Source organism: Hyaena hyaena, unplaced genomic scaffold (genome assembly GCF_003009895.1).
Source record: "Hyaena hyaena isolate Hyena2069 unplaced genomic scaffold, ASM300989v1 scaffold_714, whole genome shotgun sequence".
In the NCBI taxonomy this organism is placed as follows: Eukaryota; Metazoa; Chordata; class Mammalia; order Carnivora; family Hyaenidae; genus Hyaena; species Hyaena hyaena.
In genome coordinates, this window is record NW_024081350.1 from 891010 (window position 1) to 1020577 (window position 129568).

The following is a 129568-nucleotide window of genomic DNA, read 5'->3' on the forward strand; positions in this document are numbered from 1 at the left end:
CTTTTGTTGTCTGATGGCTGATGCTAGGACTTCCAGCACTATGTTAAACAACAGTGGTGAGAGTGGACATCCCTGTCGTGTTCCTGATCTCAGGGGGAAAGCTCTCAGTTTTTCCCCGTTGAGGATGATGTTAGCTGAAGGCTTCTCATAGATGGCATTGATGATGTTTAAGTAGGTTCCTTCTATCCCAAATAATTGCATTAATTCTTAATGGTTTAAATCCTTTAGTTAAAAAGACATTTCATCAGACTGAATATAAAAGCAAAAACCTACTATAACAGTCTATAAGAAGTGTCCTTCAAATATAAAGACATAAATACGTAGGTAAAAGGCAAAAGAATAAAAAAAGAAATATCATAAGAAATATGAAGTAGCTATATTAATATCAGACTGGGTAGACTTCAGGACAAGAAATTTTATCAGGGATAAAGAGGGATATTTTAAAATGATAGAGCGTCTAATCCATCAAGAAGACAGTAATAATAAATATGTAATCACCTACATAACAAAAATTCAAACTCATGAAACAAAATCTGATAGAGCTGGAGGGCGAAATAGACAAATCTACAATCAAGATTGGAAATCTCACACTCTTCTTTCAGTAACTGATACAATAGTAGACAAAAAATCAGTAAGGATATACAAGATTTGAACAATCTTCTCAATCAAGTTGACCTAATTAACAGTTACTAAATACTCCACCAACAGTAGCAGAATACACTTTTTTTTTCAAGTGTACTTGAAACATTAACCTGAATGGACCATGAAGCCATAAAATAAGTCTTAGGGGCACCCAGATGGCTCAGTCAGTTGAGTGTCTGACTTCGACTCAGGTCATGATCTCACAGTTCATGAGTTCAAGCCCCAAGTCAGAGTCTGTACTGACAGCTCAGAGCCTGCAGCCTGCTTCAGATTCTCTGTCTCCCCCTCTCTCTCTGCCCCTCAGCCACTCATGCTGTCTCTTTTTGTCTCTTAAAAATAAATAAATGTTAATAAATTTTTAAGTCTTAATAAATTTTTTGAAAATAGGATATTACAGGGCCCATTCTCTGATCACAGTGAAATTAAACAAAATCAACAACAAAATAAATCTAGGAAAACTTCCCCCTTCTAAATTATCCATTGGCTTAAAGATTGGTGACTAAGGACATTTTTATGCTTTAAAGTTAAAATTAAATATTTAAAATGTAGATGCTCAATTGTCATGTGTTACCCCTTCAATGAGCTTTTTGTAACTAAACAACGATATGACCCATTGCAAAGAGAGCTTTTATTTATTAAAAAAAATTTTTTTTAATGCTTCTTTATTTTTAAGACAGAGTACGAGCAGGGGAGGGGCAGAGAGAAAGGGAGACACAGAATCTGAAACAGGCTCCAGGCTCTGAGCTGCCAGCACAGAACCTGATGTGGGGCTCAAACCCACAAAATGCGAGATCGTGACCTGAGCCCAAGTCAGTCGCTTAACCGACTGAGACACCCAAGAGCCCTGGAAAGAGAGCTTTTAAATGTAGTTCCACATTTACCATTACCTTGTACTTACGGCAAGTGATTTCTATTTTCCATGTACAGTAATGACTCAAGGTTTCTTTTTAAAATAAACATTTAGGTTTAAAATAAACATTTTAGGTTACATAACTTTTTTTAAACAATTTTTATTATTATCATAATACGGGGGAATGCAGGTATGGCAAAAATCATGACAGTGATTTGCTAATAAATTAAGTTGGGGAAACACAAGGCTTGATGATTTCTGAGGTTCCTGCTAACTCAGAAATTCTACAGTTGAATTTGATAGCATATTAAAACCTGTCCTCTAAAGCTCTGTGTGAATATAAAGTCAAAAGTGGGGAAAAGGCCATCTACATGCATCTGCATAATATATCTGTGACTTATTCACAAATAAATGAGCCAAGCTATACATTTCTCTCAAAAGAAAATGAAAACCAGTGTTTTAGATAATCATTATTCATTTTGAATTCCCAGTTATCTGACACAGAATATAAGATTTACTGTAAATAGAGCATGAAATTAGACAAAATAAAATATGCTGACAGACTCATTTTTAACCTGAATGTTCAGTGTCAATCACAGAGATTTAAGTTCTGCTTTAGTAAGAAATATCCTGGAATGAATTTTTCTAGTAATGTAAGGTCCTAACTTAGTAAAGAATTAGTCTAAGGAATTTCATTTTAAATGAGCAAACATATGGTTTTAGAAGCCTTTCCTCTGTGCTCAGCACTTGCTTAATTTACCCCCCTTTTGGGGGGAGTATGTGTATTATTTCCATGTATCTTCAATAAACTTTTCTTTCATTTGAATTTAACTGAAATCACCAAATGTCTTTTGGGTTGCAGCCATTCTCTCACTTTCTACCTACTCAATTTGGAAATTTCTCAATATTTTACAAAGGAAAACCAGGCTTATTAAGGACCTTTTTGCATAGAGAGTTAGTAGCACAGAATGCTAGAAAGAGCCACACCTTAATGCTGTACCTACCCAGAATGCTGTGGGAAGGACTCTTAGAGGCAAGGATTCAACACTTTTGTGAAATTTTCTAGGTAACAAGTTCGCATATCAAAAATGGAGATTTTTAATTAACCCCCAAAATTTATATATTTGAAATTCTACTCTCTATATTAGAACTCATTTTTAAACATTTAAAACACAACCATTTTTGGAGAAAGGATAAAGGTATGAATCCTAGGATTGAAGAGAACTACATAGACTTTTCTGCAGCCAGTATACTGTTTTGAAAGAAAGAGACTAAGTGTTGTGGGTCTCGTCCCCTGGAAACAGACCTTAAGAGGGAGAGTTTAAGTAAATAATCCATTAGGGAGTGTTCCGTGTGCACACGTCTGTAGGGAGGTAGGAAAGGTAAGATTGTGTAGAGGGAAGATGCCCCCAAATGTGTTTGCAACTGAGACATCGGCACATCCTGCAGGAAATGCTGAAGATGGAATGGTCTGTTTGGTGCCAGGTGAGCCAACCAGAGGCCTTTTGCATCGTTGTATCAGCTGGTTGTTTGAATGTTCACTGAGAGAGGGTACAGCCTTGGCAAGGTAATTCTCTGCCCAATGGTAATTCCCAGAGTGTGCTGGCAACAGCCAGTATTGTCTACAGTCAGGATGCAGTGGCCTAGAAAAGCATTCCGGTATCCACTACACCAACTGTATTTTTTGGTATCACCTAAGATACACTCTTGCTTTTTGCATGCCGTGATTGGTCCTTCTCTTCTATGCTGTTACTTTTTGATGACTGTAGGTAGTGTCAGAAGAAAGGTTCCATGAATATGTTCACAATTCTATACATTTGGCTTTCAGAACAAAGAGCATTAGCACCTGGTTCAAAGGATGACTGAATAGTAGCCCTAAAGATTGAGGCTTCTAGAGAGATACAGAGCTTTCCATTTCTGGAGCTATTTGTTTACAATCCAGTGTGGCAAAGTAGGGACCATATCGTCCTCTCCGCAGAGAATGTTTGGACTTGTTGATAAGTGACCTCTCTCTCTCCCTCTCTCTGTCTTTGTCTCTCTGTCTGTCTCTCCTTTTCATTCTCCCTCCCTCTCTCCCCTCGCTCTTTCTGTTTCTCTGTCTCTCTCTCCTTTCTCTCTCTCCCTGATGAAGAGGGGCAAATGTATCAGCAGCACTTCCTGTATGAACTCCAGGCTTCATAATTTTGAGGCTTCCCTCCTGTATCGCAGACCTCACTACATGATTCTCCAGCGTTTGTTTTATTTTTAGATTCCACATAAAAGCAAAATCACATAATACTTGTCTTTCTCCAACTTGTTTCACTTAACAGAATACCATCTAGTGCCATCCATGTTATCACATATGGTAAGATTTTTTTTTATGACTGAGCAATAGTCCACTGTATATTTGATTATATATTTTTTATCCATTCATCTATTGGTGCACGTTTAGGTTGTTTTCATATCTTGGCTATTGTAAATAGTGCTGCAATAAACAAAGGGACACATTTGTCTTTTCAAATTAGGGTTTTCAGTTGAGGCGGATAAATTCTTAAAAGGGGAATTGCTGGATTGTATGGTTGAAAGAGGAGAAATAGTTGTGGCTCAGCTATTAGGAAGCTAGTACAATATAGTCTGGAGAAGGGGTAATGGAGAAAAGCCCACGAGTCTCAAAACATGAGGTCTAATCTCTGGCATCCACTTTCGTTGCAACCTTGGACAAATCATATAACCTCACTGAGCTTCTACATCCTAATCCACAGCAAATCTATGGGGTTCTTTCCAAAACTAAATTCTAACAATTTAGAAGGACCTGAATTAAGATAATTTCATGAGCATAGAGACAGAAAGGTCAATGGGAATAGAAAAACACAGGAAGGGGATAGGAGGGCAATTAGAATTTGTTTTAGATATGTTGATTTCAAAATATTGATGAGACAGTTTGGATGTGTTCAGAAGACCAGCTGAAAAAAAAAAAGAAAAAGAGCCCCTAGAAACAGAAGAGGGGCCCTGGCCGGAATTCAAATTTAGAAGCTATTTTCACAGGCAGGAGAGTGGATGAAATTGATAGGGAGAGAATGGAAGGGAGGACAGTGAATCCGTCAGGGCTGGGAATATGACACTGAAAGGGAACACAGGGAACCAGGCTCCAGGCAACGTGTGACCAGAGAGGCAGAAAGTTATGGGAGGCCAGGGAGGAAAGGCTGTAAGGAGAAAGCCTGTCAGATCAAGGGTTAAAGGCTTTAGAGAGCGACTTGACCTAAAAAAGCACTCATCCAGAAAGGCAATGCTGATATAAATCAGAGGCTTCATAAGGAGACGATGGTCTAAAATGATAGCTACAAATGCAAAATGTGTTCAGAGGCATTTATAACTTGGTAAACCTCCAGAACCGGGTGGGTGTTTTTCTTCCAGCCTGGTCCACATGCCCTTTGCATTAAAATTACCTGCAGGGGTTGTTTAAAATGCAGGTTTCTTGGTCTCCTGGCAGAACAAGTGAGTCATAATCTCTGGGATAAGAGGCTCTGGGTATCTTCCTTTTAAATGCTACTGTCCCTCGTTTATTCTTATGTATGTAGCCGAGAGAGGTTTCACCATGTTTTTGAAATGATTGGAGGGAGTCAGTAGAAAGAGATAAAATAAAGAGATGGCGAAACTGATGGACGGTAATCTTGGAAGAGGCAGAAAGGGACTTAGGGTGCCAGGAGAAGGGTTAGCCTCAAACAAAGTCTCCACTTGTCTCCTGCGATCTCCTGCTCACTGTGTCAGACACTCGTGTTCAACACGGCACCAGCAAGGTCTAAGTGAAAAGCTCTATTATCTTGTGCCTCCGCTCTTGGTAATGGTATCTTCCCATTTACAGCAACAGCCTTGATGCCAGAGATGTAGCAGAGGTTGAAGTCTCGGCAGAAGGCAGAGCCCCCGATGAGTTTCCCAACCTTCCCAGCAGCAGTGGGGAGAGCACGGACAGCTGGTCCCAGCTCGCCAATGAGGAGGACAACCCCGATGACACAAGTAGCTTTCTTCAGCTCAGTGAGCGATCCATGAGGTACCTGCTCTTTACTTGACTTCCTAGAGAAACAGGTCCCCGTGCAGATTCTAAAAAATACTTTCTAAATGATTCTCTGCAAAGGGTCCCTAAAAGAGCAAAAGAGAAAGCTCCAGCTAGGTCAAGGTGCCTGCCTGTCACGATTTGTACCAAGAGGTTTCTTAGTATCCAGTCGTGCCTTTAATTACCTTGGTCAAGGTTAAGAGTCAGCTGTATCTCCTTCTCTGCAAGCCGCAGCTAGTGCATTCGATGATAACAACTGAGAATTTTTAAATCAGAGCTGCTGTTACACCTGGTGTGTTTGATACTTTCTCTCTGGTTCATTTGTATTTCAGATGCAACCCAGGCTGGGTTTACATGAGGCAAGTGTTTCCACATTGTGTTGTGTTGTTTGGCCTAATTGTTTCTCCCTCTCTGCCCTGCCCCCTATATTGTTGTTCTGGGAAAGCAAGACAGGGTTTCATGAAAGATTTGGAAAGACCCCAGCCCATCAAGGGACATAAACTGAACACTCTCCCTCTGTGAGGTAGAAACAGATAGAATCTCCACATTTCTACTCAAGTTTTACTTGATACTGGGCCAGTGCCACAGGCTTTCCAGAAGGGCCAAGGGGAAAATGGGATTCAGATGCATCTGGGTGTAATGGCTTCTTGGCTGTCTTACTTCTGGCAGTTCATTCTGCTTAGACTTGGGAAATTTTAACAAATTTCCCCCCAAACTTGTGGGAAATATTGCAATATAGAAATAAAAAGCAAAGAGAATTTAAATGTCTGGCCTTAGCAGAAGTTTACAGTGTTCATTACCTTCAGCACAATGTTTGAGTCATTGGACTTCCGTTAGTGAATATATTTGATGCCCCACACAAAACCCAAAGCCTGAATTTGAAACTGGAGGAGTCTAGTTTGTTACTCATAGTACGCCCGAGGGAAGGCTGCCCCATTATATGACACACCAGCACTCACCCTTTGAAAACCTGACTTGGAAGAGACATCACGGGGAAATAGTGGAAGTATGAGGAAACTCAGTGAATTTGCTAAAATTGGATGCATTCCATTTTGCAAGTACAGACAGAGTCTAAAAATTGGCTCAAGTCAACTCAGTTCCAGCAAATAAGTTCCAAGCTAGTAGCTAGACCATCTGTTGATTGTGTAACCCATGAAGATGATACATCAACCCCCCTTCTCCACATAAGGTATCAAGTGTTGCTTCTCAACAATTTTATGATAAAGGAGTTAATTAAACTTTGGCATTGCCCAATTTCGTAGTCATAATTCCTGCAATCCCATCGTGAAACAATGATCCAGGTGCATATTCTTTGGAATGCCCCTCAGAAAAATCCCGTAAATGGCAAAGGAAGAATGTGTGTCCCCCTGGTTTCTGTCAGAAGTCAAAAAGCAGGCAGAGGAGCATTCTGGTAGCTTCCCCGGTGAGCATTCTCGGAAGTATCTTAGTCTCTATGGGAACACCAAGGAGTCTCTTGCTGACTGATAAACATCCTCACTATACCTAGAATGAGGAAGATAAAAGTCACGCTGATTGTCACCCACCAGGTGAGGCCTCCTCCAGGCATGACATCACTGGAGAAATTCGAAAACGATGATGATGATGATGATGATGATGATGATGATGATGATGATGATTGGCTTGGACCAAAAGTATCTTTTATAGTGCTTTCCCCTAATTTGTCCAAACATATATTAATTTAGCAGTCCCCCAAACAATATTCTTCTGGAAAGTCCTCTTAGAAAGAACGATAGAACACCAGTGTTGGCAGAGTGGCCAGGTGGTGGAGACGGGCATTAATATGTAAACTTTTGCTTTGTCAGCAATGGCAACAGTAGTACCACTAGCAGTCTTGGCACTATGGACCTGGACATTTGTCAGGAAAGCATGCCATCTTCTCCCATGATTAAGTAAGTAGCCACTAAGATGCAGTGATTGTGAGATCGCTAATTCCATCTGGCAATCCATTCTGAGCATTGAGATTGTGCCCAACCGCTGAATCATCATGTCTACACTGCCATGGTTCCATGTCACTGGAGCCAGAACTAGCCTCTAGGATAGTCCTACCCTCTTACCCCTGTATTCTGGATTTCAAACCTGCCCCCTAGGATAAAATCATTTCACGGGAAGCTTATCCATATAATCAGAAATAGATGTCATTTACTTCATTGGACACAGAGAAGCAAAAATCCTTTTAAATCAGACCATGCCAACCAACAGAGACTATTGTTCAATAGAATATAATGTGAACGGCTTTTCCTTTACTCGTAGAAACCTGGGATGATCACTACTAAATGGGTCTAATATCAAATGTGTCACAATGGAGATAGGTCATTGTCATGCAGTGACTGCTTCCCATGACCTTGGGACCCTTCTAAAAGGTCTAAAAGACCAAGGGAAAATAGCACTTAGAGAAGCGCATGTGTAACATAAGATACAGTACAGAAAAGGAGAACCATGTGAGGTCAAGACTGCCTCCAGAATTTGTGATTATTCTGGAAAAGTAAATGAATTGAAATCTATTTTTGACCATTATAACTTAGCTTATTATTTGGAGTTTTATGAAAGGTCAGAAAAATAAACATGAACTAGAAGACTAGCAGTGCTCCCTGATCTCCTTTCTCAGTTATTCTCTATAGCTAAATCGTTTTTGCTTCACTACGTAATCAGATGTCTTGCCTGTGGGAGTATGACTCAGTGATTGAGGGTCCCCGTGAGCCCTCTGTTGTTTCATAGAGCCATTATTCACAAGTAGAGATGAACATACACGCTATCTTGGATTTCTTTTGTGTTTTAAAGGTAGGACCCAAATATTAACAATGAAAAACTTATTTTGGGGCAAATTTGTTTTTCTCTTTCAGGAAACATTTGTTTAGCTACCCTTCCATCTCTCCCCAGGGTTTGAGCCTAGGACCCCGCAGATTATATGCACTCAGGGAAAACCAAAATAACCACCACCCATAACCACGTCCGGCCATTCCACAGTAGTAAAATTGGTCTTACTCTATGCCGTTTCACTTAGATCCCTTGCAGAGACCTAGCAGAGAATCTAGGCCCTTGGGAAATTGGTTGTGCTTCTAGAAATAATTCCATAAGCATGGCAGAAAAACCAAACTCTCTTTAAGCATCAGAAATACAGGAGAATATATAGCCAGCAAATCTTAGCAGGAATAGAAAATGTAAGAGGGAATACTCTCTCATAAAAATACACAGTTTTAGGGGTTCTTATAGTCTAATTGCTAGACCGTACAAAAATATAGGACAACCACAGTCTTAGCAAGATGGCCGCCTGCTTTCAGATGTTGAGCTATATGCTCTCATTTTGGAAGCACGTACTGAGTCCTACCATTATATCAAGGCTTCTTAACAAGTACTCTATGAAAACATCTCAGTGTTATCTAATGAAATACTCACTTCAATTTTATTTCTAGTTCTTTATCACCTCCAGCCTCCCTCATCCTCCTGCTAGAAAGAAAAAGAAAAATTTCAATTTTAATATATTTTGTTGTACAACTTAAGTTCTGGAGCCCATTGGTTATTTTATCCCTTATTTCAGACAAAAATGCAAACTTGTTGCTATCATAGTAGAGGGGGAAAAATCATTATATCAGGATGGAAATATATGGACTTTTAAATGGCAAGTCAAATACAGGAGAAGGATCCATCCCCAAATCAACTCTAGTTGCCTACAAGATATTTCCTTGATGGTTCAAACTGGTGAAGGTTTGTGGAAGAGAAGTTGAGAATAGAAAGATGTATTTCTTAGAGTCTCTGCCACCTATGATCCCAACTAACACTACGCATTTTTTTACCCTCTTTTTTAGGGCCAGGGCTATTTATCGCAGACCCAATAATCCTACATAATAGCCACATTGTTATTTCCCCAGTGTTACTCCACTCTATGAAAACAATAAATCTATAATGAACTTCAGAAGCTTTTAGATTAATACGACCCATTGCCTCATCATCCATTTACAGCTTGCCCTTCCTAAACATTACCAACCATATACTGTTGTTTTCTCCCAAAGTGAATTAGTAGAAGAAAAGGAGATTCTTAAAGGACAGTCAGAAAACGTAGAGGGTAAGCCACGTTCCCATAATTTTGACACACAATTTACCTGTGACCTCCCTGTGGAAAGTATCGTAAGATTGTGGTTGTGTCTGTGTTTGGAAGGTGCCTCTGGAGTGCAGGTGGGAGCAGCCAGCCCCCAAGGGAGCCTGCTGGTGATCAACTTTGACCTGGAGCCAGAGTGTCCTGATACTGAGCTTCGAGCCACTCTGCAGTGGATAGCAGCCTCTGAACTTGGGATCCCCACCATCTACTTTAAGAAATCTCAGGAAAGCAGAATCGAAAAGGTACCATGGCCTGTGTTTGGATGTGAATAAAGCTTTGTGTTTTTATCACTGCTGAACACTCAGTAACTTCCCAGTCAACTCACTTAAATTGGAATGATTTGTTCTTGACTTTTCACCTTAAGATGGTGGCTAGAACTTTGAAAACTTCCACCTGCATAAAATCATAACTGTTTCTTTGACCCTTAGTTTATCTCAGCTAGTTGGTGGCAATGAGAAAGTGAATTGAGGAGATGGGAATTCGTCCAGTGTCTAACATCTTGATCGTTTATGTGTTTGTTTGTTTTTGTTTTGATATTTCCTTGCTCTGGAACCAATCTTCTCATAAAACTCATTTAAATAAAAGGTAGAAGAGAAAGATTTGATATATATATAAGAAACTAAAGTGAGGCCACATTGATATTTAAAACAGACTGTGGCATGGGGTCAACGAGAAACACTTATAAGTCCCTATTGAACAGGTTTGCATTAGACAGACTTTCTCATCATTTTTGACCTACCAGAAATATAAAGTGAGGGAATAGATCCTTTGCCAACCTCTACATTAATAGCAACTATAACGCTAACTCCCTATCTTTAAAATTGCCCACTAACTGCTGTAGAATCTCAATTATTAAGATTAATGCACAAATTCATCCGCCAATGTCTTCAAGCTCAATTTTCCCATAACTTAAAAGCACGCCCCTTCTAAAAATGTTCAAATTGATAATAATGTTGCTACATTAGTTTTCTATTGCCACCCGTCATAAACTGCCACAAACTTACTAGCTTAGAATAGTAATTCCCAGCTCTGTTGCCAGAAGTTTGGGTAAATTCTACCTTGCTCTCTGTTTACGGACTTGCAAGGTGGAATCAAGATGTCAGCCTGGTTGAGAACTTGCCTGAAAACTGGGGAAAAACAAGCTTCTAAGTTTGTTCAGGTTGTTGTCCTAATTCACGTCCTCATGGTTGTAGAACTGATGTCCTGTTTCTTTGCAAGGCCACCTCTGGAAGTTGTGGCTTTCCATGACCCCTTCATGGTCTCATACAACCAGTTCCTTACTTCTGCCACCAAACAGAGAAAACACTCTGCTTTTAAAGGGCCTGTGCATGGGGCGCCTGGGTGGCTCAGTTGGTTGAGCATCTGACTTCAGCTCAGGTCATGATCTCACAGTTTGTAGGTTCGAGCCCCGTGTTGGGTTCTGTGCTGACAATTCAGAGCCTGGATCTTGTCTCGGATTCTGTGTCTCCCTCTCTCTCTCCCCCTCCCCCATTCATGTGGTCTTTTTCTCTGGCTCAATAATAATAAACATTTAAAAAAAAATTAAAGGGCCTGTGCAATTAGATTAGGTTCACCTGGTAATCTCCCTTTGATTAACTCAGTATTAACTGAAGTGTCTCTTTTGCCACATACAATAACATAATAAGGGCATAGTTATCTCATCTAATGTACTAAGGTTTAGGGCAGAAATCTTGGGGGCTGTTCTGGGATCCTGCCTATCACTGCTGCGGTGCATTTTTTAATGTCCTATTATCCCAAAGTACCTCCACATATTCATTATACTTGTTTCTCAACAACCCTAGGAGAAGAGCCAAATGGCTATTGCTATCCCTTTTTAATGAGCAAGTCAGGATTCAGAGAGGCTGGCCCGTGAGAAAGGATGGCAAGGGTGGCTCAGCCTAGTCCTGGAGACCTCTCAACAGTGTGTCTCTCTCAAGTTAAATGATCTTGGAGTTGCTGTCTGTATTTTCTTTTTAATGTATAATTGCATTTTAATTCTCACTGTCAAAATCTGGCAGCTTGCCATGAAAGATCCTTTCTCATCTTGCCCACGTACATGGTAATTAGAGCAGCTTCCCCATTTCTGTAACACCAGCGAATGGGATTGGCTACTGGAAAAAAAGATCTAATTTATACTGCCCCCTCTACATCAGCCTCTCTCTCCAACCAGTAATTTATATTTCTCTTCATGTCTAGGACTTTGGACCATTCTATGCGTCTGAATTTTGTCATACCTTTGTTGACAAAGTGATGAGTGGTTCATTGTTTAATAGATTCTCCTTCTACCTTACCATTCAGCCGGCCCAGTGCAAAGAGTGGAGCAAAAGACCCCTCCCTCTTGCCATACACAATCTCAAAGCCTCCCTACCATGGGGAGGGGAACGAGAATATTCTCAGGCAAATGACAGCCTCGAATTCATGGAAAAATGAAAGACAGTCTGGTTTCCAACTTCATCTCCAGAGCATTTCTAGGTCCATTTTCAGATGACCTCTTAACAAAGTAGATTTTTATCCAATCCACCATCTTGAAGAAATAACATAGGACTTTATGTGAATACATGTCTCATAAATCCCCATTAGGTAAAAGGAAAAGGAGTGTATCACTAACTTAATTAGTAACTTGATTATGTAAATCCGGCCCTGACTTGGTATTTCTTTATCCTCACTAATTTTCAATTCTCTGAGGGGATGCCTGTCTTTGGTCATAGCTGTTTTTCTGAGAAAATAAATTCTCCACTGATGTTATCAAGAAAAACATTAAGTAATGTTTTACTCATGCAATTTAGCATCAGATCAAGGAGATTATTTCTAAGGATTGTAATTTTAGGGGCTAAATATTCTAATTATTTTCAGACTCAGTTAAGGTTCCCTGCACAGAATGGCTTCTCCACAAATGGGCACTGTTTGTTGTCTGAGACCGAACTCATAAATAAAGCAAACCCTCACACACAAAATGTTGATATCCTTTCTTTTATCAATGCTGCATTTGAAAACCCAGTGCTCATTTTGATTGTCTTTTTAATTGGCTAAGTAGTTATTTTCCAGTAGTGCAGAAGAGAGATTGGCTTCCCATGAGGCTGTGTCATGCAGGAAAGCACTGCTCCTCCTCAGCTTGGACATGGTTAAAGAGACATCTCTGTTAAGTTCAGAAATGTCATTTTCCCCACCATCACTAGAGTGTTAGATATCATTCACAGATATATACTTCAAGTCACCATTTGTGTGAATTCTGATTTTTTTCTTAATAAATGAATTTAGATAACAATTTTCCCATTCGTGTGTTCCCCACTCAGTACCCCAGCCTGGAGCCAAATTAAGACAGGAGCTAAAGGGGAGAGGATATCATGAGTGAATACTGAAGCAGCTCATCTTTCCCACCATCGGCCTTGGAAGTTGAAGGGCACCTAAAGTCAGCTTATAATGAATTTCAGCCTCATTTCAACTCAGAAGGCAAATGCCAAACATTTTTGGTGGCCAGTGTAGTGTCACTTCTTTCTGAAACTTGACACTTTCATTTTCAAGCTTTTTCTTTCATGATATTTTCTCTACTCATTAAAATGCTATGTCCGCTTGAGAAAGTGTTCTCAGAACACTCATCAAATGTTTATTGAGCATATCTACGACATACTGTTCTTAACTCTGGGAATGTAAGAAACAAAGGACACAAAATTTCCTACCCTCCCTCGTGTAATTTCTATTCTAGTTCAGGAGGGATGCAGAGTAGGGTGAGTGTAAAGCAGGGGAGACTCAGATTGTAAAGAGAAATCTTGAAATATGATGGAAACTTATTTTAGAAAAGGGAAATAAATGCACTGTAAATAGGATTTCTCACATCTCAACTGAGAGCCAAGTGCCCAGAATTATCTGGCACACTTATTTACAATTCATATTCCTAGGTCCTTTCTTAGCCCTAATCACTTTCAATGGGGCCCAGAAGTGTATAGTTTTAACAACTTCCCTCAAGTGAAGCCATTTTGATGAGTCCTCAAGTTTGAGACCCCTTCCCATAAGAAATGTCCTGAAAGAATGGCAGAATTTGAGGTAGACTTTAGTATCCTAAATTCCAGGGCAAAGACTGATGATAATCTTAATGCCTGAGGATCTAAAACACTTTGTAAATGTAATCCACAATGACTGACATCAGTTAAATTTAATGTACTCAATTTAAGGTGTAAAAAAATCATGTACACAATTGGATTTTTAACAAATGACATAAACTGGCCAATTATTTTTCTTTCTGGATCCAAAGTATCATTGCTCTCTAGCCTCTTTTCTAAATCCAATGAGCTTCTGTGAGCTAGAATGGTCAGAGGACTGGCCTCACTGTAAGTAAGTACCTTCCTCATCTTTACGAATTTAAGAATTATTTCTTTTTCTTGGAGGTGATGCAAAGAACAGAGGTAAAAGAGGAAACATGTGCATGCATGCCTTCCCAAGAAAGTGAGGGTCAGAAGAGAAGTGACCTTACCTTTAATTACTCATTCCATGCTACATGCAAAATGGTAGAAGTACAAAAAGACAGAAAAAGGGAAGAAAAATAGGGAAGATTTATATACCATTTTAGTAGGATCAGACTCCCTTAACAAAATACCATAGACTGAGTGTCTTAAACAACACACTTATTGCTCACAGTTCTGGAGGCTGGGAAGTCCAACATCAAGGTACCAGCAGATTCCATTCCCAGGGAGAGCCCTTTCCTTTCCTGTGTCCACATATGGTAGAGAGAGAGCTCTGGTGTCTCTTCATTTATAGGAGAACAAATCTTACCAGAGGAGTCCTGTCCTCATGACCTCATCTAAACCCAATTATCAATCACCCAAAGGCCCCACCTTCCAATACTGGGGCTTGGGACTTCAATATATGAATTTGATGGAGAACACCAACATTAAGTACGTAATAGATATTAAGTCTCTGCATTTAAAAACATAAGAAATTGTCTTGAACTGAATCCTTTAATCATGGTTCTCTAACTTAGTGTGCACTAGAATCAGCTGGGGAGATTTATAGAACCAGATGCTCTGGTCAATTGAATCAGAATCTCCTCTTGGGATGAAGCCCAGGCATTGGAGTTTTCTAGAGGTGTCTGATGGTTCCAGGCCACAGCCAAGGCTGATAATCACGGCTCTACAGGCCATAATTGCAAGAGTGGTATAAAAACCAACTCACATGTGCTTAATAAAATGGAATTCTGCCTTGGACCAAAGAAGGTAGTTGCTTTCAGAAATCTAAGTTGAGTATTTTTTAAAAATCTCACAACTTGCAACAACTCCCATAGATTCTACCATATAATTTTGTAAACAATCGATCTAATTTAGCAAATGCCCCTGGGAATATAAAAGTCCTTTACCATGTAACACTCCTCTTCAAATAAGTCTGTCAGTGATACACCATCACAGGATCTAAGCCATTCTCATTTCCTAAGACAAAATATTTGCTCAAGGAAGTGTCAACTGTGATATGTAAGAGGGGAGCCTAATTATTATTGATTGTGAAGTGGCAGGAAATGAAAATGTTTGATTTTTATTTTTCAGTGTGTTGGAATGAAAAGCTCAGCTCCCTGACACACTAAATAAAGCTGATTATAAAATTACCAAAGCAAGACCGTGGACAGGAACAATGAAAGATCTCAGGCCAGCTGCTAACTTGAATGCAGTTCTAAAAGGTTATGGCAGGGGTGCCTGGGTAGCTCAGTCGATTAAGTGTCCGACTTGAGCTCAGGTCATGATCTCATGGTTCGTGGGTTTGAACCCAGCATTGGGCTCTGTGCTGACAGCTAGCTCAGAGCCTGGTGCTTGCTTCGGATTCTATGTCTTTCTCTCTTTCAGAAATAAATAAAACATTAAAAAAATTTTTTTAAAGGCTATGATAACAAGCTGGGAATGTCCTTTTCTGGTTTCTTCAAAATCTTAGCTTCAGTTTTACTTAGAAATTTCTTTCAGTGAAGGAAGAAAAGAGTGTGGACTTCCTTGTCCATCAGACTCACAGATGTTTCAAGGTCTTGATGTCTGAGATTAAGTCATCGCAGCCTCAAGAATAGGCGGTATTTAGTTGGGCCAGACCATTTGCAAAAGCTGCTTTATTGAAATATCAGATTGTATTTAGAAATCCTGAAACAGATCCTAGGCTGTGACCATTCCACAAACTACTGGCGAGCGTCTAGCTGGCAGGCCACTTTGACAACTTGGCATCAAGTCACCATCACCCTGTGGTCATCACCACAGTGGGAGATCCTACTTCAGCAAGTCCTGAGTAGATGGAAAGAATCTAGTAACTGGGCTTCCAGAAAGGTCTGAGGCCAAGAGCCTTCTGGGAAGGGCTTAGCAAATATTGGCATCTGTTCCAGAGCTTTGATAGTTTCTTAGAGCAGTGACTCAGAGATAAAAGTTGGGAATGAAATGGTAGCCCAGTGAGCCAGAACGTACAGGAAGCGAAAAAAAGAACTGAGGCTATATTTCTGTGTATTTTATGTTGACTGCGTCTTTATAAGACATTTTAAGGGAGAGGAAGCACCCTCAAGGGATGGGTCTAGCCTAAGGCTATTGGTGACCCTTGATGGAAATCTTGAAGAGAAGTCACCAACCTATGAGCCTCTCTCAGTGAGATCTCAGAAACTTGATAGTCAAGCCTTCTCGGCTGGTAACACCTACTTTCTAGACTTCCAGTAAGAGCTGGAAAAGTAAGAGCTGGAAAAATCTGATTAATCAAATCATGCAAAGACATCCTAGCCTTTCTCCCCTTTTTCTCTGATGTCTCAATCTTTCCTTTTCCTTTTGCAATGAAAAGCCAGTGTCTCTGGAAATGTGATGCTGGGGGAGGGGACTATTCGAGACAGAATGAGGAGCCAATAAGTGGCACCAAAAGTTCAGCGCTTGATTTCTTTGGCTTAAATGTATACATCCAGTGAAAATGTGTACATCCAATGAGAGATTATTTGTAAGACAGATAGAAGGTCCTGGGAGCTATGCTATCCAGTACTGTCACAGAGAGTCCAATTCAAACCTGAGGAAACTCTAGAAATATCTAAAAGACAGACTTTTGAAGGAAGAATCCCATCTAGTCTCCCAAAGTCAATGGAAGGCAACTACTGTGAAGAAGCAAACTCCAGTTCACTTGAAAGACCTCTATAACAATCGCAATTGTCTAAAAAGAAAATAAGACTGTCCTGGAAAATAGTCCCTACTGTCACAAGAGATTAAAAACACAGGCCAGAGGGCTGTCGGCTTTGGACAGATGGTTGAATGAGATAACTTTGAGGCTCCTCCGTGGTCCACAAGTCCTAACTCTGTGCTTTATTTTAGTTTCTAGATGTCGTGCGGCTGGTTCAGCAGAAGTCCTGGAAAGTGGGAGATATCTTTCATGCAGTTGTTCAGTACTGCAAAGTGCATGAGGAGCGGAAGGAGGGGACCCCAAGTCTCTTTGATTGGCTTTTGGAACTGGGATAAGGCCACTGTGCCGTTAGAGTATTCCTTCCTTCCATTCCAGCTTAGGTTACAGTGGTTTGCTCTAAATGCTCTAAACCTTTTCAAAACATCCCATCACATTAGCAGAGCTATACAAAATCTGCTGTTCAAGTCTGCTGCACATGGAATGAATGTGAGGAATAGCAAAATATAGATCTGTACAATCAATACAACCTGTGAGCGAGTCCAAAAAAAAAAAAAAAAAGCTTATAATAGAACCACTGGGAAGACAGAAATTTTAAGGGGCCTCAAACAAAAAGCTTTTAACTAGGCCCAAACTCCAGGAAAGCTGGACTTAAATATTTTTAACAATATAAAATGATACGTAATGTCTCCAAGTATGCGAATCAACTAGAAACAAAGCCACCAGTCAAAATAATTTTATAAACTATGATGTAACCTTTATTTTACTTTCCTGAGCTGATTAAGGGGCTATCAGCCCAGGTAAACACTTAAGATATGGGTGAGAAATTTCCAGAATTTTGATATAAAGGATTTCCACTTTCAGACCATTATCAGTGGATATTAAGAGGAATGCAAGAGTACCATCCATGTCCTTCTGCCAACATGATTTCATTTATTCATGGCAACTGGCTGATAAATATCCCACATCTCCCCAGCAATGTCTGCATTCCAAGCTAACCAGAAATCTATTGGTGTTCAGTTGAGAGAGAGAAAGACTGAACATTGTCTTGTTTCCATCTCTGTGTTGCTTGGGTAACATGATCACAGGATTCTTACCATAAGTGAAAACTTTCTTACCAAAAAAAAATGTTTTGAGATAAAATCTGCTTGTGTATTAAATTATATAAAATATAAACATTCATTTTATTTTTATTGTAAATTATGAAGAGATTATTACCTTAAACAATATATGAGTTAGCTTAGAGATTCATTAACATGAGAGGATTGTTGTCTTAGGTCATATCTTGACACTTGAGCTCAGTGGCTTCATTATAAATGCGTTGGTACTGGTATGGCCAACCTGCTACCCGGATGACATAGTGACAGGCTCAGGATTTGGCATAACCCGTTAGGACCATAGACTCTTCCTGAATCAAAGACACTGGCATTTAATTTGGAAAAAAAGAAAAAAGAAAACCTTATCACACTGAAATATTTTAATAACAGAGCTTCACTCTTTTGAAAAACCAAGGTATCTATCATCTCCTTAATAAATCTTCCCCTTCAACTAACTGAGGTATGCTGGCTGTTATGTTCTTGACCAGAGAAGGTGTTTGTTAAAGACTTCCTTAAATACCGTGCTTGTACTCTATTTTGAAAAATTGTGAAGTACTTTTAAATGTGAACAAGGCCCCACGCTGTCAGTGCTGGACTTCTCTGTCATCCACATCTGGAAATGTCAGGAGAGCTTCCTTATGAGCCGTACCTCCCTTTTCACACACCCGGGAATCCTCCCCAGAATTCATCAGACATCCGTTGTATCAATAGTCCAGACTGAGGATCTGTGTTTAATTTGTCACATTAACAAAATGTCAGATTTTAAAATGTATCCATTATCTCAGACTGAAAGCTCTTTGTGCTACTGAATGGAAAAGGATATATTTATTTTTTAAACAATCCCAGAATATTGTGTGTAGCCTTTTTTGTGCCGGAATGAATGTTTACTTATCCTACAAAGCACAAATGCAGGACTGTAACCGTGTGATGAAGTTATACATGTTGTACCTAATGTTGCAAATTAATCAATAAACTTTTACTGCCGAGCGGTTGGTCTTTTTTTGTCCAAATATTAGCAAGTGCCTCCTAGAAAAAATAGCCATAGTGTTATGACTGGATGACGGCAGATTATCCTTTAGACGAGTTTTACTGTTCCACGTTCAACTTTTGAATAAGAAAATGTTCTTTGACTAAATTTGTTAGCAGCAGTGATATTCATGTAAATCAGCATTTCTCATCATGGCACTACTGACATTTGGGGCTGAGTACTTCTTTGTTGCAGGGGTTGTACTGTGCAGTAAGTATGCCTGGCTTATCCACTAGATGCCAGAAGCCACTCCCCGTCGTGACAACCAAAAATGTCTCCCAACATTGCCCAATGTCCCCTGGGTGGTGAAAATCACCACTAGTTGGGAGCCACTGGTATAAATAATGTACTGAAGGGGCGGAGTCTGAGGCTCTAGGAGGTGTTAGGGTAAAGGAAGGGGGGGAGACTGTGGCCTCTAGTCTAGGGAATCCCAGTAGGAGCTCGAAAACCAGGCACCCCTCCCAGGTTCCTCAGGTCCAGGGGCTGTGGCCTTTATAGCAAGCCTGGAGGACAGCAGAAAGAAGCAAAGGACAAACAAGTCTTGGGGATAAACTGACTCCAGTATACTAGAGGTAAACTTATCAGGCTTCATGGAAAATGGATCAGTGCTCTCAGGAAATACATGATTTTTTGTACTCAGGAAATACATGATTAGAATTGGTGCAAATAAGGCACTGAGACTTCAGAGCAGAGCACTTTATATCATTCAACTAATAAGAAGGGATATACGTGCTCACAAAGAATTATCCAGTCAGCCAGAGGGTGATGTCGGATAAAAACCAACTCTTGGGGCGCCTGGGTGGCTCAGTCAGTTAAGCGTCCAACTTAGGCTCAGGTCATGATCTCATGGTTGGTGAGTTCAGCCCACGTCGGGCTCTGTGCTGACAGCTCAGAGCTTGGAGCCTGCTTCGGATTCTGTGTCTCCCTCTCTCTCTGCCCCTCCCCTGCTTACACTCTGTCTCTCTCTGTCTCTCAAAAATAAATAAATGTAAAAAAATTTTAAAAAATCAACCAACTCTGGCCAGTGGCAAGGAGAGATTTTATTTGAAAGGATTAAAATAAGAAGGAGAGAGGAGCTGTTGCAGGTGGGGACAGGCACTATGGTAACAGTGAGAGGGTTCCAGCTGTGACAACTCCGAGTGTCTCAACGTGAAGCAAAAGGGAGTTTTCTTTTATAGTGAGAATGATGGAGAAAGGGCCTGGTGTGGAGAGTGGGATGGATGAGCCCACCCGGCGGAGGTGGTGTGATGGGAGAGGAGAGGAGAGCCCGTTGTGTCCTGAACTCAGCCTGTCTTCAGGACGCACTTTTGGGGGAGGGCTGTGTGCTGCATCAGGCTGAGGACCCAGCAGCGTTCAAGGGCCTGGGGAAAGGGGAGAAGCTTAACTGAATTTGGTGACCACACACCTTGAACCAGTTGATCAGTGGGTACAAGCAGTTCTCTTAATCATTTATGAGGCGAAGAATGGGAATTTGATGGGCCCTTGTCTGAAGTAACTCAGGAGGTATCCAGGAGTCCAAGGCCCAGGACTCGGAACCAGCCAAAGGCATGACCTGAAAACAGGCCTCTTTTAGGAATCTGCAAGGGCTTGAGCAACCCAGGTCTCCTGACACCCTTTCCTGTACAAGCAAATACCACCACCTGATTCTAGCGCAATAGGTAGAATACCTGCATTTCTGTGTGGCCATGATTGTAAGCTCCTGGGGGGCGGGGGCACCTCTGACTCATCCATGGGCTCCTCACTAATCCCTCCCACAAATCTTGGTCCATGGAAAAAGCTAATAGGCCATGGATAACTTTGGTTTACAACTAATGATGTTCAACCACTAATTCTAGAAACACAGTTCTACCATAAGGTTCTCCTTAGCTTACCAGAGAATGCCGCCTGCTATATTAAACTTCTCAAGATTTTTTATGGAATTACTTTCGGACTTAAGCAAGTAGAACTTTCTATTTAAAAACAACTGCTTTTTATTTTAGCACACGAGAACATTTGCAGAACTGAGAATGTTCTCATGGTATTGGGATGAATTTAAGTGATGTTCAGGACATAATCAGCACAACTTAGAAGCCAGTAGAGCATAGACAGGTTTGAATGCAGTGGACAGGGGAAAAAATATGAACCTCCCTCGCATCAGCAAAAATGGTACTCTAAAAAAGCCAACAAAATGTTATCTCCTGTATTGCTGCATGAATCCATTGGCCATCTAAATTTTCCATTTCCTGAAATATCCCCCTTAAAAATGCCCCCTCATTAAAGTCTCATATCCAGTATCACATGCTTCTTTTCAGTTTTCGCGTCTCTTTCCTCTTTACTCCCCTTCTGTCCTTCAGAAATGTCCATTCATTAAATTCTTATCAATAGTTATTTATTTGCCTTGGGAAGATTCTCACTGCAGTTCACAGATTGATGAACTCTGTCCCATTTAACTGCTTTACTCTTTGCTGCCCCTTGTTTCCAACCCAGAATGTGGCAGGGAATCCAGATTCTACCAGGACGCTCTAAGCACCGCAGAGCACAGGTGTAAAGATTGTTTCCTGGCAGATTGTGTGGTCCCTGGGCTGAACACCTGGCCCAAGTCTTTTTTTTTAATTCATTTTTTTTATTTTATTGACATGTAGTTGACCTACAAGAGTATATTAGTTTCAGGTGCACAACACAGTGATTCAACAATTCTATAAATTATTCAATGACACCATCTGCCACCATACAATATTATTATTATTATTATTTTAATGTTTATTTTTAAGGAGAGAAAGAGTGTGAGCAGGGGCGGGAGGAGCAAAGAGAGAGAGGGAGAGAGGCAGAACTCAAGTGGGCTCCAGGCTCCGTGATGTCAGCACAGAACCCCATGCAGGGCTTGAACTCATAAAATGTGAGATCACGACCTGAGCCAAAGTCGGACTTTTAACCGACTGAACCACCCAAGCACCCTACAATATTATTGACTATTCCTTATGCTATAGCTCTCATGCCCATGACTACCCTCTGCCCTGCCAACCTCCTCTCTGGCAACCACTAGTTCATTCTCTGTATTTATCAACCTGTTTCTGCTTGTTTGTTGTTTCGTTACATGCCACATAAAAGTAAAAGCAGATGGTATTTGTCTTTTTCAGTGTGACTTATTTCAATCAACATAATACTCTCTTGGCCCATCCATGCTATCACAAATGGCAAGATCGCATTCTTTTTAATGGCTGAGTAATATTCCATCACATGTATACCACAATTTCTTTATCCATTCATCTATCAGTGGACACTTAAGTTGCTTCCATCTCTTAGCTATGATAAATAATGCTACTGCAATAAACATAGACTTACGTATATCTTTCAGAATTAGTTATTTCATTTTGTGTATGTGCGAATTCCCAATAGTGGAATTATTGTATCATTTGGCATTTCTAGTGTTAGTTTTTTGAGGACCCTCTATACTATTTCCCACAGTGGCTGCAGCAAGTTGCATTCCCATCCCCTTTTCTCCGCATCCTCGCCAATACCAGTTATCGCCTTTTTTTTTTTTTTAAATACCAGTCAGCCTCAAATCTTTATAAACACAAAACACATCCTTCTTTGGCCACATCAAAAATGACAGTTTGAGACACAGATCAGGTAGGAGCAAGATTTTTGTTTCTTACAAAGGAAAGTGGGATGAATCGTCATCTGTTGAAACAGAATGAAGGTGGATAAAACCAGGACAGCCTCTAGTTTGGAGCGCACTGGAATCTTCTTCATGGCTATGTGTGCCATGTGTGAAGGTTACTCTCACCTGCTATTTCAAGCACCAAGACAAGTATTTTAAGTCTAGCAACATAGTGATAAAGGCAATGAGGCCACATGTCGACCTTTTACAAAAGCCTTAGAAATGTCTAATAAAGCCTTAATAAATTAGATCAGTTATTTCCTTCTGCCTTCATTTGACATCAGAATCTTCTTTTAAAACTTAAGTGCAAGTATATATAAGAAAGCAGTCATTTACAGCCCCAGCTGCCTGTGCCCTCCAGCATATAAGTTTTTTCTGAAACATTTTGTTTTCCTTTGCTTTTTAATGTAGCAGATAAAGTATGCAGATAACATGATATAGGAAATCACTTCCCACTGTAACATTCTATAAATTGCTGTTTGGCAGAGAGAAAGGAAAATGTGGTATTCCCCTGAGGAAAAAACCAGTTATTCTATAGAATTTGGTGTCTTGGGGAAATTAAGATTAGACCTCAAGCAGTAGATTGTATCTTTGTTTCCTGATTGCTTGGAGCAAGATGCAGAGAAATCAGGTTTTGAACAATTTTGGATAAAGAATTGAGGGAGGGGTGCCCGGGTGTTTCAGTCAATTAAGCGTCTGACTCTGGAGTTCAGCTCAGGTCATGATCTCACGGTTCTTGAGACTGAGCTTTGTATTGGGCTCTATGCTGACAGCCTGCTTAGGATTCTCTCTCTCCCTCTCTCTTCCCCTGCCCTGCTCATGCACACTCGTGTTCTTGCTTTCTCTCTCTCTCTCAAAATAAATAAATAAATGGTTTTTTAAATATTAAAAAAATAATTTAAAAATTTTAAATTTTAAAATTTAAAATATTTAAATTTAAAAATTTAAATTAAAAAATTTAAAATATTTAAAAATATTAAAAAAAGAAAAGTTTGAGAGTATTCAGAAGGACAAAGAAAAATGTAGTTATGATTCTGAACATTTTTGTGCTATAGGCTCTTTTGAAAATCTAAGGGAAACCTATGTAAAATTCAGGGATTACCTATACAGTTTTGGGAGGATGGTGCATGCCATTTTCATAAACCTGCCCTAGACTCTACATCTTTAGAAAATAAAACCCATGTCTTGTTCATTCAGTATCACTCTCCAGATCCTCCCTCTAGTGCCTAATCTAACTTAGTACCAAACAGATTCTCACTACATATTTGTTTAAATAACCGCCTCCTTCTAGGAGCTCATGTGTTTGTGAGGAAAGCATGTCGAAGGGGTCAGATTCTGATTAAAAAGAATACTATTTTAAAGGCATTTTTTGTTTAGAATATGTCCTAATCAAGGAAGGAAGAAAGGGAAGGAGGGAGAAGAAAGGGAAAGAAAGAAAGAAAGAATGTGAGGAAAGCATGTCGAAGGGGTCAGATTCTGATTAAAAAGAATACTATTTTAAAGGCATTTTTTGTTTAGAATATGTCCTAATCAAGGAAGGAAGAAAGGGAAGGAGGGAGAAGAAAGGGAAAGAAAGAAAGAAAGAAAGAAAGAAAGAAAGAAAGAAAGAAAGAAAGAAAGAAAGAAAGAAAGAAAGAAAGAAAGAAAGAAAGAGAGAAAGGAAGGAAGGAAGGAAGGAAAGAAGGAAGGAACAAAGGAGAAAAAGAAAGAGGAGGAGAGGAAAGGAGAGGAAAGGAAAGGAAAGGAAAGAAAGAGAGAAGGGAGGAAGGGAAGAAGAAAGGAACAGAGAAGGAAAGAAAGAAATAGGGAAAGGAGGTAAGGGGGAAAGAAACCAATGTAACTCTTCAAGAAAAGTGAGAAAACTCTAATTCCAGTAGAGTTTATATAACATATATAACATAGGTCATGGTTAATATATGACAAGATACATGTCCACATGAGCTTCTTTAAGCTTCAGTCAAAACCTTGGCCCCATTCATGACTTCTAAGGAGGTTTCCATGCAGCAACAAGAGTTTCTTCTCATTGTTTCTCACCTGCCAGGGGCTGAAGTTCTGATGTCCACCCTCCAGTCAAACCACACACATTTGTTTTTCCTTCATCAACATTTGCTGGAAAAAAAAAGAGAGCAGTTCTAGCTACCTGCCACTCAAGGAAGATTAAATGCATTACTTTTGATTAAAAATACATCCAGAAAAGGAACAATATTCAGCCACAAAAAGAAGGAAATCTTGCCATTTGCAACAATATGGTGAGAACTTGAGGGCATTGTGAGACAAAAAAAAGGCAAACACCGTATGGTCTCACTTGCATGTGGAATCTTCAAAACAAAACAAAACAAAAACAAAAGCAAAACACAAAAAAGCTAATAATAAAAAACAAGAGAGAGATCAGATTTGTGGTCACCAGAGGTGAGGGCTGGAAGGAGGGGGCATTGGAGGAAGGGGGTTAAAAGGTACCAACTTCCAGTTACGAGATAAACAAGAACTAGGGATATAACGCACAACACTATGAATACAGCTAACGCTCTTGTAGGACCCCCAGGAAGGTTGCAGAGAAAGTAGATCCCAGGAGCTTATATCATGAAGAAAAACACCTTTCTTTTTCTTTTTCTTTTTCTTTTCCTTTTCCATCTATCTGATGGATGTTAACTAAGCTTATGTGGCAATCATTTCACAATCTATGTAAGCTGAATCATTAAGCTCTACAGTTGAAACTTACACAGAGCAGTATGTCAACTATCGCTTAATAAAACCAGTGGTGGGGGCGTTGAAACCAATAACAATGGTTAAGACAGTAAATTTCGTGTTATCTCTCTTTACCATAAAAATGCCATTCAAAAGTGCACCAATTACAACAGCCCTGCCATGTACCCCTCTGAAGAAATGGGAAGCTGTAAGCTTACGCCCTTAACAACCATTACTGTCTGGCTAAGCATTTCTTGACAGTCCAGTAACCAATTTTCAGAAACAAGAGCCAAGAAAAGGAATTCAGTACAATGCCTGGCATTCTGATAAGCGTTCACATTTAGTTCATTCTCTGAACATTTCTTCGGCGCCAGACACAAACACTGTTTCCATTGACCCATGAAAATGCAACAGGGAAGAGACAATGGGGTCAGCAATTTAGGATTTCCATTCTAGTGAGGGACACAGGTGACCAGCCAAAACAAAAGTACAATATGGGGAAGACATATGGCAATAGTGAACAGTGCTGGAAGTGAAATGATTAAAAAGCAGGGCGAGGCTGAAAGAGGGCTGGACAGTGTTCATTTGGATCATGTCTAACCCCAGCCATTCCAAGTTCCTCTCCAGGTAAATCTGAAAGTTTTTGAAGAAGTCAAACATTGGCATGTGAAATGGCCCTGACCACTTGTTAGTCGGTATAAACACGTGATTTGGGGTCCTGAGTAAGCAGGCACTGCGATGTCACCTACTGTCTACACTTCAGCAACTGAGAGAGCTTGAACTGGCTTGTTACCATGGCAGCATAACCACATGCTCTAGTGGGTGATGGTTGAAACAAGAGTTAACCATTCCAAAGAGCAGACTGTGCAGGGAGCCAAGGATCCCTGCTCTTTGGTGGTTTCTTCTCTCGCCTCCATGTCTGATGGGCTGTATATTTTTCTGCCTTCATCTGAGATCCCCAAACATTCTCTCCGGCCATTTTCTGAACTTCCTTCAACTCTTGATATCCCTGCATGTGGCGTTCTGTTGCCCTGCATGAGCACGTGGCTTGGTGATACAGAAGTACACTCTTGCCTGGGGCAGGGAGCCCTGTCTTTCAGAATGTCAAGGACAATACTGTCATCAGCAGAACTCTTCTGATTGACGAATAAATAACATACACAAATAAACGAATTTATACCTGGAAGAAAATGAATTTTCCCAACTCGGCATGGACGCTTTGGCAACCCCTTAAGCTGGAAGATAGTGACATCTGCTAATGAGAGTCTGACAAATCCAAGCATGGCCAGCTTCTAATGATTCTGAAAATAGAAGATAGCCTGGTCCAGAAGCTCCCTGGTGTTAATTAGTCAACATTTGACTAATGATTTCTCCCTCATGTTCCTTCTTCAGGTCCATATAATTCATTTACATAGGAAAAAGTTATGGACCCGATTTTGTAGGTAAGGATATTGAGATTCAAAATGGTGAAGGGACCTAATCAAGGTATCAAGACTAAGAAGAAAAGTAACAACAACACCCTCTGACCATTATTGACCACTTGCTCTATATGTGGCAGAGAGTATTTTAAGTGTTTTATATGTACTAACTTGTTCAATCTCCACAACAGCCCACTGAGGTAGGTTTTATTATTATGATTTCGTTATTCAAGAATCTGGAACATGGCAAGAGTAAGTAGCTTGCTTAAAGTCACAGAACGAAACTGGGCAGAGTAGGATTCATTTTAAATTGGCATAGGGGCAGCTGGGTGGCTCAGTGAGTTAAGCGTCCGACTTCAGCTCAGGTCATGATCTCACAGTTCGTGGGTTTGAGACCCGCATTGGGCTGTGTGCTGACAGCTTAGAGCTGGGAGCCTGCTTCAGATTCTGTGTCTCCCTCTCTCTTTGCCCCTCCCTCACTCATGCTCTGTCTCTCTCTGTCTCTCAAAAATAAATAAATGTTAAAAAAAAAAATAAATTGTCATAAATTGGAGGCACAAGAGGTGAGAGAGGTCAAAGGGTAGACCACACAGAGGGAAAAAGAAGCAGAATCACAAACCACTAATCATCCTTTATCAGTTCAGTCATGTATTTTCTCAACTACACAGTCACTCTCCCAAAAATAGAGGAAGAACAATGAACAGAACTCTGTGTTTCTTTGACAGCAATGAGGGCGGGGAAAGTGGAGTTGATGACTATTTATAAGGCTAAGATAACTGTTTGAGAATACCCCCATGCAGGGATACTTCTAGATCATTCACAATAGCTGACTCCAGGTAATGCTTTATGAGAATGCAAAATGGAAAGTTATCCTCAATCTGGACAAATATTAGGTTATAAAGTGTTTTGCAAAACTTTAAAATCACAATAAAATTGTCTCCACCAAGAAAAAAATGTGTTGGCTTTTCTCATGATGCTTTTAGAAGCATTTTTCAAATGTTATATTATATTTAACCTTTTAAAATGCTGCATTATATTAAACATTCTTAACCAATAATGAATGCTGTACCATTTATCTGTTCGAAATGAAAGTTAAACAGCCAGCCAAAGGGCAGAATCATTCAAAGGAAGCCAAAGGAAATGCACGCCAGCCAAAGATTCAGAATGGAAAGAATAAACATCTCAGACACACTGGGAGGTGAATTTTAAATTCTGTTTTTAGAGCTTGACTCTAGGAGGCAGCAAGAAAAAAAGAAAACATTAAAAGGAGGACATTTTCAAAGTAACAAATTGCCAACATTCAGTCATGATGGGTCTGAGAGGTAGCATGGCGGGAAGAGGTTAGGGATGATGAAGTCACCACAGCACACAAGCCTGTTTGGCACCTATTACATCCTGAAAGTGACACCTGTCCTTTCCCTATCTGGGCATGAGTGACTCTCACTGACTGTGGGGAATGGAGATTCTTGGCATGGAGCAGCCCAAAGGAAATTGGTCAACACTGCCAGGGCCACAAGGGTCATTGCCAAGACGGAAGCAGATGATTATCACATATGGTGGCCCCCATGTAGTAGAGTCTGGGTGGCCTCATCAGCAGCCTCCTGTCTCCCATTCCTCCTCATCTGATTTCATGTAGAAATCCACCTAACCCACGTGATGCAGGAGAAACTGACTTTATCTCAGCGCATGCAGTCTGGACAGAGCCCGTCCCAAGAGACAGAGCCCAGCCTTCTCATACTGAAATACTTATCAGCTCTGGGGTGGGCTTGCATCTGAATCTGCCCAAACTGAAGGGAAGGAATTATACAGAGGGCTCTCTCTCTCTCTCTCTCTCTCTCTCTCTCTCTCTCCAACCCCCAACAAAAATTAAACAGGCAGGCATCCCCCTGGCTGCTTTTAGCAGGCAACTTGCAAATGTAAATGGTTTAATAAACAACCTGAATTGCATGAGGCAAACAAAAACATGGTACATTTTTAAATTTAACTATTAGGCCAACTGCATTTGCTCAAATTTCTTTTTGCCACCCAATTATGGATCTAGGGCATACCCTGTAGTTTGTGGGTGCTTTTATGACTAAAATCTCCCGCCAGTCTAATTCGATTTACAGCCTGGCACTTACATGCGATCTAAAAGCTCTCGTTCCCTTTCCGTTGAGCACCAGCCAGGCTGTGGCCTGAGGAATTTGAAATGGGAAGGGGGACAGAGTTTGCTATTTTTGTCTTTTTCCCCCCCACCTTTTCTGGTTCTATCTCTCTCAGTGTTGGGCAGTGGGAGGAGGGACAGGAAACAGAGCAAATGTTTCTTTCTCTATTTGAAAGTGCAACTGCAATTCTCTGTTGACTGTGATTGCTTCTCCAGTTAATATCACCCAATTGGTCATGCACCCCTTTCTTGAAGCAGGAGCCCAAACATCTATTCTTCCCAAAGGATAAGGGTGTGAGTATTTTGGAGGGCCCCATGGGATCCTTCATTTCTCTGAAGGAGGAGACACAACTCCAGCTTTGCCTTTTCTTCCTACAGCCCAATGACCCACCCCCATTCCCTAACTTCTCTCTTTCTCTCTCTCCCCCTCCCCCATCCAAGTCTCTTACTCCTGGTTCCCAATACCTAACAGACACCTCTCTTGAAGAGTGTACCTGCGAAACAACTAAGGCACAGCTACCTACCATAATGTCCAGAGTAAGCTAAGGCAAACTCATCATGGCGAACCATGACAATCTTACCTGCCCCAAATCTGTCCCTCTTCTCTCTTCATCTCAGCAATGCCTTCTCTCTGGAATTTTATTCTCCACTTGGATGTGCTTAAAGTAAAAGACTAATCAAGGCTGCTGTCTAAACAGGCAGCCAATCAAAAAAGTAAACAAACCAGAATCCCTTACATAAGGGATGTTTTGGTGTTCCCTCTGATTTCAAGAAGAAGAAGGAAAAAATGCCCTCTGCCCAAGAAGAAAGACAGAGGCAGAGGGTCCCGTTAATCATGCAGCTGGGAGCAAACGAAGATGACTGAAAAGTCTTAAGAAGCTGTGTTCTTCCCATTTCTAGATGTCAATTTTGGCCAGAGAAACAGTGACAACCAAGAGAGAGGGATTTCTTGTGAGTATACAACAAGAAGATGGCCATATGCACACCAGGAGGCATGCCAGATCTGTTGATGCCTTGATATCAGGCTTCCCAGCCTCCAGAACTATTGAGAAACAAATGTTTGTTGTTTCAGCCCCTTGTCATCGTATTCTGTTAAATCAGCCTGAACTGAGGCAACTCCAGAGAACCTCAGTTCCCCCCTCTGCCTTTCTGTGATCACACACACATTCGGAGACAGTGAGATAGTACTGGACAGGAATAGAGTTACAGTGAGAAAGCTTGAGGGCTCTGCTAAGGAATAGTGACTTTGAGGTTCCACATGACCTGTGTTGTAAAGCACAGATCAAGTTTGGAAAAGCAGAAATGGAAGACATGTTGGAAAAAGATTTCTAAGCAAAAAGAAGAGGGTAGGCAATGGGATGGGTCTCAAAGCCAAGGCAGTGCAGGAAACAGCATGGAAAATGGGAGGATTTATGATTTGAAAGCAGTTGGAGCCAAAACATAGAAGTCCATGAACTAAGATGTAGGATTCATTCAAGAAACATGGTGTTTTTTGCACATTCATTTTGAAAGTAGGTTACTTGTATTTTGTATTATTCTACTATTTTGAATTTAGACAAGCTATTACAATCATTACAGATACACAGAGTAGCTTAAAATATAATGTGGATTCTGTGATTCAAGTCATGCTTTGATAAGTTGGAGACTTCTATTAATGTCTGCTTTGTTCACAATAAGAAAGAGCAACAGCCAAAAGAGTGAAGATTTGAGATAAAGGAATCTAGCCCTGTGTCTCATTTACCACACCTGTGTATCTCTGAGGAAATCATTAAGATTTCTGAAACTCAGTTTATTCATCTGTAAAATGAGAATCATATACTTTCCATACAGTGTTGTGGTATTTGGTTTAACAACATTTGCAAACATGTTTTGTAAACAGCAAGGTGCTGTTCAAGGGATAGTGTCATTATTATTTCTGAATCCTAGGCTCTATTTTGGTAAGGTCACCCCAGTTGATGCTTGCTTGAAAAATGACATATATAAGTCTGCAGAGGTAGAGTTAAAACAGGCTGAAGTATTTATAAATCTAGTTTTCATCTGGTCAAAGCATATTTGGCATATACTCACCTGAGGGGAAGCTCTCAAGTGTCAAGTTCATGGACCCATGAATAGAGCCTCTAATTGAGGGTGGTCAACATAGCTTGAAGTAGCGTTGCTGGGAGCTTGGAGAACATAAGATTTTTTTAAAGGAAACTTTTATGTCTTACTTCTGCATTTACACTTCCTGATTCTCTATATTTTCCCAGTCCTCTATCTCAACTCCATAAGAATATGGAACTCTATATTTTGGAATGAGTGTTGAGAATGAAACATGTATTTAATCACCTTCCATCCCTGCTGTGTACTATCTGAATTCCTAAACCATAGAATTCTTTTTAACATAATAAAATTGCAATGTGCCACTGAGTGGTTTGTTATACTGCATGGTACCAAGGAGATTTGCCTTTATTCCTTCAAGGATAAGCTTAAGGTGTTTCTTTGATGTGTTTTAGCTACTATATATCTAAATATACCAATTTTAAAGTTATATTTTGGACCTAATAAACTTCTTGAATCTGTGGTTTGTGTCATAAACAGTTCCCGAAAATTCTCAGCAATTGCTATTTCTGTACCATTCTGTCTTATCTTACTTTCCTTATCTCCCTATCTCATTAAACATGTTACACCTTTTGTTTCTCATACATTCTTAGTGTCTCTTCATGCTACATCATTTATTCTGACATACCTTTCAGTTTAAAAATTCTCTCTTCAGCCAAGTCTTCTGTTAAACTCATTCATTGTGTTTAAATTTCAGTCACTGCTTTTTAGTTGTAGAAGTTCTGGGGTTTTTAAAATCTGTTTTGCCACTTTTCACAGCTTCTTACTCCTTACAGATATTTCCAAGTTTTATTTAAAAAAAAAAACAAATATTTCTTTGTACATAATAAGTATAATTGTTTTATGGTTTACGTCTGATAATTCTTAGATCTGAAGTCATGTTGGATCTATTGCTATTGTCGATAGATCGCACTTATGTCATCTTGGTTCATTGTGCACCTGGTGTTTTTGATAGCATGCTGAATATTTTATTTGAAAACTATTTGTATATATAATTTTAGGCCTATGATAATGAAACCTTCTACGGAGAATTTTTGCTCGCTTTCACAAACAAATGTCTGAGACATCTTTCCGTCTTGACCCATCTAAAGCCTAAATTCAGGAAATGGTAGACTAATGGAGATCAGAGCTTCTCAAATTCTACAATGCATACAATTCAGCTGATATCGTGTTTAATAGTGGGATTATCAATAGGAATACAGATTTGTATTCCGTGTGTCTGAGGTAAAGTCCAGAATTCTGCGTTTAACAAGCTCCCCGGTGATAGATATGCTAAATTTTGAATAACATGTATAAAGCTAGATGGAAATATTGAGTGGGAGTTGGAAGATGAAAACTCATGATAGAATACATTCCAAGCATAACTTCTAAATAAAATGCTACTCCAAACATGTTTGAACCTTTCCTTGATGATATATTAGACATACAGCAACTGGAGAGATTGAAGCACGTCTGAGCAGACCTGATGCTGTGGTATTCCCAGTAGGACTCTGATTTCAGCAGAGATGATTTGCAAGGAGAGAGGGGTTTATGGGTAGACTGGAATGATAATAGAGAATAGTATATCTACCCCCAACAACATTTCCCATGATCGGGTATCTAAGGCCCGTGGAAGACAGGTCTGCAGACAAAAGCTGAAGGAATCAATTTCTTAGGAAACTATATAAGACACAGGAGTATAAGCAGGAAACCATCTGGGAAACCAGTCTGTGACCTCTCCTTAGTAACTAGTACCAAGTAGGCATATTTGTAGGGTGGGTAGTTCCCTTCAAGTTCAAGGACATATTCAAAGCAATCCAGAACAAAATACCTTAAGTAAATTCAGCTCGCAAGAAATACTTCCAGGATATGTATCTATGTGTGCATGTATCTATACACATATATACACATACACACACATATACACACTTTTTAGGATCTAAAGATCTATATATATTGAATATCCAAATACGGGGAAATTCTTAATTAATGGAGGTGTATTGGAAAATTCGCAAGAATTTTTAAGAAGCAGACCTTTTAGGGTTCAAATTCATGCTCTGTCATCACTGGTGGGGGTACATTGGGTTAGTTACTTGGCTTCGTACATTCCAGGAAGTTTGTGAAGCTTGAAAATGACCACCATTACAAATTACTTGGAGTATATTAGGTCTTTCATGATAAATGTAAACATCTTTACTTTTCCCTTCCCTCAGCAGCAACAACTTAAAAAAATGTATCTAAATCCCAAGTACAGCTTTATCCACTTAGGACTGTGATGAAAGAAGATCTAGAACATTTGCATAAGAGATGTCCTGGAAATCAGCATCACTATTGAATAAAGCAATGGAAATGTAAGCCTTCTCCTCACTCCTTTTTCAGAAAACTAATGCACCAGGCTGGGAACCATGATTTATCTGGTCTCACCATTCCAAAGTTAAAGGAAACAGACTTGGAATAATTAGCTAATAAATTTCATTCTTATTTAATAACCAAGGGAAAAGATCATTCTTCCATATCCTCAAAGCAGGTCATTCTTGGATTCTTGTAATACACATGTGGTAAGCATAATTGATCAAAAAGCTTTATTATTTGGAGAAGACATAAATACCAAAATATGAATATAATTATCCCCTGTATTCTCACTCTGACCAGTTCAGACATATTTATTAATAATCACTTGTGGAAACAGAACTCACAGAACAGGCCTTCCTAGAACAATAGCGCATTTACTTATCTCGACTGTACCACATGCTGATGCTAGTCCAGCTTTCCCGGAAATAATTATTCAGAATCAGTATGCCAAGTTTAAAATCAGAATCTAATTTAAATACTCATAAGTACACTTGCAAATTAACCTCTCCCAAAATGTTCTCAATTATCAAAACTCTGAGCTCAAAGAATATTTTCTTATATTGGAAATTGTTAAAGTGGGCTTAGGAAAAAATGTATTTTATAACAGATACTCAGTTGTGCTTAGGAAAAAAACATATTTTATAACAGATATTCATTTGAGCATGCAAACACTGACGGCTCCTGCATTTCCACATAGGAGGTACAGCTTAGTAGGAAAAAAATCTTATCTTACAGTGAAAACATACTGGTTTTATAGATCATTTGTGTTTAGTTAAAAGGGCTTTTGGCAATGGTGGGGGCGCTTCAGTCACTCAAGCCCCTTGCCATTCCTGGTCTGAAAATATATTTTCTTTCATGGAAAACAACTGGCCTTTTTGAAGAAACCTGGCCTATAGATGTTTCAACTCTCATCAATTATTCTTGTAAAAAAGAAAAATATGTTAGAGTCAAAGCCTGACATCTGAGGATCCTTTTCTGGTAATAAATAGGATTATGACTGGTTTATATGTGCCTCACAGTTCAGATCTCAATATGAACACCAAGAGAGAAAATCTGAAGACCATTAGGCTCAAGTGAAAGCAGTATGGAAATGTTAACTTTCCCAGCCCCACATAAAATATCCTCTAAGGGCCCTGTAAGAATAGCTTAATCCTTTGACTATGGACATAGCTGCCTGACAGATTTAATTTGAATGCCACTTGAAATGTTAAACAAATACCTAAACATCACTGTAGTCAGGCATTCCTGGGAACACCAAACCCAAGCACATGGTCCCCAGAAAATCATTCTTGTATACCTAAAACTACAATACCCAAAGACTAGAAGTTCTCTTTACCTACTTTCCTTCTCTTTTATTGTAGCCAATGAGATCTTTCTCTTTTATTACGTTCAATTTTATAATTACATGAAGTATTTGTGTGTATGCATGTGTCTATATATACATTTGATATTTCCTATGAAGAAATGTTAGTTCTTGATACACAATGGCCCATGCAGAAGCATAAACAGCAATTCATGAATCCATTGCTTCAAGATGGAGACTTTAATCAGAGACCCAGCACAAAAGAACAATCACTACTAAGGCTCTGTGATGTCTCATGGGTCAGACCAGGCTGTCTCTAAAAATCCTGTTATTTATTTGTCTCCCTTATGTTAAAACTAAAGACTTTAACCCAGATAAAATTATCTCTTTCCTGTTGGCTAATCTTTTAATAATATACACAAGCAACTGAGGATTTATCAAAAGAGATTGCTGAAGTAATTTCAAGCAGCTTCCTTTAAGAGATGCATTTCCACACGGTAACACATGTCACTGTGTTTTGATAAAGTTAAGTATTTAAATTATATTTAAAAATAAAAACTTCACATTTGTCAGACTAGCTATCTGAAAAAAGAACCACCTCAGGCTGAACATTTCTTTGAATGTACACTAAGCTTCTCTTTAACATAATTTCCAAATTGATTAAATCAAAATGACGTGAGCTAGGCCAAAACACAAAGTCAGGAGGGCAAAGTTCAAAGATCACTTAAAATGCTTCATTGGTCTTGCTTTAATTTGCTTTTGGGTGGTGTCATTTAGAAATGGCAAAACTAAATTTATGCAAAAAAAGCATGTTTATACAGCAAATTGGAAAAGTTAGTAAGTACTTCTATCTTCCTTTTCTTTGAATAGACGTTAAAAAATTATCTCAAGGTAAAACAAGTTAAGTGTCAAATAAGCAGTAAATGAAGTTGGCAATCTCTCAACAAATATTTAGAACGTCTTCCACACAAAAACACTGAGTAATTGTTGCAAGCCCTTGGACTGCCCATGGCTCAAGACAAACTAAAGTCAGTCTACCCATAAAATGTAAGACTTCCAAGACAGACCAAGGAAAAGTAAATACTATTAACGAGCTTGACCTTGGCCTCTGCCTTAACTTGGCTATAGAATAACTGTCATAAATCCATCTGATTGCTTTCTTCAGAGATGACATCTTCAATACCTACACTCTCCACTATGGAGCCACGAGTCATTCACGGCTATTGAGTATTTGAAACGTGGGTGATGTAACTGAGGAAGTGAAGTTTTGAGTTTACTTATTAATTTGAAGTCAATAATAAAGATTGATAGCAGGATTAATGAATTTAGTTAAAACTTGGACAAATATAATTTTGAAACAGATACTTTTGCTTCAAAACCAAATCAGTTCTTCTAATAAAGATGAACTGGGCCCGTCAACATGGGTGGACTATGAAAGGAAAACGATTATTTGGTATTCAATTTAGTTATTGGGCAACTTTCACATACAGTGGAACAATTCAGGTATGTGAGCCTAACTTTTCAACTGAACATGTATGAAATCTAAATACAAAGCAAATATTTCCAAAGAAAATTTAACATCTGGATAGAGATGCATCTTCCCCAGTGCTGCTCTGCTATAGAAATGTTCCCATTTTTATTTGTCCTGGAGAGATGTTCATGGAAAGTTCAGCCTCTGGAAGTCTGCTAGTGAACCTCTCTAACAAGTTAGCTACATCTCACACAGGAAGGGCTGGGAAATGCAGAAGATTCTTGAGAGGCCCTAACTACAGGACCTTTCTAGTCAGGCCTCAAATCTTCAGGTCTGGGATATGTGGTGACCGTGCTAGCCAGGGAGATTTATCTGGAAGTAATCCTGGAACTGCATTACTGATTCTCCACAGAACCTAGTCAGGTTCATTGTAAATAGACTTTTTAATGGAGCATTTTCTGAAAGGTTTCTTGCCTTTTTATTTGGTCTAAAAAAGAAAGTCTGAAAAGATGAAGGTCGAGTATCACAGGGAGCTTCTCTTCACTGATGACGTCACTGCAGTTGGGATCACCAAGATCTCATGGTTATAGGTGTCTGTTCTTCCACTCCCAGGAGCCATGAACTTGGGGAGCTGTAGACCTACAGAGCTAGTGGGCTGAGAAGCACCTGCCTGGAGAGGAAAAAAGTAGATCGACTACATACACATACACAAAATCACACACAATATCTAAAAGAAAAGAAAATGAGAATGTGAATGCCTTGAATATCCAGTAAGCTCTTATGAGGTACCAATTATTGAGCTAAATCTAGAGATACTAAAGCAAATCAACTAGATCTTACTAATGAGCTATCCAGAGAGAACGCCTGCCCTGAACAGTTGCCTAGACCCATTGCAGAGTTTGCATAAGTGAAAAGTAAATTTCTGTTTATTAACCTCTTGAGAATTGAGGGTCCTTTCTTTTTTTGTAATTGCAGCTTAACTTTATCTATCCTAATTGATGATAAACTAATACAGAATAATTGCCCATGATAGGTGTACAATCCAGGGAAAAAACTTCAATTATCTCAGTGGCTTCAATAAGCCCACATACTTTTAACTAAAATAATTCCTTATTTCTAATTTATATAGGTATTTGCTTCCAAGGATAATGAAAAGCTTATTTCAATATCAAAACATGTATAAAGGTGGACTACAAAATTAAAATTCATTAGAACAGTTGTCCTCAACTCTGACTACATGTTAGAATTACCTAGAAGTACCTTTCCAAAATGCCAATGCCAGAGCCCTAACTCCCAGAAATTTCAATTTAATTGGTCGATATTAGGGTTTAGGTATTAGTATCTTTCATCAAGAGACTCAATGAATTTGATAGCTGCATTAAACTCCTGGGATAAATTAAGTCTCTTACATCTTAAAATTGTACATTAAATTTAATTCTGAATATCCAGCAAACAGGACAATAGAAAAGCTTTTCTCCTTCCTGAAACTTATCATGATATTTTCACGTGATTTCTTTTTTTTTAATTTATTTATTTATCTTGACAGAGAGAGAGAGCACGTGAGCAGAAGAGGGTCAGAGAGGGAGAGAGAGACAGAGAATCCCAAGCAGGATCTGTACTGCCAGGGCAGAGACCAATGAGGGGCTCAAACTCAAGAAACTGTGAGATTATGACCTGAGCTGAAATCAAGAGTTGGACACGTAACCGACTGAGCCACAAGTCGTCCCTAAGTGATTTCTTTAATGTTTTGCCCTGTGATGGTCAGTTTTATCTGTCAACTTAGGCCATAGTCCACAGTTATTCAATCAAACACTTGCTATGAAGGTTGCTATCATGGTATTTGGTAGAGATGATTAAAGTGCATAACCAGCTAACTTTAAGTAAAGAATTCTTTCTTAAATAATATGAACGGACCTGATTCAATTAGTTTAAAGATCATAAGAGCAGAACTGAGGTCTCTCAGGAAAAATTCTACCCATGAGCAGTTTCAGCTTGAATCTGAGAGTTTCACTGAGCTCATCCTGATGGCCTGCCCTGAGGCTTCCAGACATTTCTTTTGATCCCTCAAATCATACGAGCCTTACAATAAATCCTTTAATATACATCTCTTACCAATTCTGCTTCTCTGACTGTTAATTAAGACACCCCAACTTCCATTCAACTGTATACTCTGAAGGCAGAGGTATCTGTGATATTCATTATAAATCCCAATACCTAGCAATATGCGTGGTCCATAACAGGCACCAATGAATACTTGTTAAATGACTAAGTGAGTGAATGAACTATTTGATTGGAGAAGTAAAGCATGCAATATAAAGGGTGGGCCATACAGGGACAATAAATGCTATGAAATTCATCATAAGAAGAAAACATCCAGCCATGGGGATCAGGGAAGATTTGCAACATGAGCTAAAGTTGCAGGATGGAAAACTAGTGATCAAAAGTGTAGAGACTGGGAATGGCATACTCAGACACATTATATAAGCTAGACAAGACAAAGAATTTATGTGAACAAATACAAGAAAATAAGTTGGGAAGATCAATCATGACCAGATTTTGCATGATTAAATGCAGTCAGTGGTGTCTCCCACTCTCTTATTCCAAAACAATTCTTTGAATGCATTTTACTTGCAGGCTAAAATCAGGAAGAACAAAAAAGTTAAGCTCTTCCAGTAAAGAAAGATGTGGAGGACACAGTTCTCATTCACTGGCATGGATGCCTTTAAGAAACTTCTAAAGAACAGCTAATGCTCCATAAAACATCTGTTGAAAATCAATGCTCAGGTGACAGGCCATGTTAGTATTAGTTCACTCATTTAAACAATCAGTCAATCATTGGCTGTTTTGAACACTCTACCGTGCCACATTCTGGAGAAGCTCAGGGTGAAAGGAGAACGCTGTGTATCCTGTGGTGGGACCAGCCTGGAAGGCAATGATGACTCCCTCTGAGGTCCTGAGAGGTGGCCTTCTAAGGGCTCTGAGGTTTATTCCAAAGACAATTAGTCCCTGAGAGAGGAGGCAGAGTTTTGTAAAAACTGTGAATATGTGCTTATAAGGGTTTTCTCTGCCCTCGTCTCTCCTCCATGAACTTGTGCCAGAGCCCTGGGGAGAGGAAGCAGAAATGAACCACTCCATCATGAAAATCTCAGAAGCAGGGGGAACAAGGCTGCTTCATAGCCCACATGGCAAACTGCCAAACAGTGTCCGTGCCAGAAGTATCGTCTTCACCCAAAGTGGAACATCTTCTAAAAATGGAATATGAGAGAATGCCACCTATCAGGAGAGGGAAACATGAGGGTCGTTGTGGACAGAGGAAGGGTATTTGTCACCTCACCTGGACCCTGTCTTAGAAGAGACAGGAAGACTGACAAATGCAAAGTGGCCCAAAGAGAATTCAAGTCTACTTGCCTAGTTCGCTCAGCAATGCAGAACTTCCATTCCCTCCCCCCATCCCCGACCTTCTCACTTCCAATGTCCTAGACTCTTTCTTGCCAAAGATGTTCTCATTACTCAGAAGGACTTCTGAGTTTTCTAAAAGACCTTCGTCCTGGTGATTAGTCTCCTCATATTCTGTCTCTGTGCACTGCACTACCCATACCTCATGGCCAACCAACAGAGCTGTTCTCCCTGGCACTCTTGACTTTGATTTCTGCTGTCCTTTTGTCCTGGTCTCTCAGTAACCCCAGGGCAGAGACAATTGTGAGATATGCCTTCTCCGTACCTGTGCTGTGCAGCCAAACACCTTGGGAGAGAATCCCACAATCCTGGACGGATGCCTACACGCATCCGTGATCCTGACTGGCTGGACCTTTGCTGCTGCCCATCAGCCATTTTGATTTCCTTCAGTGATTATGGGGGAAAAAAGAAAAGTCAACATCCCTCTCAGTCTCTCAGCACCAAATTCTCAGCAGACAGCCCCTACAGAAACCAAGGTCATCAGGCATTTATCGGCCAAGTCTTAGTGTTGCTACTGCCTTGATTGACATCAAGACAAAAACAAAAGGACTCCATTATCATATCCAAACACAGCCAGAATATTAGCATTGTTCAAGCACAAAAATGACCAAACATCCCCCTCTCCTGGCTCATAGGAGTGGTGCCTTTTCCCTCACCAAATATATAAAATTTGCCAATTTGCAAAAAATCTATGAATATACCCAATCACAGAATTTTACCCACTTCCTGACAGCAACCTGGAGTAAAGAGCAAAGTCTCTAAACACTCCCCCAAAGAACTTTACACAATCCCAAACTCTGTAAAAAATCCCTTCCAAAATTCCCTTTTTGAGAGGCTCTGTGATTCCTTAGGGGACACTCTTTCCTCCAAGGAGCAATCTGTTCTTTGTCAGGAGGACACTGACGTTACTAATAGGAGTTACTGTTATCACTATTGTTAGGTACTGTGCTAAGTACTTTACATGTGATAACCATTTAATCCTTTGATGACAATGACAATTTTGCCCACTGAAGATGCAGAAACACTAAGACTGAAAGGAATTGATGGTGTGTCTGGATGGCTCACTCGGTTAAGCATCTGACTCTTGATTTCAGCTCAGGTCACTATCTCATGGTTTTGAGTTCTAGCGCCACATCAGGCTCCACACTGACAGTGAAGATCCTGCTTGGGATTCTCTGTTTCCGTCTCTCTGTGCCCCTCCCCTGCTCACGCTCTCTCTGTCTCTCTCAAAATAAATAAATAGACTTTAAAAAAAAAAGAGAGAGACTGAATGGAATTGAAAAGCCATCCATGTCACAGAGCCAGCATAATGCATAGAGGGATTCAGGAATCTGGCTTGAGCTCATGCTTTGAATGATTTTGGAAATAACAACCCACAAGGGTATCTGGGTGGCTCAGTCAGCATCCAACTTGGGTTCAGCCCTGTGTTTCAAGACCTGTGAGTTTGTGAGTTTCGAGCCCTGTGTCAGGCTCTATACTGCTCAGAGCCTGGATCCCACTTCGGATTCTGGGTCTCCCTCTCTCTCTCTGCCCCTCCTCCACTCACACTCTGTCTCTGTCTCAAAAATAAATAAACACTAAAAACAGAAAACAACAAAAAAGAAATAACAGCCCACAACATTAGCAAAATTGGCCTCTTCCCCACATCCACCCCTCGAGAGCTAGAATATGAACCCTTTTTCGTTCAACGTCCACCCCTCCTTCTGTCTGTTCTTTGACCACCTCTTCTGTCTCCTTTAACACTAGGTTCCAGCAAGTTTCAATTTCCTTCCAATTCTGCAACCTTCATTTTGCCACTCGAACAATTTTCTCAGTCTGAAATCAGGCATAAGCTTCAATCATTCTAAAAACAAACCACGATTGCCTCTGATGACCCCATGGCCTCTCCATCTTTTTCATCTCCAGCCCAAGTTCTTGAAACCTAGTCTATATTCTCAAAAGTAACATAATTTAAAATTATAAAATAGACATGCACAAAGGGAATTTGGGATGAAAGTCTTCTCCACCATGGAGAGGTAAGGATGGGTGGGAGGCATCAAAGAAGAGGTCAAGGGAAAAATGAAATCTGGGGTAAAGTGTAAAGCATGGGGTGGGGGATTGTCCAGCTAGAGATACAAGAAAGTGAGTTTAGAATAGATAAGTGCTCCTCCACACACACAAATTCGTATGTTGAAAATTAACCCACAATGTGATAGCATTAGGAGGTGGGGCCTTTGGGAGCTAACTAGGTCATGAAGGTAGAACTCACATGAATGGGTCCCTTATAGAAGAAACCTGAGAGAACCCCCCCTTACCTCATCACCACGTGAGGACACAGCAAGAAAATGGCCATCTATGAACCAAGAAGCAGGCTCTCACCAGACACTGTATCTCCTGGTGCCTTGCTCTTGGATCTTCCAGCCTCTAAAGCTGTGAGAAATAGATTTCTGGTGTTTATAAGCCCACTCCCCACCTGCCAAGTCTATGACATTATTCTGTAATATCCAAGTGGACTAAAACAGGTAACAGTAAAATCAGAGAGGGAGGAAAGTCTGGCATGTATTTGCAACCTGATGAGTGGTCTAGCTATCTACTGTGTTAGTCAGCTCAGGCCACCATAACAAAACACCACACACTGGATGGCTTAAGCAACAGAAATGTATTCCTCACAGTTCTGGAGCCTGGAAGTTCAAGATCAAGCTTTTGACAGGATTCGTTCTCCTTGAGCTTCTCTCCTTGACTTGGTGGCCATCTTGCTTTCTCTTCACATGATCTTTTTTCTGTGCATGTGCATTCCGGTGCCTCCTTGCGTGTAGAAATTTCCCCTTTGGACACCAGTCAGATTGGATTCGGGACCATCTTAAAGACCTTAACAGAAGCACCTCTTTAAAGACCTTATCTCTAAATATAATTAAATTCTGATTAAATTCTGAAGTGGATGAGGGTTCCAGCATGTGAATTTTGGAAGGATACAATTTATCCCATAACATCCGGAATATCAAGGAGCAAGAAAGATTAGGGCAGAAATATAGCTTAGGGCCAGTTCACGGATACCTTGGAACATAAGAATGGGAAATTTGAGCCTCTCCTTTTTTAAAAAAATTTTTAATGTTTATTTATCTTAGACAGAGGCAGAGTGCAAGCAGGCGAGGAGCAGAGAGAAAGAGAGACACACACACAGAATCCAAAGCAGGCTCCAGGCTCTGAGCTGTCAGCACAGAGCTGACATGGGCTCAAACCCATGAACCACGAGATCATGACTTGAGCTTAAGTAGGACACTAAACCAAGTGAGCCACCCAGGCACTATGAGCCTCTTCTTTAAACAGTGAACTGTATGACATCATTTCATTAAACTGTTCAAAGCTGAAGGTGAAACTTGCTAACATGATTCATTTACCAATTATCTATATAGGTTATGATGTATACTTTGGAGGAACTGACTTCCTTCTGAAGAAAATTATTCCCAAATATATATATTCATATTCTTCTATTTTTATCCTCCTTCTCAAACCAAGCCTAAAAGACCCTTTGGATATTTAAAGATTGTCTGAAACAACATATTTACTTTTAGCCAATGCTTAAAAAGTTTTTGTGATTAGTACTTGTGAGCATTAGCTCAAATGCTTAAGAAAGCAGCCAATGCTATTCTAAAAATAGGCCACCTGCTTTTCCCAAAGGAGTCAGTAAACTCTGAGTGGCTGAGAGAAGCACATTTAGGAAAGGAGGGCTCTGGCCTTCAGAAAGGCAGAGAAGCATCCACAAGGGTGATTCATGCAAGATTGTCTTTCCCATCACCCAAGTCAGCACTGACTGCGACCTTGAGATGGCACATTCTCAATGGAGCAGTGCAAGGTCAAGGACACTTTTTGACTGCCAGCTATACCACGGCCTTTGAGTTGGTTTTTCTTTGTGTGTATTAGGTCATTTCAGTCTATTATTATATTTCCACTTTATAGATGAGGAAACAAACCCAAGAAGGTCAAACGACGTATTCATAATAATAAAATGATGAGGTGAGCACTGTCTCATTCCAAAGTGCACACTCTTAGCCACCCACCATGTAAGTGCATGTTCTCTTCCAATGATCAAAGTCAAGATATCATCAGCCAATTTTCGAAGCCTAACATTGGCAAGGACACCAGGCTGCATTAATGGGTGTGGGCCATGATCAAGGATAATTTTGAGAACAAACACAGCAGGGTGCCTGGGTAGCTCAGCCGGTTAAGCTTCCGACTTTGGCTCAGGTCATGATGTCACAATTTGTAAATGTGGGACCCACGTTGGGCTCTATGCTGATAGCTCAGAGCCTGGAGCCTACTTCAGATTCTGTGTCTCCCTCACTCTCTGCCCCTACCCTGCTCGCACTCTGTCTCTCTCTGTCTCAAAAATAGACAAACATTAAAAAAAACACACACAACATAAAATCTCTCTCCTTGCACGTATACGGCAATATATTGGGGTGAACCACACGAAATTACTTTTTGTAGATCAAAAGTTGTCAAAATTGTCAATTCCACATGACTCAACCTAATTGATTATTCACGGTAATAACCCAAGAGTTAATAACTGTAACATTTTTACTTTCCTGGCTGTTGGAGATTTTCTGCCCTAGAAAATAATTGTGCGAGTCCTTTTCTCTCAGGCACACCTCGGAAACAAGTCTTCTCCCGCCTGGGGAAAAACACCCAGTGTCACCTTCCGCGGCAGGAATGTACACTCCTTCCAGAAAACAGGGGAAAACCACTTCCAAATGGAGCCGAAATTCAGCCATTCCTCCTTGAATTGTGATTTCCGTAATTAAAGATGAGAATGGGTTCGAGAAATACTTGCAAATAGCAAAGTGTTTAGGATGAAGACAAATACCAAAACTAGGACCACATCACAAAAGATTCAAAGGGCATTGTTTCATGTTTGGGTTAAGTCCAGATCTCCCTTAACACACTGAGGTGACAATAGGAAGTAATGTCTGTGCTCCCTCTCCCTGAAAGGTCACTGGATCCTTCAATTGACCAGCATGAGTAATGAAAATCCAAACCTGGGTGCATTTGTCAACTCTTCCAACGCATGCAAATCACTGACATTTTAATAGGCCCATGAAAATGTCCAGGGGACTATTTCTACCTTTAAGATATTTCTGAGAAATAGCTGATACATTCCCTCTAATTTCCCTAATAAGAACATCTTCTCAATCACTAAGCGGAGGGTTTCAAGAAGAATTTTGAAATTCTTCAAATGGCATTTGCCTCTCTTCCTCTTCAACAGTGATTTCCATGGCTGTGCAGCCTGGACAGGGCTTTACCTGAAACAGTTTTGCGAAAGGGGAAAATTGCAGAAGCACTGGACTGATTCAGAGCTACAGACACAGCGTGTGCATTAAGCGGAACCAGAATTTTATTCACATGCCTGCGTCTATGAGAACTCATGAGAGATGAGTTCCCTTCCCTATTAATTTCCTAGCAGAAGGGGGATTGGAAGGTTTTGTCTATTCCAGAGAGGCCCCAAACCATAATAAATTACTAAGAAAATTGGTCTTGAATGTGCAAACTCTTTCTCACCTCTTAAATCCTTTAAATCTAAATCATTGAAGCGGTGTCTGCAAATAATATTAGCTGCCCATTAATTGAAATGTTTACAATGTATCAGTCTCATTATGCTTCTATTAGCTTATCTTACTTAATCCTCACAAATTTCCCCATACCATGGTTCCTCCTATCTGAGAGATGAGAAAACAGCCAAGGGGTGTGTGAATTCTCAAAGTCCCACATCCAAGAAGTGGTTGAACAGCATTCTGATCCCTGAATCTGTGTTTTTAATTGCCAAAATGCTGTCCTTCATAAAGAACTGGTTGTCACAGCAGCCACCCCCTCACCAAATAAGGGAGATAGTGTGACAGTTTGATGGCAGCAACACATTCGTGGCCTCCCACTATTTATTCCAAGACATAGCCACCAGGAGAAAAACAAAACAAAACAAAGCACCTTTGCCCCTAACACTGAGCAATCCTTTTTTGAAATGTCCCCAAGCTGTTTGCTTGCCCCCTTGCAGCCAGTCAAGGACTGCCATAGGTACCTGAACACCAATTCCAGCCAAAAATTCAAAAATGTTCCCAAACCACCCATCCTAATAGAACGCTGAGTCAGAGACTCAGTACTCCATCGTTTTACTCTGTGAATCTAACTCTCCTTTGCACCTTTAAACTCGCGCTGGAAGTAAAGCGACAGCACTTGGCTCTGCCTCCCACAAGTTATGAGTAAACAGCCTCTGTTAATGTAGTCTCAGACTTACTCTTGTCTTTGAAAGCCCAACACAAACCAATGTGACCCTTCTGATTTATGGTTAACACACTGAAATTCAAAGTATTCACAATTCTTAGACTCTCAACCCAGTGAAATTATAATAAACTTTATTAAAACATGAAAGAAATAGATGTTACACTCTGATCAGGTATTCCCATTAAAAGACATAAATGGATGTTGGATTTCCTGATAGATTGTGTTGTTTTAAAATGATTGATAGAGGGATCTACAGGGGAAAAAAGAACTATCACCTTACTGGTCTGAGTCCTCATAGATAGAAAAAATATCTCTTCACTGCTTCAAGGTCTGTCGTTTGCCCCAGATATGCCAAGATGGCCCTAAGTTTAAACCATACCCAAATCTGAGCATTGTTATATATCTCCACATAACTCTGATCTTTAAAGTACATAGAATAAAAAGTTTACTCTTTATACTCTTCATTTGTAGCTATTCGAAGCAACAATTTTTCTGCCAAAAGATAAACACTGCCACCTGCTGAGATAAGAGAATAAAGGCATGCAAGCTTATGCACTTTCACAACATTTTCTGCTTTTCATTAGTGAGAACATTAATTACTTCATTAAGATCTCACGGTCCCAAGAAAATAGTAGCAAAGGCAACTGTGTTCAGAGATATGCATTCAACATTTCCCAAAATGTAGAATGAATAGCAGCTCTGGTCTTCACTGTATTTACAGCTTCCAGACAACGTTTCTGGGATTTCCGTCTCTTGCATTCCCATAAACTCATTTGTTAGATATATTAATGAAACCGAAATTCCAAAATCAAGAGGAAATTTAGAGTAGAGAGAAACTGACAGTTTTTCTTTAATGTGCAGAATTCAAGGACCCCTGTGACACACACACACACACACACACAGACACACACACACACACAAATTTATCATGTCTTCTCCATGTGTTAAGCCAATACCCATTCTGAGAATTTCTTATAAAAACCAGGGTGCTTTAGAGGGAAGGAGAAGAAAGTGGAGGAAAGTAGTTAAAAGGGAAAGAAGACTTAAAGCTATACCAACTCCCTGGTGGAATCTTCCAGATGTTACAATGAGTAGATGCCTGTAATTCCACTGTGTTCACCCTAAAATAACAGGGTAATCCTAAAAGTAACATTCCCCAAACACAGATTACTCTCGTATAACCAAACCAAAGTCTGAAAGTATCAACCATGAATTGTTATAAGAAGGCATTTTGAAGGCTTCTGGATCTTGTCATTTCAAAAGCATAAATACCAACTGAACCTTCCCTTTCTGGGCCAGATTTTATGGGATCATAAGAAAGTGTTTTTCCCTCCATGATTCAATTACTTCATCCTTTGGTTTTATTTCAAAGTATACTCCTCCAAAATATACTTTTAGTTCTAAAAAAAAAAAAAGGAAAGAAATTCCCAAAATTTCATAGCCTTCTTTCTTACCAAAAAACTAACCAAGTTGTTTGTACCTAGCACATAGTGTCTCAGAAACAATAAGTAATTGTTGAAAGATATGATCCAAATATGAATATGTCTAAAGAATTAATACAAGTATCTATAGGGCATATGTCTTTTTCTTCATGACGTCAGTGTATGAATTTCCTTTAAATAATATGCCTCGGACAGGCAAAAACAAAACAAAACAAAACAAAACAAAAACAACAACAAAAACAAAAACAAGTATATCGTGCTATGAAAACCAAGAAACTTAACCACTGCAAAAGATTGTGGACATAGATTGAACATCTGATATACTTTTATTGAGGTGAAATTCATATCATTTTGTGGTTCATTTAATGAACCAATTCATTTGCATTTAATGAAGTGTTGTACAATCACCACCTCTAATTCCAAAACATTTTCGTCACCCCAAAATAAAACTCTGCTCCCGTTAACCATTTGCTACCCATTTCTCTTTATACCCCATCTTTGGCAAAACCACCAATCTACAATCTGTCTTTATGGATTTACCTATTCTGGATATGTCATATAAATGGGATTACCCAATATATAATCTTTTGTGTCTGGATTCTCTTACAGCATAATGTTTTCAAGATAGGTTTACCTACAATGTAACATCAATACATCATTTTTATGGCTGAATAATATTAGATTGTATAGATATATCACAACATGTTTATCCACGTACCCATTGGTAGACCATTAAGCTGTTGTGAATAGTGCTGCCATGAATATGAGGGTACATCTGCTTACGTAGCATTTTTCATTTGGGGGGCCAGGGACCATATATACGTAGGAGTGCAATTGCTGGGTCATATGGTAATCTTATATTTAATCTTTGGAGGAATTTCAAGATCGATTTTTTAAATCAAGAAAAATAACATAAAAGATGAAGCTTGCCAACAGCGGAGGTGAATCAAGTAACAACCAACCATAATTTAATCCAGTTGGGCTCAGGGATCTCATAAGAATGAGTACAGCTGTGGACAGGACACTTTTCTGTGGTAGAATCTTTACTCCCTTTGACCATATAGGTGGACCTGGCACATATTTAAGAATAACAAACTTATTCTAATAAAAGGGAAAGGAAAGAAATATATGTGAATCATAATCTGTCATTGGCTTATTGTATGAGTAAGTCAAAAATTACTACTTTGGATACCACAGACTGCATTAAAATTTTTTTTTAATGTTTTATTTATTTCTAGGAGAGAGAGAGAGAAACAGCGCGAGCAGGGGAGGGTCAGAGAGAGAGGGAGTCACAGACTGAAACAGGCTCCAGGCTCCGAGCTGGCAGTCAGCACAGAGCCCGACGCGGGGCTCGAAACCACGAACCGTGAGATCATGACCTAAGCGAAAGTCGGACGCTTAACCGACTAAGCCACCCAGGCGGCCCCCACAGACTGCATTTAAAAATGAGGTCCTTGGTGGGGCACCTGGGTGGCTCAGTCGGTTAAGCGTTGGACTTCAGCTCAGGTCATGATCTCACAGTCTGAGTTCAAGCCCTGCACGGGCTCTGTGCTGACAGCTCAGAACCTGGATGCTGCTTCAGATTATCTCCCTCCCTCTCTCTTGCCCCTCCCACCCTCATGCTATCTCTTTGTCTCTGAAAAATGAATAAACCTTAAAAAAATGTATTTAAAAGTGAGGTCCTTTGTAATAAATGACCATTAAAGAAATATCCAGTGTCAGAACTGCAGTTACATGAATCAGAGAGAAAAGTCCATATAGTATTATCCATTAATCATATTTATTTAGTAAAACACTGATCTCATCAAACAAAACTAACTCCATTTACTTATAATGAGTACTTTTTAAAGTGGCCTTTGTGGTTTCTTTTGCTCTGAGTTTTCTAAGCTTCTTTCGGTATTTTTCAAATATTGTTTTTTATATATGCCATTATGTTATGATTAGATAATTTTACTAAGCAATTAAACAAATACACATTTTAATATAAGAGGAGCCCTAACTTACACACTTGTGACTTTGTCTTTGTTTTCATTGTCTTGGCATGATTTTGACACCCTGCATTTGTGAAATGGATTCCACAGGAAAAACCAGTAGAGCCCTGGTCTTCCTCTGGCTACAGCTGCTGGGTGCAGAAACTTCCAAGAATGAATACCTTGCTCTTACAAATTCACACAGGCCATCCTATTACTAAGTGGACCTGCTGGGTCATTACTACATCTATAATAAGAATAAGAATCTGAGCCCTTGCTCCTTTATACTTCCAAAAGCTTTTCTCTTTAATTTTCATCTAGTATCTGTAATGTTTGGGATAAACATTTCTACTCTGTTACGATATGATTGCTAGGAGAAATGTGAATGTAGGATTCCCAGGCCACAGGAAATTGGGACCTTGTTACTAAATAATTGAATGCATAATAAAGGTCCAAACTCAAACTTTTATTAACTGGAAGAAAGAACCATGCTTCATAATGTTTATTCTTAAAAAGCTATTCAGGCGGTGGGTGGCTCCATAGGTTAAGGGTCTGACTCCTGACTTTGGCTCAGGTCGTGATCTCACTTTGGGAGTTCGAGACCCGCATGGGGCTCTGTGCTGACAGTGCAGAGGTTGCTTGAGATTCTCTATCTTCTCTCTCACTGCTCTTCCCTGCTCTCTCTCTCTCTCAAAATAAATAAGTAAACATTTAAAAAAAATAAAAAGTTATTCAGATGATTCAAAGGAAACCCAAACAATTAAAAAAAAAACATACTAGTATGTAAAACATGCACTAACCATATTGGAAAAACTCAGGCAGCACACCGTTATTTGAGGCCTTTCTTGCCTACATGTAGGACACATCCTTTCTAGGCTACAAATTCATGTGTGGCTACTCCCTGGCCAAATGATCTTGGGCAAGCACCCTCCGTCTCCTTAATTATTTATTATCAACTCTAAATTTGGGCTCCAATAATTCCTACTTCATTCCTCTTTATTAAATGAGAGGAGTTATGTACAAGTCTTGTAAACTCTAAAACATAAAAATATTTGGAGGAGTCTTTTTCCATTCATTTTAGAAAGCAATCATCTGATAGAACAAAAGGAAGCCAGGAAAATAAACTGGAAGATTGTTTTAGTTTCTGGTACCGAGGTAACGAGATTATAGATTACAGCTAAAAATGGCAATCAGACTGGGTAGCTAGAATTGGTGTTTTTAATCGAGGCAAGTGTTTTTGATATGGTGGGCAGCTAGAGAAAATAAGGAGAAGAAAGGCAAGATGATTCCATCAGTAGCAGCAATAGAACTGCTAAGATGTTAGGGCAAATGGAAATCAGAGAAAGGGATGTAAGAAGTTCTCTCTGGATTTGGTGAGATTAAAAAGATGGCAGAATTTAAGAGCACACTTATCATGATGAGCAGTGATATATGGAATTGTCGAATCACTATATTGTACACCTGCAACTAATATAATACTGTATGTTAACTGTACTGGAATTAAAATAAAAAACTTTTAAAAGTAAAAAAAAAAAAAACAGATGGCAAAATACTTAAACCATAAAAACATGTCAGCCATCGAGCAACAAGGAAGAATACACAGGAGAAGTCAACAATAGAAACAAAAGGGAAAGCCCTCAAACCCTGGGTTCCTGGGTCATCTTGCCACTAAATAACCAACTTTAGGGACCACCTGGGTGGCTCAGTCAGTTAAGCGTCATACTTTAGCTCAGGTCATGATCTCATGGCTCATGGGTTCAAGCCCCGCCTTGGGCTCTGTGCTGACAGCTCAGAGCCTGGAGCCTGCTTTGGATTCTGTCCCCCCTCTCTCTCCCTCCCCTGCTTGTGCTCTGTCTCTCTCTCTCTCTCTCAAAATAATAATAATAATAATAATAAACATAAAAATTTTTAAATAACCAACTTTGAGAATGACTTTGTTTTAACTGTATATTTTGCTACTTGCAGCCAAAACCACCCAAGGTAACTGTGACATTGAATAAAACAAGAAATAATCTTGGGAAGATAACTAAAAGAATTACAGAAATGTTGAGTCAATTTACAATTCTTTGTGTCTGAGAAGGAGCATGTCTTTAATTATCATAATTGCTTTTTCTTTTCGCTACAAACTCCCCCCTATGGAGACCCACCAAGGTAAATCGTTAGAAGAATAACTGCAGCAGAGGGCAGACAGGAGATAATCCACTTGCAAGTTGAAAGATTTCTGATGTGTTTTTAAATTGCAATGTAAAAGTTGTGTGTATAAAAAGCACTGTTTAGTTCAAAAAGCATTTATTTGGTCTCTGAATCAGGCATTATGCTAAATCATGAACTACTGCAGTTTTAGATAGGAGTTGTTAGAAAAGATATTTCATTTTTATGAGAATGATTCACTTTCATAAAATCCTATACTAAATCTCAATATATGAAGATGGATTTGACATTAATCATTTATACTGATGATCGTCTCACATCTCAGCACCTCTGTCCAAGAGAGAAATCTAAAAAGGACAATGATCCCAGGGTTCGTTCTTAAATTTTAATTGATAAAAATTTGAGTTATATTTTTCCCTAGGATAGCTATAATACATTAAAGTGAGTTATATTTCAACTATCACTTCTGAGTAAATAATGCTATGTTCTTTCCTGAGAAATGTGCTTACATATCAAATATAGTTTTTTTAAGATGACTGCTAAGTTATCAATTATAAGAACAATAGAAAATATTTATCATGCTTGCCAGATATTTCCAATCCTCAAAACAAGAATGATTACCACCACCATTTTCTAACTGAGGAAACTGAGGCAGCATGGTGGGGTAATGTTCCAACAATTAAGTCCAGGCAGGGGTGCCTGGGTGGCTCAGTTGGTTGAGTGTCCAACTTTTGATTTTGACTCAGGTCATGATCTCATGGTTGTGAGATTGAGCCCCGCGTCGGGCTCCAAGCTGCGTGTGGAGCCTGCTTGGGATTCTGTCTCTCCTGTCTCTTGCTTCCTCTCCCCCCTCAAAATAAATAAATAAGCATTAAACAAAAAAAGAAGAAGAAGAAGAGGGGCACCTGGGTGGCTCAGTCGGTTGAGCATCCAACTTCGGCTCAGGTCATGATCTCACGGTTCATGGGTTCGAGCCCCACATTGGGTTCTGTGATGACAGCTAGCTCAGAGCCTGGAGACTGCTTCAGATTCTGTGTCCCCTTCTCTCTCTGATCCCCCCCTGCTCACACTGTCTCTCTCTCTCTCTCAGAAATAAATTTTAAAAAGAAAAGAAGAAGAAGAGGTATATATGTCCAGGCAATTTGGCTCCAGAGTCTACACACACTTCACTGACTCTCTACAATACTCCAGATAAAAATAAAGTGAGCATATTATCACTTCTCTTATGATCTTAAGTATCGAAACATTTATTTTTTAAGTAGTTTTAAAAATACTACTGGAAAAGTAAAACTTGCAGTTATAGAATAAGTCACAAAGATGAAAAGTACAGCATAAGGAATATAGTAAATACCATTGTAATAACATGTGGTGACAGTTGGTGAGGACACTTCTTGGTGTGGGCACTAAGTAATGTATAGAATTGTGGAATCGCTATGCTGTTCATCTCAAAGTTAACATAATATTGAATGTCAAATATACTTCAATAATAAAAAATGCTACTGGAAACCTTGATAAATATTCTATGAAGAAAGATTTCCTCAACACATACAAATTAGATGAAGCTTTTCTGACCAAGGACTTCCTACAGCTAAATAGGTCAGTGATACATAGAATGATCTCCATGATCATACACTGGCTCTTTCTATTGAATGATGTAACAAAATAGTATGGAGACCTTCCCCAAAGCCATCAGAGTCAACAGAAGAGCCAAGGTCAGCTTCTCTTTCTTGGTTTCATAAGTAGTAGCTAAGTGTTGGCTCAGGTTTTCCTAACCCAAGCTCCCTTTGGCTTCACCATATCTGAAGGTCCTCCTTCCAGAAGCTGCACTGGAGTTTTATTAATGTTGTGGTGCTTTTTTGTTTTATTTTTCATCTTGGGTTCTAGACATCCATAGATGATCTGAGGGGTAATTCTTAGCCCAAACCTTCCCACAGATACATCTGATGCTCTTCTCCCATAATTGGTCATTTAAGCACAGAGTCTAATGGATGTGATGTCTTTGGTAGATTATTTAACTTGAGTGTGACTGACCTTCCTCATTTTCAGATCAGGACTGCTCAGAAACACCTGGCTGGAGGGTTGCACAGATGATCTGCGTGAAGTGGGTGGCTGGTGTCTGGGAGGCAACATGCGCTCAGCCACACTGATCACTCTTGTTATTATTAAGAAAATGACTCCATTAGACTCTCATGCGTTCTCTTGCTCTGGATTCAGGCATCAGTAGTTTTATCTTGTACTTTATCTTTTAGCGATAATTTTTAATATGCACTAAGTACTTTTACATAGAAAACCTTTTAAAAAACAGTTTTCAGCATTTCAGCAGGAATCATGTTGGTGTTTGATGATTTTCCCTGGTATCCCAAATGTTTTCCATCCAGATTTTTACATTCATTCGTCTGAAATGTCTTTCCTGTTTAACTTTTTTTTTTTTTTTTTGGAGAAAATCCTGCCCATATTTTTTACATCCACTATGAACTCTATTCATATTTGCTATTAAGTGATATCCATTTTGCTTTCCTTGTATGCTACCCTAATTTGATTCAGTGTAAGTAGGCAACTTCTTTTCTGGGGGGACAAGGTAGAGATATGCTTTTGAATATGAGGGAGGATTAAGTTTCCATTCCAATTTTGCCTCTCATTCTTAACTGCACAAAGTAAAATCATGAAATCAGTAATAAAATGTCTAGTCAAATTCCGAACATACATGTCCTCCTAAAAATGTGGGAATGCAAACTGGTGCAGCCACGATGCAGGACGGACTTTCCTCAGATAATTAAAAATAGAATTAGCATATGATTCAGTAATTCTACTTCTGGATAGTTCCCAAAGAAAATGAAAACACTAACTAGAAAAGATATATGCACCCCATGTTCACTGCAACATTATGTACAATAACCAAGATATGGAAACAACCTCAATGTCCACTGATGTATGAATGGACTAAAAAATGTGATATATAAATACAATGGTATAATACTCAGATATGGAAAAGAAGGAAATCTTGCCATTTGCAACAAAATAGATGGATCTTGAGGGCATTTGCTAAGTGAAGTAAGTCAGACAGAGAAAAACAAATACAGTACGATGTCACTCAGTGTGGGATCTTAAAACAAAACCAAAACAGAAAGCAAACAAGCAAAAAAACCACTGAACTCATAGACACAGGGAAGAGATTGGTGGTTTATGGTTTCCAAGGCAGGGCACTGGGGAATGGGCAAAATCGGTAATGGCTGTCAAAATGTACAAACTTCCAGTTAAAAATCAGTAAGCCCTGAACATGTAATGTACAACATGGTGACAACAGTCAATAATACTGTATTGTATATTTGAAAGTTCCTAAGACTGGGGCACCTGGGTGGCTCAGTCAGTTAAACGTCCGACTTTGGCTCAGGTCATGATCTCACGGTTCGTGGGTTCAAGCTCCACGTCGGGCTCTGTGCTGACAGTGCAGAGCCTGGAGCCTATTTTGGATTCTATGTGTGTGTGTGTCTCTCTCTCTGCATCTCCCCTACTCACGCTCTGTCTCTGTCTCTCTCAAAAATAAATAAACATTAAAAAATTAAAAGAAAGTTGCTAAGACAGTAGATCTTAAAAGTTCTCATCATAAGAGATGCATACATCATACATATAGATGTATAATTCACTAAAAACTGCTTGAAAAACTTTATTCAACAGATATAATAATAGCCTTCGAAGTAGAATCTGGGAGACACACCGAGAAATCACTGTGATTTCCTTTATCACTATCATGATGCTACTAAAAATAAAAACAGAACTGAAATGATTAGTGACATTGACCAAACATTGTGCTCCTATTATTTCCATTAAATAATATCAAGAAATGATATGAATTTATTAGTTTTAATGGTCATATCTGTGAAGCTAAGGATCATATATAGTTGACTTGTGGAAAAAGAGAAAATGTGAAATATCAAAATGGCTTGCTTGACATCATGAAGCTCTGTCTTCATCTCCATTGCCAGCAAGTTTGCTCATCAACTGACTGTGTTCCGTCAGCGCCATATCCTGCACGTATTATCCTTGCTACCTAATAAAACAAATTTCACAAAGTCATTTTTCCTTTATTTTAGTCACTAACTCTCTCAGTCATTTCTTAAAGAGCTCAGAAATATAAGTGCCAACACCAAACAAGGCATAGATGATGTTCCTTCCCTAAAGTCTTTAGGATTTTCTGTGGTTGAGGGAAGAGGTTCCACACAAAGGTCTAACACAAGCTACATGGGTGTGAAAAGGCAAGTCCTCTGACAAAGCAGCCTCATTCTTCCTTTCTTGGCAACAGCTTCCAGTATTAGCATCCTGTGCCCCTATCATTGCCTCCCACCTCTCTCTTCATCATGGGGAAGTATTTGATGTTGTGCTCATAATAAAATATATGGGTTATTATGGCAATTTCCTAAGAGTACCTATATTTTAATGATGCTAGCAAAGGATAAACTTCAGAAAGTAATCCATAATTTTAGAAATTATCCACTATCAAATAGAAAGAGGAGGGCTTTGGGGCCAAAAAGGGAGATTATTCTCAGCAACCCTGAAGTTTTTCGATTTGGAAGCTACTTAATCAGCCAATAGATCAAGTAACTGTGTGCATTCAACATTTAACTTATTAGACTAGTTAAGCAATTTTTAAATTGCTCAGCACAATAAGAATCATGGAGAGCTAGGCAGATTTGGTCTTTTGTGACCCCTTAGGGCATCCCTGTCCCACACTGCTATGGCACCCTACTCCCTTCCAAGACCTTCTCCAGGGCCACTGCACTGACAAGACACCATATTCCTATCCTGTCCACAATCAAAGTTAACCTACTCAATCCAGTTCTTATAAAACCTTTCTCATGTAATTAATTCACAATATATTGTTAATGGTTGAAAAATCTCAATATGTGTTCTCTTCCCCCAAATATTAATGGGTTAACAGGGGGCATCCAAGGAGAAAACAACTAAAACAACGTAGCTCAGAGAATAAATCTCTCATGGGTTATAAGTCCAACTGTGTGGAACTCAGCTCCTCACCTATTTTAATTACTAATACTTACTGACAGCAAACAAATATTAACCATTCAATGGACGATGCCTGAGGAGATGTGGTAATCAGTAAGGCAGGCTACTGAAGTCTTACTTTGTCAAGAGCAACTAAAATTCAGAATTCACAAAGCCTTATAGTCAGAGCTCATCACTGTGGTACCCCAGTGCACCGAAAATTAAATCGTGGATGTAGGAAGGATGGACATGAGCCAGGGACCCTGGAAGAGGGGTAGGGGATAGCGGTAAAATCCTTTTGGTTATAAGCTTAGAAGCTCTAATAGCCAATTTCAAAGAAAAACCGAGCCTCTGTGTTTCTCTTTCCCATACCTGTAATGATTATGTTGCCTTCATAGTTGAAAGCACATGAAAAGATCTCATCAGTATGCCCTTCAAGAACCTGGAGGCACTGACCAGTCTGAGCATCCCAGATTCTCGCTGTTTTATCAGCGCTGCCAGTTAGAAGACAATTCCCTTGGGGGTTGAAAGAAATCTACAAGACAGGAAGGGAAAATGATCACAGGTTTGTATAATTTGATTCCCAATATATTTTTCATCAGCACAAAAGGGACATTACTAAGCACCTGTCATCTTTCTAGCCTGACATTTATTCTTACATAAAATAGTTCCTTCCTGATGGGAAAAAACATTGCAGGGATTAATACATGAAAAGTAAAATCTAGACAGAAGAAATTAACTGGCTAAACCCCCCATCTCGCCCCGCAACAGCTCTAAGGATAAAGACCAAAGGTCCAATCTAATTTGAGTATTCCCTACCTAGACTCTTTCCAAAGTCTCTCCATGCAAACAAAGACAGCCCTGGTGTGGATGAGAACACAGTCAGGCTCCTTCAAACCCAACCCTCCATGTCATCCCTATAACCCAACTTTCTGTGACCAAAAGCATGTAGATCCTCCTTCAATCTGGCCACAGAACAAGTGAATGTCATGCCTACAGGTGGGGACTTTCATTCTCCTGCCACTCAAAGCAAAGCACATTGCATAAGGCTGTGCTGAGTGCTTCCGATGTACCAAGCTTTGTCAGATGGTATCTGAGCAGCTGTGAAAGGAAATGGTTAGTTCACTGTTCCTTCGGGCACCATGCTTCTAAGCCTCTCTAAACCATCATAACACAATGATGTGGGTCACATCCTCTATGACTCAGTTTGATGAGGACAAGGCTCAAGGCCATGGGCTTTTGTTTGTTTGTTTTGTCCTTATGTCTCCAGTACAATGGATAGCACAGTGGAAGCTCTCAAAAAACATTTGTGGAGGAGCACCTTGGGGGCTCAGTTGGTTAAGCATCAGACCCTTGATTAGGGCTCAGGTCATGATCTCACTGTTCATTAAGTTTGAGCTCACACTGGGCTATGTGCTGCCAGTGGGGAGCCTGCTTGGGATTCTCTCTCTCTCTCCCTCTCTCTCTCAAAATATATAAGCCTAAAATGCGAAAATACAGAGTTTGAAAACTCTTTATATTCATACATACACAAAAATATGTGCACTTGTTGAGTGGGACACATCATACATGTCATTAGACCAGCCACTCAGAAACACAGTCTGGGCTCTCTTCCCAGGCTGTCTCTCTTCTTGCCAATCCCAGCCTACAGAGATGTGCTCTGCACGATCTCAGAGACCAACCCTGAAGGATAGGAGCTCCTGAGCTCCTGACCACCAGCAGCAGGTACAGGGATGGAGGAGGGTGGCAGGGGTTGGTGGAAAGCACAGCAGGGGACAGTTCCAGGGTCTAGGGGCACCCTTCCAAGACCTGAAGCCATCAAACTGATACTTTAAAAGGAAGGAGCAAATATGATCTCAGGTAGAAGACCAAAGAACGGGGCTGAACTGGGCGGGAGTGGAGAGTCCCCACACCAGGTCTTTCCAAAATTTTCAGAAGACAGGGCTAAACTTCAGGTCACTGATTGGAAGTCTTTGCTCTGTGAATCAGCTGTGGGAGAAGCTTATACAAAATACTAAGCTACAGCTTTGAAGTTTCAAAATTGGTCATTTTAAACTCTGTTAAGTATTGGGGCGCCTGGGTGGCTCAGTGGCTAAGTATCTGGACTTTGGTTCAGGTCATGATCTCGCTGTCTGTGGGTTCAAGCTCTGTGCGTCGGGCCCTGTGCTGACAGCTCAGAGCCTGGAGCCTGCTTTGGATTCTGTGTCTCACTCTCTCTCCTCCCCTCCCCCACTCACCCTCTGTCTCTTTCACTCAAAAATAAATAAGTCTTTAAAAAAACTAAACTGTGAGGTATTAAATATTTCCAGAAAACACTTTCTTAACTGCATCTAATTCACAGAACACTTGATGCTTGCTGTACAGCAGGTTAATTTGCATAATATACACTTGTGTGTCTGCTGAGACCAGGAAAAGTACTTCATAAGTTTCTTAAATAGCTTTAGCAAGTATCTTCAGATAACTCAGTCTTTTGCTGATGGCTGAGAAAAAAGCTGTCTTAGACTCTTTTAAAGGTTTTAGGAATCATTTATTGTTTTGAGTTTGAGGTCACATTTAAAAACACAGTTTTTAGGTAACTGATTTCCAGAAAGAGTGAGATAACTGGGCAAACCTTAGCACCAACAGACCACTAAGCATGCAATTGTTTTTAACTAAATAAACTACTCCAGATGAGAAAGCAACTCACCTTTGAAATTTCGCCTTCATGGCCTTCCAGTTTGGTAATGCATTTTCTTGTGGCTGCACTGAAAACTCTTGCTGTTCCTTTTTGGAAGAGTGAGGATACGGATAAATTCATCTGCAATACAGAACTTTGAACCCCGTGCTTTGGATTATGTAAATATCTATCCCTCTGACATACAGGCTCAGTGTGTTTGTCTTCCCGCCCGTGGCAAGAGCCACCACCTCAAACTGTCCATGCAAGCTGCTGCCATTGCGGGAGAAGAGGGGGAAGGCTGCGTCTATAGCCCTGAGCTTCTGATGGGTTCCAAGGTAGAAAAGGGGGGAAAGAATCAAGAAAGAAGAAGATTTTAAGGGGAAAAGGGAGAATCAAAACAAGTTTTGAGATGTTGGTGATAAAATAAGCAGCCAGACCAGCATCACACACCAAAAGGAGTATAAGGGTACAGAGGGTTCAAGAGACCTTCTTGAAAAGGAACAATAGCCACTACTTGCTAGACAAAGAATAGGCACTAGGGATGCCTTGCTACAGAAAGAGCTAGTAGAATGGTTTGTTCCCTGTTGTTCCTCAGTGCCCAGAAGTGCCAGCCTCCCAGGAGACACTCATTAACTGGATGGATGGATGGATGGATGGATGGATGGATGGATGGATGGATGGATGCATAGATGGGTGGATGGATGGATGGGTGAGTGGATGCGTGGGTAGATGGATGGATGAATGGGTGGGTGGATGGAAGGAAGGAAAGAAGGAAGGAAGGGGTGTATATATTTCCTTAGAATTAAGGAATGGAGGAGTTAAACAAGTATAGAAGGAGAAAAACAGCAGTAGTAAAATTGTCAGAAAAAAAGTTAAAATTTATCTAGCCAGGTGTTATTGTAATTATAAATTTACATAAAATTAGTACAATTAAAACATTACATAGGGGAAAAATTAGCAAAGATAAGGAATTTTGGTTACTTAATTTTCATTCAGAGAAGAAGAAAATACCTTAGTAAATTTTGTACTTGCCCTTCTGACAATGTCAGCTTCAGGAAGAAGTAGAAGAAAATTGCTATTTTACAATTAATTGGACTAAAAATATAAAACTTGCTACTGAGACATTTCAAAAGCCTTAAAGTGACCGTGTTTTAAGAATGTGTTAATACAAAAAAAGCGAATATCCTGCATAGAGTCATTCTCTAAATTTCTCAAAAACATAGTTAAACTCAGGGAAGACAGAAATAATATAGCCTGAAACTATGTTTTTAAAAAAGATAGAAGGATGAATAGGACACCGAAAAACAATTCAGTCTTGAGAACAATTCCAATGAGGAAGAAAATGGTGATATATACAAACAGATGTAGCTGCACAGGTAACTAACCCTGTTGAATGGATCCAATTTTAAGAAGGGAATGAGGAGAAAGAACCAAAGGTATGTAAACAAGATTTCCTAAACATCAAGACTTCTTAGAAGGTACAAAATGGGAAGAGGTTCACAAAATACACCAAAAGAGAAGAAAAAGATTTATTTTTTGAAGTAATGTTTTGTTGAACAAGAAAAGAATAGACTCACTGCTAGGGGACTCAACAGGTGGTAGAGAAAACAAAGGGAGAAGAATTGAACTTGCAGTTCATTCTTACCCATTCCTCAGCATCCTAATCTGCAGACCTCGCTTATTTCTGCCACCCTAGTGCTGACAAACTCCTAACATTCTTCGTAATCTAACATTCTCTATAATTTAACATTCTGTATAATCTCACATTCTCTATATTCTAACATTCTATGTAAAACACACGTATGGCGTTCTTCCTTGTCTCTTTCTCTGCAATATAGCTCCGTGAGGGAAGGGATTCCTCTCTCTTCTGTTCATTGCTCTATCCCCATCTTCCTAAAACAATTCCCGGCACAAAGTAGGTACTCGCTCTACTTCTGTTGAATGGATTTTTTTTATATAAGTGAGATAAATTATATTTAAAACGAAAAGGATCGATTAATTATAGTTAAGGGATGATTTTAAAAAGCCAGACTCTGTGAGAAGATGAAAAAGAAAATGGTTACTTTGAAAATTAGAATTCTCAAAATTCAGGGTATTTATAATTCCAGGGTATAGAAAGAACTTTATGTATGATCAAAGGATCACTTTTGAAAAGTCCTGGTGAGTAAGAGAATAAGCATTCAAATGTAATTTTGAAAAGGGAGACAAAGGTGGAATAAAGACTATGTAATTAAAATGAATCACTGGCAAAATTCTACAAGTGATTATGACACAAAGGACATGTGACTACTTAACAGTATGTTAGTCACAAGGAGCAAATGCAGGAAAGCTAAGAACAAATCATTCCCCCAAAAAAGCATTCTGTCTTTGCTAGAATTCCTTAAATGGCTGTTGAGAAGTTTACAAGGACAGGATAGAGTCACATGGAGTCACTAAGAAAATTGGACATAATAAAGCATCATGTGTGATTATCAAAAGGATGACTTGACACAGTGGAGGCTTCTGTGTGTTGACATGGTGATGACACAATCATAGTACCGCATGATACACATTCGTAGGAGCATGACACAGATACATGTTGTATGTGGCCATCACAGATATGACGCTGACATAGTATAGCACAATGTATGGTTGTCAAGGAGATGAAAACACATAGTGTAGCATCACACCTGCCACCAAAAAGATAATGGGGACACTAGGTAGAGTCATCTGTGGAATATAGGAAGATGGCACATACACAGTGTAGCAACATAGGAGGTCAACAGAGGGTACAGATATATTGCAGCATCATATATGGTGGTCATCACGGATATGACATATACTGTATCATCACACTTAGTTGTCTAAGAGACGATGCAAAATAGTGTAGTGCTCCCCATGGTTATCAAGGAGATGATATAAACAGAATATAGGATATACAGCATATATCCCTGACAGGTTGTCAAAGACCTGAATAATGGCATAGCATTATGTATTTATTGACACATTCAGTAGTAATTGCATACCATGACACATACTTAAGACAGGATACACAGTGTGGCATCATATGTTTTTGTCAAGGATATGATGCAGATGTCATGAAGCATCATTCATTGTCTTCAGGGAGTTTACCCATAGTATAGCATCATCCATGGCTTTCAGGAGGTGGGGACGTCACAATGTGACATCATATGCAGTAGGTTACAAGATGATACAGACATAGAGCAGCATGATTATCAAAGACATGCTACAGACACATCATACTGGGGGATTTGCAAGGAGAGAAGTCTTCAAGCAGAAGACACAAACATGCCGTGTGTCATACATGGTGTTATCGGGCCAAACTGTGTTCCCCACAAAACTTGAATGTTGAATTCCTAACCCACTGTGCCCAGAAGTTGGCTTACTTGGAGATTGGGTCTTTTAATTTAAAAAAAAATTTTTTTTTTAATGTTTATTTTCGAGACAGAGTGTGAGCAGGGGAGGGATAGAGAGAGGAGGACACAAAGAATCTGAAGCAGGTTCCAGGCTCTGAACTGTCAGCACAGAGCCCAATGCGGGGCTCAAACCCACAAACAGTGAGACCATGACCTGAGCCAAAGTCAGATGCTTAACAAACTGAGCCACCCAGGTGCCCCAGAATTGGGTCCTTAAAGGAGAAATGAGGCTAACATGAGGTCCTTAGAGTGGGCCCTAACCCAATACAGCTGGTGCCCTTGTAAGAAAAAGAGACTAGGACAGAGACATGTGCAGAGGGAAGGCCATGTGAAGACTCAGGGAAAACACTGCCTTCTGCAGGCCTCAGGAGAAACCAATGCTGCCAGCACCTTGATCTCGAACCTGTAGATTCCAGAATTGTGAGAAAATAAATTTCTGTCTTTTAAGCCACTCAGGCTGTTGTACTCTGTTACGGCAGCCCTGGAAACTAATATATAGACCAAAGAGATAATGCAGGTACAGGATACCATCATGTGTGCTTGCACAGACACAGTGCAGCATCATGCATGGTTGACAAGATGACACAGGTGTCTCACAGCATCATATGTGATTGTCAGATTACTTATAATAGAGCATCATGCATAATTAGTCAAAAAGTATGCAAACAGAGTGTATAGCTTCATTCATTGTCAAAGACATGATGAGACACAGTAGTGTTTCATACATGGTCACCACCTTGGTTGTCAGGGAAATGATGCAAATATAGTGTGGCGTCATACATTATTAGAGAGTGTAGTGTCATATGTGGTCATCAGAGTGATGATACAGACACAATTTGTGTCATACGTGGATATAACAGACTTGCCACAGACATATTGTAATGTCACAGGTGCTTCTCAGGGACATGAGATACATATATTCCAACATCATAAATAATAGTAGGAAGATAACACAGAAATACTGTATCACCATACTGGTTTCCAAATGACACGGATATAGTATGGCATCATACATGATTATCACGAACATGATACAGAAATAGCTTAGTCACATGCTATTGCATGTGACAAGGTTGTTAAAGGGATGATATAGGAATAATAGAGCATCACACATACTTATACACGGGGTTTCACATAATGTAGCCTGGTTTTCCAGGATATGATGCGTATATTATGTAGCATTGTACATGGTCATCACGGAATCTCTCATAGTATAGAGATTATACATGATTATCAAGAAAATGATGTAGGCATAATATAGCTTTATATGTTGCTGTGGAGAACATGATACAGACATAGTATAACATCATACATGTTTTTAAGGAGATAACACAGAAACAGCACAGCACCTTACTTGATGTTCAGGGGGATCATGTAGTTATCAGGATATGATACACAGGGTAACAGCATATATGGTTGCTGGGGGGATGATGCAATCAGAGTATGGCATCATTAATGGAGGTCAGTGAACACTTTGGCATCACATAACATTATTAATTGTTGACACAGACAGTGTAACATCATACAAGCCTACACTGAGATGACACATAGCACTCAAGGAGATGACACAAAAGGTATAACGTGATAAAAAGATTTTGAAAACACAATCCAGACATAATGTAGAATCATGTCGTTTTGTAAATGAGGTGAAGGAGACAGAGCAGACCTTGAAGACGTGTTTGCCAAGGTGAAGAGGTTGAAATATTACAGCATCACACAGAAATTTCTAGGAAATGGTGAAGTAGAGTATCAGACATGGTCATAAGTGATTAGATGAAGATACAGTATAGTATCATACACGATTTTAAAGAGAATGACAAGGACTGTAAATCAAAACATAGCAACCATGTATATGATACGGACATAATATGGCATTATACATGGTCATTAGAGGGATAATGTAGACTTATATAGCTCCATTCATGGTCATCAGGCAGATGATATAGACATAATATACCATTATATTTGGTCTGCAGGGAGATGATAGTTCAGCATCATACTTGGCTACTAAGGTAATGTGTCTCATGGCATAGCATTGCATATAGTGGCCAAGGAGATTAAGTAGACTTTGTATAGCACCACACAAGCTTGTCAAGGAGATGATGCAGTTAGAGTGCATTATCCAGTGTGGTTTTTAAATGATAACAAAGTCACAGTGTAACTTAAAACATAATCCTCAGGTATATGGTGCAGACACAATGTCACATCATATGTGGTTATTAAAGGAATGATGTAGACTCGGTGCGGTTGCATACATGGTCATCAGCTGGACAACACAGGTGTGGTGTAGCATTACCTGCAGTCTTCAGGAAGATGACACATGGTGTAGCATCATACTTAACTGTCAAAGTGATGGCTCATAGAAGAGCGTCACTTGGTTGTGTGATGTCATGAGATGACATCGACTTAGCACAGCGTCACACATGCTTGCCGAGGAGATGGTGTGGAGGTATCATCACATGTGGCTGTCAAGGATGTCATGTAGACATCATGACAGGGTTGCCAGCAAGTGATGCAGAAGGTGTGTAGTCTCTTACATCTTGTCAGGAATACATAGTTATGAGGATGACCCGTTGTTTAGTATAAAAAATTACCATCCAAGGCATAGTATATACATAATGCAGTAATACAGATGGTTGTCAGTGAGATGGTACAGATATCACATGGCATTATATGTGGCCTTCAATGAGATGTCAAAGACATATTTAACATCATGTATGTTTGTCAGCGAGGTGAGTTCATGGTAATCATACATGCTTATCAAGGAGATGATGCTGACATAGTAAACCTCATGTGCAGCCATCCAAGGAGATGATGTAGGTAGAGCGTAATATCATACATAATCTTTAAGAAAATGTGAGTCTAGTGTGTTATCATGCATGGTCATCAGGAGGAGATGATGATACACAATGTAGCATCCTACTTGGTAACCCAGAGCTGGAGTAGATATACCATAGAACTTGTGTCCTGGAGGGATAAGATAGACATAATAGTAAACATGGTCAAGAGGAAAGTGACATAGCTGTATTGTAGCCTCACATGTGGTCCACAATGAATTGAGGCACACCTAGGGTACCACCAGCCTATGGTTATCAGTAAGATGATGCAGATATAGTGTAGAATCATACATGGTAAGTGAGAAGATGATGTATATATAGCATAGTATCATGTGTTCATCACAACGACATGCTATACACAGTGGGGCAGCACGTGTGAATAAAGGAGACAATACAGACTTATTAGTTTCCTGGATGGTGGTCAAGTTGATGAGGTCAACACAGTATAGCATAATGCACGACTATGGAGATGATCCAGAATATTCCGTTATATATAGTTATCAAGGAGATGTGAAGACCTAGTATAACGTCAGATGCGGTTGTCAAGGAGGTGACGCAGACACTATGACGTGGTTACCAAAACTGCGATACAGACATAGTGTAGTGACCAACATCACAGAGATAAGGCAGACATGATTTCTATCATAGCTGGTCATCAGGTAGATGACCTATAGTACAAAATTATACCTGTTTGTCAAACAAAGCATAAATCCCCCCATAAACTAAAAGTATGAACCACTGACCCACCATCAGCTGAAGCAGTTGCAATAAGTTTTCCAGTGTAATCAAAACAGCTGTCTAGTATTTCATCATCATGGCCTGTTAATGTTGCCACACATTTTCCATTTGCAGCGTCCCACAGCTACAATTAAAAAAAAAAAAAGACGACTATGATGACTTCCCGTCTTGAAGTGCAAAACTAGCAAGTACTAGACCTTATGAGATGCTTACGGCTGGCTAAGTAACTGGACCAAGACCATGTGTAACATTTTCACATTTTCTGCTAATTTTACCTGGATTCGTGACCAAGAGACCACAGCTAATAGACCAACTATCTAACAAGACACACTTTGGACAAAGAGGCAATCAGAGACAGATATTTAGAATGGGAAATGCAAATCTGCCACTATACTAGGTTATATCTCAAAGTGCCTGCTTCACTGACTGGAGTGGAAGTGTCCTCTTCTCATAAGAAGGTCATCAAATGATTAGTAGCTTCTTCTAAAACTGTAATGTTAGAAAATGAAAAGTACACTAAGATTATAATACATTGGATGTGTAATCAAATAATAATTCCAGAGCATAAGCTCTTAGCAAACGGAAGTTAAAAACAGTCAGACACTGTGTTGAGCCTCGGTGAGATTGCCTATAACCAAGTTTAACTGATGAACAAAGAGATGAAAGAAAAATAACATGCCTTTTATTTTTTTAAATAAGATCTTATAATGATTAACACTGTCTGATATGATTCAATTAACATTGTTTTACTACATCCATAATTTCTCTAAACTCGGGAGATCAGAAACTTAACATTTAAAAATACCAATCACCGGGGAGCCTGGGTGGCTTAGTCAGTTAAGCGCCCGACTTTCGCTTAGGTCATGATCTCGCGGTTCGTGGGTTCGAGCCCCGCGTCGGGCTCTGTGCTGACTGCCAGCTCAGAGCCTGGAGCCTGTTTCAGTCTGTGACTCCCTCTCTCTCTGACCCTCCCCTGTTCACGCTGTCTCTCTCTCTCTCCTAGAAATAAATAAAACATTTAAAATAAAAAATAAAAAATAAAAATAAAAATACCAATCACCATTTATAAATGAATATCTTCATTTTACAGTACTTTTGACATTTGTTAAGGTCGCAGTCAGTGTCTGATACAGTAAAAAACATGCACAGAAGGACTGTAAAGCAAAGGTGTTTCTTGAGCTCACCATGCAGGTTTTGTCCATAGAGCCGGTTAATATGAGGGAGCAATCCCAGCTGAATAAAGCGCTGCTGATCTCAGCATAGTGCCCAATTAGGGTATACACCTTCCTGCAGAATGGAAAGGATGCACACTGCTGAAAGACGCTTCATGTCAGGATATGTGCACGAATAATGATGTCTAGCCCCTGGGTGTCAGAATCAAAACTTTGGTTTTTACAAAATAACATCTGTGATGACAAAACAGTGATGGCTTTACTTTACTCTTTACAAAAAGAGTCAACTAGGCTGCTAATCCCATTTCAGCAAAAAATATACTGAAATTTTAAGCACTCAAAGGTCACAACATTACTTAAGACAAGACTTCAGAAAGCCATGGGTGAAAAATAATAAAGGTCGTCTGAGATTCTGGAAGTCTTCTTATACCGGATGAGCAGACCTGGGTGGTTCAGAAACTCCCATCAAATGTCTGGAGGGCCCTTCCTTCTCTCTCTTTTCTTTTTGCATCTATCTTGATTGCCACCCCTGATAATTTCCCCCCTTATCAAGATGCAGACAAGTCCAAGAAAGAGCTTTACAACACAAATAGTCTAATTTAGTTAACGTCTTAGCAACTAGAACCAAAAATAATTAGGAAGGAAATTAAAGTTCTTGGACTAAATTAAATTTGGGAAATTAGCCATGATTTTATTTACTCCTGATATCCATGCCTATCGTAACGACAAGCCATTGAAATTGGATTACATAGTATACAGAATAAGTAATAGCCATACACTCAGGCTACTGTTAACATTCTCCTTTTATGTTGCTGTGTGGCATTATTTCCCTGGAATTCTAAGAAAGCACACAGTTTGTATGGATCAGAAATACCAGTAAATAATGAATTTATTTTCGGTGTGTCCTATTCCTATAGAATCCAAAGCAGACTTAATAGATATAAGAGTAAACTAATGAACAGCAAAGATTGTCTTCTTAGTCCTCTGATTCAGATTTTAAAATTCTCAAAGACAAGATACCTTCCAGTTTCAGCTTCCCACACTGCAACTGTGTGATCAAAAGACCCTGTGATGATTCTGCTTCCCGAGGTGTTAAAGGACAAAGAGATGATTTCAGCCAAATGTCCCTAGAGAGAGAATGGACATCGTCACGCATACCTATGGAAAAACACTCCCTACAAATGCACAGTCTGCTAGTTGATAAGAAAATGCTAGAAAAGGCAAAACTCTATAGGTAGAAAAGAGATTAGCAGTTGGCTGAGGGGTAGGAACAGGGAGAGATTGCAAATGGGCACAGGTTTCTTTCTGGGGAACTGTTTGAAAACTTGAGCTTGGGGAAAGTCGCGCTTAACTAAATTTTACTAAAAGTTGACTTATACACTTAAATCAAGTCAATTTAACATAGTACAGCTATTTCTTTCTTTTTTTTTTTTAATTTTTGTTTTTGTTTTGACAGGGCAGGAGCATGATTTGGGAAATCAGAGGTCTTTTTTCACATTGTCTTAGAAACACTTTTAAAAGGGCTAAGATGCAGGGCGCTTGCATGGCTCAGTTAGTTATGGGTCTGACTCTTGATCTAGGCTCGGGTCATGATCTCATGGTTTGTGAAATTGAGCCCCACTTTGGGCTCTGTGCTGACAGCGTGGAGTCTGCTTGGGATTGTCTCTCTACCTCTCTTTCAAGCTTTCTTGCGTGTTCTCTCTCTCTCCAAAAATAAACCTAAAATAATTATAAAAAATAAAAGGGCTGTATGCTTTATGGGTTAGCAATAGGTAATAGGCAAGTTTGTGAAATAAAGTTAATAATTGAAAAAAAAAAACAACAGGATATTCTTGGAGAGCCTGGGTGGCTCAGTCAGTTAAACGTCCAACTTTGGCTCAGGTCATGATCTTGCAGCTCAAGAGTTTGAGCCCCGCATCGGGCTCTGTGCTGACAGCTTGGAAACTGGAACCTGCTTCGAATTCTGTGTCTCCCTCTCTCTGCCTCTCCCCTGTATGCGCTCTCTCTCACTCTCTCAAAAATAGACCTTAAAAATTTTTAAAGGATATTCTTATTATGATTGAACATGAAATAGGTTAATAAATATCTGGCCTTTGGCCTGATTTCACTTGGTCACTGTCTACAGTTGATGCATCAAACATTCCGAGTCAGTGGGGAGAAGCCCCTCTCCGCAGCGGATTCTGCTTTGCAGTATATCCCTTGTTTCTCTAATTATTATAGCAAATTAACATATATTACTTTTTAAATAGCAGAAAGGTTCATTTACAAATCAAATTTCTGGCTGATCCCAAATGCCAAAACTTAGACGTAGTTGAACGCTAAAATCCCGAGCACACAGAACAAATGTGTTCTCTGGAGGCAGACGGGTGCAGGTGTGTAGGCACGGCTGCTTCCTTTCGAGGACTGTCAGGACTGTATCTGAAAGAGGAGGTAATACCGAGGCAGTGACCCACAGACATGATGAGAACGGAGACCCGAAGACCAAAAGAAGAATGCTTACACTAATCAGTGCTGGCACTTTAAGAAAATCCCTTGGCGCTAGAGAGAAGAGTGCTGCTTCTCTCTCCAGGCCATTTTGTAACTTTCTTGGAAAAAGCTCTCCTAGCAAAGGGTCCTGTTTTTAACATCCTTTTATAATTTGAAGGGATAAGAATTGGGTTTCCCATCCAGCAGTTCCCACGGATCGGCACAGAGAATCGCCCTACTTTGTGCGGTAGTGTGGGCTAGGCTGGGGAGAAGCACAGGGAGCAAGCAGGTCACAGGAAAGTGCTGGACGCCTAGTGGAGGGGGTCAGTGGCCACAGAGGCCCATGTGGGGTTGGGTGCCCTTGTGCTACGGGCGGTGCCCTTCTGCCTTCTCCTCCTTCCACTTGCCCCTTGTCATTTCAGATTTTGTAAACAGGAGGCTTCTAAGACTGGGGGGTGGTGGAGGACAGAGTGAGCAATCAACTTCTGGCAAGTTCTCCAGTTCCGCCTCTTCCAGCAAGTGCCAGCCTCCACCTACTTTGCTGTAAGCCAGATACATGGCGCTGGGTTTGAAGCTACAGTTGGTTTGGTTTACAGACTGAAGCCGGTCAAAATAAAGAGCCTGTGTGGCTTCCCCAGCTCTCTCTCCCATCAGTCTTTTGGAACAGCCAGCAAACCACCGGGACACTCTTTGCGTTACAGTCTGAAAACCAGTAGCTCATTTTGCAATAAAAACATCAACAGAAGCCAATTCAAATGGGAGGCTGATGCTAAAGGATGACTAACGGGAATACACAGCTCCCGCAGCTGCCGGCATGAGGAACGTACTGTCAAAGTGAACACTTCCTCTCCGTTCTGAATGTCCCACAGTTTGGCCGTTGTGTCCATGCTTCCAGTGGCCACCAGTGTGCTTTGAGGGTTGAATGACAAACACACCTGAATTATAGGAAATGGAAGAGATTTTAGAAAGGTAAGAGTTTTAAACTGTTAATTGTGTACAGAAAAGCTTCAAGATGCAACCACCTCGGAGTCAGCCTAATTCTTTGTAAATCACGCGGTGCCATATCGGATCTGCGTGGCCTGCCTTCTGCAGGTTCAATCCTGAAGCGCTCTCCTCTTGCGAAGAAGCTGCTCGCCCTCCCACGCCACCCAGCTCGGGCTTGCAGGGGCACCGGGGACCCTCACCACTTCCAGACCACAGACGACGACGAGCAAGAACAAAAGCCAAACCATCTCCTTTGAGATTCCTGCTCTCCGGCTTCCGGCTTCCTTGTTGTTAACTTCATAGTCCTTTCAATCTTCACCCTCGCTCACCAAGGACTTTGGCTACTGGATTATAGTCTCAATTCTAAATCTTAGGCGGCCTTCCTGTGAGCCACCAATCCAGCACCCCAGACCCGCGACCCTGCACTCCCTGTCATAATCGCTCCATGGCCACACCCTGGACTTTGACATCACTTCCTCTGGAAAATTCACTACCAGTACATCAATTTCGAGTTGCGATTTCCCAGTACGTCCACTCTCTTCCTTATCAGACCATCCCCAGGATGCCTTCCTTCTCATTCAGACCCTTGCCTTTGCCTCGTTCCTTATCCCCCCGCTCAGCTGACACCCTGGGAGCATCACTCCTGCCGGGATCCTTGATACCTTCACCCCGTGTCTTTCCACAGCACCGTCCGCAAGACTCCTAACAACCGTAGCGGGCTGCCGTCTCCTTCACTCACCCGCCCTCAGCTTCGGAAAACTGCACAGCGGATCACTGGCGTTGTTCTCCTGTGCCTTCTGTCCTCAGCTGTGTGTTCGGAGCCATCCCTGACGTGACCCTGCTTCTGCCTCAGCACCCTCTCCCTTTCCCCACTCTTGTCCCGGGTCTGTTCTCACCCCTCCTCCACAGATAACCCGGCCTCCTACCATTTCCCTGAGAAAGCCCATCTATGGCGGGGGCGGGGGGACTCCCTCACCTGGGGCCTCTCTTCCTTTCCATGAGCCTCAGGTGCAGAGGGGTCCCTTGGCCCTGCTGAGACACACCCTTGCCTGCACTCCTAGGAGAGGCAGGCCCGTTGAGTTTTCCCTCCCTCTGGACTAGGTCCCTCCTAGTGGCCTCGAAACGCTCCAGCTTTTCCCACTTAAAAAACAAACCCTCCCTTGACTCTGTGTGCCCCCTTTTTAACTGCCTGTCTTCCTCTCACCACTAAATTCCTGATTGCCCGCCCCCCACTCTTCACCTCTGCTGGAGCCACTCTGGTTAAAGGGCCAATCCAATGGCCCTGTGGGTCGTCCCACTTAACCTCCATGCCGTCTGCAGGGCTGACTCCTTTGTTCTCCACATTTTCTTCCTTCTTGAGGGCTAGGACTCTGCTCTGCTTTCCTTCTCTTGCTTCCTGTCTGTTTTCTGTATCTCTCGGAGGATTCTTCTCATCTCCAGCTGCTCAAGATGCCACCCCACTTCTCCCCGTACTCACCTTTCAGAAATTTCAATTGCTCAGCGGTCCCCACTGCCCCCCTGATACCAGTGACTCCCACACATAGCCACATCTCCTGCCCAGACTTCGCCACTCCGTTCAGTCATCACACAGGCAGATTTGATCAATCAAAGACACAGGAGTCATAGGAACACAGAGCTGCTTTTCCGTTTATATGTAGAACCGGTGAATGGCCATTGTCTGAAATCAGGGAATCTCTCTAGGGCCCCTTGTTTCCTTCCTGTCTCGCATCTGCTTGGTGAACCAGTCCTACTCCTCTGCCTCAACCTGTCTCCCATCTTCCTCACCTGCCTCATGACAGGCCTCCGTCATTGCTGCCTGGAAACAAGATGCCGACTGGCTCCTACTTATGATCGCACTGCACACTGCCAAAGGAATGATCTTACCGAAGAGTAAAAGTGACCACGCTGTTCCCAGAGGAAGAGTCCCAACACTACAGCATCGTCCACAGGGTGAAGCCTTAATTTCTCAGCACAGCATAGGGGTCAATAATAGGGGCCCCGTCAATCACACTCACCACGTGATGTGGCTTTGAGTGCGTTGCATGTGTGCCAAGACACACCCTTAACCCCTGTGCCCTTAACCCAGGCAGTTGGTCAGCGCGAGGGGCCCTCAGCCAGCACCCCTGTCCCCGAGCAGAAGGAGCTCCCCTCTGAGTGCCTCATGGCCACATTGGCATATTCTGTGCATATCATCCTGGGGTGAGGTTGGGAAGCGCTGCTCTGGCCACACAGTGTCACCTGAGTTCGAAAGCACCCACCACTGTTGCACACCTCCTCTGGGCGTGTCACTCCCTCTTCCTGCAGTGCATGTGCAATGTCCTTCCTCAACACCCCCCTGCTGGGCACTTCCCTCTGTGACCACACCAAACTGTCCACCAACTTCTAGCACAGCCACAAAGCGCCTTTGAACTTAGTTATTGATGCCTCTACTCCCTCTGCTAATGTACAAAGTCCCTGCAGGACAATATCTATGTGTGATTCTATTTGGCATGCCAAACACACAGACCCGGGCTTGACACGCAGTCAATAGTTAGTAAACATCTCCGGGATTGATGTTGACTATGAAAAATATCAGTGTTTTCCTAGGAACCATGTATTTAAAAAAAAAAGAAAGAAAACTTTTTCAAAATTCCAAGGGAGTGTGAGAATGAGGATTATGTCTTTCTTATGACTTTGGGCACATTACTTACTCTCTCGATGCCTCAGCATCTTCAGCATCTTCAACTGTAAAACGGGGAAATATCCAGCCCTTAGGGCTGTTACGAGGTACAACTAAGTTCACATATGTGAAGGGCTTAGGACAGTGCTTTGTGCACAGAGAGTGCAATTAATGAGTCAGGTTATAGTTTTTCACTGCGTTATCCCCCGTGTCTAGCAAAGTATTAAACAGAGCATGAGCCCTTATTGGATGAATACACCATGAGTTTGAAAGATAAATATAAATAAATGTTAGTCCTAAAATAAGCAGCTTGTTTATTTTTAAAAGCTCTCTTTTGTTCCATAGGGTGCCAATTATCTCACTAATTGTTACAAGCTGAAACACAGAATTGGCCAAGGGCAAGGCTTCCCAATAGTGAAAGCTATTTAGAGTATCAAACTTTTTATGCAAATTTGAGTTCTAATGATATCTAGGAAACAATCAGCCTAAATATTGTCTGTGATATATAAAAAAAAGATACTTTAAAAGCTATTTCAAGAATTTTATCCACCTCCATCAAGTCAGTCCTTCAAAAGCAAGTCAATGAAAAAGAAAATGTCAGGTTGGATACTGGACTTAAATGTTTATCATATTACACATCTAATTGGTCAATGCAGGATACAGGTTACTGAACAACATCTGCAAGATATGAAAACTCGAATAGCTTGTAAATTACATGAATGCCACCATAGAAAATAAATAGAAACTAAAAACGCTGGATAGAATTATAAAATTAATCATAAAGGTAGAACCACCACTTTTATAATGGACTCCTAAAAAGAAATAGCAAGGGTGTGTCAATGTAGGTCCATCAGTCGTAACAAAGGTACCATTTTGGTGGGGGATGTTCATAAAGGGACATGCTTGGTTTCGGGGGGCCAGGAGGGAATATATGCGAAATCTCTATACTTTCCACTCAGTTTTGCTGTGAATCTGAAACTGCTCTAAAAATTAGCCATTAAAACAGAGAGAAAGAAAAGTAAAGAAGAAGGAGGAGGAGGAGGAGGAAACAGCAACATAAAAAATATAATAAAATAAATGTACTCACTATTTCTGCTGTATGCCCCCTAAAAGTGTGGTAACATTTTCCCGTTTCTACACTCCATAGTTTACAGGTCTTATCAAAGGAGCCAGTAGCAATTTTGTCACTAAGATTAAAAAAAAAAATGTGGACTTTGAAAACAAATCCAAACACACAATATGATACTCTGAATTATTAACACAAGACATATTAATACATAGGCCTATATCTACTCAGAAATTTACTTCATTTTTAAAACAATAAACAATCTTCTATTTGTTTCGGTGGATAACAATTTTAAGGTCTAATTTTTCAATAGTATCAGTTTATGCATTTAATTTTAAATATTTTACACGAAAGGTATAAATTTATGTTTGGGATTACAATACGTTTTTAAACAAGCACAATGAATATGGTGAAAATTTTAGTGTAGAAAACTACTACCAAATGGAAATGAAAAATGTGTGAGTTGCAAGAACACAGGAAAATTCTATTAGTAGATCTACTGACAAGGCTAACATTGAATTTAAACGAAGAAAAACGAAAAACTATAAATCCAATTAACCATATGGCTGGATACATTTTTGAGAATTTAGTGTCCCCTTGGGAAAGTAATACTGCTAATATTGCAACTGTAAGACCTCTGAACAAGGAAGAAGGGTTACAGAGGAAATCTGTTAAGACCTCACTCCGTTTCAAACAAGAGGCTTTCCATGTAGACCGTAGAGCAGGGTGACTATCGACACCCGACAGATACGAGTAGGTTGGCCTGTTTAACCTTTGATCACGGAACTAAATCTTCTCCTTTACCATTGACCTCTATCTTTTATAGCAAGTCATCAAAATGTTCCACCCAATGGGGTCAACAATGACAGTGCAAGCTCATTGTTCAAAGGTGTGAAGCATCTTAAAACCCAAAATACGTATCTTAAAGCAAATATATGTGCTGGGCACAGCTGTAGGATTTATATTTTATCCAAACTAACACTAATGCCCTGTCGCTCTCCTTTACTCTCAGACCCCCCACATAGTATTTCTGTGGTCTCTGATTCTAAGGGAGCGAGGTCCTTTCTGTCCATGCGCCATGCTCCAGGGACAATCTGCTCTGGAGAAACACCCCCATCCGGTCTGAGCATTTCTCATCGGCTGCTGGTGTCGGTCACCTTCTGCTCAGATGCAAAGAGGGCGCTATGTGCTTTTTACCAGCGCCTTCCCTCCATTTTCCATCCCTCCTTCCCCTAAGACATATTGTCTCAAGTTGCTATTGTCTCTCAATTCCTGGTTGATCACATATTTCTCTCTATACCCAGACACCACTACATTATAAAAGACAATACTGATTTCAAGGGTGTCTGGGTGGCTCAGCCAGTGAGGCGTCCAACTTTGGCTCACGGGTTCGTGGGTTCAAGCCCTGCATCAGGCTCTGTGCAGACAACTCAGAGCCTGGAGTCTGCTTCAGACTCTGTGTCTCCGTCTCTGCCCCTCTACCACTCAGGCTCTCTCTCTCTCTCTCTCTCTCCTCTCTCTCTCTCTCTCTCTCTCTCTCAAAAATAAACGTTGAAAAAGATAATGCTGATATCATAGTTTTTTGAAATTACTTTATAGAATCAAAGCTTACTCCTGACCCAATATATAAAACATGTAAATACTAAACTGGTTGAAGTTCGTCTCCCCACCACCCATCACACACACATGCTCCCTTTCATTCTTTGGTGGCTATCTTGAATCTTGAACTCACTCTGCTGAAACCCCAAATGCCCCAAAGTACAGGGGGGAATGCTGCTTTAATCCATATAGAAATCATTAGACTATGACAAGCAATTGTTTCCTCAGGGGGTCTTGGTTAGAATCCAACAGAAAGGCCTAAAGATGAAGAGCTGCTCACCTCTCTAGCCCCCAAAACTTTGTTCTCAGATAGACATGCAAAAATACCATGTCTTTTAAGTAGGATATTATAGGATATGATATTATATCATGCAGAATCTAGTGAAAGTTCTTTAAATAACATTGCAATTAAGGTAGGAATTATAGTCAAGGTAAAACATCATCACTTATAATATCAATTCTCTCCCACAGGTTGGTGCAATAAGGTATTATAAAAGCTATCATTCTCTACAATGTAAAACGCACACATCAAAGTTATGTATTCGATAATGGATCTGGAATACTTAATCGTTTTAATGTACCAGTTAGGTTTGATTGTGCCATCCCAATTGATAGGATTTAAACTGTGTTACATCTTCAAAAGATATAATGACATTAGCAACCTACATACCAAGGTTTTAATATTTATGGTATAAAATGTCTACTTTAGGTGTCTCAGCTTTTTCTACAAACTCCCTTTATTTCCCCTGCCACTACCCTACACTGTTTCCGTCACCCCGTGAATGTATCATTTTATCTGCCTCCTAGCTAATTTCCTTGCTTCCTGTTTCATCCCCGCCCAAACCCTCTGACCCCTTCTCTCTGCCAGAGCTGCCCTCCCAAAACAGCACTTTCACTGAGTCCCTCTCCTTTGTACACAAAGCCTTCGTCACAATTCAGTCCTCCAGAACAGAGTTCAAACCACACAGAACACTCTGACCTCACCCACTTCGGATTCTCACCGGAAACGGCCACTCGAGAGCGGGGAGCACTGGGGGAGCCGGGCAAAGTCCCACCTAACCCATGCAGCTGCAGGGCGCCCACCCCCAGGGGGCCGTCCCCGCCCTCCTATATCCTCAGCCTCCCATGCTTCTGCTGCAGCCTCACCCTCAAGCCTTCACCAGGAGAAATCACACTGGCCTTTCTCTTCTAACTTTTAAACCATTTACTGTTTTGTTCTAGTCATCATAATACTATAGCAAAAGGGCCAGATTTATGGGGACTGCTTAGCGAATGGAAAAAGTCAAAGTGAACAGTCATGAAAAAAGACACACATTAAAAATGTTTACTCAAATATGCCAGGCGAAGGTCTTTTCTATGGCTAACTGGAGCTCATCATCTGCCTTACAGAAATCATACCCAACCTCTACAACTTCCAATCTGAGAACTTAAACGCACTTGCAGGGCAATCTGCGTACAAAGGTTGTTCTAAATGTTTCAACGCATTTCCTCGTTTTTACACTGACCTCGCCTGCAGCTTCATTGACTAGCAATTTTTCAAAGATTTACCTTACCTATGTGTTCACGAAAAAATAACAGCTTTATTTTCACACTCACATTTCATTAGTTTTAGCAATGTAAAATTAAATTCCATAATTAAAGTTGAAATCCCAACCAACATAAGCAGATTTATGGACAGACACAAGTAACTCATGGTACACTTAGAACCTAACCGGTGGGAAGAAAAGCTGAGCTCACCAGCGGGCGGCCCGGCGTCTGCACACATCCAGGGAGCCATGGGCACGAGTGGTATGTCACTCAGGACGAGAGCTAGATAGAACCCTTGGTCAATCTGTTGACTCAGCTAGAGGTTGGCTTTAAAATGCTATTATATTTTGTACTGTTATCTAGCATGTTACTATGTACATCCGTTTCCTGCTAAGACTGTAAATTAACTTCCGAACAAGGTAAACCATGTTCTGTGGGTATGTCATGTTCTCCAGAAGCTGGCGCTCTACACATCCTAGGAAGTGGCTGTCAGAGAACCCCCAGGGGAAGGGACTCAGCCCTGCTTGAATTCGGGACTCCAGCTCCTCTCTTTACTACCATGGGATCCTGAGAGGCATCCTTGAACTTTATATACTTTCTGTGTGAACAATAAGACCTATCCCCAGACTCCTTTAAGCATTGAACGGGGTGTTTAAAAAGCTTTCAAAGCACACGTTGGCCACTTGCAAGTTTTAGTTCTCTTTTTCCTTTCATCCCCCAATAAACAGAGGGAGAGATGAATAAATGAAGGGAGAGAAGAATGAAAGAATTAATGGCTTAATAAGGACGAAGTGAATGAGTGAATGTCTGCTTACCCATATGGATTGTTGAATGCTATGGCATAAACCACATTCCGGTGGCCCTCCAGGGTGTGAAGCTCCTCTCCAGAAGCAGTGTCCCAGAGTTTACAGGTCCGATCATAGCTCCCTGTGATAAAGCTAACACGGGAAAGACAAATAGATCACAAAATGACAACAGCAGTGTGTTAATAATAGCATCGTATTTCTTACCTGCAAGATTATAACCCCATTTATCTTGCTTTTTACAAAATGAAATTGTGTATGGAGAACCATTAAATTGAGAACAATATCTACATCCTTTGATTAGAAACTTTTCAATTTTATCCCTAAACCAAAAGGAGCCACTAAAAAAAATTAAGAGCATTCCGGCCAATAATCATTCTTATAAGCAATTATTAATTAAATAATAATATTAATCAGTAACAGTTTCTGAAATTCTAACGTCCGTAAACAGTATCATTCTTCCCACTGGTCAGCCCATAAAATCTTAGAACCATCTTTGATTCCTCTATTTCCCTCACATACCACACACAACCTGTTAGTAAATTCTGTTAGCCCAATCTCAAAATACATCCCCAGTATGGCCACGTCTCACCAGAGTCCATTGCCTCCATCTCTTGCCTAAACAATGAAACCATCTTCTAATGGATCTTGGCTCGCACATGATCCTTATTCCTTATAAATCTATTTTCCACACTGAAATTGGAGTTGTTGGTGCTTTTTATTTTTAACTTCCCTCAGATGGCTTCCTAACAATCTAGAGGAAAATTCAAACTTCTGCTCATGGCCCACAAGACCAGTAGCACTAGCTGCCTCTGGGACCTCAACTTGACCCCAAAGCACACCCTGAGCAGCCACAGTCACCTCTTTGCTAGTCTTTCCTCTGCCCATCCGGTTCACTGCCATCATCCCCACGACCTGGAACATGGCTGGCAAACTACTAAGTGTCAATGAATATTTATTGAAAATTAACAATCTTCTTATTTGACTATTTTTCTATGAAAATAACTTGTACATTGGCCTCTCATATGCATTTTTTATTTTAGAGAGAAAGAGCACATGCAAGTGGGAGAGAAGGACAGAGGGAGAGAGAGAGAAAATGAAGCGGGCTCCATCTTCAGTGTGGAGCCCAGTGAAAGGCTCAGTCTCACTACCCTGAGATCATGACCTGAGCCTAAATCAAGAGCTGTACACATTTAACTGACTGAGCCACCCATGCTCTCTTGACCTCTCATATTTTAAAGTTATAAAATACTATCTTAGTTATTCCTTAAATATTCCATTAGGAAAGATGCTTCCCTAACATACACACACAAAGTGCACAAAATTAAAATGCCCATCTACAATCAAAAAGAATGAAATGTTGCCATTTGCAACAATGTGGATGGACCTAGAATGTGTTATGCTAAGTGAAAAAAAGTCAGTGAGAGAAACACAAATAGATGATTTCACCCATACATGGAATTTAAGAAACACAACAGATGAATGTAAGGGAAGAGAAGGAAAATTAAGTGAGGCAAGCCATAAGAGACTCTTAAATACAAAGAACAAACAGAGTTGATGGAGGGAAGTGGGTGAAGGAAGGGCTAAATGGGTGATGAGCATTAGGGAGAGCACCTGTTGTGATGAGCACTGGGTGTTATACAGAAGTGATGAATCACTGAGTTCTACCCCCGAAACCAATACTACACTGTATGTTACCTAACTTGAATTTAAATGAATAAATTAAAACAAAACAATTTTAAATAAAGAAATAAATTAATAAATAAAATAAAAAACCAGTCTGAATGTCAAGTGGTAATGATAAAGAGTAAACAGATAAATAATAAATTCTATCATGGAAACTCAACTAAACAAAAGGGTTGTTTGACAAACATGTCAAATCATGCTGTACACCTTAGGGGCGCCTGGGTCGCTCAGTCAGTTGGGAGTTTGACTTCGGCTCAGGTCATGATCTCGTGGTTTGTGGGTTCGAGCCCCACGTCGGGCTCTGTGCTGACAGCTAGCTCAAAGCCTGCACCCTACTTCAGATTCTGTGTTTCCCTCTCTCTGTAACCCTCCCCTGCTCACGCTGTCTCTCTCTCTTTCAGAAATAAATAAAACATTAAAAAATGTTTTATTTAAAAAAAATCATGTTGTACACCTTAAATATATATAATTTTATTTTTAAAAATTATATTCCTTGGTTGTTAAAAATTAGAAATAAAGAATAGAAATGGAAATATAGAAGGGCGCCTGGGTTGTTCAGTCAGTTGAGCATCTGCCTCTTGATTTCAGCTCAGGTCATGATCCCAGGATCGTGGGATCAAGCCCTGCATCCAGCTTTGTCCTGGCAGTTTGGAGCCTGCTTGGGATTCTCTCACCTTCTTTCTGCCCCTCTCCCCTGCTCACTTGCTCTCTCTCTAAAATAAAGACAGGGAAGGATGGAGGAAGGGAGGAAGAAGGGAAGGGAGGAAGAGAGGGAAGAAGGGAGGGGGAGGAAGGGAGGGAGAAAGGGAGGGGGAGGAGGGAGGGAGGAAGGGAGGGGGAGGAAGGGAGGGGGAGGAAGGGAGGAAGGGAGGTACAGAAATAAACAGGTGAAGCAGAGAATACTCATACTCGGGGCAGAGAAACTGTTCTGTGTGATGACTTAATGGTAGGTATCTGTCATTATACATGCGTCAACCCATAGAATGAAAGAAAGCAAGAGTCACCCCTATTATAAGCTATGAAGTTTGAGAGGTCCATCAACTGTAAGAAATGCACAACTCTTTGGGGGAAGATGACAGTAAAGAGGCTGAGGGTGTGTGGGGGCCGGACATCTATGGCAAATGTCTGGACCTTCTGCTCAATTTTGTTGTAAACCTAAAACCACCATAAATAATAAAGTTTAATAAATTTTTAAATATTTTTTCATTTCAAAAAATTAGAGGGGCGCCTGGGTGGCTTAGTCGGTTAGGTCATGATCTTGCGGTTCGTGGGTTCGAGCCCCGCGTAGGGCTCTGTGCTGACTGCCAGCTCAGAGCCTGGAGCCTGTTTCAGTCTGTGACTCCCTCTCTCTCTGACCCTCCCCTGCTCACGCTGTCTCTCTCTCTCTCCTAGAAATAAATTAAAAAATCATTTAAAAAAATTAGAAATAGAATGACCCTATGACCCAGCGATTGCACTGCTTAGCTATCCATCCAAAGGATACAAAAATGTTGATTCGAAGAGGTGCATGCACCCCAATGTTTATAGCAGCGCTATCGACAATAGCCAAATTCTGGAAAGTGCCCAAATGTCCATCGTCTCATGAATGGATAAAGAAGATGTGGTATACACACACACACACACACACACACACACACACACACACACTGGAATATTATTCAAAGATTAAATAAAAAGAATGTAATCTTGCCATTTGCAACAACATGGATGGAACTAGAGTGTATTATGCTAAGTGAAAAAAGTCAGTCAGAGAAAGATAAATATCATACGATTTCACTCATATGTGGAATTTAAGAAACAAAACAGATGAACATAGGGAAAGGGAAGGGAAAACAAGATAAAAACAGAGAGAGAGGGAGGCAAACCATAAGAGACACTGAAATACAGACAAGAAACTGAAGGTTGCCGGAGGGGTTTTGGGTTGGGGGATGGGCTATGTGGGTGAGGGGTATTAAGGAGGACACTTGTTGGGATGAGCACTGGGTGTTATAGGTAAGTAATAAATCACTAAATATTACTCCTAAAATCATTATTACACTATATGTTAACTAACTTGGATTCAGATAAAATTCAAAACTAAAAGTTAAAAATAAATAAAAACATCCTTTAGACTTTGGATACAAGAAAATAAATAATTAATAAATAAGTTTTTCATTTAAAATTTTAAGTTTTAAATAAATAAATAAGAGCAACTTACCAAGACCCCGATTTATTAAGCGCAACATTGGTCAGTGGCAGTATATGTGCTCTGAGAACCTTCAATGAAAGAAAACACCATTTGTTTTAAACTCATAAAAAAGAAGTTTAAATCGTTAATTTTAACTTCAAACCAAAGAAGATATTCAAGTTTGTCTTAAGTATACATAATAAGTGGACAATATTTGCTCTCTGAACAGATGAGAAAAAAATACTTTGTATCATCTACCATTAAGAGGGAGAGTACATTTGGTAGTTAACACAATTACAAAAACAATATTGAGTCTAAGTTTTCCATGAAATGTTTATTAAGATAAATTACTGCTATTAAATAAGATACCAAATAGCACTAATTTATAATATTATCTTTTAAATACTGCACATGGTTTTGTCCATATGCATGCATAGCATATACAGAAAATACACTAAATATGTTTCGAATGCAGATGTTACAATTCATTATTACTTCTGGAATCCTGAAGCTCCTCTAAGAGTCAGGGTGGCTCTCATTTCATTAATCTTTCAATTCCTACATTGTCAAGCCCAGAGCAGATAGCTCAATGTTTATCAAATGAACACACATTAATTGTACAGTCTGTTTGTAGATGCAGTGATTGGCTAGGCTGGGACAGTCCCAGTTACATCTACTGCGGGGGCATAATTATCAATAGTTTCTGTTTTTGCTATCAAAAATGTTCCCATTGGAAGATAAATTACAAGGTCATGCTGGTTACAGAGCTGATATTTGGAGTTAAATAGTGCCACCTGCTGGCAAAAGAAATATTACAAGAATAATTTCCTCCTCTTTCAATAATACATGGAAGGAATAACTACAAAAGATGGAATATTTTGTATGAGACAGAATACGCCGAATATACAGATAGTAATGACATTTCTTTTTTAATTTTTTAATGTTTATTTACTTTTGAGAGAGAGAGAGACAGAGAGACAGAGCATGAGCTGGGGAAGGGCAAAGAGAGGAGGACACATAGAATCCGAAGCAGGCTCCAAGCTCCAAGCTGAGAGCAGACAGTCCGATGCAGGGCTTGAACTCATGAACCGTAAGGTCATGACCTGAGCCAAAGTCGCATGCTCCACCGACTGATCCACCCAGGAGCCCTGATCATAATAACATTTCTTGTGAATTCATTTAAATCATAAAAAGAAAACCAGTGTAATTTGAAGCAACATTAGATTAAACTATTAAATATTGTTCAATAATTAAGAAAAGCTAAAAGCTACTTCTGAATGATTGACTACATTTGTTATACTTTTAATTTAATCATCAAAAACTACAGAGAAAAATAGGCATATTTACATTGCATTAAGATTATTATATAAGCCATCTCAATAAATAATTTACTGAAATATAGTTTAGTTCACATGGAAGCAGAAAATAGTAAATATTGATATTGCATGACACACAACCTCTTACTATTACTCCAAGTGAAAAAAGCTTCAATTATTCAATAACTTGAAATTGCCTTAATGGTCACTCTTTAAACTGAACACTAAAGAATAGCTAAACTTACTACAAATCTTTATTTAACTTCTCGAGAAATAAGTGTTTGAATTTCATTCATTCCGTAAACACATATTTGTTGAGATTTAGTCTTAGCAAGTATATATGAGGCGCCGAGGGAAAGAGGAAAGTATAATCTGTATGTTATCTCAGATTGATAGGATATCAATTAATTCTTTGAAGTTCTTCTATTTGGTATTTTTAAAATATGCATTACCTTAAAAAGGTAGAATTTGTGGTTGCTGTGCTGTCTGAGCTTCTCTTGTAATCTCTGTAGTAAAAGCTTTACTTGGTCCGATCGGGAAGCTGTGATTAGAGGCTCTGCTTTCTGTATCTCTTCTACTAAGGCATTGACGTCACTACTGAAATTCACACACACAGAAGTTACTATTTTCTACATCGAAATGTGCACACACATGCAACGCGTGAAGAATTACACTGCATTTATGAAGCACATTTATAAAATGTAAAGACGCCATCAGCTTTACTAAGAGATTTCAGGGGAGGGAGGGGTGGGAAATACAGATCAATAAAGAAATCAAGTCTGCATGAAAGTGACTTGGGGTTCTTCAGAATGATTCTTCATTAATCATGACTTCTCCTGTGGAAAGGGAGCAAGGATATTGATTTGCTTACCTAAGGCCAAGCACATGCTTGTTCTGAACTTGAGCTCTTTCTCTTTACTTATTTCCTGTTTCCTTTGTCTCTTTAATGAACATTAAGAGAATGTTCCCAGTACAACTATACTTTGTGCCTTACATATGTTCTCTTGTTCAATCTTGTAACAATCTCTAATATAATGCTTTTATCGTAATTACTTTGGTGATAAAGAAACTGAGATTTGGAAAGGTTGAGTCTTAAATATTTTTTTAGGGAAAGAGAAAGTACCTAAACTGAACACTCAAAGAATGATGATGATTATCATTAATAATTCTTATGGGCTATAACATCATTCTCTTAAAAAAGAACTGCTCAGAAATATATAGATTCAAGGTTTCCCTCAGTATTCAAATAACCTATAGTGATTCTGATAAACTTTGCCAGTCCAGAATAATAATTGTTCAAGACAAAGAATAACATCTATAAACCACAAAGCATCCAAAATAGGGTCATTCTGCAAAACATGTCACATACGTGTGTCAAAGATGCACTGCCCCATCCCCTCCCTTCAAGAAAGGACTCAGGGGCCCCCCTGGGGGGCAGGTGTTTAGGTAGCTGACAGTCTCCAGCAGCAGCCCCTTCAGGATCCGCCTCAGCATCAGAGCCCGAGTGATCCTGAGCCCAGGGCTGAGCAGGTGGGTGGTGCAGGAGCCTGGCCATTTCCACCTCTCAAGGGACTCTCACCAGTGAGCTTTACTCTGGAGTCCCTCGTGGGCTTGGCAGAAAAGGTTATTACCTCTGCATCATCGTGGTTGGTGGCTCCTCGCACTGAACCCCGTTTCATCCCATCTGTCACAGACGTCACTTCCCAATAACATGTCACCCACCTACCTCTGTCTCAGCATCTGCTGCCCAGAAATGCAAACTCTGATAAGCATGCCCTTCCTCTTCATAAATAAACATCTCCTGAGCCCCAGTCTTGTGTAAGGCACTGAGCTAGAAGACTATTCATCCCACCTACATTTACTGAGTCCCTACTAAGATTAGGCCCTGGGAGTGTAAAAGGTACAGTCTCAGCTCTCAAGAAATACAGTCTACTAGAATAGGAGTGAATATTTGGAACAGAAATGAATCAGACCATTTACAGTGATGACTTTGATAAATTTCCAGTCTGTTTCAAAGGAGTTACACTTTTGTAAGAATTAAAGATCATAATGCCTCTTGGAAAGGTTTCCAACAAATGTCATAAATCGAAACAGATTTCCCAACAAGGTCTAAATTAACCAGGTATTTAATCTGTACATCCCAACCCTGTGGTATTCTAATTGCTCTTTTCCAGTGCAGTAACTCGAATATGTCCCATGTCATGCAAATGTTTTATATGCAGAATTCGTTCAGGTTCTTGTGCAGAACTAGGAATAAGATCCATCCTTTCTCTCTTTTACTTTGAGACATTTATTTACTACATAGGGCGACTATAGCATCCTAAGGATCTACATTTTTAAAAAATGTTTACTTTATTCATTTTGAGAGTGGGGGAGGGGCACCTGGGTGGCTCTGTCGGTTAAGTATCCGACTTAGGCTCAGGTCATGATCTCAAGGTTAGTGGATTCGAGCCCCACGTTGGGCTCTGTGCTGACAGCCAGCTCAGAACCTAGAGCCTGTTTCAGATTCTGTGTCTCCCTCTCTCTTTGACCCTTCCCTGCTCATGCTATCTCTTTCTTTCTCTCAGAAATAAATAAAACATTAAAAAAATAAAAATATCTTTACCTTATCTGAACATGGGCTCCCGCGGGATAACCACTGATCTGATTCTGTCTCATGAAGTGGAGTTTTGCATAGGATTTTTTGTTTTGTTTTGTTTTTAGTTTTGCATAGGATTTCCTAATGCAAATGAATTCTGGGCAATATGCTCTCTCAAGAGGATTTCCTCTGGGTGCAGAACAAGCTTCAGAGACAAAGATGGGGTCCTCCTAACTCTGCCCCATGACAACTAATGAGGAGAGCAGAATACAGTCAGGCCTGTGAGATTCTTGTCTATCAGCAAATAACAGGCTCAGTACTATTCTTAAAATTCTAATCACCGCCATTCCTCAAAAATGTTAAACGGTCATCAAAAGGAAGGGAAGTCTGAGAGACTGTCACCACTGCAAGAAGCCTGAGGAGACTTGACAACGAAATGTAATGTTGTCTTGGAAGAGAAAAAGCTAATTAAGCAAAAAACCCAAAACAAACAAACAAAAACAAAAGAAAACAAAGCAAAACAAAAAACTAACAAACCACAAGGAAAATTGTGTAGATATGGTCTTTAGTTAGTAATAATCTATCAATTATTCTGATAATTCAGGTTCATTAATTCTGACCAACATAGCACACTGATCTACAAAGTTAAGAATGAGGATGGGGGATGGGCCATGGGAGCTCCTGTCTTCACAACTTTCTAAAACTGCTCTCAACTAAAAGATTAAAAACAACAGCAGGTCTATTGAGGAAGAAAAAAAGACAGACTGATGATCCTTTCCCATTTCATCCTCACCCAGCCAGGCACCCCAGCAGGTCTCACTGAAGCAAGCAAGAAATAATACACCGCAGAACGTTTTTTGAGCACTGTATGGTGAGTTCATGCGGCGCTTCCACACATCGCCCTGGGTCAGCGTTAGCCAATAACAGATCTGGCTGCAACACGTAGCTGGTTTACCTGGGACTGAGGTTGAGCAAATCTATGCATTTGGTCTTCAGCTCTCCACTCGTCTCATATTCCAACATAATTCCTGCAAAAATAAACAAACATGGCATAAAACACTGAGGATGACAAACCGATGTCAAAAGTTAGTCTACTTTGCCGTAACTATTTTTTTCATCTCTATTTTTTTTAGTTTTTAAAATTTCTTGGCATCTGGGGTGCCTAGGTGGCTCAGTCGGTTTAGTGTCTGACTTCTTGATTTTGGCTCAGGCCTTGGTCTCACGGTTTGTGAGTTCGAGCCCCGCATTGGGCTCTGTGCTGACAGTGCGGAGCCTGGAGCCTGTTTTAGATTCTGTCTCCCTCTCTCTCTGTCCCTCCCCTGCTCACACTCTGTCTCTCTCTCTCTCAAAAATAAACATTAAAAAAATGAAAATTTCTTGGCATAAAACATAATGCAGTGACGTCTGGTTCTAAAACGAAATTGTGTGAACTCACTTTTCCCAAGTCCTTCCTTTAAATACAGCTACGTACCTTTGAAATTCAACAGACAACGCTAGAATAATCAAAAGCTGGGTAGAAGGTAGACCTGCTAGAGGAAGAACCGCATGATGAGTTCCCTGGGTTTTCTTTTCACCTCCCACATACCCCTAAACTGGAGACCAGAGTGACTTGTAGCCCAGAACCACCAAAAAAGCACAGCCAACAAAATCCGAGCCACAGCAAAGGTTGCTCTGTGGCCAAAGGACCAGGAAAAGGGAAGTCAAACAAAAAAAAAAAGCTAATGGGAGCCCTAAACCCTGCTCCACAGCTGGGCCCTGTAGGCAGTCTGATTCCCTCGGTGGAAGCCCTGGGCTGCTCCAGGTCTCCTTCAGAGCTGGGCCCCGGCAGCGGTCTGATATGATCATCAGCAAAACTGCAGGCGTCCTGGACATCCGCTTCTGAGCTGGGCCCCAAGGGGCCATCTAATCTGTCTAAAGCAGAGGCAGAGAAGTTCTCCCGGATCTGTCAGACCCCACTCCACAACCAAGCCATTGGTGGGCGGTCTCATCCACCTGCAAAAGGGGCAGCAACGATGTCCGGGGGTATCCCAGAACCCAGAACCCACTCCACAACCAGGCACCCAAGGAAGCGTCTGCCTGCATTTCAACCGGTGGTGTACCCAGGTGGAGTCCTATTTCCCACCTCCAGAAGGTCACTCAGTGAGCCCAGGCATACTGGGAAGTACCTTCCACCTGCAGGTAGCACCAGCTGGACCTGAGCAGGGCCTTAGCAGCACCAGAAAAACAAAATAGACCACAATAGCATCGCAAGGGTTGGAAAAACTAAGCTGCTGTTGGAAGTAAAGCCCACAAAGTTGACCAGAACTCCTACACTGAATCTGAACACAGTGACGGTCTGCCAAAGTAGATTCAGCTAGGATCAAAGGTCTGCGAACATAAGAACCTAAAGGTCCAGCTTACAATAAACAGGAAAAGACAATCGACAACTCCCAATACCCAGGATACAGTTTAAAAAACACCTATTGCACCAAGAACCACAGAAAGATAATCAACGAACACAAATATGGAGGTGAATCAGAGCTGGGAATGATCTGACAAGGATTTTAAAGGAGATGTCAAAAATGCTTTAGCAACCATTTACGAATTCACTTGAAACAAATGAAAGACATTTTTAAAAAATCTCAGAAAAATAGAAGTTTTAAAAACACACTAAATGGAAATTATATATAACTGGAAAATCCAATGTACAAAATGAAGAGCTTGTTGAATAGGCTCAATAGGAGCGTGGAGAGGACAAAGGATAGAATCAGTGAACTTGAAGACAGATCAATAGACTATAGTCCGTTTGAACAGCAGAGAGATAAGTTACTGCGGGGGCGGGGGTAGTGGTAAAAAAAAAAAAAAACAAAAACCTGAACAGAATCTTTTAACCACTTTCTTGTACTACCTCTATAAATGTAGGCTAGAGGATCTCAAAAGTTTTGGCCTCAGGACCACTTTACATTCTTCAAATTATTGAGGAGGCCAAAGGGCTGTAGTTTCTGTAATATTTTCCATATTAAAATTGAGAAAAATTTAAATTGTGTATTAAATTGTTTTAAGATAACAATAAAAAAGTGATAGCATGTTAAGGTAAATAATACATTTTATAGAAATAACTAAGAAGAGTAGCCCTGCTTTACACTTTTGCAAATCTCTTTAATGTTTGGCTTAATTAAACATGGCTGGAGTCTCATCTCTGCTTCTGCATTCAAGTTGTTGCTATGTGGTATTTCAGACAAAGTATAAAAAAAAAAATCCCATCATACCCAGATATGTAGTTGGAAAATGGAAAAATATTTTAATTGCATTTTCAGGTAATTATGGATAATCTTCTTTAATACTACATGAAAACTTAACAACTGTTAATTCATAAAAAGTACTTGCAATACAGAACCTGAAACCACATAAATTAACTCTTGGTACATTACATTAAATCCATTGGTTTATCTCGCACTTTCATAGGATATATTATTTATGTATGGTTTATACATCACGTACCAGACATCTGAAAAATTTTAGTTTTCTGAGTTATGAACATCTTCTAAATGTTGATGTATATAATTATACAATATCCCCTCAAAAATCACATGTGTTAATATCACTACCAATATCTATTATCAGAAAACTCTTTCAGTGCTGGTAAGCTACCCAGCTCATGGAGGTAGGTACAAGTGTTCTGAAATTCTGATTTCTGCTTGAAAGCTCAAATTATATCACTGGCAAGAGATGTTGACAGTCTTGTTTGAAAGTTTCAGGCTCACTTTACTCCTTTTCAAACAAAATGTCTTCCAAATGTCCAGGTCTGAAAGCCACGTTTGCTTCTCAGTCCTTCGAGTAAAAACGGTGTTCCGTGAAGAAAATGGCTAGTTCATCTCTCAGCTCAAAGGACTGCACAGTGTTTTCCTCAAAAACAATACGGACCATCACTGTGCAGAAGTGTTTGATGAGTACTTTCTATTTCATCACCCAGAATACAAGCACTCCTATATCAGTGTCTCATTATATTAGTGAGTTTTACCGTTTTATCGAAGACATTCCTCAGTGAAACTGAGGGGGGTTCTTCCTTTTGCAAGTTTGTGTTAGGGAGAAATACAATGACCACTTTGAGGAGTTTGTGGCCCCTGCCTGATTTGTAGTAAGTTTCTAGCAGTTTCACCTCCCTTCCCTTTTGTATGAGTAGCGCAAATGTCAAAAGCAGATGATATCTTACTGTTACTATGTAAAGAGACTTGACCTTGAGGCCCCACTGAAGGGGTGCAAGAGACATCAGGGATCCACTACAATTTGAGAATCCTTGCTATCAGACATAATTGATATAAAAGATATGATTCCAGCAGAATTTCAGATCAAGAGAAAATAGGGAATTCTGCCAAAACATTGTATTCGCTTTCCAAAGCACTACACCATTGAAATGGAGTGTGGCAAAGTTGAAAAGGCATGTGCTTGGCATCAAAAAGACCCAGGTTTGAGTTCCAGCTCAATTCCTTACTTACTTCATGATACTAGTAATCCTTTTATATCCCACTTTTCTTATCTGTAGATAATACCTTCAGTTTGCTGGTTGAAATTTTAAAAATCCATATATAAAGCTCCTGGTACGTAGAAACTCATCAAATAGTGTTTATTACCTAACGATTCCTCAAATTCTGCCTTGCAGCCTATCTGACATAGTCAGCTATGCCTGCATCTATGCCTTCTCTCCCCAGTGATATTGTGACATCTTTGAGAAGAAACCCATTTGCTTCTTCATACTCCCAGGAAGACCCTCCTCGGAATGAGTCAGGATGGTTTCCACACAGTAAGTGCCGGATTTGACCAGCTTCAAATACAGACAACACTGCCAAAGAGATTTACGTTACTTCCCATCTCTGGTTTCCATTTCTCCCTCAATGGTGCCTGCCCCACTTCGTCTTTACAATCTATTTTCTGTGCTAGCAACTTCTGACTCACCAGACCATAGGCTCCTGGTCTGCCTTCTCTTCATCCCTAGCATCTACTGTGAAATGTGTTACACAGGAACTCTCCAAGCAGTGCTTGCTGAATACATGAACTAATGGACAGATGACTGGATGAGTGTCCTCAGATTGCTTAATGCAATTACCAGTCCCTGTCTTTATGACACATGGACTTTCAGCAATAACTGACACCATGACCAAGTCCTTCCTCCAAATACTATCCTCAATAGGCTTTTATGAAATCCCTCCATCTTTTTCTCCACTTTGTTATTTTCCATTCTCCTTTATTGATTCCTTCTCTTCTGCCTGACCTTCAACTACTGATTTAAGATTCCGGTCTAGGAATTCTTTTCACTACATTTTTTTTTCTTCGTATAAATTCACCCATACTCATGGTTTTAACTGCCATCAATGCCAAAAATAAGTCTCCCGCCTAGACCTCCTTTGAGCTCCAGGCACGTTGATATCTCGCCTGCACCTCAAACAAGTTGAGGACTTTTCCCTTCAATCCTGTTTCTCCTAGAGAGCCTGTTTCTCAGTGTCAGACATCACCCCTCACCGAACCGCACAGCTACAGTGTCAGGAGGAATTCATCTGAACACAGTGGGGTTCACGGATTTGCCACAACCTAAGTAGGGAAACCCAAGCGGCCATTTGTAAGGAAGTGTAACCTTTTAGAACAGAAAAATCATTCCAAATGCTTTTAATAACCAAACAACAAACTACCCCAAACACCAGGACCCAGCAGACAAACAGCTGTACCTAAAAGGCTGGTTTGGGGGTACAGTTTTATTTTGTTCCTTTTCCCCAAGAAGTGATTCTTTCATATCAAAGACTTGAAGCCAGACTCTAGTCTAAGAAGCAAATTTACAAAGAAATAAAAGAAAGGATTCAGTGGAAAGCCAACCACCATAAATACTGTTACTTCCTTAGAGTAAAAACAGCCTTCATGTTCCACATTAACATTTTCAACAAAATATGGATGTTATAACACTGTTAAAATCTTTCTAAACTCCTATTTGTAAACCATATGTTCTAGAAAGATTTAAGAGAGCTTAGAAAAATAGAATACACAAAGCTAAGATTGGAAGTAGGTAAGAATTAGATACGTTGACAAAGGAAGATTCAAGAAAAGGAAAGAGAAAATGTATAACTGTATTGAACATCTAAATATAAAATTAAAAACAAATGTACAAGTCCTGGCTGGACTGTTATAACTTTTTTGTGCTATTGAACATTAAAAAAATTGCGATAAAGTGGAGAGACAGATTTCTAGATGAGAAGATGCAATATTACAAAATGTCAAGCTAATCTCTGAATTAAAGAAATTATAATGATTTTATTTTTTGGAATTTGAAAACTTACCACATATTATAACAAACTATAAAACAGTAAAGTATGGTTCTGACACAAAATTAGATCAATATAATAGAATCATCTATATATGGGAATTTTAAAATGAAGTGAAGGTAATATTTTAAATTAATGGGGAAAGAATAAATTTTTCAATAAATAGTGATGTAATAATCAGTTGGATTTTGGAAAATTGGTAAAACTGGATTTCTACAATATACAAAAATACATTCTAGGCTGATTAGAAATTTTAATATTAAAAACTAACTATAAAACAATCAAACTAATAGAACATATTTACATCTTAGTGTGCATAATTGGCTTTCTAAGCATGATGTGAAACACAATGCCTAAAAAAGAAAAACTGATGCATTTGTCTGAAGTAAATTTGAAGCCTCTCAAGGGAGAAGATACCACAAAATTAAAGACAAATGATAACCAGCAAAAAAATTGCAACTCTAAGTACAATGTTTGAAGAACTTAATATAAAGAAGCCTAAAAATAACTTTTAAAAAATGGCTAAAAGGCATGAATGGTCAATTTGCAAACAGAAAAAGACAATGATCAATAAACAGACCAAATTAAAATGTTCCCAGCTCCATTAATAAGAAATACAAAATACAATAACACATACAATTTTTACTCATCAGATTAGCAATACTGCAAAGACTGATAATACTAAATATTAGCAAGGTTGAGGCAGGGGTGTTCTCCCTTCCGGTTGGTAGACAAATCAGGGTCTTCTTTCCAGGAGTCAGCACACCTTCGGTGGGTTGAGCATGATCTCAGCTATCCTTTTATGTATTTTTCAGACTTTTGTTAAAAGTAAGTACTACTTATATAATAGGAAATAAAGTCGGAGGAAAAGAAAAGAAAAAAAAGTAGGAGAAAAATTAGAACATGGAGTAAAAGAAAGAAAAATGATAGAGATTGACATTAATAGACTATCAGGTCCTTTTTTTTTTTTTTTTTTTTTACAAATAGTTTATTGTCAAATTAGTTTCTACATAACACCCAGTGCTCATCCCCACAAGTGTCCTCCTCCATGCCCCTCCCCCCCCCCCCCCCCCCTCAGTCCTCAGTTTTTGTCAGCATTCAAGAGTCTCTCATGGTTTGCCTCTCTCCCTTTCCCCCACCATTTCCGCCCTTCTTCTCCCCCTTGTTCCTCCGTCAAGTTCCTCCTAATCCTCCTATACGTGCAAACATATGATATTTGTCCTTCTCTGCCTGACTTATTTCGCTCAGCATAACACCCTCAAGGTCCATCCATGTTGCTACACATGGCCAGATTTCATTGTTTCTCATTGCCATCTAGTATTCAGGGAAATACAAATCAAAACCACACTGAGATACCACCTCACGCCAGTCAGTGTGGCTAAAATGAGCCAATCAGAGAACTCTAGATGCTGGCGAGGATGTGGAGAAACGGGCACCCTCCTACACTGTTGGTGGGAATGTAAACTGGTACAGCCCCTCTGGAAAACAGTGTGGAGGTTCCTCAGGAAACTAACAATAGAACTCCCCTATGACCCAGCAATAGCACTGCTAGGAATTTACCCAAGGGATACAGAAATGCTGAGGCATAGGAGCACATAGACTATCAGGTCCTAAAGATCAAGGTTATTTGGAAACTCAAGTAAGATACAGAACTATAAAACATACAGAATTTCTATCAATTTAAGGCATCACTATCAATAAGGACTGTTTTTTTTCCTGTTATGTAGTTTTAAGTACTTTGCATTATATATATAAGATTATGCAATATGTACTATTTATTCTTGGGGAAAGTAAGTTTTCAATAAATAGTTGAATAAATAAATGATGTAAACAATGAGTAAATAATATAATCCTAATCTTTAACTCAGAGAAATGTTGAAAGAATTAGCACTTGATGGGGAGCCTGGGTGGCTCAGCTCATTAAGTGTCTGCCTTCAGCTCAGGTCATGATCACAGGTTCGTGAGTTCGAGCCCCACATCAGGCTCTGCACTAACACACACATCAGGCTCTGCACTAACAGTGCAGAACCTGCTTGGGATTTTTTGTCTCCCTCTCTCTCTCTGCCCCACCCTTGCTCATGTGCACTTGGGGAGAGGAGGGGCTCTCTCTCTCTCTCTCAAAAATAAATAAACATTAAAAAAAAAAAAGAATTAGCACTTAACAGCCCACATAGCATAATCTATATCCTAAAGAAATGCACTAAGAAAACTGGGGCAAATTCACAAAATTCTGTGTTCTTTATTCACAAACTATCTTGTTTCTTATAAAATAAAAAAAACAATGTTAAGTCTTTAAGTTGACTACTAAATATTCGTTGGTTACTATACAAGTGGACCTAGAAAACAAAGCGCAAAATGTGAAACCTGTGCATTGGACTATCTCATTGAGACAAAACATCAAGGTCAAATGTGCAACGCTGCTGTGGCCACGGAACTCCCGCGTGAGCCAGAGGCTGGGTGGCACGCAGTGAAGAGTACAAGCAGGACACAGACAAAGACGCTCCAGGAATACATGTGACTGTTCCCCACAGTGTCTTCATCTTCTTGATCTTCCTCTGGTTGTGCATTTTTGTGTAATAGGTATGATTCCCAAAACACTTAAGAAGCTCCTATTCCCCAAATTCTGCAATGTTCTCATAGGCTAAGCTTTAAAAGATATGAGTGTTCCTTACTTGGATCACATTCAACCAACAGAGATGTTTCAAGTGCCCAGAATATTAACTAGGCTTTTTTTTTTTTTAACATTTTTTGTTTATTTTTGAGAGACAGAGGGCAAGCAGTGGAGGGACAGAGAGAGAGAGGGAGACCCAGAATCCAAAGCAGGCTCCAGGCTCTGAGCTGTCAGCACAGAGCCCGACGCAAGGCTCGAACCGACAAACCGGGGAGCTCATGACCTGAGGCGAAGTTGGACGCTTAACCGACTGAGCCACCCAGGAGCCCCTTAACTAGTTTAATTAACATTTATTTAGTTCCTTCTCCTGGCCCCAAACACTAGAGGCCTACACACAAGAAGTAAAAGGCAAACGCAGCATGCCTGAGGCAGTTGAAAAGCACGTATGCAACACCCACTCTTCACAAAGAAGAGCTTATGATTAATGAATACGATAAAAAGAGAATGCCCGTGTTTGATTAGCTGTCTTACATGGACCTTTAGGAGGGAGACAGATCATTCCATGGATGCCAACAACGGAACGCTCCTGACCTATATGTTGCTCAAAGAAAGTAGAAGGACTGAAATCAGGGGATTAAGAGATGAAACAAAACTGCAGAAGGGACGAAGGTAACATGGGAATGATTCAGCGGCGAGTGATTTCTTTTCCTACTTGATAATGTTATTCCAACACCCACCTGCTATTCAGAAGTACCTTGGAAACTTGCATATGATGTATGGCTCACCAAAGACTGGAATTCAGAAATTAAGTGTCTAACCTGCTAAGTGATATGACTTCATTGAAAGATCATCATTAAGGCAATGGTTTCAAGTGTGAGGACAGAGCCGTACTGGAATGGGAGATTGCTGTTGGAAGCCTGGACTTTCAGAGCCACAGCGAACCTTACAGAGCCTCTGTCTGACTTCCTCACATTTCGGGAGGAGCTCCAGGTTTTCTACTCAACACCCATCCTCTCCTCGAACTCACTTATTCAACAACTATGTGAATGCCTATTCGTTCGCCAGTCTCTATCTTCTCCAGGTGCTAGGGATACGGTTGTAAACAAAATAAGAGTCCCATGCCTCATGAAGCTTTCATCCTAGTGGGGGTGACTGAGGGAAATAAGTAAATTAAAATCATGGTATACTGAGCTGAGAGCATGCTTAAAGAAAAAAAAAAAGCAGGGGAGGAAGCTATGAAATATCTTGAGAAGCTGGCAATTCTAGAAATTCTAGATGAGGAGGGCTTCTCTTTTCTCTCTTTACTTACTTTTAAGGACACAGCTAAAAAAAAGAAAGAAAGAAAAAAGAAAAGCATGAGAGTGCTGGCTATGTAGATGTCCAGGGAAGATTATTCCAGGCGAAGAGAGGAGGAAGTGGAGGGCCCCTGAGTGGCATGCCCAGCTCAGCCCAGGAACACCGGGAAGAGCAGCTTTGCTAAAGGGGAAGCGGGATGGAGTCAAAGGCGAAGGTAGGGAAGGTCCTGTAGGCCCTTGGAGATGATGACCTTGGAGACCATGGCCCTTTTACTTTGAGTGAAATGAAAAGCCATGAGAGGACTCGAGCCTAAGAGTGACGTGATCAGATTTAAGTTCTAACAGTCATTCTGCTGCCGGGTTGAAAATAAACAGAAGTGGGGCAAGGGTGGACACTCTAACAATAGAAAAAGAACATGGTGGGCATTGCTACCAAGAATGCTTTATATATTTTAAAGGTGAACTGGTAAAGGGCTCCTGGGTGGCCCAGTCGGTTAAGCATCTGACTACGGCTTAGGTCAGGATCTCATGGCTCATGAGTCTGAACCCTTCGTGAGGCTCTGTGCTGACAGCTCAGAGACTGGAGCCTGCTTCCGATTCTGTGTCTCCCGCTCTCTCTCTCTTTCTGCCCCTCCCCTGCTCACATTCTGTCTGTCTCTCTCAAAAAATGAATAAATGTTAAAAAAAATTTAATAAATGAAAATAAAGGTGAGCCGGCAGGATTTATTACTGGGCCAAATGTGGGGAGTGCAAGATGGGAGAAAAGAATGAGCCCAAGCTTTTGGTATGAGCAAGTGCAGGAAGGGAACTGCCATTGACTGATAGGATAGAGACCAGAGGATGCCTGGTAAGGACATGCACATAGCATATCCCTGTGAATAATCAGGCAGGCTGTGAATTACTCAAGACTCCTCAGGCTTTTAAACCTTGATAATGGATGAGATCACTTAGCATAGATAGAAAAGTCCAAGGACAGAGCTCTGGGGGATTTCAACATCAAGATCAGAAGGAAGAGAAGCCACCATGATGGACAAAGAAGAAATGACAATGAAGCAGAAGGCGGGGAAAGTGGGTTTAGAAGCCAAAGGACAGAGTAGCCAAATTCATCAAATGTTGCTCTCTGGGACGAAGAGGTGGCCAGTGTGGTTAGTGAGGTTGGAGGCAGGGAGGATCTTGAAGAGCACAGTTTCGATGGAATGGTGAGGGTGAAAACACCATAGGAGTCAGTACCAGAGGGCAGAAGAGAAATGAGGAAAAGAGAAGGGAAGGGAAAGAGATAAATGAAAGAGTACCTGCAAAGGGTCGGGAGACCGGTGAGATGAGTGTTATTATCACCATGTGACCTGATGATCAAAACGCCTTGATGGCTTGAAACAAATTGCCCAAGTTACAAAATTTGTATCCAGTGAGAGCCAGTTGTAATGACTCCAGAGCTCATCATGTTAACCTACACTCCACAGCAAAGGGATGAAAGTCAGTCATTCACAAATCAATCTATTTATACCAGGACTAGTCCACATCCAGCACAGCCCAAGTTGTGAGCACTTACAGAGAACGAGCTATTTACAATTTCTTCTGTGCCACCCCTCACATCTAGAGCCTTTTCACATTATTTTAACTGAAACTCTTAAGCAGGAGGAAAGGAGTGCCTTTACTAAAGGTGTTAACGTCACATTGGAGAAAATTGCTGCCGGTCCCACCTAATCCTGCAGGGATGTCCAATCTTCTCATCCGGCAGGAATATTTGGCCACCTAATGCTTTGTAGCAAGTGTTGTAGACTTTTTATTTTATATTCTTCTTATTTTCTAAGTGAGTTCTGAATTGGAACGAAGAGCCCTTCCCCTGTGTCTGTACCTAAGGAGCTGGGTGACCAGGGGGCTTCACTTAATTCTTCGAAAGTGACCATGTCCTCACTTATGAAACAAGAGACCAAGGCAAGTTTATCCCATTCTAAATTTCTTGTATGTTTTATTTATTTCTGAGAGAGATAGAGAGACAGAGAGAGAGAGACAGAGAGAGAGAGACAGAGAGAGAGAGAGAGCATGAACAGGGGAGGGTCAGAGAGAGAGGGAGACACAGAATCCGAAACAGGCTCCAGGCTCTGAGCCTTCAGCACAGAGCCCGACGCGGGGCTCGAACACACGAACCGTGAGATCATGACCTGAGCCGAAGTTGGACGCTCAACCGACTGAGCCCCCCAGGCGCCCCAAGTTTATCCCATTCTAAAACCGTAGGGTTCTGTGGACTTATTTCCAAATTCCTTAGCTCATTGGCATCCGGGATTGTGACCTTAAAGCCCCAAGGCACAGAGCGCGTGTTGCCAGGTCCCTCTCCATAAACGCATGGATCACCTGACACGTGTGGATTGGAATGCGGTCACTCACGTTATACGCTCTATTGAATATGCATTCTTTTCATACTCAGCATACCTTGACGTGATCATTCTGGCACGTTTAAAAAAAAAAAAAATGAGGTCCTTGTCGGTGTCTTCCCTTCTGGAAACCAGGATCTTGGGACTTCTCCCTCCCCATCTGCCACATTCCTAACTAACCAGAAAAGCATTATAACTTCAACGTTTAGAGACTTCCTAAAAGAATTATTTTGAAAGTTTCGAGGAACAGAGTCCAGCAACCAAAGGAGGGGTGGGGTAAGTCGAGAAGTGCCCTGTTTCTTGTCCACCTCCCGAACCCCCCCACTCCCCCCCCCCGCCACGTGGATCACCCGCTAGGGGACCCCGCCGGCCCCTCGGGTCCCCGCAGTCTCCTCCGCCCCAGACCCTCCCAGGGCCAGAGCCGGGGACCCCACGCGGGGAAAGAAGGGGCCCGGCCGCTACCTGGCGGGTAATAGCGGAGCAGGAGGCTCTTGAGTTTCATTTTCTCCTGTGCAGACCCCAGGTCAACGCTCTCGTAGCCATGGAAACGGCCAAACAGCGGCGGGGCGGCTGCGCGCATGCGCGGGCTCCCAGCGCTAGGAGCCAGGCGCGCGGGCTGGGGCCCTGCGGGCTGCGGAGCGGGCGGCCCTGCGCGGCCCCGGGTCCGCGGCCCCGCGAGGCGCCGCCGGGGAGCGCGCCCTGCCCCTGCCTGCGCGCTCCCGGGGGCGGACGGGGGCTCCAGGGCGCGATCGCAGCCTCGCTCGCGCCCCCAGAGTCTGCCTCGGTGTCTGGGCTGGACAGAGACGGGGTCCCCTCGCGTCCTCAGTCGGGGTGACCTCACAAGGGGCAAGGTGTGGGCCGGGTGCACTGCGGCCCGTTGGGTTTCCAAGGAGGAGGGATGGGAGAAAAATGCCCCCCCCCCGTCACCATTCCAGGCCCCTGCGCATGCCCTGTCCCTGTCCCCACGAAAGAATTAGGACCACCACTGAAGAGGCTACATTTCCTGACGCTGCGCCAGGGACGTGATACACCTATTGTGATAGAGACTAACAGAGAGGTAGGAGTTGTGCACCGTTTCTTACTGTCCCATCTCACGGATGAGACAACTGAGATTCACAGGAAGTAAAGAACCGTCCAAGATCCCAGTGAGGTAGCGGCGGAAGCGCGAGGAGAAGGCTGTGACCTGGGGCTCACAGCGGGCCCCAAAACCCGGGTTTAAGGCTCTCCGGACCATCTAGTGGCCTGTCTCATTTCTTGGCAGCGTCTGTCCTTTGCCTGCCAAGTTGAGGTCCCGTTAGGAAAACTGGAGGGCAGGAGTCTGCGAGCCCGATTGCCCATTGCCTTTAAGGAATCGGGCCCAAGTTCCTAAGTCTGAATTTCCCCAAAGGTGAGCACTTCCTGTGTTGACTTCACAACCGTGGGCGCCCTGGCATTATCATCCCCACGACCCCCTACCTGAAAGTCTTCTCTAAGTTCTTACAATTTCTCTAAAGTGACTTGCTTATTTTACTTCTCCTTTTTAAATGTGAGTTGAAAAAGAAAGCTGTTGTTAATCCTGTAAATTAAAAATTGAACGTGATTTTCAGTGAGGAGCTGCAAGTAAGTGTAAAAATAAATGTGATTATTTATGTATTTATTTAAAATGTTTATTTATTTATTTGGGGGGAGGGGCAGAGGCTCTGCACACCTACCAGCCGGTGAGATCATGACCTGAACTGAAACCAAGATTCTCACACTTAATCGAATGAGCCATCCAGGTGCCCCAAATGGGATTTTTTAAACGCTATTGAATGAGCCTATACTATTGCCTATCATAGACCATGAACCAAAGGCCTCCCTTTTCTTAAAAAAAATATATATAAAAAATAAATAAATGGGAAAACCAACAACCATTTGAAATTTTCAAGACAGCGGAGCACCCAACTGAGCCTTCTACTTCATGTACCCAGGAAATTGGAGAGATCAGTGAAATGGGAGAGCCTCGCTACTATGTGATACAATTAAGCCTAATACGAAGGGGCAGCACATAGAAATCATGGCATCCCACAGCTGGGAAACAGAAAATCAGATGAAATCTAAAGATTCCTTCTAGATCAAACTCTGCCCTCATCATTAAGACTCTGGGAAAGGTTTAAGTATGGAAGGGCCAAGAGTTTATCTATAGAAACAAGGTAACCTTTAGTAGATTTTTTTCACCCATTTATTGTTTATGCTGTGACATTTAAAATGAGGCCTTTGGAAAACTAGTATATAGAGACACCATTTAACCAAAGTTAACATCCCCAATATAGGGACAAACTGACTTCCATATCTCCTATTACAAAGCACTGAAAAGGCTACAGCAATTCTCTGGGATTCCTGCCTGCAATGTATTACCTGTGTCTAATGAGGAAACATCAGGGCAACCCCAGCTGAAGAAATTGCACAAAGTAATTGTCAAGGTCAAGAAAGTAAAAGACTACTGAACACTACTTCAGATTAAAGGACACTAAAGACATAAAACAATTAGACACACTCAGTGATCCTGGGTCCTGAACCAGGAAGAAAATTAACTGTAAAGGACATGGTTGGGACATTTGGATGAGATTTGAATGGAGACGGTGGTTTAGATAATATTATATTAATATGATATCACTATTAAGTCTCCTGATTTTGATTATTGTACTTTGGATGTATAAGTGAATATATTTGTTCTTAGAAAAAAATACACAGACTTATTTAGAGATGAAGGGGTATGATGTCTGCAATCAACTCTCAAATGCTTTTTGAAGAATTTATGTTTATGTATGGGGGGTGTGTGTGTGTGTGTGTGTGTGTGTTTGGATAGGTAGGTGGATAAGAAACAAAGCCAATGAGGAAAATGTGGAATCCAGCCAGGCAAAGGGCTCCTTTTGAAAAGTTCCTCCTACAACTCTTGCAACTTCTCCATACATTTGAAATGATTACAAAGAGTGGCCTTTATTTTCCACAGAACAAGCCAGGCTTCAGAACGCTCCAGGATATAGATAACAACCACAGTGCTATTGGGCTCCACTTTTGTTAAGAGAGTCACAAGTTCACGTTCACTCCCTGTTTCACCGCTAATTCTGCCTCCATCTTCCTCTACTTATGAGCCAAGAGCCTCCACCATTGTGACCTATCCTTCCCCACTCTCTCCATTGCAAGTGGCTCTTGTCTTTCTGCTCCAAGTAAAGGATTTCTCCTGCGCCCTTGAACCAAAATTTAACAGGTTGTCTTTTTGCTTCTTTAAAAAGAATGTGAGCTCTGAAGCTTCAGACACCCTTCCCTTGGCTCGAAGAAGTTAAGCCAAGTTCCCCCACTTAAGTTAGAGAACTTCCTCGCCACCTCCACATCGAATCCAGAGCCCTGTGGGTGTTGCAAGGCCCTTGGTGTTGAGGTCTGATCTTTCCACAGCCCATGCCCCCCAGAGGTCAGGAGCCCTCACCTCTGTTGTTGCTTGAGAGTCATTTATCTGGATGTCCAAGCACCCTGACATCCAGTTTCCCCCAAGTCCCTAGATATTCTCCTGATAGGATTCCTAGTGCTCTGACATGACAGCCCAGAATCTTGTCCCCAGTACCCAGTGTAATTCCCCCATCCCCTTTTTGGAAGGCAGTAGGATTATATGCAAATGAAGTGGTGATCCACAGGAAAGCAAACCAAGTTCATGAGTGCCGGCAGATTTCTCTTTTTGGCCCTGGCTTCACTTGAGGTTACAGCTACACTTAATTGACTCACCATTTACTCATTCCCAAAACATGCTGCATGAAATCTCTCAACCGGAGTCAAAGTCTGTTTCACGCTAATTCAGTCCCAGCGCCGAGCTATGAGCCATGAATGATGTGCAGAAATTTGCAAAAACAAAACTCCGACCTTGTGCAGGTAATGGGTTCTCATCTCAGCGTCCGACTGACTGGGTATGACTTCCTCACAGGGCTATACCTTCCTAACTGTTGTATAATCCTTCTCATCAATTCATCCCATTCTGTGTTGATTTGAGCACCGTTCACTCTCCAGATCAACAATGGCCGTTCACATGGATGTGTATCTATAAATGTAACTCTTGACTCTGGGTCTCTTCTCACTGGCCCCTGCCTTGAAAAACCAGAAACTTAAAAATTAGTAGCATTAATTTTACTTCCCCAAACTAATTCCGTCTGGCGAATTGAAGCCACTCTGGGTTTCACTTCTCAGTGTGTCCCTGGACTAGCAGCATCCATATCACCCATAATTGGCTAGAAATATACATCCTACGGGATCAGAAATGCTGGTAGTGATGCCCAACAATCCATGTTTGAACACGCTTTTCTGGTGATTCTGATGAGCAATAAAGTGTACAGGCCACACAGTGGGTATAGTAAGTTACCGTGGCTTGGCCCGGGCTGAAGTCGGGTGCTTTCCTTGTACTGTCATGCCTGTTATGTATCCTGAACAATCTTCCCTGATCGTCAGGGACAGTAAGCTGGTTGGTCAGCCACATAGGACGTTGTGAGTAAGACCCAGAAACAACGTGGGAAGCACTGGAATTCTCCACGCAGTTGGGTTTCAGAGGCTTCGATGCACTGAGAGACACCGGGAGATACCGGACTGCGAAGGAAAGCTGGGGGCCGGCGGATCTACAAGTGGGAGACTAGAAGGAGGCGGAGAAGGACCCAGGAAGGGAAGCTGGAGAATCCGGCTCAGCACTGACGCAAGACAGATGGGCAGGAATGGGGTTTCACCTCCAGCAGGGCTCCGTGGTTCCCATTTGACCAGTTCCTCCTGGAAAGAGCCATGGCATCGATGAGAGGTAGACACTAGTCTTTGGGGCACCTGCAGAAAGCGGTCCATGAAAAAGGTGCAGTGCCGTTCCGGAAAGAAAGTACAAAGAATGAGATCTGAATGTTCAGAGACCGGCAGTACTGGGCAGGGCTGTGCCCCCCAGGTAAGGGGACCCCAGCACAGCAACCCCAGACGGGCTGCAGCCAGCCTTTTGAACCTTCTTCCCCTTCCTGCCTCCACACCACTGAAGGACTTGTCAAGTACCTAATCTGACCTGGGACCGGAAAACCCACAGGGCCAGGGGCCACTGACTGAATCACTCAGTAAGTACGCACAGAGGACATACCAGTACGAGCCACGATTCAGGTGCAAGGGATCTAAATCTGGAAAAAAACTATTTGGGGGAAGTCATTCCTAGAAAGGGTCAGACTTCGGGTGGTTTGAAACTATTGTGTTTAAGGATGGGGACATGTCTCTAGGTGGGATTGCATTTACCCTCGCGGAGGGATCACTATGGGGACACGCAGGCCACGTGGATGGGGCTAACCCACCAATAGCTTTTGCCACTAAGAGCAGGAAGCTTGATGTGAGTCCAGGCTCTGCTATCTGCCAGCCGTGGGCTCTTAGGCAAGGTCGGTGACCCCTATGGCTTCAGTTTCCTCATCGGAAAGATAAGAATGAGCCCAGTATCTAATTAATGGGGTTGTTATCTCTGTGTCTGGCTTGTTCAGAAATACTCTGTAAGTATCAACGATGGTGGTGATAACAAGCATTTGTTTTCCTAAGGTTAATTGTTTGAAATTGGGGAAAGGGTGTATGCCTATTGCTCCCACTTAAAGCGATAATCTAGATCAACAATTACTCTAATAATCACGTAGGCGCAATTTGGAATCCTTTGTATGATGTATGACAATAGGTATACCTTACCAGTTATGTCAGTATTAGTATAATTAGTATAAATATGAAAACTAGTTTACATTCCTAAAGACATAACTACTTTCTCTGTAGATCCAAATAGATTTGTCTTCTTAAAGAAATGGCCTGTGAGGATTTGGGAGGGGGAAGAGGGTATGTATCTTACCAACTCTAGAGGTTGTCCAGGGAGGAACAATAAAAGTGTAAAGGACCTGAGACTGTGTGCACCTATGGGACCTACCATGGGCACGATACCACCTTCCATGCCTAGCACAGAGTGGGTCCTCCATTAGTGTTGGAAGCTGAAGAACATAGAGGAGCCAGGGTGCCTGGATGGCTCAGTGGGTTGAGTGTCCAACTTTGGCTCAGGCAACTTTGGCTCTCATGGTTCATGAGTTTGAGGCTCTCATGGGGCTCCAAGATGACAGTGCTTTGGATCCTCTATCTCTCTCTCTCTTTGCCCCTTACGGTCTTGAGCTCACTCTCGCTCTCTCTCTCTCTCTCTCCCGCCTCTCAAAAATAAACATTAAAAAAAGAAAGAACTTGGAGGATCCATTTGGAAGAGGAAGTAACTGATCATGTGCAGGTAGAGGTCAGGGTTGAGAGAGCCAGATTTCAGCTCAATACAAAGAGCTTTGTGCCGCTGTGTCCAGGAAAAGACCAGGCTGTCTCAAAAAAGTCCTGAGGATTTCCCAGCACGGGAAGTTTTCCCGCAGGCACTTTGACCAGCTGCCGGGATTAGGACTGCGGAACACAATGGTAATTGGATGAGAGTCCAAACTAGATAAGAGGTCTAATCTCCATTCTGACGCTGCAGTTCTTTGATTCTGCGCTGCCTGTGTGTTTTCACAAGGGCGTAAATGTGGACAGGGAATGACGGTCGACTGGAAGCTGGAAGACGGAAGCTCCTGTCCTGCTCTTCCCATGGGTGACCTTTGAGCAAGTCATTCCTCCTCACCCACAGTTACTCATCTGCAAATCGTTGTCTTTAGTTTGCTTCAGTTGCAGCATAACACGGCAACTTCTTCATGCTCTGGGCTTGGATTCTTGAATTCCTTCCACCTGATAGGCCCCACACTGCTTCTGTTCTGATGTCATACCAGCCTCCAGTCACCTCCAGCGCATGCTCAGCCCAGGGTAACCATACGCTGTGGGTGTGGGTTTCACATCATGAGAAGGCAAGTCCCGTCTCAAGCCCCCATTCAGAACCCTGCAGCCCACCACTTTCAGGTAAGTTAATATGAATCCAGAGATTCCTCTGGAAACCATTTCCTGTTTCAAACCTCATTACATTGAGAACCGTATTGTGTTGTGCTCCTCAAATAGAGTTTGTTCTAAACTCCTAGTAGATTTTACACAATAGCCACTTAGCATGGCTTACAGAGAAAGACCCAGAAATCTCAGTCATGGTTACCTTGGTCCTTCCCTCCTACTTGCGTTTGCAACCCCTCCACCTACTTGCCAGGGTCCTCCCCGCCTCCTCGTTGAGATGTGACTATGTCTTGCTTTGGGTCCCAGCTGGACAGTCTGTGCGTTACCTCCCCATTTTCTCCACGAGGACAGAAGACCCTAGAAGGCTCTCTAGCTTTTCCTTTGTTACCTTTCATGCCCCAGTCGTGGGCCCAGAGAAGTTTCAAGTATCTAAGTATCGTCTCACCAGTTGGACCATGAGAAAGCAGGGAGTTTTCTTTAATCCACCTTGGGCTGCATTTCTACCCAGTTTTCACCCATTGTGGTAACGCATGAAAGCTCCATTGTGAGGCTTGTTGGAGTCTAGTATCTCAGAGAAGGCTGGTATCATTCTTCTTTCCTCCTGGGTCCCAAACGCCAAAGAAGTTCTCAGTCACCCTCCCACATCTCATGACAAGCTGTCTCCATCTTTCCTTTGTCTACCCACATGAGAGGGTCATTTTCTAAATATGCTGGTGGTAGTGGTGCTGGTGAGGGGTTTGGTTTGGAGATTGCTGGTACCTTCTGCTGGAATTGTGAATCACCAACAGGCAAGTAACACCCAGTAGTGCTTTATACAGAGTCAACACTAGCACGAGCCATGGTTCTGGGGGGATTATAAAAAGGTGTCACCGGGGCACCTGGGTGGCTCAGTCATTTAAGCGTCCAACTTCTGCTCAGGTCATAATCTCACGGTTCGTGGGTTCGAGCCCCACATCGGGCTCTGTGGTGACAGCCAGCTCAGAGCCTGGAGCCTGTTTCAAATTCTGTATCTCCCTCTCTCTCTGGCTCTTCCGTGCTCTCTCTCTCTCTCAGAAATAAATAAAACGTTTTAAAAAATAAAATAAAATAAGAATAAAAAGGTGTCACCTCTGGGCTGGAAAATTATAAATGATCTCCCTTCACAGCTCTAGGGCTCCAGGGCCAGAATTAATGGGGGCACCCCCTTAATGGGCCGACCCGAGCTGGCCATCGGCCTGGTTTGTACGCATTCTTCCTCCAAGGCAGGGCTGGGGTGCTGGATACCCGATGACCTCCATGCATGCCCAACGGGGGTGTTGACCCTTTCAGCTCTATTCACATAAAAGCCTTTACCCACCTAAACTCTCTTGTGTGGTTCATACTCTACTGAAGTGCATTTGCCCACAAGTTGCTTTTCAATGAAGAAGTGGGGGAGAGACAGTGTAATGTGACCCTATTAGACTTGCCAAGATTCGACCTTTCGATGCTGTTGACCACTGTGTCCTCTTCTGGAAAGGATGCAAAACGAGTCAGAGCAGCTTCAAGTTGAATGCCAGTTCTGCCGTTTATAGCAGGGTCACTTTTAGAACCTAGTTTCCGGGGCGCCTGGGTGGCTTAGTCGGTTAAGCGTCCGACTTTCGCTTGGGTCATGATCTCGCGGTTCGTGGGTTCGGGCCCCGCGTCGGGCTCTGTGCTGACTGCCAGCTCAGAGCCTGGAGCCTGTTTCAGTCTGTGACTCCCTCTCTCTCTGACCCTCCCCTGCTCACGCTGTCTCTCTCTCTCTCTCCTAGAAATAAATAAAAACATTAAAAAAATTAAAAAAAAAAAAGAACCTAGTTTCCTTTCCTTACAGCGGGGGTAATAATAGTATCTGCCTCCTGAGACCCGTGTGCAGATTAATGACGTAAATATACGCAGTGCACTGTAAACCCCTTTAAATCTGTAGGCGTCTAAAACTGTTATTCTTTAAACATTATCATACTGCAATTATCTGCCTCTGCAACTGAATTATCTAAGTCTGGAATGTATACATGCACCATGTATCTGACCGTCTAGTTGAAATAAATATCACTTCGAGGGTTTTTTACAGTTCAGTTATGGTTAGTTAGCTGCTAAGCAGCCCATTGGCAGTAGGGGGCAGCAGTGTACATATGTTCCCTATAGCGGGGGGGGGAACACTTGCTTTTCAAAGTCCAGAGCCCAGGTCACACAAAGGAGTATACATGTCTTCTTGCAGGGTACCCTCCCTCCATCTGGATTCCAGAAACCTACCTTTGCAGACCATTTCTTGGATAACCATAACAGCACACAGGACAGATTCTTGTATATCTTTTTGTAATTTTGTATCTGTTGACGTTTGGTCACTTGAATGTGTCTTTCTCTTTGCTTTGAAAGAAGATTCAATATTGGTGAGCTAGATTTATCTGTTGTTTTCTATTGCATTTAACTTTACTTATGTGTCACTGCCATATTCTCAGCCACAATTTCATCTATTTGACAGAAAAAAAAACAATTATTGAATATATACTAAAATAGTGATCATGGTAGGTGACATAGCAGTAAGAAATCAAAACACGTAGTTTGAAGAGCCTTGCTAATAACGTGCAAATATGCCGACAATGGTAACCATAATGATAATTTACATTTACTGAGCGTTTACTTTGTGCCAGCCATTGGGGCAAGTGATTACACAAATTATGACCTGATTTAATCTTCAGAAAGCCTCAGTGAAGTGAGGATCATTGTCCCCATTCTACAGATGAAAAACTGAGGCTCTGGGAGGGTAAGGTAACTTGAGACTCCTTCTCCCTGTGTATGGCCTTTTTAAATAGTTCTTTTATTTTTTGCTTACCTTTTTGCCTACATTTCTTATTCTAAAAAATCTCACATTCTATTTTCTCCTGCCTTTCCTTTTGTAATTTCATTTCCTTAATGTTTATTTATTTATGAGAGAGAGAGAGCAAGCACGTGCACACACACACACATGCACACGCACACGCACACGCGTGTGGGGAGTGGGGGGAGCAGAGAGACAGGGAGACACAGAATTCAAACTAGGCTCCAGGCTCTGAGCTGTCAGCACAGAGGCCAAACACTGGCTCCTTGGAACTCAGGAACCTTGAGGTCATGACCTTGGATGCTTAACCAATTGAGCAACCCAGGGGCCCCCTGCTTTTCTATCAAAGAATGTAGCACTTTCACCAAGAATGAAGAACTACTTATAACTGCTCCTTCCCTAAGATGAGTCTACGCTGGCTCAGAGTCAGGGCCCTTGCAGGACAGTAACATCTGACTCTCTGTCAGCCAGGACTTTGACTTCACGTGGGCCAAACAACCCAATGCATGGTCGCTAATAATAATAATTGTGTTTTGTCTGCCATGGGAATATATGCGGAAATACTTTCAGTAATAAGGAAGTTGAGACCCAGGGAGCTATGATTATTTTTGTCATTACTGTTGTTACCCTTTCCCCCCCGGAACTTAAATCCCGGTGGACTTCCCTTAGGTCTCAGAGCAGCAATGTTTGGGGGTAATTACAGGAAGCGGCTCTAAATCTTTTCTCCCTCCCTCCTCTTTCTCTGACCCCAATGGCACCCCCTTCTTTTCAAAGCTTCTGTGGCTTTCTCCTGCCTTTCCGATCCACTTCGTTCTTTCTTGTTTCACTCCCACATTGCCTGTCTCCAACGGGACCTGCAGAGCAGCATCCTTTCCCCAAACCAGGTCTTCTTGGGACCCTTCCTAAACTTCCCTTCCTCTCCTTCCTCATGTTGGACCAGCTGATGAGTCGCCCAAAACTCTTACTAGGCCACTTGGGCAGACCCTACAGGAAGGCTCACTCAGCCATGTGTCATCCCCCCGGGAGATGGCCCCGTGTCTGCAGCGGCCACGTGGGGCCTGACTTCCACCAAACAGGTGTTGCCGGTCCAGTCTGGAAGCCGAACCAACGTCGGGCATGTGTGGCAGCGGCAGGCCGGTCACCCAGCCGCGGAGGCATGTTAACAGCTTCCCACACCCGCTCTCCAGCCTCATGGATGTTGGAAAGCAGAGTGCAGGCCATCAGAATGCCCGCAGTGACAAGACCCAGAGGCCACCCCCTGTGTGCCAGCGTCCTGAGTCCCTGCCTTCTGACCGTGGCAGAGCGGCCGCTAACGCGCTTAACTGGCTCTGGAGTGTTGTTGGCGTAGACCTAACTCAAGTTTCTGCTCAAAATCCGTTCTTCTCGCCCTCCAGTGACTTGGAAAACTTATTTCCTGTTTTAATGACTTTTGTTTAAAATAAAGGCCTGGGAACCCCGGGGTAGTTAAGTTCCTTAAAGCATCTGACTTCGGTTTCCGCTCAGGGAATGATCTCATGATTCGTGAGTTCCAGCCCCTCATCAGGCTCTGCACTGACCCTATGGATCCTGCTTGGGATTCTCTCTCTCTCCCTCTCTCTGCCCCTTCCCTACTTGCACTGCCTTTGTCTCTCTCAAAATAAATAAACTTTAAAAATAAATAAATAAATAAATAAATAAATAAATAAATAAATAAATAGGGGCCCTTGGGTGGCTCAGTTGGTTAAGCATCTGACTTCGGCTCAGGTCATGATTTCACAGTTGGTCAGTTCAAGCCCAGTGTCGAGCTCTGTGCTGACAGCTCAGAGCCTGGAGCCTGCTTCAGATTCTGTGTCTCCGTCATTCTCTGTTCCTCCCCTCACTCATGCTCTGTCTCTATCTCTCAAAAATAAGTAAATTGTTAAATTTTTTAAAAACAAATAAATAATAAATAAAATAAAATCCTGCCCAATCATTACCTGGCCAGAAAAAGTGATTGGAGACAACTAATTTCCAAAGATAGGCATCTGGGAGCTGTCACCTGACATGCTTAGGTCTGGAACCATTGTAGAATGAAATATGGAGAGTCCACCGCCATCCCAGTGGCCCCCAAGGGATCATGCTGGTTCTCTAGGTGATGACGCTATGCTAATAAGATTGAGTGAGCAAGAAGGACACAATATCCTGCTACCACCCATCGATGCAAGTGGTTCAAAGATAAATTCTATTAAATGCAAGGATCTGCCACCTTCCAGATGTTCGTGGGAGACCAGTATTCTCAAGCTTGTTGGGACAGAAGTCTCAAGGAGAAAAATAAGATGTTGTACCCTGCACCCCATCCAACTAAAAGGCAAAAAGCTCGGTGGGAACATTGAAAGTCTCAACTCATTTATTGAATGACCTCTAAGGCGGCTGACTGAGTGGGACTGAGCAAGGAGGGTGTTCAATTCCTCCAGGCTGCAGTGCAAACAGACCCATCTCTTGGTTCTTAAGGGTCAAAGCCTGATGGATGATGAAGAGAGCCTGCAGAGAGAGCTGTGAAGGAAAATTACTGGGTTTTGAAGCACACCATGTCCTCTTCTTTAAGAAAATCTTCTTTGGAAAAATAGTGTTTGGCTTGCTATGGAGCCCCAGTAGAAGCTCAACCCCTTACCTGAAGACCAGTGCCTTGTAAATGGAGGTGTTCACCCTGAATTGGATGTTCTCTGGCTCTTCAAGCAATAAAGTCAGGTGTAACCAGCAGTGCACTATCAACAAGAGAGAGCACATTTGTGGGATTCCATTAGAGCAGATCCTGAAGGCATCAATTCATTGCATGAACAAAGTTTATACCCCTAGGATGCCCATACTGATACACTGATGTCTTCTATTCTGCCCACACCTCTTGTCATGTAAGGAGCTTATCCTAGTAAACTGAGGAAGACAAAAAAGTAAAACATAATTTAAATGTGCCTTCATGATGTGGTTTATATGTTCAATGGAATACTAGTTGGCAATGAAAAAGAATAAAATCATGCCGTTTGCAGCAACACGGATGGAATTGGAAGGTCTTATGCTGAGTGAAGTAAATCAGTCAGAGAAGGACAGAGACCATGTTTTCACTTATACGTGGATCTTGAGAAACTTAACAGAAGACCATGGGGGAAGGGAAGGGGAAAACTAGTTACAAACAGAGAGGGAGGGGGGCAAACCATTAGAGACTCTTAAATACAGAGAACAAACTGAGGGTTGGTAGGGGGTGTGGGGGAGGGGAAAGTGGGTGACGGACATTGAGAAGGGCACTTGTTGGGATGAGCACTGGATGTTGTATGGAAGTCAATTTGACAGTAAATTATATCTAAAAAAAATAACAATAATAACATCAAAAATAAATAAATAAAAATAAACACAATCAAGTGTGCCTACCTGAGTTGGAAGTGTACAGCTGCAGAGTTACAGCCCTGGCCGGAAGTAACTGTCAAGGACACTGCGGGTGAAAAACCATGTTCGGGACAGAACCTGCATATCTCAACATCCACTTTGCATGGGGTGGGAAAGAGGGCCTGGTGTGTGACCAATCGCTACAACTTGGAAAAAATGTTCAGGGAATTAGGAGAAAAAAGTTGGAATCTGGAGACAAGGCGGTCTAGAGAAGATGAAAGCAGAGGGCCATCTCAGAATGGGGCCAGGCTGTGAGAATATTTATTATGTCCTATGAATGTTGACCAAAGACAATCCCACGACCCCCAAAATGAAGGTTCGCAATGATGAAAAAAAAAAAGAAGAAAACCCACCTCAGAGCTGTCAGTCTCCTCCCCACCAACCCCATTTTTTTGCTTAATGGACCATGAGTCAAGTGGCTGGAGAGGCAGGGGTGAAGGCGAGGCATGGCCCCAACAAGATTGCTTCTCACCGCTGGACTGGCCAGCTTGCTGCACTGCTGAGTATCCGAATCATCCGCAGCAGCAACCAACCTTGAATCGCATGTCTGAGGGTGAGGCTGACACCATCATAAGTGCGTTATCATGGAGGGGACTGAAAATCACCCCCAGTGGAAAAGAATTGGGTACATTGGGTAAGAATTCTTCTCTGCCTTGCGTGCTCCTTCCTGCAACACAGTCTGCCTGAGGCATTGCTGTAGACAGAATAGGTGCCTCTCCCTCCACCAGAGAATCCAGATGCTGAAATCCTAATGCTCAGTGTGATGGCATTAGGAGATGGAGCCTTTGGGAAGTGATTAGCTCACAAGGGTGGAGCCCTTATGAATGAGATTAACGCCTTTAGAAAAGAGGTCCAAGAGAGAACTCCTTAGCCTTCTTCCCCATGTGAGGACATAGTGAGAGGTTCTCTGTAACCTGAAAGAGGGCCTTCAGCTACCCCTCCTGGCCCTCCAGTATTGGACTTCCAGCCTCCAGAAATAAATAAGTAAGAGAAATAAATTTGTACTTTGTATAAGCTGCCCCATTGTGGTATTTTGTTAGTAGCCTGGACAGACAAAGACTTCATCATGATATGTAAACAGTGTTGCTTCTATGGGGTGCCTGAGCTGCTCAGTGGGTTAAGCATCCAACTTCAGCTCAGGTCATGATCTCACAATCCGTGAGTTTGAGCCCCGCGTGGGGGTCTGTGCTGACAGCTCAGAGCCTGGAGCCTGCTTCACATTCTGTGTCTCCCTCTCTCTTTGCCCCTTCCCCACTCACACTCTGTCTCTCAAAAATGAATAAATGTTTAAAAAAATCTTTAAACAGTGTTGCTTCTGAATAACGATAACAATACCACCGGGTGCATGTGCATGAGAATTAAGGCTGTGAAAGTATTCCCTGCTCTTACCACAAGCTCACCACCTGGATGCAACTTGCTTTCTAGAAGCACTCAGTTCCAGAACTGGGTAGAAAGTGACCCTTGGTTAGATTAGGGTATGTTGTTCCTGATATGGTTATTTGCTCTGAACCGACAGCCATATTGGGTGCTGATTCTCCCATAATCAGACTGTATTACTCTGAGATCCACAGGATGGACATGAGAGTGGTATTTCTTAATATCCCACTAATAATCCCATCTAATAATTCACTCGTAAAAATTCGTGTACCATCATTTTAATGGTTGTTTTACTGGTTCAGAGGTCTGAGACCCCACGGACAAAATTAGTCCACCATTGGGCAAAACTATGTTCCCGTACCCAAGAACTCCCTTTGACCCCTTTGGGGTTCCACATGTCCTTGGATAAACAGGTAAAAGAGAAAAGGAGGGTCACCACACTGACTGAGAAGATTAGACTGATTATCAAGGAGAAATGGATTTCCTGTTAAATTAGGCACACAGTGGGAGAATATTCCTCAAGCCAAGAATCCTGTGGGATGGCTCTATATCATGCCCTTTACCGAGCGGTCAAGGTCAATGGGAGACCATGAGAACTGATATAACAGGGACCTCCCTAAGATTCATACCCCTCGAGAATGAGGGTTTCAGTTTCCTCCTGAATTAGGAGCCCTAACCTGCTGAGAGGCGGCTGGCTGAAGACAAGGGGGACACAGAACTGGCAGTGGAGTAAGGAAGACAGAAAGGGCAAATACTGAATAAAGCCACACAACCGGATGCAGAAAGGAACACCGTGGGCTGACATGTTTCTGCTCACCATGCTGTTTCCCATCTTACTTTCTCCTCCCTTTTCCTGCTATTTTACATGGAGCTTGGTTATAATTTTGCCAGTAGGTTATAGCAAAACACCCCAGGCAGAGACTGGACTAAAGGAGGAAAGACTGACCATCAGAGGCGATGGCAGACACTGGTAACATTTGGGTGTCTGCTTTGGGGGAGGGCGGGAGGCGAGGTGTTATTTGCATGAGCAATGGCTTCATGACAATAATGAGGGCATTTTTTTGTTGTTGCTGCTGTGGTTTGGAACTTTACAGGCAGGAAGAAGGGTTTTCATGGGTGTGGAGAAGCCACAGGTGTGGTCTGTGGTGAGCACTGGATAATGGCTCCATCTAGTTCATTCCAAACGCCTTGTGTTGGCTCAGGCTGCAAGCTGGAGGCTGACAAACCAAGACTACACTTCCCAGCATCCTTCTAGCACACGAATTCTCCACATGACCTTGCCACCCGAGACCTCTCTCAAAAAGAATGGGGGAAGAAGTGTCTAAATCCTGATTCAGGCCATGTTTTCAGCTGCAGTATTAAGTTCAGGGGTGTCAGAGTCAGAAGAATGAGAATGTGAATCCCCTCATTGATTACCGAGTCCTGACTTTCCTGGAGCAGAGCCTCAGCATCCCGTATGTGGACTGATAACCTCTCCCTGGAAGGATCGTCGTGAGAAATAAAGTGAGATCATGAGTGTAAACCACCTAGTACAGTACCTGGCACACATCGCCAAATGTTGGTTCCTCATCCCTTAACAATCAACAGGTCTGTTTGGCAGTTTGGCAACTGGTCATATGTTTTCCAGAAATACAGTGAGTGAAAAAAAAAAAGGGTGGGGGGAGGCAACATTGTAGAAACCGTAAGGAAAGAATTCATGATATTATCAAACGGGGCATGAAGCCAAGGGAAATATCACAGCAATCTGATTTCTTTTTAGAGGTAGAAAGTTACCTGGGCAAAAACCCCCTTTAGAACGTGGGGTTAATATCCCACTAAAACTTTAGGACTGCACCACAGCTGTAACTAGATGTGGTCGTTAAGTCGTTTATAGACGGCTGGACCATGTATCTGTATAGCTCCCCGCTTCCTCTACTGGCTTGATTTATTTCCCTCTTGGAGTAGAAAGTGCAATTTAATACATAGCAATTGCCTACTCTGTTGTTTTTTTAGCACTTTCTAAGTGAGAGTTCCTAAAATATGTTGTTATATGCTCTCCACTCTCATGCTAAAGCAGAACTCTTTGAAATGCTTGTTCTCAAAATTCACTCACAACGTTAACCACCAGCAGGGAAAACAATAAAAGTTTAAACCACGTTTCTTCACAGTGGAAACCACCACTTTTGAAACAATGGAGTGAAGTTAGCTTTCAGGGCTGGCTGCCCCCTGAAGCTATTGTTCTCGAAATGTTGGTGCCTGATACACCAGAACAGAACAAGAAAGCTATTCATTGTCAAGTAACAAAATATACAATGTGTGATATATTAATGATATAACCTGCTCAGTACTTCCCATCTACAGGACCGAGAAAGGAAGTTCACCTTTGAGAATGGGTTTAGAAGAAAGAAGGAATCTGTTTTCTCTTTAATTAAAGTATTTCATGAGCCCAGTGAAAGTTATATGTAATCCTTAAATATTTCCAGACCATATTTATCAGTTTCTTCTAATTTAACCCAAAATATAAAAAACAATGAGCAGTTATTTAGATATATACCTATATAAATACAGTGCATAGATATTGTTTAATATATGTATTAATTCCACCCATTAGTGGGTGACAGGAAGGAGATTCTGAACAGGGGATTAAAGAGAAAAAAAACCCAGATGGTTAAAAATGAAGGGAAAAGGAGACATTAAAAGCAGACAAAGAAGGAGGGAATTATATAGGGCATATGAACAAAGGGAGAAAGAGAAGGAAAGAAAAAGAGAGGTTGATTCTGAAATCTAATAGGAAACCATGCTAAATAATCTGAATCTGAATTCTAGGTCCTGAGAGCAAGGGATCATGAGTGTAGGAATGAGGCTGTCCATTTCTCTTTCCTCCCTCCTTAACATCTGTGGGTTCACCTCTGTGTCCCTCGGGCCTACCCAAGGACAACAAACCCTTGCTCACTAATTGAATGAGGATCAGGAATCAGCACAGAACCACACAAGGTCACTTGCAGAGACCTTGGAAAGGTCTTCCCGTCCATAGGCATGGTTCAACCCCTCTTGGTTTTTTCCAGGAATAAAGAATTCACTTCTCAAGGCAGTTAGAGATAGCTTTGTTCTAGCAGGATAAATCCTCAGTCTGTGTCCAGCAACAGTCCAGGCCTGGAGACGAGACTCAGCAGGTCTGATCTGTCTTCTACAGGACAGCCCATGAGAAGTCAGCTCTGTGCGCCCTCAGTCACCTTGAAAGCCTGCTGGTTCTTCATACCCTCTTCTCTTCTCCTTTTCCAAGTATAGCTCATTCTCTGCGTGTGGTCTGAACACCACAAAGGAAAGGGGCTGCTATCTCCCTCATTCTGGAGCCTACCAGGGTGACGCTGTGTCTTCAATTCCAGTGATTTTCTTAGGGCAGCCACGTGGCGATAGCAAGAGCTCACCACGGAAGAACAGTTTACGCTCTGCATGCCTCACACTAAAAACCAGTTTCCTTCCCCTTCTGTGGGTACAGAGCTCTGGAAACGTGTTCGAACAGGATAAGGACATTTGTCTTTGTCCCTGTCTCAGCTGCCTTCATGCACCAATTCTCTTTCCCACAAGGGACGCTCCCGAGAGCTCTTTTCCTCCTGCATCTGCCCTTCCCAAGGGTCTCGCTGGACGCACGCTCATCGCCAGGGTATTACAAGCCTCTGCTGCCCTCTTTAACAATCTTCCTCCAAACCATTTCCCGGCCAAACTTCCTCCTCCTGCAGAGCATTCCAGTGAAGAAGACAAACATGGAGTCAGACGGCCTCGTGACTCAACTGCAGGGACCCAGGCAACTGAATGAACCCTGCTGCTTCCTCCTGTAGAACAAGAATAATAATAGTGCCAGCCTCCTGGCCTCCCTGCAAGTTACAGCAATACGTGTAAACCCTAGAACAGGATGGAGCAGTCAGGAAGTGCTTGGAAAGCATTAGCTTCTCTTACACCGCTTACTCTGGTTCTGCCTCTTTAAAAACGCCCACCTGATTTATAAAGTCGTGCTAAGGAGTATATGACTATTGGCTACATGTGTCATGTGCCAGATTCCTTAATATTGGGCTCCTGACATGGTATACAAAATTTCATGGACACAAGCATTTTTGCCCTCTTATTCTCAACTCTGGCAGCATGTTAGAATCATCTGGAGAGCTTCCTTTTATTTATTTATTCTGGGAGGTGGGGAGCAGGGGAGTGGCAGAGAGCGAGGGAGACAGAGGATCTGAAGCAGGCTCCGCACTGACAACAGAGAGCCGGATACGGGGCTCGAACTCAAACTGCAAGATCATGACCTGAGCTGAAGTCCGATGCTTCACCAACTGAGCCACCCAGGAGTCCCTTATGTGGAAAGCTTTGAAAAACTACTGGTACCCGGGCTCCCTCCTGCATCAGATAATTCTGATACAAGTAGTCTGGGGTGGGGCTCAGGCATTGCTCCCCAAGTAAGTGTTCTCATGGGCATCAGTGGGAACCACTGATGCACAGGAAGGTCCTTAATTAGGATAGGCAGCAAATCATGTTGTGGTTTAAAACACAACAACAAAACAAAAACATATGTCAAACATCTTTCCAAAACCTTTGATCCCATGGGTCTGAAGTGAAGCCAAAGTCCCGTACATTTCCAACAGGCTGTTCTGATGTGATCCGGAAACCACAGGCCAGCAAATTTTCATCACGTTTGTGATGAAGAAAGGTTGGCTCCCAAACAGAAATCTGAGTTGTGATTTCTGTCGCGGATGAGGTTTGCCTCCATCCACACCTCTGTCTGGACCTAGAATGTTGCACTCAGCCCCCCAGGGGTGGGGGTGGAGCAGTCCTGGGTGGAAGGGGCCACCAAGAACGGAGAGAGCCCTGGGGCTTCTGGCTCTTTCTTTCCCAATTGGGCCAATCAACACATGGCACTGCTTTCATCGCTGAGAATGAGAAACATCAGGAGAAATGGTTGGAACCTTGATATCCCTTCTTTCTCTTTATCCAGGATATCGTGGGCTGACAGACGCAGCCTGAGGAAAGTTTTTTCTATTTCTGTCAACAGATGAATCTGAGACCAGAGCTTCAACAGTAGCTGATAAACATGAAACCCAGGAAGAAGTAGAATATTGTCACCTCCTTTCACACCGCTTCCAATATAAATGTGTCAATCGACCAGTTTTTAAAAAAGAAAAACTATACTCTGATGGGTATAAACTGTTGTGTGGTTCTGTATTTTTATGTATTTGCATTCTTTAATAAATTCTCTTTTTTTCAAAGACATTTAGAGAGCAATGTGATTTTACTTCCTTTCTTTTTTTTAAACACTGGTCACTTTCTTTTTTTTAAATGTTTTTTTATTTATTTCTGAGAGAGAGAGAGAGAGAGACAGCATGAGTGAGGGAGGGGCAGAGAGAGAGGGAGACACAGAATGTGAAGCAGGCTCCAGGCTCCGACCTGTCAGCACAGACCTCGACGCGGGACACGAACCCACAAACCGTGAGATGGTGACTTGAGCCTAAGTCGGACTGAGCCGACTGACTGAGCCACCCAGGCGCCCCTACTTCCTGTCTTTCTTAAGATGAGTTTCCATTGCTCTGAAATTCTTCTTCTTATATTTATGATGTGACAATGTTAGTTTTTAAGTGAAATGATGGCATATTTACTTAATCGTTTGCCTTTAATTATTTTGCCTTGAAAAATAAAGAATTGGTAACTCTGTGTTACTTAACACCCCTTTCACTGTGAATCCCCTACATCTTTTTTAAACCCAATCTGTGAAATCCCAGAATCTGGGAAACAAGTGGTTTCTACTAAGTGCTCTATTTAAGTACTTAAATAATATGCAAATATACAAAGTATACAAAGAACTGAAGCAATATACAAATAGTAGGTGTGAAGTGGGGCTCTTAACAAGTGCCCCAGACAGGTTTTTGCATATGGAAATTTGACAACCAAACTAGAGATAATTGCACTTTTAAAAGGGAAATTTCTTTACCCAAATAGATCTATAACTAGTGACATACCATAATGAAAGGAGGAACCAAACAATTAAATTAGAGGGAAGTGAGGACTAGTGAATTTGAAAAGTGCTCCTTTGAGAGCACCTGGGTGGCTCAGTCAGTTAAGCATCTGACTTAGGCTCAGGTCATGATCCCATGGTTCATAAGTTCAGGCTCTGTGCTGACAGCTCGGAGCCTGGAGCCTGCTTCGGATTCTGCGTCTCCCTCTCTCTCTGCCTCTCTCCTGCTCCCATTCTGTTTCCCTCTCTCTCAAAAATAAATAAACATTTAAAATTTTTTCTTTAAAAGGAAGGAAAAGAAAAGTACTCTTTTGGAATAATTAAACAAAATAGGGAGGACTATACTATGTTGGATAAATGATGAATGGATGGACGGAGGGAAGGAGGGATGGATGGACGGAGGGAAAGAGGGATGGATGGATGGATGGATGGATGGATGGATGGATGGATGATGGAGAAAAGAATGGGGGCTAGAAACAGGAAGACTGGAAAGGTTTTGGAAGAGGGAGACAATGAGATGTAGAGGAGGAGGAAAGGGACAAGAAATATGAGAGAGTGTGTAGTAGATGCATGGAGGAGAGAACACCGAGAGCTATTATACAAGTGAATTAAACGGTCCTCATGTCCTCAGTTTCCTCATCTGAAAACAAGTGAATTAGTTCCAATTATCTCTAATATCCTCTCCAGCGGTGGCATTCTCTGTGTCTGAGGAGAGGTAGACAAGGAAGACAGAAAACAAAGAAAAACAAAAGAAAAGAGATCTAGTAGTTCCAAAGTGCTAAGCTATGGGTTAATCCCTGTAACAAATTACCACAACCTTAGTGACTTAAAACATCACTTTACTCCCTTGCTATTCTAGAAGCCAGAGTCCTAAAATCCAGGCCGCCCTCCTGTGTGGCTCTCATGCAAGCTTTGATTCAGACACATGGGCTCCTTTCATGTTTCGGCCCTCATTTCTGCTACTTGGGGTTCCCAAGAATGCATTGGGGACACAGCTGTCAGATTTAGCAAATAAAAATATAAGATGCTCTATTGACTATGAATATCAGATAATCAGCACATAGTATTTTTCATTTAAGTATGCTCCAAATATTGCATGCAACATAACAATGCTAAAAAAAAATATGTTGCGTGTCTGGAATTCAAAATGAACTGGCTGTTCTCTATGTTATCCGGCAACCTTCCTTGGGAGAGTGTACCCATTTCAAACCGGCAGATGGGGAACGGAGCACGGATAATCACGCCCTCAGAGAACTTTCTGGTCCAGGCCAAGATGAAAGTTTGTTCGTCATAGCAACTTCCCATGCTGGACCTACGCTCAGGCCAACTTCTTCCCCATCATTCCACCAGAGACTCTGGTCCCTTCTAACCTGCTTCAAATGTGATGCCGAGCATATTGCCACCCTTTACGATTCTCCCAAACTCCCTCATGTTGCCTGGGAGCCTTCTAACCTGCTTCAAATGTGATGCTGAGCATATTGCCACCCTTTACGATTCTCCCAAACTCCCTCATGTTGCCTGGGAGCCCTGCCCCCAACCTATTCTGCAGCCTCATATATTACTCACTCCTCCTCTCTTCCCTAACTCCCTCCACGCAGTCTTATTCCAGCCCGTCACATAAATCTTTGAGCCAAAATAGGGTTCATCTGCCCTTGCGTGGTCACTGAGAGCAGGAGAAATGTCACGATCGAAATAAGCTGAACGGCTTCTAAGTTAACACCCAGGACCAAGCAGGAAGGGCCGCAAGTAAATCCTCCTACTATCTGGTGAATTTCCTGTTTCTTTCTAGTCCTCTGTGGATTCAGAGTCCCGGTCTTTGACAGGCTCGAGCAGATTTTGTGAGCGTCTCCAAAAGCTTAGAAAAGAAACTGAATATGAAAAATAGTGCGAAGTATGAATTTGTTTAAGGGAGGGTGGTTTTTAGGCTTCCGTTTATAAAATGGTCTGACCCAGTTTTCAACTAGGTCAAGATGTGGTAGACTGAGTTAAATCGTGAAAGGCACAAATTACCCTAGAGCAGAGGAAGATTTTCGTGAGGTCACTTCCTTCCTAGCTGCTCCTTTAGCCTGAATGGAACTTGCCTTTCCAGTTGAGGGAGTGCCTGCCCCCAGGAAAAGTGAACTCATGATTTTCCCATCCTCCTCCCTACTGGGACCAGGACCCTCATTCCTTCTTGTTTTAGTGACTTGGAGTGATCCCAAACTGTTGGCACTGTGGTGTTTTTCATCTTTCATCTTTTCAGTCTCCTTTTTCTTTTTTTCTTAGCAAAGTAAGAAGTAAAGACCCTGGAAATTTAGAAAATCTGACCACTTTCATCTTTTTTTCCTTCTGTATTTTCTCTGGTGTCATAACTGGTAAATATGTTTTTGCCTCATTGACCTGATCATTTCTCTGAGTATCTACAAATGGGTAAACTAATTGGACTTTTCTCTTATGATCATTCTTGATTGTTTTTTTCCCCCTAACTTCCATTACTTGGTTTTGTTGAACTCTGAAATGTGAGCCCTCTTGATTTCCTGTAAATATTTGTTCTTTTAAAAAATAAGCCTCATTTGATTCTTGCCCCATGAACTTTTAATTTTCTCATTCCCATTAGACATTTCTGATCAATTTCTCTTTTTTTCTGTTGAAACGTTGTTTCTCAATTCTCTTTCATGGATCTTTTCCCTTCTTTCACCTGAGCAGAAGATGGTCTTATCAGCCTTCCTTTCTCTCACTGTAGTTGTTCCTTACATTTTTAGTTTTTATGCCTTTAATTCCTCCTGACTCATTTCCTACCCTCTTTTCTTCTTTGTGTCTATGCCTCAATTTTCCCTTTGAAGTTTTCCTTCGTTTTTCTCTTTTTTTCTTTAGGTCTTTGTGTTCCAGTAAATCTCCTAAAACCAAGTGGGACATTTGGCATTTGACCTGTCTTGCCTGTCCCCCTACGCTCTCACACACAAACCTGGGGTCTCAGACGTCACCCACTCTCAGGGCTCAGTCTTGCCTCTGCCAAAAATGCTTTCCTCTTTTCTCCAACTCACCTTCTACTGTTCTTCCAAGGCCCCTGCAGGAAGTCACCTTCTCCTGACCTTCCTAGCCTTGTTAGTCAAATATCCCCTCCACTTCTGTCACCCCATGGGTTTAACTTCCTTATCAATAAAAATTCAAGGTGGGATTGTAAATTGATGTGTTCTTTTTTCCTCTTCATCTTCTTTGAGAGAGAGAGGGAGAAAGAGAGAGAGAAAGAAAGAGGAGAGGGGCAGAAGAAGACAGAGAGAGGGGAGGAGAGAGAGAACCTTAACCAGGCTCCATGTTCAATGTGGAGCCTGATGCTGAGCTCCATCCCTTGACCTTGAGGTCATGACCTGAGACAAAATCCAGAGTCACGTGCTCAACCAACTGAGCCACCCGGGGGCCCCTAAATTGATCTGTTTTTCTAAAATTTCATATACAACAACATAGGAAAAGAGTGCATAAAGCAAATATACAGTTTATTGAACAACTATTTTTAAAATCCCAGAGAGCCTCCACCTGGGTTAGCATCCCTCAAAATTTCATGTATCCTTTTTGTCACACGCACGGCATACTCCTGAAGATAACTGTTATCCTCGCCCTGAAGGCTATAATCACTTCCTCACTCCACTTCAGAGTTTTACCCCTTTTCTATGCCTTCTTATGCAACAACATTCCATTTTTCCTGATTTCGAATTTTATAGAAATGGGATCATCCCGTGGGGAGAGCATGAAGATCACTGCCTTGAGTCTTCGTTCCTGCATGCAGGGCTGTGTCTGAGATTCCAGGCTATTGCATTTAGCTGTGGGTTTGCCTATTTCCCCTTCCGTCTAGATTTTCCATTGCATGAGAGAGCCCACAATTTATTCATTCACTCCAAAGTTGACGGACCAGTTTGGAGTTACTGTACACATCGCAGCTACAAACATTCTTGTACAGGAATCCTGGGACATGCATGCATCATTTCTCTAGGTCGGGAGTGAGAAAGGATCACTGAGTCACAGACACTGCTCCTGTTCAGCTTTGGTCAGAAATGCCACATGGTCTTTCAGAGAGGTGGTAGCAATTTCCATTCCCGCTGGCAGCCTACGGAAATTCCTTTTGATTCCGAGCCTCGCCTTCTTTGCCCATCTGATGGGCAACTATGGGCATTTTCATCTCTATGTGCCCAGAGCTACCCAATTGACTGGTTTTTAGAGGGAGTTCCCATGCATCTATTAATTCATAAAACTCCCTGTATTTTATGTTTCATTCCAGACTTATGTCGTGTCTGAAAATTTTCCAAGGATCTACCTTAGGAGAACTTGGGTTAAGCGCGCACAGATGTTTTCTTTGACGTGAGAAAGCTTTGCTCCACGGGCACTGCTGGGACATGGGGCGAAGTGTGTAAAAGCCTTTGCGCAGAGCAGAGGGAAGGAGGCTGCAGCACATCCCATGTCTACAGCCCGAAGATAAAGGGTGGTCAGCACGCCACATTCCTGAGCTCAGGAGGGGCCTTTCCATCCTGCCTTTACATTCCAGCAGTTCTGGAATCAAGAGATCTGGGCTTTCCAGGGACTTTCTGTGGAGTCTGCTACCCCTGGAGGCAGGATGCAAGCAGAATCACTCTGCTCTACCTACCTCATGGGGCCCCTCCTGAAATTCTCATCCCCATCAATTAATAGATGCCTACCGGTAAATCTTCTAAAATTACAAGTTTTTATGGATTGATTTTTTTTTTAATTTTTAAAAGTTTATTTAGTTTTGAGAGAGAGAGAAAGAAAGAGAGAGAGCAAGGGAGGGGCAGAGAGAAGGGGGACACAGAGGATCCGAAGTGGGCTCTGCATTGACAGCAATGAGCCCAACATGACACTCAAACTCACAAACCATGAGATAATGACCTGAGCTGAATGTTTAACCTACCGAGCCACCCAGGGGCCCCGAGTTTTTCATTAAATGATGCAAAAAGAGATACTTTGGGCTCTACCTAGCACTGTGTCTTCGTTCTTCTCCGGAGATCATTTACTAGAGAGGTAGTAGATGTAAGATGGAGTGCAGTTTAAAAATGTAAAAGAACCGCCACTGTAAACACACGTTCAGGGATTTTTTTTTAAACACCAGTGAAGTATTGCTAATAAAAATTTCCCCGTTTAAAAACAAGCATTTCCCTTAATTTAAATGTTAGTTAAATGTATGAGTTAATGCTCTATAATTTTTCAATATGACTTTTGGTTAGGGCCCCTGTGAGAAGCTGGTTTAAAACTCATTTTAAAATCTTTTCTTGGGGCACCTGGGTGGCTCAGTCGGTTAAGCATCCGACTTCAGCTCAGATCATGATCTCACGTTGTGAGTTCAAGCCCGGCGTCAGGCTCTGTGCTGACAGCTCAGAGTCTGGAGCCTGCTTCAGATTCTGTGTCTCCCTCTCTTTCTGTCCCTCCTCAGCTCATGCTCTGTCTCTCTCTCTCTCTCAAAAAAGAATAAATGTTTAAAAAAATTTTTAATAAAATATTTTCCACCTTTAGTACTTCTCCAGAAACACTTGGACAATGTGTGTTTGAAAAGATTCCTCAAATTGAATGTTAAGTACCTGCCTATCTGAGAAGTTATTTAAGAACTTCCTCAGAAGTTGATAGGAAAAGAGAATGTCATTAGAAAATTGTGGTGAATTTTTGTAACACTCTCAGAAAATGAGGTTTGAGATACGTGAAAAAAAAAGACTCTCCAGTCTCAACCCATCCTGTTATCAGCCTCTGGTAACCTCACCCAATTCCTTCTTAACTGATGAATGAATCCTTCTTAACTGATGAATGAATCCTTCTTAACTGATGAATGAATGAATCCTTCTTAATGAATGAAACCTATAAGTCAATAAAACAAAAATTAGATTAAAGCTTCACTCAGAATGATTGCATGTACTTTCATAGTCAGCCATACTGTTTTTTAAAAGTCAAGAATAGGCAACTTTTTGCAAGAAGAGAAGGGCATCGCTAAGGAGGAAAAGCATTTGAACAAGTAGCAGGGGCTTTGTAAAAAAGAAAGAGCACTGGGATGGAAGTCTCATAGTTCGCATTCTAGAATCTTCTTGACATATACTTGGACAAGCTCCCTAAGCCTCATTTTCCATCCTTGTAAAAAGAGTTAAATTAAATAATATCTAAAAATCACACATGGGCTTTAATTTCTGTGAAATTGATACTGAGGCCCCAGAATTAATAAAGAAATATGACTGTTTTATAAATCAAAAAAATATCAGAATATTTTATACACTCAAAAGATAAAACTTTTTGCAACAATAACAAAATCACTGCACACTTACTAGAATAGTTTTAAAAAAGGTTTCTTTATGACAACGTTAAGTATTGGCAAGGATGTGGAATTTTTCTACATGGTTGGTGGGAATTTAAAATGTTGGAATCATTTCAGGAAAAAAATAGAGCACTTCCTTATAAAACTAAATATATATTTATCCTCTGACCCAGAATTCCACTCCTACTTAATTTATCCAAGAGAAATGAAAATGTATGTCCACAAAAATACTCTACAAGAATATTCATAGTAGCTTTCATTATAATAACCCCAAATTGGAAACATCTTGAATGTCCACCAACAGGTGAATGGATAAACAAACTGTGGTATCCCTATACAATGAGATTTTACAGCAATAAAAAAAAATTAAGTATTAATACATACTTTAATCCGGATGAATCCCCAAACATTGCTGAGGAAAAGAAATCAAACACAAAAGAGAATGTATCTTGATAACAGCTTAGATTACACAAATGTATACATTTGTCAAAACCCCTGGAATGGTACATTTAAAATGTGTCCATTTTGTTTCAAGTAAATTACATAAAAAAAAAAAAAACTGGAGTACTGGAAACAAATATCAAACCACAACTTCTGATATGCAGGCTGAAATAGTTGGGAGTGGAGCCTAATTATGTCTGCAAGTTATTTGAAATACATCAAAAATATGTCAGATTGATGATGGAGATAAGGATACTTCAATGTCTATCATGATATCTAGTTAGCAGGTATATGTGTGTTCACTGCACAAGTATTCCAACTTTTCTCTATGCTTAAAAAACCTTATAATCAAATGCTAGAGAAACAAATCAAGAAAAAGGAAAAGGAGGGGTGCCTGGGTGGCTTAGTCGGTTAAGCGTCCGACTTTCGCTTAGGTCATGATCTCGCGGTTCGTGGGTTAGAGCCCCGCAAAGGGCTCTGTGCTGACAGCCAGCTCAGAGCCTGGAGCCTGTTTCAGTCTGTGACTCCCTCTCTCTCTGACCCTCCCCTGCTCACGCTGTCTCTCGCTCTCTCTCTCCTAGAAATAAATAAAAAAAGAAGAAAAGAAAAGAAAAAGGAAAAGGAAACAATTCACCTAATCATTGGTCAAATTGACAGCAACACACACAAAAATATTTACGTCAAGTGATTTGGAATGCAGCAGTCTATATAAACTAGTGGGATATATTCTACATAGACCTAAAAAAAGAAATTGTAAACTTCACTTATTGGTTTTTTTGTTAAGGGCAACATTGCTACTATTTTGAAACCCTCTCTTATACACTGTAAGATAGAGCAAGTAAGTATATTGTTATTATCAGGAGCCAAGATTGACAGTGTAAAAGGAGAGGCCAAAACTAAAACCAGAGAAGTTAAGTAAATATTCTGTAATATTAATTACAAGTAATCAATCTGATGAAAAACTAGGCGGAGCAGGGCTGATATAATTGATCAAAAGAGATATAAATCTACAAGCACAGTGTGTAAACCTTTGTTGGAAACTAATGTGAAAGAAAAAAACTGGCCAAAAAAGACACGTGGAGAACAATTTTCGGGAGGTATAATATGGATTAGGCACTAGATATATTATACAGTGATTGTTAATTTTATCAGGTGTGATAATTGACCTACTGAGTATGGAGAATTTCACTGTTTTAGGAGATGCCTGCTAAATTATGTTATGATAGCATTATATTTGAAACTGACGTTGAATAATTCAACTAAATGATTCTGACAAAGAGACAGGCAGAGATTGAAAAAGAGCAAGAGAACAATGTGGCAAAATGTTTAAAAGGAAAACTAGTTATTCAATAAACAGTGTTCAAACTAGCCTTTCAGATTTTCTCTGTATCTGAAATTTTTTTATAATAAAAATGCTACCAAAAAGAAGAAATTTTAATAAATAAAATAATCTTCTAAAACTGACAATAGTATAATTTAAAATAAGGTTAAAATATGGGGCACCTGAGTGGCTCAGTCGATTAATCATCTGACTTCAGCTCAGGTCATGATCACACGGTTCGAGGGTTTGAGCCCCGCATTGGGCTCTGTGCTGACAGCTCAGAGCCTGGAGCCTGTTTCACATTCTGTGTCTCCCTCTCTATCTGCCCCTCCCCTACTTGTGCTCTGTCTCCCTCTGTCTCTCAAAAGTGAATAAACATTAAAAAAATAAAATAAGGTTAAAATAATATAATTGAATATTCCACCCACAGTGAGCAACACAAGCAATGATTCCAGGCAAGGATCAGATCATGCTGCCAAAAAGATCAGATCATGTGATTCACGAGCCAAATCCCAAATTCCCTTCCATGCCTCCTGACATACTCCTGTTTATATTCCCCACAATGGTCAGACAAATGACTTTGCTCTACTTGACAGAAATGACCTTCATACAAGGTCCCTTGATTCTCCCAGTGTGTTACATACCGGAAATGGGCTTACTCAGCCTCCCATCTACTCTCCTTCTTGCGATCGGAGAGGTTGGAAAACTAAAGCCACATTTTTCAAACCCCTTTTGGCTAGAGCGCTGAGTGTGCTGTGATCTGTTGGTCAGATGCACTAGTTCAAGATCTGGAATGTAGAAATAAGGTGGGGTCAGCTTTACATTCCCCTTTTCTGGTTTTTGCTCTCTGGCAAAACCATGCCATCAGGAGGTTTTTCTGCTGGCATTCCAAGTCCATCTCCACCTGTGTGAGTCAGGAGGTGCGAGGCTTTCTAATCCCTGGGTTGCAGCTACTGGCACCTATTTTCCAGTTTCTAGAGAGTCTAGAGGTGGCCGAAGTGGTGACAGCAGGGCCACTACCGGCAGTGGGTGATTTCAATCAACATTCTTGGTTCCCATGGTGGGTCAGTTCTTTATGGTTCTAGAATGATTCTTGGAGACCCAATTTTGAATGCATTCTGTCAACCCTTCCAATAATTTTCCAAGACCTAATTTCCTCTGTTAAAACCTTTTATGATTAAAATACCTATAGTGGTTTTTATTAACCACACTGAACTCTGGAAAGTTTTCAGAGTCTGAGAAACATGTGTCTGAAAATAGAAGATGTTTTGAAATAACAGGAAGTTACATTGGGTCAGGGATTCCAAAATCTGGAACATCAAACTACCTTAGGCATTTAAGAAAAAAATAGAGTACCAGGCTCCACCCAAAACCTATAGAATAAGAATCTTTCTGGGTGGAGTCTAGCATGTATTTTTAAAATCTCTCCAAGTAATTATGATGCAATCAGCATAACACACAAATCCATGGACAAGTGTGCAGGACTTTAAGGTGTAAAGGTTTGTAAACGTCATGAGATCCAATCTTCCATCTGATGCAAGTATCTCCATGTTGACATTTTGATATTTCCCAAGCTTCCTCTGCTACAGATTGCCTTATCACCCTCAGCAGTTCATCGGCCTAGCAGGAACTCTGTGTTCGGAAAAGCCAGCCTTGCAGAAAGAATGAAATAACTTCTTTCAAAACCATACAATAAAGTAAATGCCCAGGTTAAACTGTGACTTAGAAATGCACATTTCACTTTACAGAATGTACATTAAGCTTATAATTACATATGATACCCTAGCAAGCTCTTCAAAAATATTTTTGTCAGCTTAAAGTGCCTCCCAGATCTGTTTATATACCAAAACAGGGTCTCAAAGTAGTACCTTGCAGATTCGTGGAATTACAAGATATAAGATTAGAAGCAATCTTAGAGATGATTATTTTAAAACAAAGATCTGGAGTGAAAGGCACAGCTTGAAACTAATGAAATAATTTTTAATGAATGTATAAATGAATAATGAAAATAAACTTTAAAAAAGTGTCCTCAGAGGCCTTTACTTTGGTCTTTTACTCTGTTGTTAACATTAAGTGAGGAGTGATGCATTTCATTCATTTGGGGTTGCGTTCAGGCCTCTTTTCAAATAAGTGACAATTTATGTTCACTCCCCTACTTAATCTTTCTTTATTTTTCCCTGGGGTTTCTCTCACCTTGAGATGTTCACTAACCTTACCATACTGCGGGCCCAACTCCAACCTCAGCAGTTAGAGAGTTGATTGAGGATCGAAAAGAAAACAGAGAAAAACAAAACAACAGAAGCTTAACAGAAATCTGTGATTCTGAAAGAGACAATGAACTTAAATCATAAAGCAAAGGTGGAGGGGCAAGTTTCTTCTAATATCGCCTTTGAGAGCCTGAGAAATCACTGAAAATGGAAGCCCATCTGCTCTCAGTGTTATGACTCTGACAATGACACTGGGCTGCTGCTTTCTGCTGATGACAGAGACAGATCACAGCTATGCCCAAATTCCTTTTAATTTCTTTTTTTTTTTTTTTTTTACAAATAGTTTATTGTCAAATTAGTTTCTACATAACACTCAGTGCTCATCCCCAAAGTGCCCTCCTTCATGC

The 129568-nt window shown here is 41.2% G+C and overlaps 2 protein-coding genes across 4 annotated transcripts in view; one reads left to right on the forward strand and one right to left on the reverse strand.

The window, feature by feature from the left end:
* Positions 1-17301, forward strand: part of LOC120220653 (SPHK1 interactor, AKAP domain containing) — a 129571-nt gene extending 112270 nt beyond the window's left edge. The window contains 5 exon segments of the mRNA XM_039217779.1: positions 5334-5519; positions 7346-7432; positions 9551-9603; positions 9697-9878; positions 16935-17301. Of these exon segments, the coding sequence (XP_039073710.1) occupies positions 5334-5519; positions 7346-7432; positions 9551-9603; positions 9697-9878; positions 16935-17078 (652 nt within the window). The 3' untranslated portion in view covers positions 17079-17301.
* Positions 17302-55070: 37769 nt separating this feature from the next.
* Positions 55071-99067, reverse strand: DAW1 (dynein assembly factor with WD repeats 1). Of its 3 annotated transcripts, XM_039217777.1 has the most exons (13): positions 98919-99062; positions 86847-86919; positions 83766-83910; positions 82028-82086; positions 78157-78279; positions 74237-74336; positions 70334-70441; positions 68061-68167; positions 67053-67155; positions 65878-65992; positions 58908-58984; positions 56594-56756; positions 55071-55271 (listed from the first exon to the last, which is right to left on the reverse strand). In XM_039217777.1, the coding sequence occupies exons 1-13, from the start codon at positions 99034-99036 to the stop codon at positions 55237-55239; spliced, it is 1326 nt and encodes a 441-aa protein (XP_039073708.1). In that variant the 5' UTR covers positions 99037-99062; the 3' UTR covers positions 55071-55236. The 3 variants fall into 3 exon arrangements, 2 of the variants coding, with proteins under 2 accessions (XP_039073708.1, XP_039073709.1); XM_039217778.1 differs by lacking the exon at positions 70334-70441 and having other exon boundaries at positions 98919-99063; XR_005525642.1 differs by lacking the exons at positions 55071-55271; positions 56594-56756 and adding an exon at positions 64590-65260 and having other exon boundaries at positions 58924-58984; positions 98919-99067.
* Positions 99068-129568: the final 30501 nt, after the last annotated feature.

What these genes read in the sequence shown, in the direction of transcription:
- DAW1 (XM_039217777.1), bottom strand. Translation starts at nt 99,036, where the DNA reads ATGCGCGCAGCCGCCCCGCCGCTGTTTGGCCGTTTCCATGGCTACGAG. An exon ending in GCTCCGCTATTACCCGCCAG is followed by an intron (nt 86,920 to 98,918) that starts GTAGCGGCCGGG and finishes TTATTTTTGCAG; the next exon opens with GAATTATGTTGGAATATGAG. An exon ending in CTTAATAAATCGGGGTCTTG is followed by an intron (nt 78,280 to 82,027) that starts GTAAGTTGCTCT and finishes TTCCCGTGTTAG; the next exon opens with CTTTATCACAGGGAGCTATG.